This window comes from Tachypleus tridentatus, chromosome 11 (genome assembly GCF_004210375.1).
Source record: "Tachypleus tridentatus isolate NWPU-2018 chromosome 11, ASM421037v1, whole genome shotgun sequence".
NCBI lineage: Eukaryota > Metazoa > Arthropoda > Merostomata > Xiphosura > Limulidae > Tachypleus > Tachypleus tridentatus.
In genome coordinates this window covers 26,412,641-26,525,308 of record NC_134835.1, presented here as the reverse complement: position 1 = coordinate 26,525,308, position 112,668 = coordinate 26,412,641, and the positions used below count along the sequence as shown (strand labels likewise).

Sequence of the window (112,668 nt, the reverse complement as noted above, 5' to 3'; positions counted from 1 at the left end):
CACTATGCTTGTATATATTTTATCTTCAAGTAGTTCAGAAAGCAGAGCACATTGGTGATGCATCAGAGACGTCTACGTCTATAAAAAACATAACAAGTTGAAGGGACCCAACTTACGGATATTACTTACACTTGAGACAGAGCGCAATTCTACTTTGTAGTAATTAGAAAAGTATGCACGACCCAGTAGCCACGTGGACATTTTACGTTAATTTTTTTTGTAAATATATCGTGAAAATCAAAACATGGAGAGATCTCAGTTTCCAACCTAGTATTTCATAAGCAACCATATCGCGTCTATATCGTGCCTGAACGTTCACAGCCCAAGGATAAGTTTTTTAGAATATTTATTTCAGTTGGACTTTGAATTCTTATAAACGTTGATGTGGTAAAAAGTTTATCATAACAACCAGTATAACACTGTCGCAATATCTTAGCTTGATATAGATTACAATATAATGACCCAGTGCTAATTGTATTTGGATCTCAATATTTTACGGAAACACAAAATACGGAGACCCATATAGAGTATGTTTAATGTCACCTATCGTTTATTTAACAAATTTTGCTAACAGCATTCATATGAAACTATAAGTTGGGAATAATGATTTGGTAGAGACTGCTTATTGGTTTTGCAAGATTGTAGAAACAAAGTCAGGGATTTCATTTTGCAAACTTGGTTTGGTTTAGCACACCTGCTACGGTAAAAACAGCGGTTTGGCTTAAAACGCCTGCTACAAGTTGTTTTGTATTTAACCAGTGTTGTTATCCAACTTTGTAACATACTGTAATATTGTAGGTATGTATTGTAGGCTGCTTATGGTATGTATTTATATTTATAATTATATACATCCAAACTGACGTATATGATGCGTATATGTATTTATAATTATATAGTTCCAGATTACTGTATATTGCATATTTGTAAGCTAGACAGGTGTATGTTAGATATTTATAGGCTATACTGCTATATATTAAACATTTATAGCCTAAAATACTGTATATTAAACAGTTGTAGGTTACGTTGTTGTATATTGAATAGTTGTAGGTTACGTTGTTGTATATTGAATAGTTGTAGGTTACGTTGTTGTGTATTGAATAGTTGTCGGTTACATTGTTGTATATTCTTTTAATTTCTTCTAAAATGATTAAATGAACCCTTTTCAGGTTGTATTAAGTATTGTGGGTGATAATAAACTGATATAACATACTGTAATACCTTAAGTATTGTAAGCTGGTTTGTAGTATCTCAATTACAAACTGATATAACATACTGTAATACCTTAAGTATTGTAAGCTGGTTTGTAGTATCTCAATTACAAACTGATATGTAGCATGTTAGATAGTTAAAACCTTATGAAAATATGTTAGATAGTTACAAACTTATAAAAATATGTTAGATAATTACAAACTGATATGCAGTATATTAGATAGTTACAAGCTGATATTAGTACGTTAGATAGTTACAAATTGATATGGAGTATATTAGATAGTTACAAATTGATATGGAGTATATTAGATAGTTACAAGCTGATATTAGTATGTTAGATAGTTACACACTGATATGCAGTATATTAGATTGTTACAATCTGATTTGTAGTATGTTAGATAGTTACAAACTGATATGCAGTATATTAGATAGTTACAAGCTGATATTAGTATGTTAGATAGTTACACACTGATATGTAGTATGTTAGATAGTTACAAACCGATATGCAGTATATTAGATTGTTACAATCTGATTTGTAGTATATTAGATAGTTACAATCTGATGTGCAGTATGTTAGATAATTACAAACTGATTTGTAGTATCTTAGATAGTTACAAACTCATATGTAGTATGTTAGATGGTTACAAACTGATTTGTAGCAGGCTTCAGTAGTGTAGTTCGTGGTAACTTAGTTACAACCTGTTTTGTATCAGATGCGTACTTACAAGTTCATCTGTAGCATTTCACACACACAAAGAACATACATATTCAGAATGGTACTTTTTGTAACAATAACAATCATTTTTTCATGAAACATCGTTTTGTCCATGTATAGCATATGATTGGCTTGTTTGTTTTTCATTAGAAGCTCACGTGATCTATTGGGTGGATTTTTATACAAATGCTACAGCAAGAGCATCTTTTTGGTTTCCATTCGTAAAACTGTTTCTAACTGATCTGGAATTGGTTTCATCTTTGATACTTCCCACAGATTACTTGGCTTCAGATGAGTCTCATAGTTAATACTTCCGGTACACTATTTGTTTATAGATTGGTTTCATTCTTGATACTTCCCACAGATTGTTTGGCTTTAGATGGGTCTCATAGTTATTACTTTCGGTACACTATTTGTTTATAGATTGGTTTCATCTTTGATACTTCCCACAGATTACTTGGCTTTAGATGGGTCTCATAGTTAATACTTCCGGTACACTATTTGTTTATAGATTGGTCTCATCTTTGATACTTCCCACAGATTACTTGGCTTTAGATGGGTCTCATAGTTAATACTTCCGGTACACTATTTGTTTATAGATTGGTCTCATCTTTGATACTTCCCACAGATTATTTGGCTTCAGATGGGTCTCATAGTTAATACTTCCGGTACACTATTTGTTTATAGATTGGTCTCATCTTTGATACTTCCCACAGAGTACTTGGCTTTAGATGGGTCTCATAGTTAATACTTCCGGTACACTATTTGTTTATAGATTGGTTTCATCTTTGATACTTCCCACAGATTACTTGGCTTTAGATGGGTCTCATAGTTAATACTTCCGGTACACTATTTGTTTATAGATTGGTTTCATTTTTGATACTTCCCACAGATTATTTGGCTTTAGATGGGTCTCATAGTTAATACTTCCGGTACACTATTTGTTTATAGATTGGTTTCATTTTTGATACTTCCGCCACGCTAGTTTCTTTTCTCTCTTACACACAACGAATCAACTTTCTGAATCAACGTTGATAGGTGTCACCAAAACCTTACTACAAATAGGAATTATTACATATTGTAATAACGATAACATATACCCTTTCTAGTCTCGTGTTGTACATTTCAGTATTTTAATGAATTATATTTTCGTCTTCAATATTATGTACTACATTTTATAGTAACTGGAAAGGTACTGTTTCATTTCAATGTAAAAATTAGGCTTAAAACACTAGCTAAAAGAAATAAAATACGAGTTAGCTGTAAATGTATTTAAAGGTGTACACACTTATACATAACATGTACGTATAATTACAAAAGATCAGAATATCCGTATTGAATAACATACCAACTCAGTTTATAAAACTGATATTACACTAATATGAAATTGTATAGGAGAAAAACCGTATACATAAACAATACTGAATGAGCGTTTCTTAATGGAATTCGAACACGTCTCAGTAAGAAGATAGATCTATTTTACACTCTGCTAAGAATGTAATACGCATTTCTGTGCTGATAAACACATGTTAAGAAAAGCAATAATTGGATCGGTTTTGTCTTTCACTCAGGTATTTTCTACAAGAGAGTCAACTTAATGACTCCAAAACCACAGTTTTCAGGTTGGGATACTAATAAATAAATATAGAATGAAAAAATACAACAAATAAAGTAAGAAGATGGAAATGCAGATCAAGTGAACAATAGTTTGTTACGTGTATAAAAATAACTGTTCAACATTCTTAAATCGTCAAAAACACATACTAACACGTGTAATAATAATAAAAGAACAATCTTTAGTTGGAAAGTGTTACAACAATAAGTTCTAATAAGAGCTGTTTTTCATTAGGTGCATTCGTACTACAACAATAAGCTATTATTGAAACATACAGAAAACAAGACCAGTCTAATTTTATCTTGCGTGAATACCAACATATTACTATTCTACATTCTCTGTATGTTTCTGACCAACAATAGTCACAACTAAGATTCACACGTTTCTACTTATCTTAAGTAACTTTCAGCGACTATGTCAATATTACGGCTTAAATCACTGAAAATTACTTTTAACCACGCGTGAATATTGTATAGAAAAGTGAAAAGTACTTTGAAACACACGTGAATATTGTATAGAAAAGTGAAAAGTACTTTGAAACACACGTGAATATTGTATAGAAATATGAAATGTACTTTGAAACACACGTGAATATTGTATAGAAATATGAAATGTACTTTGAAACTTTCATGAATATTGTATAGAAATATGAAACGTACTTTGAAACACTCGTGAATATTGTACAGAAATATGAAACGTACTTTGAAACAGTCGTGAATATTGTATAGAAATATGAAACGAACTTTGAAACACAAGTGAATATTGTATAGAAATATGAAAAGTACTTTGAAACACACGTGAATATTGTATAGAAATATGAAAAGTACTTTGAAACACACGTGAATATTGTATAGAAACATTACTAACTTCAAAACACAAGAACACAATACCTATTAGAAAATAAAAAATATAAACATATCACAACATATCTTTTTAATTAACAATCTGTTAATCAACCGTTTCATTAACTTTATGGTATTCACGTTACGGTTAAATTAACTATTTTAAAGCAAATGAGAAATTAGGTTTTGCTGTAATCACATATTTGTCCTCGTATTACTAATTATTCATAACAACTTTAAAACCATGATTAAACACTCAACTAATAGAAGATTTTTAAACTTTAATTGGAAGAGTGTGAGTCTTACAACGTGTTGAATATGACTTGAACAACTAGTGAGGACACTTATTAAATTTAATACATATTTGTTACAAAGTATGTGATCTCTTATTTGTATATATTGTTATTTAGATTATATAATTAGAACTGGTTAGTACGAAATGCTCCAAACGAGTTTTATTCACTTTCAAATTGTTACAAACATAAGAATCTTATGCACTGTCAGTTCCTACAAACATAAGAGTTTTATTCAGCCTCAAATTGTTACAAACATACGAGTTTATATTCAGTTTCAAATTGTTACAAACATAAAAGTTTTCATTCAGTTTCAAATTGTTACAAACATAAGAGTTTTTATTCACTCTCAAATTGTTACAAACACAAGAATTTTATGCACTATCAATCGTTAGAAACATAAGAGTTTTTATTCACCCTCAAATTGTTACAAACATAAGAATTTTATGCACTGTCAATCGTTAGAAACATAAGAGTTTTTATTCACCCTCAAATTGTTACAAACATAAGAATCTTATGCACTGTCAGTTCCTACAAACATAAGAGTTTTTATTCACCCTCAAACTGTTACAAACATATGGGTTTTATGTACTTCCAAATTGTTACAAACATATGAGTTTTATACATTTGAAATTAATGTTCATTTTTGCCTTCCTGTACTAAGGAAAGAAGGGAACCTCTTGCGTCTCTCACGTTATTTCATGTTCTAATTGCACTTAGAGTTTTTACCAAATCACGTAAATATTAGGACTGGTCCATACAGTTCTCATTTTATAAAAATATTATTTGTTTACAACTAATATTATGGTCAAGAGCTTCCATTGATATACAACAATAAATATAATTTCATTGTTATTGCAACAAAGAAAATCAGTTGACAAAATAACATCACATCGATCAATCCCACTGTTCGTTGGTAAAATAGTAGCCCAAGAGTTGATGGTGGATGATAATGACTAGCTGGCTTCCCTCTAGTCTTAAACTGTTGAGTTAGGCACAGCTAGAGCAGCTAGCCCTCATGTAGCTTTGCGCGAACAGAATACCATGAGATTATACTTTACCTATTAATAATATGAAAACAATAAACGTACAAAGCAGAAAATAGTACTAAACATACAGGAGGTCCGAAAATACAGAACAACTCCAAACATTCTTTCATCTCAAGACATAAAACTTATTAAACAAGTATGTTATGTATTTTTAGCCTCAAGTAGAAATAATTAATCTTTTTTATAGCATGTTGAAACACCACTAGTTGGTAGAAAAAGATTAGAAACATGGTTATTGATTCGTATTTTAAATTATTTTACTATTTGTGTCGAAAAAAAAATTAAAATCTATCCCACACTTGATGTTACACTTGTATAAATAACATAATCACAGTTTCATGTTGCTCAGTGTTCTGTAAAGTGGTAAAGTTTAAGGATAAGTCCAGTTTGAACACAGTTTCATGTTGCTCGGTGTTCTGTAAAGTGGTAAAGTTTAAGGATAAGTCCAGTTTGAACACAGTTTCATGTGGCCCGGTGTTCTGTAAAGTGGTAAAGTTTAAGGATAAGTCCAGTTTGAACACAGTTTCATGTTGCTCGGTGTTCTGTAAAGTGGTAAAGTTTAAGGATAAGTCCAGTTTGAACACAGTTTCATGTGGCTCGGTGTTCTGTAAAGTGGTAAAGTTTAAGGATAAGTCCAGTTTCAACACAGTTTCATGTGGCCCGGTGTTCTGTAAAGTGGTAAAGTTTAAGGATAAGTCCAGTTTGAACACAGTTTCATGTGGCCCGGTGTTCTGTAAAGTGGTAAAGTTTAAGGATAAGTCCAGTTTGAACACAGTTTCATGTGGCCCGGTGTTCTGTAAAGTGGTAAAGTTTAAGGATAAGTCCAGTTTGAACACAGTTTCATGTGGCTCGGTGTTCTGTAAAGTGGTAAAGTTTAAGGATAAGTCCAGTTTGAACAAAGTTTCATGTTGCTCGGTGTTCTGTAAAGTGGTAAAGTTTAAGGATAAGTCCAGTTTGAACACAGTTTCATGTGGCTCGGTGTTCTGTAAAGTGGTAAAGTTTAAGGATAAGTCCAGTTTGAACACAGTTTCATGTGGCTCGGTGTTCTGTAAAGTGGTAAAGTTTAAGGATAAGTCCAGTTTGAACACAGTTTCATGTTGCTCGGTGTTCTGTAAAGTGGTAAAGTTTAAGGATAAGTCCAGTTTGAACACAGTTTCATGTTGCTCAGTGTTCTGTAAAGTGGTAAAGTTTAAGGATAAGTCCAGTTTGAACACAGTTTCATGTTGCTCAGTGTTCTGTAAAGTGGTAAAGTTTAAGGATAAGTCCAGTTTGAACACAGTTTCATGTTGCTCGGTGTTCTGTAAAGTGGTAAAGTTTAAGGATAACCCAGTTTGAACACAGTTTCATGTTGCTCGGTGTTCTGTAAAGTGGTAAAGTTTAAGGATAAGTCCAGTTTGAACACAGTTTCATGTGGCTCGGTGTTCTGTAAAGTGGTAAAGTTTAAGGATAAGTCCAGTTTGAACACAGTTTCATGTTGCTCAGTGTTCTGTAAAGTGGTAAAGTTTAAGGATAAGTCCAGTTTGAACACAGTTTCATGTTGCTCGGTGTTCTGTAAAGTGGTAAAGTTTAAGGATAACTCCAGTTTGAACACAGTTTCATGTTGCTCGGTGTTCTGTAAAGTGGTAAAGTTTAAGGATAAGTCCAGTTTGAACACAGTTTCATGTGGCTCGGTGTTCTGTAAAGTGGTAAAGTTTAAGGATAAGTCCAGTTTGAACACAGTTTCATGTTGCTCGGTGTTCTGTAAAGTGGTAAAGTTTAAGGATAAGTCCAGTTTGAACACAGTTTCATGTTGCTCAGTGTTCTGTAAAGTGGTAAAGTTTAAGGATAAGTCCAGTTTGAACACAGTTTCATGTTGCTCGGTGTTCTGTAAAGTGGTAAAGTTTAAGGATAAGTCCAGTTTGAACACAGTTTCATGTTGCTCAGTGTTCTGTAAAGTGGTAAAGTTTAAGGATAAGTCCAGTTTGAACACAGTTTCATGTTGCTCGGTGTTCTGTAAAGTGGTAAAGTTTAAGGATAAGTCCAGTTTGAACACAGTTTCATGTTGCTCGGTGTTCTGTAAAGTGGTAAAGTTTAAGGATAAGTCCAGTTTGAACACAGTTTCATGTGGCTCGGTGTTCTGTAAAGTGGTAAAGTTTAAGGATAAGTCCAGTTTGAACACAGTTTCATGTTGCTCGGTGTTCTGTAAAGTGGTAAAGTTTAAGGATAAGTCCAGTTTGAACACAGTTTCATGTGGCTCGGTGTTCTGTAAAGCGGTAAAGTTTAAGGATAAGTCCAGTTTGAACACAGTTTCATGTTGCTCGGTGTTCTGTAAAGTGGTAAAGTTTAAGGATAAGTCCAGTTTGAACACAGTTTCATGTTGCTCGGTGTTCTGTAAAGTGGTAAAGTTTAAGGATAAGTCCAGTTTGAACACAGTTTCATGTTGCTCGGTGTTCTGTAAAGTGGTAAAGTTTAAGGATAAGTCCAGTTTGAACACAGTTTCATGTTGCTCGGTGTTCTGTAAAGTGGTAAAGTTTAAGGATAACTCCAGTTTAAACACAGTTTCATGTGGCTCGGTGTTCTGTAAAGTGGTAAAGTTTAAGGATAAGTCCAGTTTGAAGACAGTTTCATGTGGCTCGGTGTTCTGTAAAGTGGTAAAGTTTAAGGATAAGTCCAGTTTGAACACAGTTTCATGTGGCTCGGTGTTCTGTAAAGTGGTAAAGTTTAAGGATAAGTCCAGTTTGAACACAGTTTCATGTTGCTCAGTGTTCTGTAAAGTGGTAAAGTTTAAGGATAAGTCCAGTTTGAACACAGTTTCATGTTGCTCGGTGTTCTGTAAAGTGGTAAAGTTTAAGGATAAGTCCAATTTGAACACAGTTTCATGTGGCTCGGTGTTCTGTAAAGTGGTAAAGTTTAAGAATAAGTCCAGTTTGAACACAGTTTCATGTTGCTCGGTGTTCTGTAAAGTGGTAAAGTTTAAGAATAAGTCCAGTTTGAACACAGTTTCATGTGGCTCGGTGTTCTGTAAAGTGGTAAAGTTTAAGGATAAGTCCAGTTTGAACACAGTTTCATGTGGCTCGGTGTTCTGTAAAGTGGTAAAGTTTAAGGATAAGTCCAGTTTGAAGACAGTTTCATGTGGCTCGGTGTTCTGTAAAGTGGTAAAGTTTAAGGATAAGTCCAGTTTGAACACAGTTTCATGTGGCTCGGTGTTCTGTAAAGTGGTAAAGTTTAAGGATAAGTCCAGTTTGAACACAGTTTCATGTTGCTCAGTGTTCTGTAAAGTGGTAAAGTTTAAGGATAAGTCCAGTTTGAACACAGTTTCATGTTGCTCGGTGTTCTGTAAAGTGGTAAAGTTTAAGGATAAGTCCAATTTGAACACAGTTTCATGTGGCTCGGTGTTCTGTAAAGTGGTAAAGTTTAAGAATAAGTCCAGTTTGAACACAGTTTCATGTTGCTCGGTGTTCTGTAAAGTGGTAAAGTTTAAGAATAAGTCCAGTTTGAGCACAGTTTCATGTGGCTCGGTGTTCTGTAAAGTGGTAAAGTTTAAGGATAAGTCCAGTTTGAACACAGTTTCATGTGGCTCGGTGTTCTGTAAAGTGGTAAAGTTTAAGGATAAGTCCAGTTTGAACACAGTTTCATGTGGCTCGGTGTTCTGTAAAGTGGTAAAGTTTAAGGATAAGTCCAGTTTGAACACAGTTTCATGTTGCTCGGTGTTCTGTAAAGTGGTAAAGTTTAAGGATAAGTCCAGTTTGAACACAGTTTCATGTTGCTCGGTGTTCTGTAAAGTGGTAAAGTTTAAGGATAAGTCCAGTTTGAACACAGTTTCATGTTGCTCAGTGTTCTGTAAAGTGGTAAAGTTTAAGGATAAGTCCAGTTTGAACACAGTTTCATGTTGCTCGGTGTTCTGTAAAGTGGTAAAGTTTAAGGATAAGTCCAGTTTGAACACAGTTTCATGTTGCTCAGTGTTCTGTAAAGTGGTAAAGTTTAAGGATAAGTCCAGTTTGAACACAGTTTCATGTTGCTCGGTGTTCTGTAAAGTGGTAAAGTTTAAGGATAAGTCCAGTTTGAACACAGTTTCATGTGGCTCGGTGTTCTGTAAAGTGGTAAAGTTTAAGGATAAGTCCAGTTTGAACACAGTTTCATGTTGCTCGGTGTTCTGTAAAGTGGTAAAGTTTAAGGATAAGTCCAGTTTGAACACAGTTTCATGTGGCTCGGTGTTCTGTAAAGCGGTAAAGTTTAAGGATAAGTCCAGTTTGAACACAGTTTCATGTGGCTCGGTGTTCTGTAAAGTGGTAAAGTTTAAGGATAAGTTCAGTTTGAACACAGTTTCATGTGGCTCGGTGTTCTGTAAGGTGATAAAGTTTAAGGATAAGTCCAGTTTGAACACAGTTTCATGTTGCTCGGTGTTCTGTAAAGTGGTAAAGTTTAAGGATAAGTCCAGTTTGAACACAATTTCATGTTGCTCGGTGTTTTGTAAAGTGGTAAAGTTTAAGGATAAGTCCAGTTTGAACACAGTTTCATGTGGCTCGGTGTTCTGTAAAGTGGTAAAGTTTAATGATAAGTCCAGTTTGAACACAGTTTCATGTTGCTCGGTGTTCTGTAAAGTGGTAAAGTTTAAGGATAAGTCCAGTTTGAACACAGTTTCATGTGGCTCGGTGTTCTGTAAAGCGGTAAAGTTTAAGGATAAGTCCAGTTTGAACACAGTTTCATGTTGCTCGGTGTTCTGTAAAGTGGTAAAGTTTAAGGATAAGTCCAGTTTGAACACAGTTTCATGTTGCTCGGTGTTCTGTAAAGTGGTAAAGTTTAAGGATAAGTCCAGTTTGAACACAGTTTCATGTTGCTCGGTGTTCTGTAAAGTGGTAAAGTTTAAGGATAACTCCAGTTTAAACACAGTTTCATGTGGCTCGGTGTTCTGTAAAGTGGTAAAGTTTAAGGATAAGTCCAGTTTGAAGACAGTTTCATGTGGCTCGGTGTTCTGTAAAGTGGTAAAGTTTAAGGATAAGTCCAGTTTGAACACAGTTTCATGTGGCTCGGTGTTCTGTAAAGTGGTAAAGTTTAAGGATAAGTCCAGTTTGAACACAGTTTCATGTTGCTCGGTGTTCTGTAAAGTGGTAAAGTTTAAGGATAAGTCCAATTTGAACACAGTTTCATGTGGCTCGGTGTTCTGTAAAGTGGTAAAGTTTAAGGATAAGTCCAGTTTGAACACAGTTTCATGTGGCTCGGTGTTCTGTAAAGTGGTAAAGTTTAAGGATAAGTCCAGTTTGAACACAGTTTCATGTGGCTCGGTGTTCTGTAAAGTGGTAAAGTTTAAGGATAAGTCCAGTTTGAACACAGTTTCATGTTGCTCGGTGTTCTGTAAAGTGGTAAAGTTTAAGGATAACTCCAGTTTAAACACAGTTTCATGTGGCTCGGTGTTCTGTAAAGTGGTAAAGTTTAAGGATAAGTCCAGTTTGAACACAGTTTCATGTTGCTCGGTGTTCTGTAAAGTGATAAAGTTTAAGGATAAGTCCAGTTTGAACACAGTTTCATGTTGCTCGGTGTTCTGTAAAGTGGTAAAGTTTAAGGATAAGTCCAGTTTGAACACAGTTTCATGTTGCTCGGTGTTCTGTAAAGTGGTAAAGTTTAAGGATAAGTCCAGTTTGAACACAGTTTCATGTGGCTCGGTGTTCTGTAAAGTGGTAAAGTTTAAGGATAAGTCCAGTTTGAACACAGTTTCATGTGGCTCGGTGTTCTGTAAAGTGGTAAAGTTTAAGGATAAGTCCAGTTTGAACACAGTTTCATGTGGCTCGGTGTTCTGTAAAGCGGTAAAGTTTAAGGATAAGTCCAGTTTGAACACAGTTTCATGTTGCTCGGTGTTCTGTAAAGTGGTAAAGTTTAAGGATAAGTCCAGTTTGAACACAGTTTCATGTTGCTCGGTGTTCTGTAAAGTGGTAAAGTTTAAGGATAAGTCCAGTTTGAACACAGTTTCATGTTGCTCGGTGTTCTGTAAAGTGATAAAGTTTAAGGATAAGTCCAGTTTGAACACAGTTTCATGTTGCTCGGTGTTCTGTAAAGTGGTAAAGTTTAAGGATAAGTCCAGTTTGAACACAGTTTCATGTGGCTCGGTGTTCTGTAAAGTGGTAAAGTTTAAGGATAAGTCCAGTTTGAACACAGTTTCATGTTGCTCGGTGTTCTGTAAAGTGGTAAAGTTTAAGGATAAGTCCAGTTTGAACACAGTTTCATGTGGCTCGGTGTTCTGTAAAGTGGTAAAGTTTAAGGATAAGTCCAGTTTGAACACAGTTTTATGTGGCTCGGTGTTCTGTAAAGTGGTAAAGTTTAAGGATAAGTCCAGTTTGAACACAGTTTCATGTTGCTCGGTGTTCTGTAAAGTGGTAAAGTTTAAGGATAAGTCCAGTTTGAACACAGTTTCATGTTGCTCGGTGTTCTGTAAAGTGGTAAAGTTTAAGGATAAGTCCAGTTTGAACACAGTTTCATGTTGCTCGGTGTTCTGTAAAGTGGTAAAGTTTAAGGATAACTCCAGTTTAAACACAGTTTCATGTTGCTCGGTGTTCTGTAAAGTGGTAAAGTCTAAGGATAAGTCCAGTTTTGAACACAGTTTCATGTGGCCCGGTGTTCTGTAAAGTGATAAAGTTTAAGGATAAGTCCAGTTTGAACACAGTTTCATGTTGCTCGGTGTTCTGTAAAGTGGTAAAGTTTAAGGATAAGTCCAGTTTGAACACAGTTTCATGTTGCTCGGTGTTCTGTAAAGTGGTAAAGTTTAAGGATAAGTCCAGTTTAAACACAGTTTCATGTGGCCCGGTGTTCTGTAAAGCGGTAAAGTTTAAGGATAAGTCCAGTTTGAACACAGTTTCATGTGGCTCGGTGTTCTGTAAAGTGGTAAAGTTTAAGGATAAGTCCAGTTTGAACACAGTTTCATGTGGCTCGGTGTTCTGTAAAGTGGTAAAGTTTAAGGAGAAGTCCAGTTTAAACACAGTTTCATGTGGCTCGGTGTTCTGTAAAGTGGTAAAGTTTAAGGAGAAGTCCAGTTTGAACACAGTTTCATGTTGCTCGGTGTTCTGTAAAGTGGTAAAGTTTAAGGATAAGTCCAGTTTGAACACAGTTTCATGTTGCTCGGTGTTCTGTAAAGTGGTAAAGTTTAAGGATAAGTCCAGTTTGAACACAGTTTCATGTGGCTCAGTGTTCTGTAAAGTGGTAAAGTTTAAGGAGAAGTCCAGTTTGAACACAGTTTCATGTTGCTCGGTGTTCTGTAAAGTGGTAAAGTTTAAGGATAAGTCCAGTTTGAACACAGTTTCATGTTGCTCGGTGTTCTGTAAAGTGGTAAAGTTTAAGGATAAGTCCAGTTTGAACACAGTTTCATGTGGCTCAGTGTTCTGTAAAGTGGTAAAGTTTAAGGATAAGTTCAGTTACAACAACACTGTAACTGACTAGGAAGTCAGGGACAACCAACCTCAGTGGAAAATAACGTGTCTGAAGGAAACTGGTTCGAGAAATGGTGTCTACCAAGTGCTATGGACATTAGGAAATGCTCAACATATAATAAATGGCAGATGACGGAAACCGAAAACCAGAACCAGCCATTTCACAAATATAGAACAAACATGAGCGAGAAATTAAATGTAATAACCTTTGTCTTGTATGCAAACCGTTAGTCGCAGCTGCTAACAAAGAATACACCTATAAATACCTCGGAGATTAGTCCCAGCTGCTAACAAAGTATACACTTACAAATACTTCTGAGATTAGTCCCAGCTGCTAACAAAGAATACGCTTAGAAATACCTCGGAGCTTAGTCCCAGCTGCTAACAAAGAATACGCCTACAAATACCTCGGAGATTAGTCCCAGCTGCTAACAAAGAATACGCCTACAAATACCTCGGAGATTAGTCCCAGCTGCTAACAAAGAATACACTTACAAATACCTCGGAGATTGGTACACATTTCTTTACATGAGGGCCGCTGGTCCGAATCTTCATCATATCAAACATGCTCCCCCCTTCAGCCGTGGGGGCGTTATAATGTTACGGTCAATCCAACTATTCGTTGGTAAAAAAGTAACCTAAGAGTCGGAAGTGGGTGGTGATGACTGGCTGCCTTCCCTCTAGTCTTACACTGCAAAATTAGGGACGATTAGCGCAGATAGCTTTCGTGTAGCTTTGCGCGAAATTCAGAACAAACAAAACCAATCAATCCTTTACATGAAACCTAGAAAATTCTTGGGGCAATGTTCCTTGAAGAACGGATGAAAATGAATCATAATATATCCTTAAACTAGAAAGATTCCGACTATAATTAAAGCCTGCAGTTGTTAAACATGCCATTAAAATATTGTTTATAATACTGTTTGCTTTCAGAATTTCGCTCAAATCTACTCGAGGGCTATTTGCGCTAGTCGTCCCTAGTTTAGCAATGTAAAACTAGAGGGAAGGCAACTAGTCATCACCATCCACCGCCAACTCTTGGGCTACTCTTTTACCAACGAATAGTAGGATTGGCCGTCACATTATAACGCCTCTATGGCCATTAAGTTTCTAATAACATTAGAAGTTTAATCCCTCCTTGAATTTTGTACCACAAACTTGAAATATCAAATTAAAATAGTGGCAATGTGAATTCACTTCACAGAATTTTGATGACTTGTTTTATTTTAACACCAGGTGGCGTTGTTGCAGTACTTGATTCAAAAATCAGCTACGCGCTGGAGATAACTTGTTCTCCTGGAACGAAATATAGAGTATTTGATCATCAACCGGCATAACGATAACATTTGTGAATGTGTTTAAACCTTGTAATTTTACAGGCCAGAAATAACATTAAGTGGGTTGCTTCAGGAGGTCAGAAGGTGTTTCAATAGTTTACCTTTACACAGCATTTTTAGGCTGTTCATAACTAATTTTAAAAGATAATAGTAAAAAATAATCTAACTATTTAACCGCGCTAAACCGAGCCTTCTATTCCACATTTAACTTTAGAGTACTTATAATGAAACCACCCCAGTGGCTCAGCGGTATGTCTGCGGACTTACAACGCTAAAAACCGGCTTTCGATACCCGTGGTGGGCAGAGCAGAGATAACCCATTGTGTTGCTTTGTGCTTAATTTAAAACAACAACTTAAAATGATTTTTGATCTAACTTTTTGTTAAAAAATCACACTACACTGCAAATTTTGTTCCCAAACCACAAATTTTCCCACCATGAACTCCGGGTGAATATTGCAGGTGTTTTGGTAACTGTTTACAGAAGTAAGACGACTTAGGTTCTTCTACTTTCGGTCTTGTGTCGTTTTAAATTAATTATTAATTTTAAAAATGAGGAGAGAAAACAGACTTAATAAATTCAACTGAGTGATAGATCGTTGTAAGTAATTCTAGTCTGAATATTAAAAAAAAATCGCATTGTTGAAACATTCAGTTATTGTGAAAAATATAGTTCCAATGTCAAAATGTTTTATTATTGTTAACTTACTCATAGCATAAAGTGCGTAGCGGATTTAGAAATGGTGGATTTTTGTAATTGTATTAGCAATCTGAATATTACGTTTTATACGTTTATTATAATAATTGTTACATGGTTTTGAAATGAAAAGTACACAGATGTACATTAAATGCAATTTCTAAAACATTAAACATAAAGATCTATCTTTAATAGTTTTGTAAGGTTTGGTATTTCATATAATCCTGTTTGGTTTTGTAAGATTCGGTATTTCATATCATTCTGTTTAGTGATGTAAGGCTCGGTATTTCATATAATCCTGTTTGGTTTTGTAAGGCTCGGTATTTCATATCATTCTGTTTAGTTTTGTAAGGTTCGGCATTTCATATCATCCTGTTTAGTTTTTAAGGTTTGGTATTTCGTATCATCCTGTTTAGTTTTTAAGGTTTGGTATTTCATATCATCCTGTTTAGTTTTTAATTATGGTATTTCATATCATCCTGTTTAGTTTTTAATGTTTGGTATTTCGTATCATCCTGTTTACGTTTTTAAGGTTTGGTATTTCATATCATCCTGTTTAGTTTTTAACCTTCGTGCTCTCTATTTTTAGATTTTTCATTCATATTTTACGATATAATACGTAAATCATACGTTTCCAAATTATATCATACTTGTAGCAAATGTTTCAAAGAGCACAACCATATTTTATGTGTTGTATCTTTGATGATCTGTATTTCAAGTTGGTTTCTTTATTGTTACACATGCATTGTATTAGAAGTATTATTGTTTAGAAACTTTCCCTTATGAATTTTATTTTTAATTTTTAAACAGTCGTGATCAAAAATAAGAACCGTTTAACTTAATTTTTTTTTTAAATTAGATAATATGGCGCCTTGTACAGATTTAGTAACGTGATAGATGGCGCTATCGTCAATCAAATCAACCTTTTTAATATAGATGATGACGTAACTGATATTTGAAACGTCACTCATATACACACATATTCATAACACTTTTTTAATACATTAATTTAACTGAATTATAGGCCGAGTAGACATCTATTTATTCAGTAGCATTAAATAACACTATACAACAAAATTGTTACTTTTTCTTGTTCCTGGACAGAAAGTGTTATTTCCCAATTGCTTATGCCTAAAGTAAATGGAAATGACCTATTTTTCTCTTCAAACTTTACTTTTGTGACCTGGGAGCGTATAACGAAAACATAATGAGAGACTATACTGGGGGCTGATACGTGAAAGTCGCAAATCTCGAAAAACTACTCACTTCTAAACATTTTTGTTATTTTTTGTATAACTTTAGTATAAATAAATGTAAATCTTGATTCATATGTTGTTTTATTCAAACTTTAAGTAAATGAAAATGTACAAATTTGCCCGTTTTTACATAGAAAATAGGTTAATTTCTAAATTTCATTATCCAGGTCACAAAAGCAAAGTTTGAAGGGAATAAAGGTCATTTTCTGAACTTTTACAGCATAAGCAATTAAGAAATAACTCATACTATCCAGGAACAAAATTTGTGTTACATAGTATAATCTGTATGAACATTTAACTTTTTTCTTTGTGTGAAGACATTCACTCTATGTTTATTGTGTTGTTAGTAAACGGATTATAGCATCTCCAATACAGAAATTCACGACTTAGCTGTTATCTTTAGATAAGAACAAAAAAAATATAAAAACACCCCGCGAAGTGTTGTATTGAAATTAATATTTAGTATTAATCTCTCGCAGTTTATTTTAAAAAACAAAAGTTAAATGTGTAAACCTGTTAAGAATTTTTCTGTGGGGCAAAATATCCAAAGAATATAAACTCTGATGTCCTTCTGTGGCTCAGTGGTACGTTTGAAGGCTTATAACGCTGAAAACCCATCTTCGATGCACCTGGCGGGCGGGACATAGATGGTCCAGTGAGTATCTTTGTGTTTAATAAAGGCAAACTCAGATTCGGTTTATTTTCGTTTTTTTTCAGTACCTTATTTTGTCTACAACACTGTAAACTGATGTAAGATAATCGACTTGTTTATACCATACAGAAAAACTTCCTAACTTCTTCGGTATTTATACCACTTGACTATAAACCAAACCATCTAGTGAACTTTTATATGAAACACATTACAAAACTGACGTACAAAAGATATCACTAAATCTTCTACTAAAAAAGAAACTAAACACAAGATAATAAAAATAAAATTAATGTCATTCACTCACGTGATTAACTGACAACTTATTCTCTCACGTGATTAAGTGACAACTTATTTGTATAAAATATTAATAACTGAAAAAAATACTTTGAGATAATAACAGTAACATTGGACACCCAAAATTTTCAATGTTTTTCTTTTCTTAAATAATCTGGTCGTGAACCACATTTAACACCTCATATTACATCTATGTTACTTGTTCCACAGTTAAGAATCACTACACTCGGGTGGCATGTGATGTTTACAAAATGTGGTGACGACCCTGAGCAGTAGTCAGGAGACTATTGAAATATATTTGTGAACACCCAATAATTCTTATAAACTCGTGAGTTTAAAATTCTATAATAATTTTCCAGTTATTTTTTTCATTACGATGAAAGATTTGGTTTGGCTTGTTTTGAATTTCGCGCAAAACTACACGAGGGCTTTTTTGGGCTAGCCGTCCCTAATTTAGCAGTGTAAGACTAGGGAAAAGGCAGCTAGTAGTCACTACCCATCGCCAACTCTTGGGCTACTCTTTTACCAACGAATAGTGAGATTGACCGTCACATTATAACGCCCCCACGGCTGAAAGGGAGAGCATGTTTGGCGCGACGGGGATTCGAACCCGTGACCCTCGGATTACGAGTCGAGTGCATTAAGCTCCTGGCCATGCTGAGTTTACGAAGAAAGATATGTTCTTACCACAGAATCGTTTTGGCTATCTATTCTTGATGTAATTGTTTGTACCTGTTTACAACAAAGTGAATATAGAATTTTTATTACATTTTCAAATAATACTCAGAACCTAAATCTTTATTTTTTATTAGTCAAAGTGTCTTACACTAAGAAGTTAAATTCACTAAGGACTCAGCTGGTTGTGTGATACCGAAACTAGCATTACAATAATCTGATTATAAAGTTAAGCTTCTACTTTTTAACATGTAAATTATCTATATGTTATTCCCAAAATCCATACTATCATAGTTCGAAGTAATTGGTTCCACTTTTCGACTCTAACGGAAACAGCATTAAAACTACTTAATTCGTTGTTATTTGAAAACGAATGAGGCTCTTAGGCTAAAAATCAATACTGATTTAGTAACAGTTCCAGCACTATCGTAACAAGGTGCTACAACATTTTACTCGAAACGTTGTCTGAGACAATGCAAGTGAAGTCATTCAAAATTCCCAACCTTAAGATTAATAGAATTAATGGACACGAGATGGAAGCTATGTTTCAGAAACACTTATCTTTTCTTCCTTCTCACTATCCTAATCTTTGTCAAACCCCCTCCCCTTGTTCATCTTTCTCAAACCCCCTTCCCTTCCTTTTTCCTTTAATTCATTTCACCGGCGCTCGAAGGGCAAACACAAAGCTCATCGATCTGAGGGTTATTTCATGCCTCCATTATCGCCGGCGCATGCGTACAAAGAGATATTGGTAGTTTCCTGCTATCGTATTGATAGTTCCCAGCACGATAGGGTTTTGGAAGAAAAATATGTTTATATATATGTATATATATATATATGTAAAAACTACGATGAGAACGCCATCTGCTGAGAAAAAACTTGAAAAATAGATTGTTCACCTATTATCCAACACTTTTTTTTTTTTACTGCATACCTTTCCAGCCTGACACATGTAACATTTTAAGTACAAAAAAAAATGTATATATATATATATATATATACACGAACATTGATTTTTGTTTGGTAGACGTTTAAATGAGTGTTCCATATAATACTTCTGATCACTCCAATAAACACAGAGCCGTACATTGAACAACGTTTATTAAAATTCATTCACATTACAAATCAAGCGACAATGCGCACAGTCACTTTGTACAGCCAGTGTCAGTTTTTCACCAAACTAAACTGTTCTATTAAAAAATAATTCCAAATTGAAAGTTAGACACAAAACAAAACAAAATTACAAAATTGCACCTGTTCTGTACAGGCCTATGATTTAGTTGTTAAATAGTACTTTTAACGTTACGTTTATTACAACAGTACGTTTCAAACTACCAGCAGTTGTCGGAAAAAAAGAACTCAACAGACAGCCGTTATGTACAGCAATAACGACACTATAGAACATTAATTTACACTAGCTAAATTATGGTATTAACAACATACTTCATGATAATGGTCAATGTCACAACCTTTCTGCGGATTTATGACACTAGGAACCATACGATTGAATCTGGTCACGTGAACTACATACAACTTGTACTTACCTAAATATGGTCACAGTGAAATATTCTAAATGAAATACACCAACGTGAACACCCAGCCATCGATTTCCACGTTAGATTTGGACAGAATGAAAACAACGCACTCGTTTTTTTATTTTTATTTTTTTTACAGAATAACAAAACGGTGATCCACTCATTAGGTTCTTTCACAAGAGACGCCATGACTAGGACAGGTCACTGCGTCCGAAAACACCTTTTAAATAAAGAACGTTATTTAGCAAAACAAATGCGTTAATCTCTTTATAACACATTGGCAGCCCATCGTAATAACTAGAACACTGACAGAACTTCCAAAAAAATTTTCTACAGTTTCTATCTCATAGAATAACGTGATACAATTGAAAGACAAAACTCATCTCTTTGTTTCATGAACGGGTTTCGGGCATTTTACTCATAAAAAAGTTTTTTAAAAAATCCAAATGTACAAAATTTAACCGTCTTAAACAAAAAACAAAAAACTGCATTTTTTTAAACTTTTTTTTTTCTTTTTCTTAGTAAGGGCTCATGAGGTAGGCTGTACATATCGGTAATACAAGTATCACAACCCAGAACGTGGATTTGTTCGTATAATATCGAGAGAAACACAACATTTAAACCCCAGACTACCAATATTTTGTTTTGTCAGCGAGTTTTACATATCAGATTGTTGAACTGAGCCATCTTCGGATACAGTCGATACAGTCTGAAAATTAGAAGGTTTCTAGCATAGCATTCGCCTATATTTATTACTGTTGTTGTTTTAAACATAATTAAAACAAATTGAAAGCTAACTTCAATTAAACATCTGAACAAGTTGGAAAACATTGGTTCACATCAAGATACCTTTAGGTCCCGTAGTGTTTTTTTTTTTCTGGTTTTTATGTTGTTGTTGCCAGGTTTCAACTAATTGTTAGGTTGTTTTGCATTCTTTCTCTGAGCAATTATAGTTTCTCTGAATATTTCTGCTGGTACAGCTGTTCTTTCGAAGTGGCGATAATCATGTTTGTGACTTAAGATGTTCAATTAATCAACATTTTTATTTGGCAGAAATCGGGTCCGTGTTGTTGTTGTTGTTGACAATGATACTGTTGTTATTCTGGGCATCTCCACTTCTTTGGGCATTTTTCTTACTCTTCATTCTCCTGTTCTGGAACCAAATTTTCACTTGTCTTTCTGTTAAGTTCAAGTTACGTGCTAGTTCCCACCGTTTCTGTTTCGAAACGTAAGCATTGAACAAAAACTCTTTTTCCAATTCAAGCGTTTGAAATTTGGAATACGGTTTTCTTTTCTTTCTCACTGTGACCGTCCCCGTGCAGTCCAGAGGATTTGACATTAACGATTCACCTGTGAACGGAACTGAGAAAAAAAAACAAAATAAAATAAGAATTTTTATCTCGGTAACACTTTACACTTCAAGACGATTTTTGTACCTCTAATAACGATCGAAACTGAGCTTTGAAACGGTGGTTAATTGTTTAAGCCACGTTGTATACAGAACAGTTTCGTTTCAAGGTCACGAGCTAAACGTACTACTCACTTGTAAGTGCAAACACTCAGTGCTTTAGTAACTATTTAAGTTTTACTTTTTTTAGTGAAACTCACATACAAATGTGAAACGTTCACATGAAGTTTTGTTGTCTGTAAAATAAAACGAAACAAATGTGTTATGAGCTTCTCTTTAACAGTCATAAACGTATTTACTACCGTTCATGAGACAATAAAACAGTAATAGCCCAGAATACATGACATGCGAGCTAAACGCATGCACTGGAGTTGTGTTTTCTCAACTTCGCCACTAAAGTAGCTCCACACAGCAGAAAACAGGCAGATCTCGACTTTAATTTACCATAAACACAAAAATTAATGTTTGTATCTGTCTTTACAGTACAAAGAAGAAACAAAGTAGTGATAGTTACTGTTATTTTGGCTCATTCGAAACAGCATGGTACGTTAAACTGGATAATTTGTATATAACTTTCGGGTTTAAGGATGTAAAATTTAAAATGATTTTTAAGTGTGTCCGTACTTAATAAAACACCTTTATACGATGTGTTTATTTATAGACTTAAATCTTCTTTCTCTCTCTCTCTCTCTTTGTGTGTGTGTGTGTTACACTTTAACTAAGTTGACCAACATCTGCGCCAGTTGCTGATTCGGTAATCTTGCTACGTCATGCCCTTCGTAAGAATGCTATGTTTCCTAAATTCAAGGTCTTATGGTATGCGACATATAACAAAATATAAAACGAGAATATCCAACGATTTTGTGCCTTTTTCTTTATTTGTTTCTCAAAATATAAAGTTCTTGAATATGAAAGGCTTAACATTACTTACCGCCACCACCTGGAATATAATGTGTCGGTCCATGGCCTTCAGTCCCGCCGAAACCCCGAAATCCATAGCTGTCAGGGTGGGGGAAGTCCATGGGCGCCCGTCCTCGCTCATCGCTGGCGAGATATGGCATGTGCTGAGGTGCATGGGGCTCCATGTGGCCCGGCACTCGCGTAGGATACGGAGTATAGTTACACCAGGTCTGTGGAGCGAAACTCTGACAGGAATCTGCAGGGGCCACACTGCTAGGTCCCGGGGACCCCAATTCGTACGTGTTCGACCAGAACTTGAGTGAAGGTTTCCTGTCTGGCGTGCCCACAGCTCTGACGGCGTGTTCATTGTAGTAATAGGTTGGAGCCATCCCAGCCTCTCGGACATTACACAGAGTCTGGTTGTACTGAGGGTGGGGGTCAAAAGCTGTGTGGTTTTCGGCGGCGTAAGACCATGGTTGTCCACCATGCCCGTGTCGGATAACGGCAGCAGCGTTTTCCACGTTGTGCTCGTGATGTGTGTATGATACTGACAAACCACTGGCGACTCTCTTGGCAGGAATGTGAAGAGGCGCAGGTTGACTTGGCGGCACGGGATCCAGGGTTGGCCGACTGCTCGTGCTGTCCTCATAGAGGGCTCCGTTCATCATACTCGGCCGTCTTGGCACGTTATTCTCGCAACACTAGGACCTCAACCTAGTAAATTGTAAAGTCACGTGAGTATTACGTCACACGCCACCAAAAAGTAACTGCACAATCTTACTTACACTGGCTAAAAAAAACAAACAAAACACATAAATAACCATGCTTATTGACAAGAAATTAGTACCACAGTGTCAAAACAAAAACAGTTAAAAACTTGAAAATAAAAATCGAATTTACTTTTTTATATTGTAATATGAAACATATTAAGCAGATCAGTTAATCTGCTCAAAGCTGCAGTTTCGACCAATATTAACACTTGCTAGTCCACAATAGAAACTACTACACAAACTATGTTATTGTTCCATTTAGTTTCCGCAGTTAATTATACCAGTGCCATTCGGAAAATCAATTAAAAACCTACTGAAGAATAACATGTTAAGAAGGTTCTGGTTAGCGTTGCGCTGTTAAAAAGTAAACAGAGAGAGTTTTAACGTAACAGGAGTTTATTTGTAACATAAGTAATTTTAATATCGTTTCGTCTACATTTCTACACAAACACAGCGATAAAGAAGAACCTTGAAGAAACTCAAAGAGAAACAACTTTATGATGCCATACACCTAGTTACATCTCACTCAGCCTTCTGGTTTTCTTGCAAACGATTTCCGTCTCTTACGTCATGAAATGCGCTTCTCTGCAAACCTTCTACTAGTCCAGCGTTAAAATATCTTCCTAACCACACATCGACAACTGTAACCTAACCCCTCGTAGTAGGCTTGCCATATGCAATAGGCACTCCTCTAAGCTTCGAAAGCGAGTTCTCAGGGATCTCGTGGTAACCGAACTGAAACTACAAGTACCGCGTTCTCTCTGTCACTAGGAGCCAGGCCTTCAGAACTACCTTAATGTTCTTATCGCGCCATCTGGTGAAAAGAAAGTACTTCACTCACTGAACTGTTCAGAACGAGGCGCTGGTGGATAATAAACTGCACCAGAAAAGCCAAACTGCATAGAGTTTAGGTGATACGTAATTCGGTGATTTCAACGTCTATAACGTGAAACAAACATTTAGAATCTCCACTTGCGACTCCACTTGCGAATTTCGTTTGTATCACTCATTTTCCCCGACGATTTATTTCGCTAAAATAAAACTCGTACCATTTCCAAATGATAAACACGTTTGTTGTCGTGAGGATAAAAAAAAAACTAGAAATTCCCAGTTATTACTTTCCGGCGATTTAATATAGAAAATTATTTAATTTTTTACATCAAATTTTAAACAGACCTTATCTACAGAATCACTTGAGAATAATGTATGCACACACAAAAATTGAAAGAAGAAAAATGATTGGGTTTGATTAATAAATGATGCTATACTGTACATCTTACCTCTTCCGGACAACTCACTTTATGTCCGTTAATAACTGACACTCTTCGCGATCTTTCGAAGACACGGACCGATGGTTTAAGTCAACTTTCTTACCCGGTAACTCTGGGCAATCGGATGCGAGAAACAGAAAGGAAGGCGGGTCTACAGCTGCTACTGGAGGCTTTGCCCACAAGATAGATGACCGAGGGTTAGAGAGACAGCAAGTTTCTTCTGAGGATTATAAAGAAACGTTCAGAATGTTGTTTTTTTTTTGGCACTGATGCTCAAAAAAAAACCAAAACAAAAAAGACTCAATCTTGCAGTGTGTAAAAAAAACAAACCCTTCAACCCTGGGTTTCGATTTATTTTAGTTCTGAAATAAACTTTTATGTTTCAAAAAATATTGAGGCGTATTAGTTTTGCATTACTGTTTCTTTGATCTAGTGAGTTTCTAAAATAAGACATAAAGTAGTCATTTATTAGACAGATTAAAATAGAATGTTGTTGATCTACGTGTACGTTTTTAAAATAAAACGTAATGTAGTAATTCATTATACGAATCAAAATAGAATGTTGTCGACCTACGTGTAAGTTTTTAAAATAAAACGTAATGCAGTAATTCATTATACGAATCAAAATAGAATGTTGTCGACCTACGTGTAAATTTTTAAAATAAAACGTAATGTAGTGATTTATTAAACGGATCAAGAGAAAATGTCCTTAACTGTTATGTAATTTTCTAAAATAAAACGTAATGTAGTAATTCATTAGACGAATCAAAATAGAATGTTGTTGATCTAAGTGTAAGTTTCCGAAAGATGCATTAGCCGAATCAATAGAAACATACTGTAGTTATTCAAGCTCTATGTATATATTCAAGTGATACTTTTTAAATCTGGAAAAAACACACTATTCAAGAACATGAATATATGGCATTTCATTCACATCTACAAATGATTTGTGATAAATATTTTTTTTTCCTGCAGAGAGTTGGAATTGAAACAGTAATCATGACAGAAAAACTAGTTCACAATAATAGAGGCACCTGACATTCCAACCAAGTCTTGTTCGTGTGATAATATGCAAAGATTAACATTAAAACATGCAAAAGTACCATCGAACTGAACGTTTTACAGTTTCACTCAAGGCAAAATAAGCAGTGATAAGTACGTCCTTGGTTAGCACAGATGATTAACGAACGCTAATCGCATTAAATAAACATTTTTGTTTAATTGCGTTTAATAGACACCCACATGTAAAGGAAAAACGTAAACTGTTAATAAAAGATAAGCAAACCATAAACTGTAGTTTCCTGAGATGTCAGAAAATAGTTTCAAGTTTAAATCTTAAGGATAAGCAAAAAATGTTTTTATTTCGATAATCATGTTATGATTGTTTTAACTTCTCTGCAATATAAAACAGAATGATGTGCCGTTATCCAGAGTAATAAGAAATACATCAAAAAGTGATCAATCCTGTTTGGCCATCACACAACGGATGGTACGAATCGCAAATAAAGTTATGTATCGTTTTGTCCAGAGCAAATAAATAAAATTTGCACACTTTGCTTAATCGTTAAATACGACTAAATACAAACGAACAAAATCTCGTGCTGTTGATAAACTCAACACTGTGGCTCTGTATAACAAGTGTGCGGTGCTCCTAATAGATCAACATACTTGTAGTGGCGTCTCTTGGAATAAATCAGTTATAGCAACCAAGAGGTGGTGTCTCGTCGTACAAATCACCTAGATGCACAGTAGAGGTGTCTAGTCTCAGATCAATATACTAGTAGTGGCGTCTCTTGGAATAAATCAGTTATAGCAACCAAGAGGTGGTGTCTCGTCGTACAAGTCACCTAGATGCACAGTAGAGGTGTCTAGTCTCAGATCAATATACTAGTAGTGGCGTCTCTTGGAATAAATCAGTTATAGCAACCAAGAGGTGGTGTCTCGTCGTACAAGTCACCTAGATGCACAGTAGAGGTGTCTAGTCTCAGATCAATATACTAGTAGTGGCGTCTCTTGGAATAAATCAGTTATGACAACCAAGAGGTGGTGTCTCGTCGTACAAGTCACCTAGATGCACAGTAGAGGTGTCTAGTCTCAGATCAATATACTAGTAGTGGCGTCTCTTGGAATAAATCAGTTATAGCAACCAAGAGGTGTTGTTTCGCCGTACAAGTCTGAAACTTTATTTTAGACGGTTGTAAACAGAAATTGGTAAGTCTGAAACTTTATTTTAAACAGTTGTAAACAGAAATTGGTAAGTTTGAAACTTTATTTTAAACGGTTGTAAACAGAAATTGGTAAGTCTGAAACTTTACTTTTCACGGTTGTAAACAGAAATTGGTAAGTCTGAAACTTCACTCTTCACGGTTGTAAACAGAAATTGGTAAGTCTGAAACTTCACTCTTCACGGTTGTAAACAGAAATTGGTAAGTCTGAAACTTCACTCTTCACGGTTGTAAACAGAAATTGGTAAGTCTGAAACTTCACTCTTCACGGTTGTAAACAGAAATTGGTAAGTCTGAAACTTCACTCTTCACGGTTGTAAACAGAAATTGGTAAGTTTGAAACTTTACTCTTCACGGTTGTAACAGAAACTTGCAGGTCTAAAACTTTACTCTTTACGGTTATAAACAGAAATTGGTAGATCTGAAACTTTATTTTGAAAAGAACAGAGTATTGTGCCACCATGTCTTATTCTGTTGCTTAACAACACAAGGAGTAGCGTGGATCAATGTAAACAGATTAGTGTAAATTAAACTATATTCAAATAGGGTTAGTTTTAATGTTAATCAACTGGTCATAGAATAGTAAAACGTATTTCAAGAATATTAACTACAACTAAATGGAGCACTATATGATCTTAACTACAACTAAATGGAGCACTATATGATCTTACGATCAATTTAAACACATAAAGTAAAAGGTTTATTTTATTAATTTATCCAAACTACAACAATCGAGAAGTTTTTCTTCTTATAATGCAATTCCCCCCTCACGTGACTCAGGGTTTTGAATTCTAAGCAGCGAGTTTCGATACCCACAGTGGGCACAGCCAAAATAGCTCATTTAATGGCTTTGAGCTTAATAAAAAAACAACAACCATTTGAAAAATAAACTAGCTTGTTGTACATCCATGAAACCAGATACCTTCCTTAGGGGAACATAATACTCAATGTTTAATGCTATTATCTTGTTTCCGAAGTTTATATTTCTTTCAGATATACGAGATATTTACTGAGAAAGATAAACCTCAGACACTTTTTCTTTCTTGATTCTGGTTTTAAATATTTGGTACAGAAATAAGAAAAAACTGAGCGATAATCATTACAATAATATCTACCTTATTTGTTTTAATATTTAACTGTGATGTAAGTAAGTTGGTTAACTGAGTAGATGATCTCACAACTTCTAGAAATGATGCTGTAGACTTGTCATTGTATTAATATGATGTTTTACAAAACAAAATCAATTTATTTTCTACATCGAAAATAAAGTTTTGAAAGGTAAATAACGAAATAAACAGGGTTTATAAGTTGATGTAATTGTCCATTATACAATATATCGAGTTACAGAAATAGCTAATTTATGTCAATGTAAACTTTGGATGCAGTTATTGAAATCAAATGTTAATGCAGTCTGCATGGGGATCTTTCATGTGTGAAATATAAAACAAAATTATATAGCGCCATCTATAAAAGTTCCATAAATATTATTATTACGGTTTTTCTTCTTCTTGTAAACTAGTCTATTTCATCTTCTAGAAGAACGCTATCATAAAAAGGCTTTCGAATGCTACGTCTGATACAAAGACCTGTGTACGTAAATATCTTTTCCCCAGCAGGAAATTGAACGTTCATAATGTTGTAGGCTACTTTTATGAGCCTTGTTAGTAACGCGTCTAAGATGTGTACCAGATTTGAATCACCCAGAATACTGACTTTAATCCGTAAGACTAATATTTTGGAAGGGCATAACGGTTCGGTTTCGGTGTTTGTGGATACCTTCACTTAAAAATGATTTGCTAGTTTATTTAGTAATTGAAACCTAACAAATTATTAACTTTAATACCAGAAGTTTAACGCACACAGATTAATAACCCATGTTAAGAACGTTTAACGAGTTTCCCTACATTATTTCCCGCTCATCAAGACGAACAAAAAAAGACATTTATCTACAGCTCTAAATTTATTGAATAAATACAAAGGAATACATTTATTATTATTTTTTTTTTGTTTCGAATAAGTAATTGTTGTTTGTTCCCGAAAAATGAAAACATAATCTTATAAATTAATAAAATATCATCATGGCCCCTGATTTTGTTTTCTTTATGGTCCCTGACTTAAAATATTGTTTTCTTTATGGTCCCTGATTTAAAATATTGTTTTCCTTATGGTCCCTGATTTTGAAATATTGTTTTCTTTATGGTCCCTGATTTTGAAATATTATATTTTTCAAGATTTTGTCAAATATTAAAATAAATAAGTGTGAAAATTCAAGAATTTTCGAGGTATTATTGGCTGATATTCTTGTTTGTAATTAAGCACAAAGCTGGACAAATGCTACCTGAGCTCTGACCACTACTGGTATCGAAATCCGGATTCTAATGATGTATGTCTGCAGACATTGGCTTGTATTGGCTGGACCAGATCAAAGGACAGAGGCCCGACATGGCTAGGTCGTTAAGACACTCGACTTGTAATCTGAGGGTCGTGGATTCGAATCCCCGTCACGCCAAATATGCTCTCCCTTTCAGCCATGGGGGTGTTATAATTTTCGATGAGTCCCACTATTCGTTGGTAAAAAGAGTAGCCCAGGAGTTGGCGGTGGGTGGCAATGACTAGCTGCTTTCCCTCTAGCCTTATACTATTCAATTTGGGAAGGCTAACTAACAATTTTGTAAATTATTAGCTAAGGTTGAGTATAAGATTAGTGTAATAACCATTATCATGTTTAGGCAATCAGAAGTTAATTTCAAACAACGAACATTAATTTAAGACACAGAAAATAATTCGTGGAGGTAAGTTTATTGTTGCGTAACATAAAGTAACTGTCCAGTTGGTAAATGTTGATATAACGTCTGTGATATGCTAATATAACAGTAATTTGTTGTTGAAGTGGCAGTGATATCCAGGGGTTTCTTTATTTAATATCCTTTTTAGGGTTAAAGTTTCGAGACATCTCACCCTGGAGGAACTGTAAACAGTCATGACTTTCAAAAACTAATTTTCAATTGTCTCGACCACCTGTTGAATTACACTTACGTATATATCGAGAGGAAGTAAAACTTTTACATCACATTTGATTGACCCTTATTTTCGGTCTCACTTACTGGGCGAATTATAAAATAATCTTTGTTACCGAATTAGGAATAGCAAAAACATTATTTTCATAAACGTAATGTAACCATTCGAAAGCATATGTTGTACACTTGTTGGAGTTAAATCATTTCTACAACTACTTGAGACCTGATGGTTAGAAAATAAGTCTCACTTCTATTCTGTGTGTGTTTTTATTGTTTCCTACAATACAGGACGTAAAAACAACAATATCAAGTATTGTTTGATATCAGTCTATTGAAGTCTGAATTTGTTGGTAAGAGCCACGCCCAATAAATAGCTTCTAGAAATAACAAACGGAGAGCTCTCACGTCTGTAAAAAATCCAAAGATAATTTGATTCTCTTACTTACTGTACCGGTGTTAAAGAAAGCTCTGGAAAAGTCAGACGTAACTCAGTCTACAAACGATATTTTGTCAAAAGCGACTGTTGGAAACCGTAGTGATAAATTAGGTATGTGATACAAAACTGCTTTCAACAGTTTCTACACACTGCTTTTGTTTTAATGGGTTAATTCCTGCTGTGTGTTTATTATTGGTGTTCAAATTATCATCGATAAATCAACTACAAACATGTGACAAAAAAACAAATGTACTTTTGGTTCCTGTTAAACAATATATTTTAACAACACAGTGTCTGCAAAGTCTAAAACCACTGGCCCTTCAACGAAAATTACAAATTGTGTTCCACGTGTCGTCCTTGTAGTTCCAAACAAAACTGACAGATGGATTAAATCGACACTCTCGTGCTTTGACATTGCTATAATCAGTCACGTGTTGACATTAAAAATAGCTGCAAACCCCTATTGTTCCAGGCCTTTTTCATACACCTTGTATATCGTTTGATTTATTTGTTGTTAAGAACATTGTTACAAATAATGGATTAAGAGGCGAAACATTAAGTATTGTGCGTGAAATTGAATTGAAGTTAAATTAATTGTTAAAATCAGATAATTTATTTTATCTCATAAACAAAATATTTAATGACCGCTACTTTTAAGACAGAGGGACTGCAGTGCCACGGAGATTTAAGTTCTATATCTTGAAACATGCGCTGGAATCTTTCTTATTACAACGTGCTTGTAGTAAAAATGTCTGTTTATAATGATTTAAATAATCCAGTGAAACGCTGAATTAAACCGATGTTGATTGTTTATAAATCTTTTTTTTAGCGAAGTGTTAAACGCAAATGCTGGGTCTGATATTCGCAATTCTTTATAGGTATTAGAGTGTAATGAATATTAATTAGCTAATTATTTTCTTGTTTTCCAACGCATTACCGTCATTAGCCAATAAATGGAATAATTCAAGCACTGTAAAGTAATTTCTGGTCTATAATTGGATCATATACAATTAGAGGGCTGACACATCAAGGTGAATTTCACAACTAGTCTTCTCGTATAAGTAGTGTATTGAAATTCTGTACGATTGCCTAGAAAATGTCACATTGGTACTTTGTACAAAAGTAAAGTTTGTTATAAAACTACAGTGTGGCCACGCTTGTCTTCTTAGCTGTGTTGTTCACAGCAGTATGGCCACGCCTATTTTCTTGGCTATATAGTTCACAGCAGTATGGGCAGGCCTATTTTCTTTACTGTATGTTTCACAGCAGTATGGCCACACCTACTTTCTTGGCTAGATTGTTCACAGCAGTATGGACACGCCTATTTTCTTCACTGTATATTTCACAGCAGTATGACCACGCCTATCTTCTTTGCTGCTTATTCAATAACTCTCAAATGTGCTTGTGGAAGTCTGGGCTTTGAATTAAGTGTTTTTATGATTAAAATCGCAAGGAAAAGCGTGCATATACCTATTTTGACATTCGTCTAAATTTCTAATCATCGTGCTTATAAAACCTACTGTTATTGTGATTTATTTCAAGAAAAGAAATAAACAGAAGCACACCAAGCTGTAATTGGTTTGAAAGAGGTATAAATACTCACCTCACTATAAAAATAAGGTCTGTTATGGAACGTGACGGGGTTCGACCAATAATGCAAGAGTGCACTGAAACCTAGCGGTCAGTGACTAAACTATTTGAGTGTCGTAAAAAAAAGTGAATAAAACAGGTGAAAATGAAACCGTTGTTAAATAAGATGCGCAGTTAGAAACAACAAAGTATCGATAACGTCTTTGTCTTTAGATTTATCTCGTTGGAACTTAGCCTGGCTGTGGATCGAAGAGTTTGGGTAGCGATATCCACGAAAACTCTCTGCACTTTTGACACACGAGTGTTAAAACGTTTTATCTGTTTCAAACAGCGACAAAAAGGTCCTTGTGATGGATAGCCCTATTCCTTATATTCAACTCATTAAGGAAATAAACATACCTGCCACGTAATCCAATATCATCTTCAGCATACCACAAAGAATTCACGTGACGATAGATAAACAGTTATCGCTTGGAACGGGTATAATATTTTCTTTAAAACCGTTTCTGTCAAAAGGTCCAAACAACTGTATGTTATACAGGAAGAATGCACAACAGATGTACATGTAGATATAGAAGAGATGTAAACCGTAAGATTCTTGCAAATGAATGACAACACATTGCATCAATTTGCTCTTCCCTGAGCCCTGGTAATACTTCCATTGAGCATGCGTGAGATCTTGACGTATTTTTCGTCATTTAAAATCTACCTAGTACGTTAAAATTAGAAATATATGTTTTTCTATTATGTCATAAAAGTAAACGCGTGTTATATAGAACGTTCAAGCGATCTGATTACGTCACGTGGTGGCGCTCGTTATTATTGGCGTCGTCTTTCAACATGTCAATAGTTTGAGGTCATCATCATATTGACAAATCACGATTAAAAGTGGTTATCAATTACATTCTTAGAACGTTAGAGAGAATGTAAAAAAAATATACAATAAATATGTCAACCTAATACTACATCAACCATATTTAATGCCGACGGAGCCTTTCGGCCAATCCCAGGGCTCATCAGGCCAGCTGGATACAACTGACATAGATGTGGTCGAAAAATTAATTATATCGTCACACAGAGCGAGCAAGAACTGATTTAGCATGAACTGGATCAAATTAGTAAAGTGTAATTTTTTATCGATTTTATTTAAATCATTACAAATCAGAATTAGGTTAAAGATTGGTTAACACTTTATTATTAATTTAGTAAAACTATTTGTGTTTATTTTAAATAACTCACGCCAATCTTCTTCATCTTAGAGTGGGTCAAAGAACCACAGTGTCAGTGACCACAAGACCTCGTGACTGAAAAAAACATGATCATAATATTTACCTGGCCCGGCATGGCCAAAGTGTTAAGGCGTGCGACTCGTAATCTGAGGGTCGCGTGTTCGCATCTCGGTCGCGCCAAACATGCTCGCCCTTTTAGCCGTGGGTGCGTTATAATGTTACGGTCAATCCTACTATTCGTTGGTAAAAGAGTAGTCCAAGATTTGGCGGTGGGTGGTGATGACTAGCTGCCTTCCCTCTAGTCTTACACTGCTAAATTAGGGACAGCTAGCACAGATAGCCCTCGAGTAGCTTTGTGCGAAATTCAAAAACCAAAACAAACAAACACCATAATATTTACCAACCAAACGACATCTATCGTGTATTCTTTAAAACTTAAGAGTGAATAGAACTGAGCTGAAGCGCTAACCCTCGAATTTTATTAAAGCATTAAATCTCTATATTTTACAATAATATGAACATGCCAATCTTTTATAAGCTGTATATTTTACAATAGTATGGACATGTCAATCTTTTGTGAGCTGTACATTTTACAATAGTATGGATATGCCAATCTTTTGTGAGCTGTATATTTTACAATAGTTTGGATATGCCAATCTTTTGTGAGCTGTATATTTTACAATAGTATGGATATGTCAATCTTTTGTGAGCTGTATATTTTACAATAGTATGGATATGTCAATCTTTTGTGAGCTGTATATTTTACAATAGTATGGATATGTCAATATTTTGTAAGCTGTATATTTTACCATAGTATGGATATGTCAATATTTTGTAAGCTGTATATTTTACAATAGTATGATATGTCAATATTTTGTAAGCTGTATATTTTACTAGTATAGACATGCCAATCTTTTTTAAGTTGTAAATTTTACTAGTTTGGACATGCCAATATTTGTAAGTTGTTTATTTTACAACAATATGAGTGTTATTATTTTGTAAATCGCATGCTTTACAGTTCTATGAACATGCCCATTTTCTTAGTTGTACATTTATTATCTTCTTAGCTTTGTATTTTACCGAAGTATGGGCACGCCTGTCTTCTTAGCTATATATTTCACAGCAGCGTATGTGTACGCCTATCTTCTCAACTGTACATTTCACAACAGTATGGACATGCCTATCTTCTTTTCTGTATGTTTCATAGCAGTATGGCCACGCCTACATTCTTGGCTATATAGTTCACAGCAGTATGGACACGCCTATTTTCTTTACTGTATATTTCACAGCAGTATAGCCACGCCCATCTTCTTTGCTGCTTATTCAATAACTCTCAAATGTGCCTGTGGAAGTCTAGGCTTTGAATTAAGTGTTTTCATGATTAAATTCGCAAGATAAAACGTGCATGTGCCTCTTTTGACATTCGTCTAAATTCCTATTCCTAATTGTCATACTTATAAAACCTACTGTTTTTATTACTTATTTCAAGAAAACAAACAAACACAAACACAGCAAGCTGTAATTGGGTTGACTGACTTCTCAGGTAGATAGATATGTTCTCACGTGTAATGAATTGTGGAATTATCCTTAAAGAGGTATGAATACTCACCTCTGTCAGGACCTAGATTCAATGTGTATGATATGTAAATTTTTTTCAGCAAATTGACCTCTTTATGTATGCACTATTCAAATTGACCATCCACAAGAACAAAACATGGTTTAAAAAACATTAGAAAGAAGAAACAGTACTCCAGTTACAATTCCATAAAGAACTGGTACTGAATTCTGGTGAGCACCAACTGAATTTCCCATTTATCTGTAATTTCAAACAATGGCTTATAAGTCAGGCTTTTCCAGTCCTAAATTACAAAATATTCATTTAAAGCCTGGTTATCTCACTGGACATAAAAAATATTTCACTTCATATTTATTGATATATTTTGTACGGTGTTTACTTAAGAGGCAGTTTGAGCTAATATGCATATGAAGTTACATAACTGTTTTCTATGGTCAAAATAAAATTAGTACCAACAGTCAAAACTACTGTAATTATAACCCAAAGTCGAGATAGGTCTTATAAAGATACAGCTTACAAAACTGGTCACTTGAAACTAACTCATTCAGCAATTTGTGGTCAGTTAATGCTAAACCACTGAGAAACATCTTAAATAAGTCTGAAATATGGTATTTTTATCTTATTACTCTGTAGTTAGCAGAACATTATTGTAAACTGAAATCAAATTATTAGAAAAAATTGAGGTCAACTAAAAATAAATTATGGTCAGCTGAAACCAAATTATCAAAAAATTTGAAGTCAATTAAAAAAAATTATGGTCAGCTGAAACCAAATTATCAGAAAATTTGAGGTCAATTAAAAATAAATTCTGGTCAGCTGAAAACGAGCTGTTAAAAAATTGAGGTCAACTGAAACTAAATTACGGTCAGCTGAAACCAAATTATCAGAAAATTTGAAAACAAATCAAGCTAATTTACTCGGAAACTTGTAATCTGTAACTGACTATAAATAAAGTCATCTTCATTAATGCCAAAGATAACCCGCCATTTTCCAATGGATTTCATTCCCGCCTGATTTTTCAACTGCCTGTTCTAAATACTTAACATAGCCAGGCATATTTATGTCAAAGATAACCATGACTACTAATATCTTGCTACGACAAGGATCGTTATAAATCAATAAGCAATATACATGATTTCTTGCTTTGACCCTCAGTTAATTTATTTGTATATCGTATATCTGATTTCTAAGATAAAAGCAGTAACGTTACGCTCAGTAAGTGAAAATACAGCGTATTTTATGAGAATGTCACTATGTTATCAGCACCAACGGTTTATAATTCAGAAAAATGATACATTATTAAAGAAGTATAATTAATTAGACTAAGTTTGCATCCTTTAATTATGTGAGAACAGATACGACAGAAACAATAAAAATAGAAATATTGTAGTTACTAGCTTAGTAAGTCATTGACAGAAATAACGTTCTACAAAGACTGGAATTTAACCATATGGACCCAAACAAAGAAAAGTTGTCTATGTTTGTGTACAACCTGATTAATATTGTGTATATAGATATACGTATCGAGCGCTACGACCTACATTAGATTTATATACTTAATTAATAATTTAGCTGGTTGTGAAGTCTTATAATGATTTTTTAAAAACATTCCACAATTATGAGAGCAAACATACTTACGTATGTACGTTTTAAGTTTAAACTTTTTAAGCTTACAGTAGAGAATTACCTCAAATTTATTTAAATAATTTTAATATATGCCAAGATTTGCGCTTGACACGAATTACAAGTGTAAAAGTGTCTTACGTATACAGTGTTCGGTTACATAACACACTCTTCAAGTCGTAAAAGTTCGTTTTATGAAACTGTGCAGTTAAGTTGAGAGATTATAAAATTATCCGGATGAATCATATGTTTTTATCTTTCTCTACGTTTATATATGTGTGTACATATATTTATATATCTAAACTAATTACATTTAAAGCTAATTGTTGTTTAAAGGCTGTTAACGCCATATAACCTGTGGTTAAGGCTGTTAACGCTATATAACCTGTGGTTAAGGCTGTTAACGCTATACAACCTGTGGTTAAAGCTGTTAACGCTATATAACCTGTATATATCAAGTAGAAGTAAAGTTTGTACGTCCTATTTTCACACCTGTATTTTTTGACTAAATTTAACATCACTCTCAACGTTCCCTGAGAAGTGTCGTTGTGGTCTGCATTCAGATCTGAGTTACTCACATCACTTCCCGGGAATCACTGTCTATATACATCTGTTTTTCACACCTATAAGCTTTTAACCAATCTTAACTAACCGTGGCATGCACCTTTAGGGTTAGCATAGGGCTCGACGTTTGAATCTGATCCTCTAAGTCACCCTCTCGAGATTCCCCGCGTCTTTTACATACTATCCCATTGATATTTACAAAATTTCAGATTTACCCTACAGGGTATTGGAGTTTGAATATGAAACTCATCTTATGTCACTTCCCAGAAGACCCCTATCTATCTGTACGTCCGTCTTCAATGTTTTCAGTTTTTTACGTGAAGTGATAATGGGGTTGTTATTCGGATCTGAAAGCCTTATGTTATCCCTCTTGTATCCCATGTGACTACAGTTTCCACTTTCTTAAATTTTTGTTTTGTTTTGAAACAACATTAAAGAAACAGGTTATTTAAACACATGTTTTATTGACTAATCTTTCTATGTACTCGTAAACCTGAAAAGTTCCCAACTACCCTGAAGTACCCTCTGTATTTTACCAATACTGTAACGAAACGTTTTTGCTTCTGATCCATAATTTACGTGGTACATTCCAGGAAAGGCATTACCCCCGAAATTAAAAACTTGTCTGCAGCCCTGTTATGTACCGAACCACCAGCTACTCAGTGGCACAGCGGCACTTACAACGCCAGAAATCGGGTTTAGATAACTGTGGAGGGCAGAGCACAGATAGCCCCTTGTGTAGCTTTGTGGTTAACTTCAAACAAACAAACTTGAAACCACCGTATTACTCTATCGTAAGGTCACACCTACTTCAAACTTCTTTCGTCTCTACAATGGATAGTTAAATTCGGTTATTGTCTTCCAGTTACAAATGAGTAAAATATACGTTTTTTTAAAGTATCTGTTTAAACATACATAAACACTGCTTCTAAAGTGTGCTTTTTTACATAATGATGAAAAGCAAGCACACGTAACACATGACAAACGTGTTGGGATAGGTAAAAAGTGAAACGCGGACACATGGATAGAATGACAAGGACAACAGGGTGTGTCATGGGGAGGGGTCAGATACGTCACTCCCGAGGGAGCATTTAAGGGTGCCTTCGAAGTCTGTTAAGGGTCTGTTAGAAAAACTACGGGCGTTAGAGGCGGACGCCGCAGCTCCTTAGGAAGTGGCGTAGGAGGGGAGCTTAGGGTGAACACCAAGTTTGGTTATAATCGATCAAAACGTGTAGGCGTGAAAAACGGACGCATTGACCCACAGATGACACTTCCGTGCCATATTATGCAAACGCAAACTAACGTGGCAGGGGTTTAGTCAAAACCTGAAGAATCCTCTCTCGAACTGGGGAACGTTGTGGTTCCTTTTCGTCCCCCCACGTGAGAAATTGTTAAAATTTCCGTGGGTTTTCCTTCATTTTAATTTTGACATTTTTAGGGTGGAGTGGGGAAATTGAGAGTGATAAGAAAGCGGGAGAACTGGACGAGGGCGGCAAAAGTGAAGTGAGCCAGAAGACGGGAGAACTGGAAGAGGGCGGCATAAGTGAAGTGAGCCAGACCTAAGATGCCATATTATGCATCTCACTGATCGTCTTATAAACTCTAACAGAAGCGTCCCCTTTCGAAAAAGAGAGACAAATTATGTGTAATTCATAATTATTATTATTATTAAATTACCATTTTCTCAAATTCTGTTTGAATTAGAGATTATGTTGATTGAAGTCAGCATACTTACACATTATGTTGATTGAAGTTAGCATACTTGCACATTATGTTGATTGAAGTCAGCATACTTACACATTATGTTGATTGAAGTCAGCATACTTACACATTATGTTGGTTGAAGTTAGCATACTTACACATTATGTTGATTGAGGTCAGTATACTTACACATTATGTTGATTGAAGCTAGCATACTTACACATTATGTTGATTAAAGTCAGCATACTTACACATTATGTTGATTGAAGTCAGCATACTTACACATTATGTTGATTGAAGTTAGCATACTTACACATTATGTTGATTGAAGTTAGCATATCTACACATTATGTTGAATTAATATCGGTTACCCAATATATTACTTCTGTCTTTCCTCTACTGATTAGTCCTAAGTTTACATATCGATTATACCATATTCATACGTATGGCCCAGTTGTTAACGTGCCAGACTGTCTGTCCTGAAGTTAATTTGTTCGCACCCTGTTAAAGCCATACTAAAATCGGGTTCTACACTCTAGAGCCGAGAGTGCGTTATAATAGTATGTTTAAATCCCACTCTTCGGTTAGAGTATTCCACGAGTTGGTGGAGGGTGATGGTGACCAGTTTCCTTCACTTTTCTCACTTTAAAATTAGGAAAGGCTAGCAGACATTGTTTTCGTACACCTTGGCACGAAATTTAACAAACGACAGCGTACTGAGATGACAAACTGGTTACTTATAATACCTACTGTACTGTACAATCATGGGCATGATATCATATTCAGATAATATTCAAAAACTGGTTACTTATACACCTGCTGGGCATGATATCATGATGTCATATTGAGATAATATTCAAAAACTGGTTACTTATACACCTACTGTACTGTACAATTATGAACAAACAAATGGGTGATGTCATATTGAGATGATATTTAAAAACTGGTTACTTATACACCTACTGTACTGTATAGCCATGTACATATACGGGGGTGATGTCATATTGAGATAATATTAAAAAAAACTGGTTACTTATACATCTACTATACTGTACAATTATGAACAAACAAATGGGTGATGTCATATTGAGATGATATTTAAAACTGGTTACTTACAGATGTACAATCATGCACGTAAACATGGGTGATGTCATATTGAGATGATATTTAAAACAATTAGAGATGTATGTACAAACACACATGGGTGATGTCATATTGAGATGATATTCGAAAACTGATTACTTACATATGTACAATTATGTACAAACAAATGGGTGATGTCATATTGAGATGATATTCAAAAACTGGTTACTTACAGATGTACAATCATGCACGTACACATGGGTGATGTCATATTGAGATGATATTTAAAAACTGGTTACTTATACATCTACTGTACTGTAAAATTATGTACAAACACATGGGTGATGTCATATTGAGATGATATTGAAGACGAATCCTGGAGATTATTTTACCATGACCTGTTTACACCAACACAAAGTAGTTCTGTTGAAACATAATCCACTTATTTCGTGGTTTTTCTCAGCCGTTTTGCTAATCCCAAAGGACATATGAATGGATCAATATACAAACAAAGCTTTATTCACGAAACATCGCGTTTGAAAAGATTGAAGTCCACAGAATACCACAGTTAACCACTGAACTCTTTTGGGCACTTTAATGTTAGCAGGTCAATAATGGCTTCCTGTCAGAAACACATACAAATATAACTTTTTTTTAAATATGAAACTTCAGTTATAAAGCTTTATCCAAGACCTCGGTCTCAAAGAAATCCCTCTTTTTTCAGGTTGTGGCAGTTTTAAACAATTTTATGCTTCGCCAGTTTATATTAGGCATAAAGACTTTCATGGACCGCCAGTTATGTTGGTCGTAAACAGTTTCACGCTTCGCCAGTTTATGTTGGTCCAAAGACTTTCTTTATTTATCAACGTATTTACGTTCTACACCTCCAAAGCGTGGAGTTTCCAAACTTTATTGAGAAAATAGCAAGTATCTTCTCAACTAATACAGACTAATACGTTAGAGAGTGGGAAGAAAGATTATGGATTAGACAAATATAAAGATCATGATACCAGGTAGAGCTAAATACGAGGAATACTTTTAAAAGTTTAATACTGATTTAACGGAATACAGAGTATTGTTTATTTTCTAAACAATGTTTATTGAGTTAATATCGTTTTTATCTTAATAATGCTTTAACAGAATATAGAGTATTGTTTATTTTCTAAACAATGTTTATTAAGTAATACTCATTGTTAATTTTAATACTGATTTAACAGAATACAGAGTACTCTTTATTTTCTAATTAAGGCCTGGCGTGGCCGAGCGAGATAAGGCATACGCTCGGAATCTCAGGGTCGCGGGTTCGCATCCGAGTCGCGCTAAACATGCTCGCCCTCCCAGCCGTAGGGGCGTTATAATGTTACGGTCAATCCCACTATTCGTTGGTAAAAGAGTAGCCCAAGAGTTTGCGGTGGGTGGTGATGACTAGCTGCCTTCCCTCTAGTCTTACACTGCTAAATTAGGGACGACTAGCACAGATAGCCCTCGTGTAGCTTTGTGCGAATTTCAAAACAAACAAAACAATTTTCTAACCAATGTTGAATAAGTAAATTTCGTTCCTGAAAAAAAGAAAATATACAAAGTTTCACGTCAGTGTTATGTGAAAGTAGATAATTCATACATATATATATATATCAATTTAACATTAAAATATGAAAATGTAATATTTGTTGTTACTTTTCTAAATTCGCGCAAAGCTACATGAGGACTATCTGCGCTAGCCATCCCTAATTTAGCAGTATAAGACTAGAGGGAAAGCAGCTAGTCATCACCACCCACCGCCAACTCTTGCGCTACTCTTTTACCAACGAACAGTGGGATTTACCGTAACTTTATAACGCTACTACGGCGATTCGAACCCGCGACCCTCGGATTACGAGTCGAGTGCCTTAACCACCTGGCCATGCCGGCCTAAGGTAATGCTTAAACCACAACATTGCCCCAAAACGATCTTGGTGTTAAATATAATTATTCAAAGTCGGTATCCTTAATTAACAAAATATCTACCTCACAAACCTTCTAAGTAACGTCACACATACAGGTCCGGCCCGAGAGGCAACATTGTGACCTTTGCGAACTTTGCATTCGCTGCCCATGCCCCTGTAAAATGGATAATAACTGCTAATTAAGACATCGATTTTGGTGCTCCCTAGAGTGGCCGGACCTGTAGAAGTTAGTTCTTTTAACAGCAGATTAGAACCTCGTAACAAACTAATCATTCTTTTCACATCTCTTCTCATTGTCTATTTATCTTTCAAGGGTTCTCAAAACTTATAAATTAAAAGACAGATCTCTAGATTGATTTTAAAACAAACTTTCTACCACCCCACCACCACAGATCTAACTCAAATTTATCTCTATGCCTAGTTTCTTAATTAAAAACCTTTCTCTACGTGACAACCAGCTGCACTAAAAGTTATTCTATCTGGACTGATATCCGTAAGCAAGTGTAGTGACCGCAAAGTCTCTTACATTGGGAATACTAAACGCCATTTTGAAACAAGTCTTTAAACACTTACAAGTACTTACTAAAGTCCCCCTTCACAAGAAGAAACCACAGGTAATAACAATTAACAACTCTACCATCATTACATCTGCATCTAAAGACTTATCTTAAGGAAAGTCTTGTAATTATGAATAACCATATTTATATACTACAATCCACTTCATGGATTACACGTGTCTATTCATTCTCGATGGTTTTCAAGCTTCATTTTCTCGAGTATTATTCTGGTTTTACTTGTTTACAGACACCGATGATGATAGTTTAAATGTATTACAAAATGTTTGACTTATTTTATCACCTATTTTAACAAACAGAATAACTAAACAACTGGTGAGTCATTAGCTTTGCTAAATAACATCAGACTTAATATTTAACGTAATATTACATTTAACATACAAAACTTAATAATTATTACGTAATGTAATATTTAATGTCATTTAAAAGAGATGGGAACATGAGCTCGGTAAAATTCCTTTGTAATTTGAAAACTGAAAAGAACAGACATACTGAAATCATACTGAGCTAGGCTTTATTTCTAGAAAAACCTTGATAATTTTATTGGAAGGAAGAGAGTCGGTATCAAGACTACATCCAAATTCCTCAAGTGTGTGAAAGAAGTAACACAGATGGTTGAGTATGTTATATTAAAAAAATTTACCATACGCAATCAAAACCGAGTTAAAGTCGTGGTGGAATGGCATGTATCACAACTATTTTGACAATCATGGGTAATGTGAATCTCCTTTGAAAATAATGTATAACAACCATTGAACGCAAAGTTAACATTTCCAAGAAGGGGATATCCCAAGTACTTAATGGAAATAAAAATGAAGAATATGAATCATCTTGGGAACCCAGGACCTCTCACAAGAAGACCTACAATATGTCGTACTCGAATCATGGTAAGTATTGTGCGGAGTCTTGTCACAAGTAAGAATCTGCGAGCATAAAAGTCAATGACATAAAGTTGTCTTCGTGTCTCAAGCAATAATAAACAACGCAATCATAAACAATATCTTTTTATAAAAGAGACACAGGAAATGTGTAACAAAGCTGATCACACGACATACCTGTTAAATCGTTGTATACCTCAAACTGTTTTCATCTTATTCCATACGATGACGTATCAAGTTACAGAACACAGCGCTTATAGATTTCTCTACCATTAAATAACTGAAATGGCGCTAGTGAACCACCTTTATCACACACTAGCCAGCCAGTGTTCACATAGAGCATTATCAAACTTTGCTACATGGACTGTAACGGCGTACTGAGAAACTAAAATCGGTTTAATAGTAGCAGTATAGAAATCACTTTATGTGCATTGGGTACTTGGGATTAAAAATACGTATGAATACATAACGACAATAATAAGCAGATACACAACAAATAACAATGATAAAGTAAAACCAGTTACAACTGGTTGGCTCTCTTTCTCTGTGCTCGGTGACAAGGTATCTGGAACAGCATCACACTACATGGAATGAGCATTGATAAATGTTTTGTGATAATAAGAAAAACACTGACTGTTTTTTTTTTAATTTCACGCGAAGCTACACGTGGGCTATCTGCGCTAGCCGTCCCTAATTTAGCATTGTAAGACTAGAGGAAATGCAGCTAGTCATCACTACCCACCGCCAACTCTTGGGCTACTCTTTTACCAACGAATAGTGGGATTTACCGCCACATTATAACGTCCCCACGGCTGAAAGGACGAGCATGTTTGGTGTGACAAGAAGGGTTTTATGAACACCTATAATACTAATAAAATTCCGATAGAAGGATATGGGGAAAAAGCATTAAAAATTAAAATAATTTATTTTGAAATATTTGCTTTGTTAGTATTCAAAAAGTTAGTTAGCTGCAGTTGGTTATAAGATCAGTTGGTAAGTAATATTATCCAATGTTATATAATAGTTATTCGCTTGGTGATCACCCATTGACGTCCACAAACGAAAATATATATTTATTAAGTGGCGTACAGTTTGGCGCTTTCTAATATTGTCAGGTGAAGTTAACACGTGTTATAAGTAATATCAACTCATGTTTCATTTCAGCAGAGGTTTGTTTGTTTGTTTGTTTTGGAATTTCGCACAAAGCTACTCGAGGGCTATCTGTGCTAGCCGTCCCTAATTTAGCACTGTAAGACTAGAGGGAAGGAAGGCAGCTAGTCATCACCATTGAGCGCCAACTTTTAGGCTACTATTTTACCAACAAAGAGTGGGATTGACCTTAACATGTAACACCCCGAATGGCTGAAAGGACGACCACGTTTGGTGCGACCCTCAAATTACGAGTCAAACGCCTTAACCCAACTGGTTATTAATTTAATATTATTTGATTCACATGAGTAAATTCAAGAACATTAAACTGGTAGAAGGACTTAGAAACGTTTAACTAGTTTTATCTGAGACGTTAAAAAAGAGAAAACCATTATAAAAGATATGTGTGCGTTTTGAAAGCCAGTTTTATATTTATTGTTTTAACACTATTTTAGACACTTATAAAATTTGTCAGTGTGTAAAATAAGGTATCGGTATTTTCCAACCTGTTTCTACATTTGCTGTCAGAAATTTACAATATGTGCGTGAGTGACTTTATTAAACGTCTTTCCTACGCACATGGTTTACCTCTTTATCCGTTTGGTGCAGGGCAATGATTAACTAAACATTATAAAATGAATTATTTGACTAAATCAAAACCGACTAAATATCGTTTATACGGCCTATGGCTCATCCATCCGTAAAATAGCTCGTGTTAATGAAACTGACACGTTATTTTTCATTCGTAGGCAGCATTCGTGTCCTATGTCTGGTGCCATATTTAGTAACGTACACGGTCTGTGAAAAGGATAGGCTCGAAGAACATATAACGTCAAGTTCACCCATGACAACGAAAAAAATATATGTAAATAATACAGGGTGTTCAGAAATTCACTGTGCAGTTTTGTATGTTAATAAATATATAAGTGCACAGTGACTTTCCGAACACCCTGTATTAAAAAGCTTCAGTACGCTACATTTATAATATATTTTGTTTGGTTTGTTTTGAATTTCGCGCAAAGCTACACGAGGGCTATCTGTCCTATCCGTCCCTAGCTGTCAGAGTATAACGTCCCCACGGCAGAAAGGGGAAACATGTTTGGTGTGACGGGATTCGAACTCGCGACCCTCAGATTTCGAGTCGAGTACCTCAACCACCTGGTGGCCATGCGAGGCCCTAATATATTTCGCAGTTTCTTTTCGAATCAAATTTAAACTGCAAAATATATTAGAAATGTAGTTTATGAAAGCTTGTTAATATTCATACATATCTGGTGATGTTCTATATAAAAGTTTTTAAAAACTCACCAGTACTCATCTGTACAGTTCCATATTAAATACAATATTACCGAAATCCATTTACTGCCTGTATATTTATATAGATCAGAATATTTTGTTTAATCCACGTAATGGAAATTGGAGCATATTACACATAATTACAAACAAACAAACAAAACGATCGCGAACTCCAGCGAATATTCCAAAGTGTTTTTATTTGCTTAACATTTCGGCTTACGTCTTTATAAGAGAGCCTATAGTTTCTATAGTGAACACTCTTGTTCAGATTATATAACAACTGATGTGAGTGATAGAGAATTATAGAATCTATAGGCTCCTTAAAAAGACAAAAAGCCGAAACGTTGAGCAAATAAAAACAATTTGGAATATTCTCTGGAGTTCGCGGTTGTTTTATTTATTTATAGTTAAGTGTAAAATACACCTATAATGTTTTTTGACCATCAATGTATTCGCACTACATTAATGTGTTTTTTAACGCTATCCTTGTATACTTAGGGGACGATACATTTCCGTCTAAACTAACCTCATTTGTCATTAACATTAGCAACAGCTGCCAGTTTTTCCTGTGTTATATAGACTTCTGGAAACTGTTAAAATATGCGTTTAAAAAGTGCGTTTATTGCCATACTAATAACATTTGTAAAACAAACTATTATAAGTGCTTTTTAACAGTAGTTTAAAACGAAACGTTTCATACGCTTACGTTGCTTAACACAGGTATATTAAAATTTGTCTAAACCTTATATCGGATACATAATTATTTTACTAATACGATTTTTTTTCTTGTTTTAACTACAGTGTTGTTTACAGCTTTAGAAGTGACAACACCGCTTTTATGACATTACTTCTGTTTAGAGTATCTGTATTGTTCAAAGTCAGATGTGTTTACAGTGTGTGCATTACTTATCTGCGAGATACGTTTACAGTGCTTGCTTTACTCAAAGCAAGATATGTTTGCAGTGCTTTCATCGCTCAAAGTCAGATGTGTTTACAGTGCGCGCATTGCTCAAAGCGAGATATGTCTACAGTGCCATCATTGCTCAAAGCGAGATATTCTACAGTGCCTGCAATCCTCGAAGCCAGATATGTTTACAGTTTCTGCATTGCTCAAACTGAGACGAGCTTACAACATCTACATTGCTGAAGGCGACATGTAAACATGACAAAGTAACTACCCACGAAGAGACAGCCTTATTCGGAGAAACGCCGATATTTTGTTATTAATGTAATAATCTCGGTGAGTTCATGTTCTCAACTGTTTTCTTCATATTTTTATCTACAACATAAAAAAAATCTAACTAATACTTGAACTAACATTTATGTCGTGAAACTTTCGCGGAATTACGAGACAAGGACCTTTCGATTTCTGCCAGGAGTTATACGAAAGTATCAGGTAATTAACTCCACTTATCCGATGTTTTCAAGTCGTTTTTTGTGTTGTTTTTTTTACGTTTTTCAAGTCATTAAGAAATGTTTTGTTCTGATGCACTCTTACATCAATTTAATACTGATGTTCCTGTACATATATATCTTAAAAACTAATAGAGTGACGTTTCTATTAAACGTTTCTTTCTCTTTTTCTTAAATATGACAAAAACGATATTTTTAACATTATTAAAATAACGATATATGCGTACGATATATATATATATACACATATATATAAATTACGCAAATAAAGTTCCTCAAAATGAAATATATTTAAATGAAACTTACAACGTAAACAATGCGTTTTACCCATATAAGATAGTTTTACCGTTTCTTTGTTTTTTTTTTTATTTCGCGCAAAGCTACACGAGAACTATATGCGCTAGCCGTCCCTAATTTACCAGTGTATGAATAGATGGAAGGCAGTTGTCATCACTACTCATCGCTACCTCTTAGGCTACTGTTTTATCAACGAATAGTGCGATTCACCGTAACATTATAACCTACGACGGCTGAGAGAGCGGACAAGTTTGGCGTAACGGAGATTCGAGCCCGCGACCCTCAGATAACGAGTCGAGCGCCTTAACTACCTGGCTATGCCGTGCCAGTTTTACTGTTTAACGTTCATCTAACGATTACAACTTAGTTCAAAGTATTAATATGAGGGCATAAACACACATATGTAAGTTGTTTCTCAAAAAATACACGTTTAGTTTCACTGAATTCATTCACTTACTACACGAAAGTAAGTTGAATACGGAACTATATTTTTACGGATTCAAACAACTCCTAACTGGAGTAATTATTGCTAAGCTTACCTGCGAACAATCGTATTACGGAAACTAAAATACAAGTTTTGTTTTAAGCATTTAAACCTACAGAATATTTGAGACGTTTTGTTAGGAAACTAATACATCATGTGCTGCGAATAATTATTAAATACGTTTAGTAATCTGCTAACATGAGAGAATAAGATATATTGTAATAAATAAAGGTTTCTTTACCGTTTAACTCAGGTGTTTTCTTTCCCACTGCGGATATTAAAATCTGGTTTCGGCGTCCTTAGACACCGGGAAGGCAGAAAGAAACGAAACGTAATATATAAACATTCTATTTAAAATTCCACAGTATGATTATCGCTTTGTATTTATAATTCTCAGACTAATACCAGGTAACTTACACAGTGTCTCAGCCGAACTGCTTTTGAAAATTCAACGCTATATACGACTGTAGGATATACTTGTAATGTACGACATAGGATATACTTGTAATGCAGGACATACTTGTACTGTACTGTTTAGGATATAGTTGTACTGTACAATGTAGGATATACTTGTAGGTACGATGGTATTAAATAAAACACGAGACTCTTTCATAGCCTGGTTTTTAAAATGTGTTTTAAATAACATTTTCTTAGTTTTCATAGTCAGTTTTATATAAAGCCATGAAATGAAACTAACTTTAATAATAGAATTTAATTCGATTTTATATTTATCGATAACTATCGATTACACAGCACGACAGTTCATGAAGGTATTTCTAAAAAGCACTGTGAGGAATGATACTAGCATATCTTAACTTTGTTGGTAAACATGGGTTTTACTTTGAAATCGGTTATACCTTTATCATACCGTTTAGAAAGGCGTTTCTAAGGAAGGCCTAGAAGGTTCACGGTAGATATAAGAACCGTATATCCTAATTCCATTGGTAAATATGTAAGCATAAATGTTGATTCTACACTTGTTAGTAAATATGTGGTTATCTTCTGGCAGCCGGATGTTGCCTGGAGGATGGTTAGCGTTAAGAAACTCTGTGTTAATTGTATTACGCCAGCCGTCCCTAATTTAACAGTGTAAGACCAGAAGGAGGGCAGCTAGTCATCACCACCCACCGCCAACTCTTGGGCTATTCTTTTACCAACGAATATTGGGATTTACCGTCACATTAAAACGCCCCCACGGCTGGAAGGGCGAGGCATGTCTGGAGCGACGCGGGCGCGAACCCGCGACCCTCGGATTACGAGTCGCACGCCTTACGAGCTTGGCCATGCCAGGCCTTTCAAAATGTAACTTACAAAGTATTTTCTGGGTACAAAGGTGAATGGTTTATTTTTTTCTTTGAAGTGAAGCACAAAAATACATTATTGGTTAACTACTCTCTCTCCACCACGAGTATCGAAACTCGGTTTCTAGCGTTATAAGGTCGCAGGCAAACCGCTGTGCCACTAGGGGGGGTCTAAAGATGGGTGTAAGAATGGGAGGATGAATGAGTTTTATTCTACCAATTCTATGGAATTTTTATTAAAGACCCGAATGTATTAAAATCATACACTTTGTTTATTATTTTTTAAAGTTTCAAGTAAATCAATATTTCCTAATTAAACTATTCAAAGTTTTCAAAGTTTATGGAAAAGTTTTTTTTTAATTTCGCGCAAAGTCACTCAAGGGCTATCTGTGCTAGCCGTCCGTAATTTAGCAGTGTAAGACTAGAGGGAAGGCAGCTAGTCATCACCACCCACCGCCAACTCTCAGTCTACTCTTTTACTAACGAATATTGGGATTGACCGTCACATTATAACGCTCCCACGGCTGAAAGACCAAGCATGTTCGGTGCGAGTGGGATTGGAACCCGCGGCCCTCGGATTACGAGTCGAACGCCTTAACACGCTTGGTCATGCCGGGCCACTAATGGAAAGGTAAAAGTTTCTAATTTCCCATATATACATATATTCATCGAACCATTGCGTAGACAAAAAATATGATTTCAATCGAGGTAGAGTAATTGCTATATGTACGTAAATCAAAGAACACAGTGAAACTGACTAAAAAGAAAAGACATTTTAGTCAGTTGTGTTATACATGTTTTCGTCATATGAACTGTCTTTATGCTGTAAGAGGATATGAGGTTACAAACATCTCAAACCCTTTATATAGAATACATAAAATTAACAATGTTTTACTATTTACTGATTATATAGAGTACCTTCCCCTGGAGATAAGTTAGATAAATTCACGATTAATGATTATTTTATAATATGTAAAATTGCTTCCTTTATGTGTAATTGTAAAAAAACAAACAAACACAAAACCCACAATAAAAATCTTCAAATGCAAAAGTGAAAGTTTCTCTGTATTTCCCAGAATCTAGAAAAACCTTCATTTGAAATTTAGGGAAGAACCATATACAGGGGACGATGTTGGTGAAAAAATACAAAAACCACAAAATGCAAAAGTGAAGATTTGTAAGTGCCTCTATATTAATCTAATGAACTTTTGTAAGTGCCTCTATATTAATCTAATGAACTTTTCTACTAACTTTGGTGAATCCACCATACCCTGCGAAGTAGTTACACGCATATACAAAAGACAAGAGTCATACTGGCATTGTATCCTGGCTTGATAATTTTGTTACACGAAACACGTGTTCTTACCATAAGTATAAAATATTCTAATTAAACATAACCCAGAATTTAACAATACGTCGATCATAAAACACTTGGATAAATATGTGCTAAATACTTGTATATATATATATATATATATAGGAATTAAAAGAACTTATGGGTAAAAGTTAGAAATAATATACTAATACATCTACCGCACAATACCTGTGATATTCAGTGCTGACAATACCTTCACCATGGGTCAACAGGTCAGCTGGGACATTATAGATATTGTAACGGTCTTGGCGCTATTCATGTCATTTTTCACAACAACTGTTATGATATGGAGTTGATTACTTCAGTGAAGTGTAATATATATACTTTTTAATTACGTCACTACACATATGAATTAGGTTTATGACGTTTTAATGACACAGTATTATTTATTTATTCCACACCAATTATTTAATTGTTAGGACCAATTTATTTATTTTACATTTATTATTGTTATTCATCACTCACGTAAGACTGCAGCAAAAAACTCAATAACTTGAAACAGTGGTTTAATACAATACAGTGATAGTGACCTGAAACAGTGGTTTACTACAATACACTGGTAGTGACCTGAAACAGCGGTTTAATACAATACACTGATAGTGACCTGAAACAGTGGTTTAATACAATACACTGGTAGTGACATGAAACAGTGGTTTAATACAATACACTGATAGTGACCTGAAACAGTGGTTTAATACAATACAGTGATAGTGACCTGAAACAGTGGTTTACTACAATACAGTGATAGTGACCTCAAACAGTGGTTTACTACAATACACTGATAGTGACCTGAAACAGTGGTTTACTACAATACAGTGACAGTGACCTGAAACAGTGGTTTAATACAATACAGTGATAGTGACCTGTAACAGTGGTTTAATACAATACACTGATAGTGACCTGAAACACTGGTTTACTACAATACAGTGATAGTGACCTGAAACAGTGGTTTAATACAATACAGTGATAGTGACCTGAAACAGTGGTTTAATACAATACAGTGATAGTAACCTGAAACAGTTGTTTAATACAATACAGTGATAGTGACCTGAAACAGTTGTTTAATACAATACACTGATAGTGACCTGAAACAGTGGTTTACTACAATACACTGATATTGACCTGAAACAGTGGTTTAATACAATACAGTGATAGTGACCTGAAACAGTTGTTTAATACAATACAGTGATAGTGACCTGAAACAGTGGTTTACTACAATACAGTGATAGTGACCTGAAACAGTAGTTTACTGCAATACACTGATAATGACCTGAAACAATGGTTTACTACAATACAGTGATAGTGACCTGAAACAGTGGTTTACTACAATACAGTGATAGTGACCTGAAACAGTGGTTTACTACAATACAGTGATAGTGACCTGAAACAGTGGTTTAATACAATACAGTGATAGTGACCTGAAACAGTGGTTTACTGCAATACACTGATAGTGACCTGAAACAGTGGTTTACTACAATACAGTGATAGTGACCTGAAACAGTGGTTTACTACAATACAGTGATAGTGACCTGAAACAGTAGTTTACTACAATACACTGATAGTGACCTGAAACAGTGGTTTAATACAATACACTGGTAGTGACCTGAAACAGTGGTTTACTACAATACAGTGATAGTGACCTGAAACAGTAGTTTACTGCAATACACTGGCAGTGACCTGAAACAGTGGTTTAATACAATACACTGATAGTGACCTGAAACAGTGGTTTAATACAATACACTGATAGTGACCTGAAACTCTGGATTGATACTATACAGTGATAGTGACCTGAAACAGTGGTTTATTACAGTTCTCTGGTGGTGACCTGAAACAGTGATTTTCTATAATACACTGCTTGTGACCTGGAACAGCGGTGTCTTACAAGATATAATAGACTTTCTTTGTTTAATATACCCACGTGTTACGCCTAGATTTACATACAAGTCAAGCCCCACAGTAAATATAAAAGCACTTAATTAACAAATACATCTACAGGCTAATTAATTTAGAGCCGACAATAGTTCCTAACAAAGATATATTCAAGAAATGGCAATATTTCTTTGATGAGGAAGTCCTCGTTTACTTAAAGTGCTGTATGACGAATCTCATAAAGATCATGTCGCTTTAACAAGAGAGACGCTCTATACCTTTGGGGTCAAGGACTTCTAGGAAACCGTATTTATATAGCGCGGTCGGTGATGGTTAATACAACAAACTTTTGCACTTTTAGGAAGAAAGAAAGAACCGTGAGCTTAAGCAGAGAGGGAGACTCAGCTGTACAGTGTGGAACGTATAAATATATATTAACAAACTATATAAGTTGACATATATAAGTGTTTTATATTTCCGTTATTCAATCGTTATTTTATTCCAAAAAATAGTAGCATCGTAAATAACACGTGGTTTCCTCTGTACATACTCGTAAATGTTAGGATATGAAAAGTATTTTCGCTGATGTTCTCTGTTAGAATAATCAGATGTTCTTTTAGATGTTAAGTAACAAATATTGCTTACTCGGTTACCATCAAACTGCTTTCGCCTACACTTAAACTTTAAGCCATCAACGGTGTATAAAACTTGTTAATGTTCCACTGCACGTGGTATGTGGCTGACATCTCGTGGGGAAAACATGTTTCACTTGACGGGAACAAGAATTATGTGAACAAATTTAAGTCACGCTAATGCAACACGCTTATGAACCATAGAGTAAAGTGAAATTCACTGTTTCATGCACTCACTGTACATGTACGTGTGGCAGCGTATCCACTGTAGTGGAGAGAAGGGGGCAAAGTAAACTAGGTGACGATAACGAATGGAAACAGTAAGCTACGCTAACATATTCTACAGACACAACACAGATTTACAGACATTTTTAAACCAAGATGCACATTACGCTAACATATTCCACAAACACAACACAGATTTACAGACATTTTTAAACCAAGATGCACATTACGCTAGCATATTCCACAAACACAACACAGATTTACAGACATTTTTAAACCAAGATGCACATTACGCTAACATATTCCACAAACACAACACAGATTTACAGACATTTTTAAACCAAGATGCACATTACGCTAACATATTCCACAGACATAGTAGAGATGCAGAAAAAATTTAAACTAATATGCTCATTATGCTAACATATTCCACAAACACAGTACAGATTGAGAGCAAATGTTTAAACTAAGGTACACATTACGCTAACATATTCCACAGACACAATACAAATTTAGAAATATTTTAAAACTGAGGTGCACGTTACACAAACATATTCCACAGACACTACAGATTTAGAACAAATGTTTAAACTAAGATGCACATTACGCTAACATATTCCACAGACACTACAGACTTAGAACAAATGTTTAAACTAAGATGCACATTACGCTAACATATTCCACAGACACTACAGATTTAGAACAAATGTTTAAACTAAGATGCACATTATGCTAACATATTCCAAAGACACTACAGATTTAGAACAAATGTTTAAACTAAGATGCACATTACGCTAACATATTCCACAGACATAATACAGATTTACAGAAAATATTTAAACTAAGGTGCTCATTACGCTAACAACTTTATATATGTTTGCTTATGAAAAAGTCGAACAACACTTCCCTGGATGTTAGCCCGGGCTCTTAAAGGTTGATTTGCTGTAATAACATTAGCGTATAAATATATACTCTAATATCTATATTGATTTGTTGATTATAGGAGTAGCATCATGGATTGTTAGATACACTGTGCTGTTTCCATAAATACATTCATAATACTTTTTTTGATACGGCATTTATATCATTAGTTTCATGATATTTATATTGATATCTAGATTTCATATAAGTTTTTTTCGCCATATTTATCTTAGCAGGAAACTACTATCATCCAGGCTATTCGTAGCAAATTAAGTTTCTACCTCTGTATTCAAAGTACTTATCTTCATACACCGTTTCTATTGGCCTGTTCAAAGTACTTATCTTCATACAGCATTTCTATTGGCCTGTTCAAAATACGTATCTTTATACGGCATTTCTATCGTCCTGTTAAAAATACTTATCTTGATAGGAAGTTTTTATCTGCTTATTCAAAATGCTTATCTTGATAAGGCGTGTCTATTGGCTTGTTCAAAATGATTATCTTCATACGATGTGTCTATTGGCCTGTTCAAAATATTTATCTTCATACGGCGTGTCTATTGGTCTGTTCAAAATACTCATCTTCATACGGCATTTCCATTGGTTGGCCTATTGATACTGTTTGCCTCAAAACATTGAACTATCCGACATCAGATTGTTTTGTTGTGGTTATTTTTATCTGTAGTTTTTTTTAGCTTGCATTAGTTCACCTCTAACGAAAATAAAACTTCTTAGGGCGTTTCCGAATTTATTAGTTATGTTCCATTTTTGTCTCCAGGTTGGAGGTAGAGCACTCTGAGCTCCATCTTGCGATACTTTCATAAATTATGAAAGCAACTTGAGAAGATGTCTTCGCAGTGAAACGAAACAGACAAGGTCGAAGTTTTCAATTTTCTCCAACTACAAGGTGATTCAAATGTTTATTAAACAACGTGTTTCTAGCAGAATTTCTATCTATCTCCGCTAGTCGTCACTAATTTTCAGCCAATAGACACCACCCACTGCCAATTCTTTAATCAAATAGTGGGATCTGAGTACCACTCTTATAACGCACCTAATGCCCCAAAATGTGAACTGTTCACTGCTCGGTGTAGGTGCGTCTATAATCTTACCAAAACAATTAACGAAAATGAGAAAAAATCAAGATAAACTTAAAGATATTTGACTTTTATCTTCCTGATAATTTGTTATCGTGAGAAAAGGGAATGCAACAACACTTGAGAAGTATATTTAGTGTTATGTATATTTATAATTTGTTATCGTGAGAAAAGGGAATGCAACAACACTTGAGAAGTATATTTAGTGTTATGTATATTTATAATTTGTTATCGTGAGAAAAGGAATGCAACAACACTTGAGAAGTATATTTAGTGTTATGTATATTTATAATTTGTTATCGTGAGAAAAGGGAATGCAACAACACTTGAGAAGTATATTTAGTGTTATGTATATTTATAATTTGTTATCGTGAGAAAAGGGAATGCAACAACACTTGAGAAGTATATTTAGTGTTATGTATATTTATAATTTAATATCGTGAGAAAAGGGAATGCAACAACACTTGAGAAGTATATTTAGTGTTATGTATATTTATAATTTGTTATCGTGAGAAAAGGGAATGCAACAACACTTGAGAAGTATATTTAGTGTTATGTATATTTATAATTTGTTATCGTGAGAAAAGGGAATGCAACAACACTTGAGAAGTATATTTAGTGTTATGTATATTTATAATTTGTTATCGTGAGAAAAGGGAATGCAACAACACTTGAGAAGTATATTTAGTGTTATGTATATTTATAATTTGTTATCGTGAGAAAAGGGAATGCAACAACACTTGAGAAGTATATTTGGTGTTATGTATATTTATAATTTGATATCGTGAGAAAAGGGAATGCAACAACACTTGAGAAGTATATTTGGTGTTATGTATATTTAAAATTTGATATTGTGAGAAAAGGGAATGCAACAACACTTGAGAAGTATATTTGGTGTTATGTATATTTATAATTTGATATCGTGAGAAAAGGGAATGCAACAACACTTGAGAAGTATATTTGGTGTTAGGTATATTTATAGTCAAGTTAAGCAAACCAATGCCGCCAGAACTTAAACAAAAAATAGTTTCATTGTAGCCCATTCGTATTTGCGTAAAAGAACAAAAAAATCATGAAGATTATACAATATAATTGTACATGTTTATCTTTTTGTTCTTCCTACGAATGTAGTCGAGCGTTGCGTAGCAGTTAGTGTTACTGGTCGGAAGGTCCAAGGTTCGACCCGTCAAATAGCGATTAATATACTCCGCACTTTTAAATGGGGCCGTATTAAATATTATACAGGAAGTCGTTCTGTTCTAAGTGTCGGATGTTGCTAATCGATTGTTTTTCATTTGGCCACCATTTTAACTTATAGACGGCTTTGCCCAATTCCTATGATTCTCTGACCTGGTCATCTGACCCAAGTGCCACGTAAGGTATCGCTCAGGTTGAAAATATCAGTCACGTTGCTTGTATCCTTTGCTAACTGATTCAAATGTTAATGTGCATCACATTACCCGGTATTTTTCGTTCAAACAATTTTTTTTTTTACGTTTCTCATTGTAATTGTTTTTGAGTGTAACATAAAAACTTCGTTTTACGTTTGGCGTGACACAGATGTCGAGTTTTTATAAGCGTCCTACCATAAACAGTTTATATTTGTGGTGTTATACAAGAAGTTAAACGAAAAACAGATGCGATAAAAATAATGGTACACCATACAAAACACAGTACAAGAAAAGAGAACTCTATAAAATATATGTTATACATATAAATAACTACTTCATGTGAAAAGTAACAAACAATGTAAATGGCCCATCACAACGTTGGAGGGATTTTACTGTAACTCTTATTGAAAAAAAAAAAATACAGATTAAAATAAATTGTGTTGTGTTTAAGAAAGATCATAAGTCAGTAGAACCTGCTAAATAACTTACTGACAGTTTCAGTAACATGAACAGATATATTATAACAACTAGTCGCTACAGAATAAAGTGAGTAAACATGAGCAATGAAAAACAAAACAATCGTATGAGATAAAGCTGTTTAATTCATTGTCTACCAATCGTAGTTATTTGTAATTATGTTTGTTTCCAACAGTCATGCATCATACAGTGCGGATTTACAGTTTAAAGCTTAAATTATATTTCTATAGTAAACCTATATATGTTTAGGCTTAATAATTTTTAAACGCAGAATGGATAAAAAACAGGGCTTAAAAGATACTGGTTTTTCAAAGATATATGAAATAAAGAAATCTTGGCGGATTTTAGTTTATTATTTTATTTTACAGTTTGAAGCTTAAATTATATCTCTGTAGTAAACCTATATATGTTTAGGCTTAATAATTTTTAAACGCAGAATGGATAAAAATGGGGCTTAAAAGATATTGGTTTTTCAAAGATATATGAAATATAGAAATCTTGGCGGGTTTTATTTTATCATTTTATTTTACAGTTTAAAGCTTAAATTATATCTCTGTAGTAAACTTATATATGTTTAGGCTTAATAAATTTTAAACGCAGAATGGATAAAAGTGAGGCTTAAAAGATACTGGTTTTTCAAAGATATATGAAATAAAAAAATCTTGATGGGTTTTATTTTATTATTGCCTTCGTCAGCTTTCCATGTTCTAATTATGATCAAAGTAAAGTTAAGAACGAAAATAAAGTAAAGTAATATCGGAAGTAAAATAAAGATCAGCTTATATTTTCTTAGTGCTTTACAGCCAGTAATAAAGTTTTTTTTTAATGTTTTAGACCATAAAACGTTCTAAATTAAATGTAAGTAAGGCACGTGCTTTATGTAGATACAAAGCAAAAGTCCACGTGAATACCAAGTAACGGTACGAAAATGTTTGAACAGATCTTTTGATATGAAACCTGTGAACAATGAGCGTGTGATAAGGTTAAGAAGGGAAATACAAACATGTTCGAGACCCGTGAAAGATTATATCCACGAACACACACGAATCAAATTAAGTGAAAGCTACAGAATATTATTTTTTACCAATTCGAACTAACGTAGTAATTGTGATCACTAAAGTATTTCCACATCTTCGTTATGTTCTATTACTTAGACACGACTCTATAGCCTTAACTCTTACAACTAATGTGATATGTGCATCTTAAATTCGTTATCCCGTTCTCACCAAGCACATACTTTCAAGCTATTCATCACAGTTGTATATGCAAACGCTCAACTTGTCTAATGTAAGCACATGATACAGTATTAGTTATTTAGGTTACGGTTGGTAAAGGGAGTGGTGCTACATCAAGAACTTACCCTGTACGGTATTGATGGCTCATTTCACTTCGTTAGCTTTCTCGGTTTGAGGATAGCATTCCATTGTGGCAGAGTTTTATCGCCGGCGCCTATATGCCAGTAGGTCCGGTACTCCTGTCGGAATGAGTATAAATCAAAGTTGCCAAGCCCCGACTACTGGTCAGCCTATTGGCCGCTGTCGACGGGGCCTGTCTGTCACGCGCTCTAAGTGAAACTACGGTTGTTCTTGTCGTAGTTCCATAGAAATTCTAAACTTGAACGACTGTCTCTTATGTTTAAGGGTTAGAAGTCGCTGGGTATTAAAAAAGCCTTAAATGATCTGTAACATATCTTCAGATCTAAAGATTAGCGGTTTCTTGAGAATGGGAAACCGATCTTTCTCCAACCTCAACAGTGAATGGAAACCTATCGACAGAAATGTAACGAAACTTACCCAAAGAGACTTAGTCAATTTCGAAATATATTTCGTAGGAAAAAATAATCTTAAGCAGGGAAACGTTTTATAACCCTAGCGAGGTTTGAAACGTTTTATAAAAACGGTGAGAAATTATACGGTAATTCATCATGCACCGTTGAATAACCCCATTTAAGACAGAGCGTATCCTTCAACGTTTTTTACAACCACGGAAGCTGGAAGCTTAAGGGAAATGGACTGTGTTTATTCCACGCATCTCGTGTCGTAAAAGTTTTACTTCATCACTGACAATAGGTTATATGCATATAAACTTTCCTTATTCACTAAAAGTAAAGAAACTTTATATGTATTTTATAGAAGTGGTTAGGTACAATGGTTTGTTAATGGAGTTACATTAAATGATGTAAGAAATAAGTATTGGAATTTTGTTTTCAATATATACGACACTTCTGAGTTGTTTTTATACACTTTTCATATTTGTGGTTCAAGGATACTTATTTTCAATTAGTAGTTGTATATGGTTAACTTTCTGAATGGGTTGTCTTCAGATGTGGCAGACGCAGGTAAAGTGTAATTCATGTTGAAATAACAAGGGTTTCAAGTGTTTTCCTTTGGGTTGGCTAAAATGAACCAAAAGGTCACTAGCTGTATTTTAATGTTATGTCAAATTGTGTATAATACCACTGAGAATTCACCATGTTCTTCCACGTAAAAAACAAAATTGACTTATAACTACAATAAATGAGAATTAGAATTTGTATTTACGTGTTTGTTTGGTTTAGCTTCCATTTTCTTCATTCGAGCAAGTTACAAAAACAAACAAAACAACTCGAGCTAAACATTAGGTTGTACAATGTCTGATTCCAATACAAAACTCGTTTATTTTAAACAGAAAGGTAGAATATTAGATGGTCAACAAGGTAAAGATAATACAATAGATGAAAGCTTTGACTACCGCTGAGCCTTTTGTCCTAACACTTTCAGCTTTAAAATAAATCGAATTCCGTTTTAGTTTGACTTCTATAAAAAAAAAATAACAATTTAACTTTTTCTCAAAACTCGCATAAAAGTTTTGCTTTCGTCACAGATACTAAGTGTATCCGTGATTTTATTTATCATTATTGATAAGAGAGACTAAACTAAAATGCACCTCAGATTTAGTGTTTAATAAGACTCTGATAATTTGTCTGAAAACTTGGACAAATGAATGGTTTAAATTTTAATTTATCGGTTTCTAATAATACTTTCACTTTACACGATTTATCTGTTTCTAAGATTTAAACAGGTTATATATTTTTAACCAAGTTTCTAGTAATAATTTGTTGGGTTCTTGGAAAGCAGACTCATTGACTCAGCGGTTATATTGATTCACTGTACGTTCTTTGTTATTTCTCTATTCGTATTTTCCTTATCTGGGCACCTCTCCTAGATTATTTTGAATGTGTATTACAGAGAAAGGCGGGGAAACATACAAAGAGAACCTACGCGATTGGTGTACAGCCTGAAAACAGCCATTACTCTGCAGTCAACGGATCATCTATTGGCTAATGGAATTCGCTAGGTGTCGCTGTTCCGTAATTCGGCTCACACCTCCAGCATGGCTTCTGCAAACAAACGGACAAAGTCTGAAGTAATTCCTTCTAGTATTTCGACCATGAGATATCTTAAAATCTGGTGTTATGTTATAGTGCATCTATAATGACCAATAAAAATATATTATGTAGTAATAGAAACGTCTTTTCATCTAATAATTTCAAAATATCATTTTATTCAAAGATCGACTAAAATATCCTTAGAATGCCTACAAATCTGAAGACAAATTTATCATAAAACTGATTACTCGATAGCATGATACATACCTCTACACAAAATCTTTCAATAATAGTTTTTAACACAGACAAACGTTAGAAATCAGAATAGAATAATAGTGTTTTTCTTACAAATACCCTGTGGCACAGCGGATGTCTGCGGACTTACAGCGCTAGCAACAGGGTTTCAAAACCCGTGGTGGACAAAGTACAGATAGTCCATTGTATATTTCTGTGCTTAATTTCAAACAAATAAAGAATTCTTATCAATAATAGCTACTATAAGAAAAGAGTGTTTAATCTACACAAGAGTTCACAGCCAACAATAATCCCCAGAACACGAATATCAAATCTGTTGTGTTATCAAATTGCGTGATGAGATTTGGAGAACATAAACGACAGTTATAAAGCGTATTACATATTTCACTGATAATTACAGCGATAAATACTCTGCTATTTGTTTCGAATTTATCTCAAGAAATAAATTAATCAACGAGCAATTTTAAAAGTATAAAATTCAAAAAGCAAAACTTTTAAAGTAAATATGTATTTTGCTTCCATTATTTTATAATATTTTAATTATTTTCTTAAAGACAACGTGAAACATACAATGAGAAAAGAATAACAAAATGCGAAACCAATTTAACATCTGCCTAATGTTAACGAGGACCATACTGTAAAACACAGGTGTAAGAATACAAGTATTAACATACATGTAGTCATGATGTGACCTAATTATGCACATAAGTTTCTATTCAATATTTTGTGTTAATAAATTTTATATCTCTAAGCCTATTGTCCTACATGTTGTTTTTCCGATAAACTCTGTTCTCAATTGTTGAAAACTAACTGCTCAACATTAAAAGTAAGAAACTATACGGATTCTCCAACATTAAAATTACACGAAGTATGAAAATACGGTTTTAATGACTTATTTCATCTTGTCATACCAAACGTGTGGTTGTTCTTTTGTCATGTAATAAACTATAAACTTTCTAAATGGTTTACGTTTGCATAACGAATGAACTGACATTGAATAAATAACTGCTCGTTCATTGTCTTGTGATGTGAAACAAGGATTCATTCGAAATGATTCTTCAACAAGCTTTAAACTCATTTTTGGTTTAAATCACAGGTTTTATCATTTTGTGCCCAAGATATGTATCTATTTTCAAGCTCATGGTGAAAATGGACAAGTGAAACTCTAACGTCAAAGTTTAGTTTGTATAGTTTTAACACTAAGTATTTGTTTTTTAGAAAGTAAAATAGAAAGAAATAAGTAGTTCGGTTCACGCAACTTAACAACAAAATGTTAACATGTTAAAGGTTTTTTTATATGAGACAGGACGATTGTTTGTTTTTGATATTCGCGCAAAGCTACTCAAGAGCTATCTGCGCTAGCCGTCCCTAATTTACCAGTGTAAGAATAGAGGGAAGGCAGCTAGTCATCACCACCCACCGCCAACTCTTGGGCTACTCTTCTACCAACGAATAGTGGAATTGACCGATATGTTATAACGTCCCCACGGCTGAAAAGGCGAGCATGTTTGGTGCGACGGGGATTCGAACCCGCAACCCGCAGATTACGAGTTGAACGCCTTAACCCACCTGGCTATGCCGAGTCCAGGGCACAAATCCCTCATTGTGTGGATTTGTGCTTCATTTTTAAAAAAGTCCGTGAATTCGTACAATTAAAAATAACTAATGTAAATCAATGGAACGGCTTCATTGTCATGTAAAGTCGCAAGCTGAGGATGTTTAGTAGACACTTCAGGTTATTTCAACATATAGATAAACATATGAGTCCATATAGGCAACATGTAACAATTGAACTACGTATATTATGAGTGAAAGTAGTTCTAGACGAATAAGAAAACCAGAAAATTAATAGTAAATCTTCGAGAATAACAAAAGTAAAGAAAGGAAGAGAAAATGGGGTGATTATAGAAGAAAAACTAAGCTGTTGTTATGAGAGAGACACAGGATAATCGTATAATAATTTAAGTTGTTGTTATGAGAGAAACACAGAATAGTCATATGATAATCTAAGTTGTTGTTATGAGAGAAGGACAGAATAATTATAAAATAATCTAAGTTGTTAAGAGAGAGACACAGGATAATTGCATAATAATCTAAGATGTTGTTATGAGAGAAGGACAGAATAATTATAAAATAATCTAAGTTGTTGTTATTAGAGAGGCCCAGGATAATTATAAAATAATCTAAGTTGTTAAGAGAGAGACACAGGGTAATTGTATAATAATCTAAGTTGTTGTTATGAGAGAGACCCAGGATAATTATATAATAATCTAAGTTGTTGTTATGAGAGAGACAGGATAATTATATAATAATCTAATTTGTTGTTATGACAGACATATGATGATTATACAATAATCTAAGTTGTTGTTATGAGAGGGAAAATGACACATAATGTCACGGATAGTTATATACAAAATTAAACATGCAATTCTTTTTAAGTATGCGTTAATGAAAAGTTATTGAAAATTATCAGATATGAAAATATTAGCTATAAATTTGCATGTATTTTTCTTCAACTCTAAGAAACAAAACCACCTTTCAGTTCTTCTAATAAGTTCAACTAGTGTTGAGAATTTAAATTTGAATAAATGAAGATGAGCTAATGGAAAGGAAGAAATATATTATTTTCAATGACTTACGTATAATGAAGTTATTTTGACCCATTGTTCGACAAGCTACGCATTCACCATAAAGTAACAAAAAAACTGAAATTCCAAAAACTGTGTTTACCCCCAGCGGCAGCTGCAACTTTCACAAAATAAATAATGTACGAAGCGTCGTATCACGTATTATGATGACTTGCGTCGCCACGTGCTAGAAACTCCGTACAAACTCTATGTTATTTTGTAGTCTTTATACAATTCCATTGTTACATAACTATTGTGCAGATATTGTATCTACTAAATCGCAGCGAACAAGACAGATGGTTCTATGGAACTGTGTCTTCAAGACCTAACTGTCCTTCGAAATAACATTGTTATCCTAACCTTGTGAGATCGTACAACAAGCCATTTTCATTGTTATTCCATGGATTAAGCACTTATACAGCATGACTGAATTAGATTTTTAACTTTCGACAAAATTGTAAGGCAAAACTATGTGGCGGAGTATTCATTCTGAGCAATATTTCTGTATACGCGTGATGACAAGCGACAAAAAGTTTGTAATAATTCTCTTCTGAGTTTCTTCTTTCTTTTATTGCTGGTACTATCTAATTATTCTGGTTATTTTAAACTACTTACGACTTTATTTTAATAATCTATCATCTGAAAAACTTAATAAAGAGAGTTTGGTTTGAATTTTGCGCAAAGCTGCACTAGGGCTATCTGCGCTCGCCGTCCCTAATTTATCATTGTAAGACTAGAGGGAAGACAGCTAGTCATCACCACCCACCGCCAACTTTTGGACTACTCTTTCATCAACGAATAATGGGATTTACCGCCACATTATAACGTCCCCATGGCTGAAAGGGCGAGCATGTTTGGCGCGACGGGGATACAAACCGGCGACCCTCGGATTAGGAGTCGAATGCCTTAACCACCTGGCCATGCCGGGCCTAATGAAAAGAGAGAAATCCAAAGTGTACACATTAATGGATCTATCAGAATCCTGTACATAATAAGAAACCGTAGACTAACGTGTCACGTGAAAGCATCATTGAAAGTAAGCTTTTAAAATTAACCCGTTATTAAATTAACTAAAATAATTATGAACCTAAAAATACAGAAAACTGCATGCGATTTTATCGAGAAAATTTCACCCAAGGACGAGCTGCAAGGTTTCTTTGTTTTTGAATTTCGCGCAAAGCTACACGAGGGCTATCTGCGCTAACCGTCCCTAACTTAGCAGTGTAGGACTAGAGGGAAGGCATCTAGTCATCTTCATCCACGAGCTTCAAGAGTTTGATTGTTAAAAAATTCCTTAACATAACTGTTCATACTAGTTAAAACCCTCAAACCTTAAACATTCCAGATACTCAACAATTAACCAACCATTTTTCCAAACCTTCAAACAACGAGAAATTAACTTTCAAGTTATTTATTTATATTCGTAAATTTTTAACTCGACAGAAAATCATGTCGAATTAATTTATCACGGTGAACATCATTATGTAAATAAAAATTAAAATAACTAGCCATAAAATCGTCATTAAAATTACGAGCATAAATTTGTCTATTTCTTAAAATATCCATTTTTTTTGTCTTTATAATAAAGATCATTAGAACCACAAACACCACGACTCCAAAATAATTCTCAGTTATTTTCTTTAATGTTTTCACAGTCCATTACATTTAAAGTAATGAATATAAAAATGGTCATGAATTCTGCATATTTTGATTCAGTGTTTCGTCACGACTCTTTCTTTAGGTAGTTATTCAACTTCAGTTATATTATTGCAGGGTGCGTAATGTCTAGACCGCCAGGTGGTTAAAGCACTCAGCTCGTAATCTGAGGGTCGTGGGTTCGAATCCCCGTCACACCAAACATGCACACCCTTTCAGCCGTAAGAAAGTTATAATTTACGGTCAAGCCTACACTTCGGTGATAAAAAAAAAAAAGCCCAAAAGTTAGCGGTGGTTGGTGATGATTAGCTGCCTTCCTTTTAGTCTTACACTGCCAAATTAGGGACTGCTAGCGCGCAAAGGACCCTCGTGGAGTTTTGCGCGAAATTCAAATCCTAATGTTTCAAAATTAAAGGAGAAATAGTGAGACTTCCAATAAATATTAACCATCGCGTTGTCATCTGTACAACCATTTCATCAAATTAATTTAAGATGAAATAATAATAATAACTACTAAACCCTGGTGTTGAAACTTCAAATCGAGAACTGGTGTATATTCAACATGTTTGAGCTGTGTTTGTAAATACATTTTATGTTGATTGTTAATTGAAACTAAAGAAATAACAATAACAGTATGTAGTGTATAAATTTAAAATCGCAAACCACTATGCTTAATATAAAAGTCATATTTGTAAAAATATTCTAGACAAGAATGAGGGCTGATAATGGTCAGGTTTAGGTACTCGCTGTGAACATAGGGCAGAAATCCCATTGTGTAGTTTGTATTTAACAAGAAAGAAACGTAAACATTCTGTACTGAAACTTTAGATGTAGAATGGAAGTAATAAGTGGTAAGGTATGGTATATAACCCTAAATAAAAAAAGCTAGTTTATTAAACGTAGTGTAGCCCTATTTATAAGTAATCCTGTGTTAAATATTAATTGAAACATAATGGATGGAGTAATAATTATTTGGCAAAACGCAGTATAAAACTAACATGTTTAACATAAGTTAGTCATAGTTACAAGAACATTCTGTATTCACTAATAATCGAGACATGTATAATGCCTAATTGTTTCCATATTTCAGTTTTGTATTTTCTTCCGAAAGCACAGACCTGCCAAAATATTTATACTTAAAAAATCAAGTTATAGTATTCTAAGATTATTTTTACGAAATATTTTATTGACCAGCAAATCATGTAATATTGTTCTAATGAAGGTAATATATTTGTAGTTTATTCAGGGGTGAATCACAAATGAGCGACATTTTGATACTAGATATAGTCAAAAAATACTTGTTTGTGGTTATGAACAATAACCCACAAAGGGCTATCTGTGCTCTGCCCACAAGTGGTATGAAAATCCGGTTTCGAGAATTGTAAGACTCACATAATACGGTAAACAATGCCTGTTTACAATAGTGTAAACCAGAGTCACGTTTGGGTTTGTGTTTTTAGCATATATTTTGTAAAACGTAACGACCTCCAAATGAGCCCTAGTTTCAAGGATCATGTTGAAGCTTAAATACAACATTCAACAAATACATTAACATGATCAAACGTTTGTCTCAAGTGTTAGCATTCAGTGCTAAAATCAAACTTCCCCCTCAAAATAAACAACCCACAAAAACAAAACAACCTGGTCATTTCTCGTGGTAAGATCTTGTTTCCGACTTTTGGATCCTGGTCGTGGTAAGATCTTGTTTCTGACTTTTGGATTCTGGTCGTGGTAAGATCTTGTTTCTGACTTTTGGATCCTGGTCGTGATAAGTCTTTGTTTACGATCCTAGGATCCTAAAGAGAAACCGACATTATAAACATATATATTATATTACAAAGGTTTTAACTCAGAATTAACCTACTAAAGTATAATTCACATATGCACCTTGAAGTTCACGAACTGGTACGAACAAGGTAAACCAGTTTGGGAAGTTGTTAGAAAGGGTAAAAGCACTGGGTTCGGCGCTGTAGGTAATTGAAGAGTTGGTGTGATAATAATAAATACTTCTTAAGACAATGTGTGAGGGAAATTCTGGAGTTGTTGTGGTAACATTAAATACTCCTTAAACCAACGTGTGAGGGAAATTCTAGGGTTATTGTGGTAACATGTAACGGGAATTTTTGGGTTGTTGTGGCAATATTAAATACTCCTTAAGACAATGTGTGAAGTGAAAGTTTGATTATTGTAAATGTTGGCGTCACTTGTTTTCCATGTTATTATTTTTATTTAAAAAACAATTCAAAACAAAATTCCTTGGTAGTAGTTTAGTTTTTTAATATTCCCTTCCGCCCCACTCTCGGTAGAATTTTTGTTGTTATTTTCGTAATTTTGGGTTTGATTTTAGGTCAGGATTGTGTTTGTTTTGCTCAGTTGATATTTGAGGTCGTAGCTGTTTCAGAGAGGTGTAGGTAGAGGGGTCCGGTTGAATCAAGGTAGCCGTGAGAAGGCAGTCAGGGCCGGTGACATGACGATGTCCGTGTACGGTCGGTGGCATGACTTGACGGAAGAACGGAAAGACGCAAGGCGACGAACGTCCCCTGAATGGAATGGTTGGGATCAGTAAATCCATGTGCCTCAGAATTTGCTGTGGGTGGAAAAGGGAGAACCTGAGAAAATCCACTTTCACAAGACAGGCGCCGAATGTTCTACCTGTCCTGCGACCAAACCTGTGCTTTTCACTTGTATTTTCGGCTTATTACAAAAGTAGAAGACACATCTAAGAGAGAAGATATTCATTGCACAAGTCGTGCGTTTCTCTCCAGTTAAAATGTTGAAGCAATCCAAGGGAAAAAAAAAATTGTCGTAGTAACTAGAAAACACTGTTTCATCTTTACTACACTGTAAAGATACGTAGGAATGAATTAGGAGTGGTCAAAACAATTTCTTCTGTGAAGGTCCAACAAGCCAGCCCAATATTCTGACGAATAGAATACAATGAGCCATCCACAGTAGAAACCAATAGAGAAGAATGAATAACTTTAATCGTTACAACCAATACAATAGAGTCAAGATGACCACCCGTTACTTTAGTTCAAATAAATATTGAATTTGAACTAATATGTCACAATAGTCCACTTTAAAGTGGTCCTACTAATAAGAAATCTTTGGGAAAGGAGAGACGCAGATATCTAAAAATGTGGGTGTAATGACCACATATTGTTGTTTAAATATACGTACGTATGTTATAGTAGGTGTGGGTGTAATGACCACATGTTACTAATGAAATGTGCCAAGTTATATTTTGCGCTGTTGGTAAAATTATTCCTTCACAGACACCTTGGTGTACTGAACGACTCTGCTTATTTGTTTATTAAATTTTGATCAAATCTTTGCAAGAGCTATCTGCGCTAGTCAACCTTAATTCTGAAAAAAAGGCAGAGAGTCAATATCACACACCTTGTCAGACTGAAAAATGTGATTTTACTAACACTCTTATAACGCACTCAAGGTCTAACAGTGAGAAATGCGATATTCAGGAAGTGCAGTCGAGACGTAAACCAGTAATCCTTAAATCTGCAGTTCGTTTGGATCTCGATCTGCCCATTGAACGAACGTACATCATTTTCATTGTAACTTACATATACATACACCGTAAGTACTTCACAAACTTATGGAAAAGCTAAGACTAGAATAACGGAACGTCAACAATTAGTTTTCACTTCACAGTATAGAGTGACAAAACAACGTGGGTGTAAAAACATTTACTAACAGAGTTTTGTACGATACATCTATTTGTGAAATACAGAAAAATATATCTCTAATTAGTCAGAATACTTATTACCCAGGTCACTAGTGGTAAACCTAGAGGTAATATAATGATAAGTATATGTCATTTCGCCGGGTATATTAAAATATGTCCTCCAGTAGGTCAGTGGAACTTAAGCCTAAAATTCGGTTTTGTACCAAACAAAGAAACATAAAATTATTTTCAAATATCAGTTATAGGACGCTACTTGTCACTTTGTTTTAAGAAAAGAGAATATACCATTATTTCGTGTTTTGAGGTAACGAATCGGTCGTCTAATGGAAACATTTGATCATACAACACAACAAGAAATTACAAAGTTTTGAAGATAAAGTATTACTCCATCACTAATTGAGCGTTTATGTATGATCAAAATATCTTTGACATTTGGAACGAAAAGTTTTGATGTTTTTAAACAAAGAGGAAATAAAAAATAACGTTAACGTTTCCTGTTTGAACTGCACTTTGGAGAAACGTTTTAATACCTTTGGATGCCCATAAATTACATCAAAAACCTCAGTTATAATAATAGTTAAAAGTGCCATATCAACGGCCATTGTTAAGCATAATATATTTTAAACAGACTTCTTGTCTTTGTTTGAATTTCGCGCAAAGCTACACTAGGGCTACCTGCGCTAGCTGTCCCTAATTTTCCAATGTAAGACTAGAGGGAAGGCAGCTAGTCATCACCACCCACCGCCAACTCTTGGGCTACTCTTTTACCAACGAATAGTGGGATTGACCGTAACATTATAACACCCCCACGGTCGAAAGGGAGAGCATGCTTGGTGCGAAGGGAATTCGAACCCGCAACCCTCGGATTACGAGTTGAACGCCTTAACCCACCTGGCAATGCCAAGCCTAAAACAGATTTCTACATTTACATTTGGAAAAAATGTAAATTAATAACAGAATAGTTTATTTTTCATACTTCAGTCAGGTTTCTATAAATTTATCTTCAGAACAACGAAAAAAATTGTTTAGTTTTATAATTCATCTTATATTTAAGACAAATGAAGCCTTTCTTGTCTCTGAAACAATACCACATGTTTTTTTGTCATATTAGGCTTAAAGTATCTACATCGTGAAAAACATTTTTGTGCTTAACTGTACAATTTAAGCACTGTTGTCGATGGTAAAAAATTATATTGAAACGTTTTCTTTATTCAACATTCTGTTATGAAACGTTTTCTTTATTCAACATTCTATTATGAAACGTTTTCTTTATTCAACATTCTGTTATGAAACGTTTTCTTTACTCAACATTCTGTTATGAAACGTTTTCTTTACTCAAAATTCTGTTATGAAACGTTTTCTTTACTCAACATTCTGTCATGAAACGTTTTCTTTACTCAAAATTCTGTTATGAAACGTTTTCATTACTCAACATTCTATTATGAAACGTTTTCTTTACTCAACATTCTATTATGAAACGTTTTCTTTACTCAATATTCTGTTATTCTTCTGTCAAGGTCTGTCTACGAAAAAAGTACATAAACAGGATAATAATTTTATAAAAAAAAAACAATAATCGCGAAGAGACCCCTAGAGTAGTTTAATAATTTAATTATCACTTGATGTTTTCAGTTTTTGTTTTCTTTAGAAATCTTCATTTGAAAAGACAAAGTTTTGATCTGAATTCAACCACAGTGAAATATATATTAACTTTAATTTGTTCGTTGTCAACAAAAATTGCTGCACAGTGGATAATTTCTGCTAAATTCGTCCAGGAATAGAATTTGTTTGCTTGTTTCGTGCAAAGCTACACCATGGATTGCATGCGCTCTGTTCACCCAGGATTTTAGCGTTCTAAGTCCGTAAAATTGACGCTAACCCACCGCGGAACTTCCAGAAATAAGACCTTGAATTTGCGCATTATAAACCCTCAGGTTTACGGTCAACTGAAAGTGGGAATAGACCTTAAATAAACAAATGTGTATCATAACCATTTATATACATCGTTGTGTGTAAAACGCTACATAAATTCTCTGATTTTATAAAGTATATTGTACCAGATCTAGAATCCAAGTTCATCAATTGAATAATATGAGCTTATGTTAGAAAGTGGCAAACAATAATTTGTTTGTTTAGTTTGTTTTGAATTTCGCGCAAAGCTACACAAGGGCTATCTGTGCTAGCCATCCCTAATTTAGCACTGTAGGACTAGAGGGAAGGCAGCTAGTCATCATCACCCACCGCCAACTCTTGGGCTACTCTTTTACCAACGAATAGTGAGATTGACCGTAACATTATAACGCCCCCACGGCTGAAAGGGCGAACATGTTTGGTATGACAGGGATTCAAACCCGCGACGCTCGGATTACGAGTCGAGTGCCCTACCCACCTGGCCATGCCGGGGACTGGCAAACAATAACTGCTGGAAACATTATTTCATGAAATAATAATACGTTTTGAAATTGTTTCATTCGTGTGCGAACGCATAAATTTATGATGTAAAAAAAATACATTTTAATGTTTGTCCATTAGTCTGAATTTCTCCAGGCAGGATTCTAGGAAACTGTTCATAAATTTTATTTAAAGATCTTTACTGTAATTTTCAAAGATCAAATGAATGAATCCTATTAAGTATTATTTACGTGCATTGAGTTATATAACACACAAAGAACTAGTCAGTTATCATCTGACAGTAAAATAAGGTATTCCTAATAAGAGCATCAACACTGACCCTCAACTGAAGGGTGCACAGTGCAGTGGGAAAAACCTTCGTTTTTAAACGCAGTACTTTGTGCACGAAGGTTAAGGAACAAACACAACGCCCCCCCCCCAGTGGCTCAGCGGTATGTCTGTGGACTTACAACGCTAAAAACCGGGTTTCGATACCCGTGGTGGGCAGAGCACAGATAGTCCACTGTGTAGCTTTGTGCTTAATTTAAAACAAAACAAACAAACAAGCACAACGTTAAGATAATACAATCGAAACGGTAAAAGAACAAATTAAGACTGATATATATGAAAACATATACCCGTTGTAATAGAATACAAACCTCTAAAGAAATGCACAACGAATGGGTAGATGGCGGAATTGGATCTCTATACAATATAACGTATCATATTTTCATTATTTTGGATTTTTATTTTCTAAGTTATGTTTCCTATAGAAGTATTTCGATTGTTTGCTGGTGTTGAGAAACACTGCTTTCCTGGATTTCTCAGTGTCTGTTTCTGTACAAACATGACACGTATAACAACAACAGTTACTTGTTTTTAAATACCCATATTTATAACTATACTAAACTGGTACTGGTACTACGTATTTATATAAAAGTTATTTTCCAACCGTGAGAGTTACAATTACATTTTAACAGAGAAAGTTATTCTCTGATGTACTACGTCCCAACTAAGAAACTGACAGAAAAACTAGTCAATAATACATTTCCACAACACGTTCAACTACTAAACTGTAAATTTTTCATTAACCATTTTCCACATCGAAGTAAACATTAGTAGATTTTGTCCCGAGGTTTTGTAGGCTGCAGAAAATAATTCAGTTTTAGGCTTACTGTTGAATTTATCCAATATCGCAAACCAGAAATTGCTATAAGTAGGTATAACAACACCGCAGCTTAGCAAGTCCTACTATACCATTTAAAGCAACCAAACAATCGTAAGCGTTATTTTTCTTTCTAGTTTAATGAACTAATATTCCAGTAATAATTTATCGTACTATAAATATGCTGTTAACAGCAACTGTGTGACGTCAGGCATAAAAAACAGGTCTACAGAGCGATTGCAGACGAATGATAAATTAAAAATAATATTCAGAAAATAATTTATTTTATCTTGCAGTCCATCAACAGATATTCTAGTTGTAGTTTGGCACCGTGAGAATTAGAATAACTGAAAATTATTGAATATTTAACTTATTTGACAACCTGTGTCTACCTAGAGCTGTCAGAGTGTGTGTGTGTTCTCTATAGCAAAGCCACGTGGGCTATCTGCTGAGCCCACCGAGGGGAACCGAAGCTGTCAGAGTCTTCAACGGTAGATTGTATCCCAAAGTTGAAACCTTGTAGTAAGCTTTGATATTAACGTACTTGACTAAAGCCATGCAAACAATAATTATCAATAATCAATTATCAGAATTAAAGGCACTCGACTCGTAATCCGAGGGTCACGGGTTCGAATCCCCGTCACACCAAACATGCTCATCCTTTCAGCCGTGGGGGCGTTATATGTGACGAGCAATCCCACTATTTGTTGGTAAAAGAGTAGCCCAAGTGTTGGCGGTGGGTGTTGATGACTAGCTGCCTTCCCTCTAGTCTTATACTGCTAAATTAGGGACGGCTAGCGCAGATAGCCCTCGAGTAGCTTTGCGCAAAATTCAAACCAAATCAAACTAGAAATAGTATATTTAACATTTAGAATTACTTTGTATCCATACAACTGTGAAGTTCATATAAGCATATATGTAATCTACACTAGAAAGGTATATTGTTAAACAAAGGCAATTTATAAATATTTTTTTTAATTTTAAAATAACAGTTTCTCAAAATTAACTGCAACAAATAGAACACATTAAAGTGTTTGACAGTACAAATATTTAACCACTCATGACTGGTCATTTTTTACCTCAGTTAACCCTTCGACACTCGAACTTCAATCAAAGTTCTTGGAATCACTGATATAATTCTAGGCCTATGTTGTACGTTTTGGTTGTTACAGTTACTTATAAAGACAAATAAAATAAGTCAATGTTTCACAGCTTTGCTATTGACTGTTCTACTTTCGTGGTAAGTAACAGGCATGTCAGTATTAGTCTTTTACCTTATTTTATGTCTTCTGTCGAAATATCCATGTTTCATCTCTTTCAGTGCGACTTATCTCTTTATCTGTACAAAGCTTATATAAATAAACTATGAAACTAGTTGCATGTTACTTAGTGTAATGTCCGTAACACCTGGCTACGGGTAGGTTTTTATTGAATAACTTAACACTATAATGTGATAAAATGTGTTTCACTTCAATGCGTTGGAAAAAAATGCTTGAAAAGAATTCATGGATAATTATACTTCCTGAAAATGTAAATCTGTAAACATACGAACTGTTTTTGTCGAACATTAAGCGTATGGGAGAGATAGCGTTTGTTATTGACAAGCAACAATTATTGCTTGTTATTGATCTTGAAGGAAGCGAGTAGCTTAATATTTAAACAGTACAAGCTACGCAAAGAATCAAATAGAAAACTCCTGTAAATAATTCTGTAACATTTATTTATTTTTGTACTCTATAAGACAATCGAAATGTTTGTTTAGAAAACACAACTTGAATCATAAAAATAGAACAAGTAAACTATGTTTGGCTTTATATAAGGATGCACTTCCATCATTGGTCCTTGTATCAAGTTACTTTACGGATCTGTGATACATTAGAAAGTGTATATCATTTGAATATATGTTGTGTTTCTTCTTGTATTTCGGTAATTTGATTGTAATATGTTTTATTATGCGCATGCGTGTGTGTGTGACGATACGCTTTGTAACCTTCGTACAGAAAGTAAGGCGTTGTATTAGAAAGTTAATACAACAGTAATTTTACAACAGTTATATATATACACAACTAATATAGTACTAATACTATCTCTAGTTTAAAGTGTCTTCTATACTAATACTACAAAGTACAAGTTGTTCTTTATACTACTATTTCTGGTTTAAAGTTCCTTCTATACTAATACTACTTAGTAAAATGGGTTTTTATACTAACACTATCTCTAGTTTAAAGTTCCTTCTATACTAATACTACTTAGTAAAATGGGTTTTTATACTAACACTATCTCTAGTTTAAAGTTCCTTCTATACTAATACTACTTAGTAAAATGGGTTTTTATACTAACACTATCTCTAGTTTAAAGTTCCTTCTATACTAATACTACTTAGTAAAATGGGTTTTTATACTAACACTATCTCTAGTTTAAAGTGTCCTCTATGCTAATACTACTTAGTAAAATGGGTTTTTATACTAACACTATCTCTAGTTTAAAGTTCCTTCTATACTAATACTACTTAGTAAAATGGGTTTTTATACTAACACTATCTCTAGTTTAAAGTTCCTTCTATGCTAATACTACTTAGTAAAATGGGTTTTTATACTAACACTATCTCTAGTTTAAAGTTCCTTCTATGCTAATACTACTTAGTAAAATGGGTTTTTATACTAACACTATCTCTAGTTTAAAGTTCCTTCTATACTAATACTACTTAGTAAAATGGGTTTTTATACTAACACTATCTCTAGTTTAAAGTTCCTTCTATACTAATACTACTTAGTAAAATGGGTTTTTATACTAACACTATCTCTAGTTTAAAGTTCCTTCTATACTAATACTACTTAGTAAAATGGGTTTTTATACTAACACTATCTCTAGTTTAAAGTTCCTTCTATACTAATACTACTTAGTAAAATGGGTTTTTATACTAACACTATCTCTAGTTTAAAGTGTCCTCTATGCTAATACTACTTAGTAAAATGGGTTTTTATACTAACACTATCTCTAGTTTAAAGTTCCTTCTATACTAATACTACTTAGTAAAATGGGTTTTTATACTAACACTATCTCTAGTTTAAAGTTCCTTCTATACTAATACTACTTAGTAAAATGGGTTTTTATACTAACACTATCTCTAGTTTAAAGTTCCTTCTATACTAATACTACTTAGTAAAATGGGTTTTTATACTAACACTATCTCTAGTTTAAAGTGTCCTCTATGCTAATACTACTTAGTAAAATGGGTTTTTATACTAACACTATCTCTAGTTTAAAGTTCCTTCTATACTAATACTACTTAGTAAAATGGGTTTTTATACTAACACTATCTCTAGTTTAAAGTTCCTTCTATACTAATACTACTTAGTAAAATGGGTTTTTATACTAACACTATTTCTAGTTTAAAGTGTCCTCTATGCTAATACTACTTAGTAAAATGGGTTTTTATACTAACACTATCTCTAGTTTAAAGTTCCTTCTATACTAATACTACTTAGTAAAATGGGTTTTTATACTAACACTATCTCTAGTTTAAAGTTCCTTCTATACTAATACTACTTAGTAAAATGGGTTTTTATACTAACACTATCTCTAGTTTAAAGTTCCTTCTATACTAACACTATCTCTAGTTTAAAGTTCCTTCTATACTACTTAGTAAAATGGGTTTTTATACTAACACTATCTCTAGTTTAAAGTTCCTTCTATACTAATACTACTTAGTAAAATGGGTTTTTATACTAACACTATCTCTAGTTTAAAGTTCCTTCTATACTAATACTACTTAGTAAAATGGGTTTTTATACTAACACTATCTCTAGTTTAAAGTTCCTTCTATACTAATACTACTTAGTAAAATGGGTTTTTATACTAACACTATCTCTAGTTTAAAGTTCCTTCTATACTAATACTACTTAGTAAAATGGGTTTTTATACTAACACTATCTCTAGTTTAAAGTTCCTTCTATACTAATACTACTTAGTAAAATGGGTTTTTATACTAACACTATCTCTAGTTTAAAGTTCCTTCTATACTAATACTACTTAGTAAAATGGGTTTTTATACTAACACTATCTCTAGTTTAAAGTTCCTTCTATACTAATACTACTTAGTAAAATGGGTTTTTATACTAACACTATCTCTAGTTTAAAGTTCCTTCTATACTAATACTACTTAGTAAAATGGGTTTTTATACTAACACTATCTCTAGTTTAAAGTTTTAGTAAAATGGGTTTTATACTAACACTATCTCTAGTTTAAAGTTCCTTCTATACTAATACTACTTAGTAAAATGGGTTTTTATACTAACACTATCTCTAGTTTAAAGTTCCTTCTATACTAATACTACTTAGTAAAATGGGTTTTTATACTAACACTATCTCTAGTTTAAAGTTCCTTCTATACTAATACTACTTAGTAAAATGGGTTTTTATACTAACACTATCTCTAGTTTAAAGTTCCTTCTATACTAATACTACTTAGTAAAATGGGTTTTTATACTAACACTATCTCTAGTTTAAAGTTCCTTCTATACTAATACTACTTAGTAAAATGGGTTTTTATACTAACACTATCTCTAGTTTAAAGTTCCTTCTATACTAATACTACTTAGTAAAATGGGTTTTTATACTAACACTATCTCTAGTTTAAAGTTCCTTCTATACTAATACTACTTAGTAAAATGGGTTTTTATACTAACACTATCTCTAGTTTAAAGTTCCTTCTATACTAATACTACTTAGTAAAATGGGTTTTTATACTAACACTATCTCTAGTTTAAAGTTCCTTCTATACTAATACTACTTAGTAAAATGGGTTTTTATACTAACACTATCTCTAGTTTAAAGTTCCTTCTATACTAATACTACTTAGTAAAATGGGTTTTTATACTAACACTATCTCTAGTTTAAAGTTCCTTCTATACTAATACTACTTAGTAAAATGGGTTTTTATACTAACACTATCTCTAGTTTAAAGTTCCTTCTATACTAATACTACTTAGTAAAATGGGTTTTTATACTAACACTATCTCTAGTTTAAAGTTCCTTCTATACTAATACTACTTAGTAAAATGGGTTTTTATACTAACACTATCTCTAGTTTAAAGTTCCTTCTATACTAATACTACTTAGTAAAATGGGTTTTTATACTAACACTATCTCTAGTTTAAAGTTCCTTCTATACTAATACTACTTAGTAAAATGGGTTTTTATACTAACACTATCTCTAGTTTAAAGTTCCTTCTATACTAATACTACTTAGTAAAATGGGTTTTTATACTAACACTATCTCTAGTTTAAAGTTCCTTCTATACTAATACTACTTAGTAAAATGGGTTTTTATACTAACACTATCTCTAGTTTAAAGTGTCCTCTATACTAATACTACTTAGTAAAATGGGTTTTTATACTAACACTATCTCTAGTTTAAAGTTCCTTCTATACTAATACTACTTAGTAAAATGGGTTTTATACTAACACTATACTCTAGTTTAAAGTTCCTTCTATACTAATACTACTTAGTAAAATGGGTTTTTATACTAACACTATCTCTAGTTTAAAGTTCCTTCTATACTAATACTACTTAGTAAAATGGGTTTTTATACTAACACTATCTCTAGTTTAAAGTTCCTTCTATACTAATACTACTTAGTAAAATGGGTTTTTATACTAACACTATCTCTAGTTTAAAGTTCCTTCTATACTAATACTACTTAGTAAAATGGGTTTTTATACTAACACTATCTCTAGTTTAAAGTTCCTTCTATACTAATACTACTTAGTAAAATGGGTTTTTATACTAACACTATCTCTAGTTTAAAGTTCCTTCTATACTAATACTACTTAGTAAAATGGGTTTTTATACTAACACTATCTCTAGTTTAAAGTTCCTTCTATACTAATACTACTTAGTAAAATGGGTTTTTATACTAACACTATCTCTAGTTTAAAGTTCCTTCTATACTAATACTACTTAGTAAAATGGGTTTTTATACTAACACTATCTCTAGTTTAAAGTTCCTTCTATACTAATACTACTTAGTAAAATGGGTTTTTATACTAACACTATCTCTAGTTTAAAGTTCCTTCTATACTAATACTACTTAGTAAAATGGGTTTTTATACTAACACTATCTCTAGTTTAAAGTTCCTTCTATACTAATACTACTTAGTAAAATGGGTTTTTATACTAACACTATCTCTAGTTTAAAGTTCCTTCTATACTAATACTACTTAGTAAAATGGGTTTTTATACTAACACTATCTCTAGTTTAAAGTTCCTTCTATACTAATACTACTTAGTAAAATGGGTTTTTATACTAACACTATCTCTAGTTTAAAGTTCCTTCTATACTAATACTACTTAGTAAAATGGGTTTTTATACTAACACTATCTCTAGTTTAAAGTTCCTTCTATACTAATACTACTTAGTAAAATGGGTTTTTATACTAACACTATCTCTAGTTTAAAGTGTCCTATCTCTATGCTAATACTACTTAGTAAAATGGGTTTTTATACTAACACTATCTCTAGTTTAAAGTTCCTTCTATACTAATACTACTTAGTAAAATGGGTTTTTATACTAACACTATCTCTAGTTTAAAGTGTCCTCTATACTAATACTACTTAGTAAAATGGGTTTTTATTCTAACACTATCTCTAGTTTAAAGTTCCTTCTATACTAATACTACTTAGTAAAATGGGTTTTTATACTAACACTATCTCTAGTTTAAAGTTCCTTCTATACTAATACTACTTAGTAAAATGGGTTTTTATACTAACACTATCTCTAGTTTAAAGTTCCTTCTATACTAATACTACTTAGTAAAATGGGTTTTTATACTAACACTATCTCTAGTTTAAAGTTCCTTCTATACTAATACTACTTAGTAAAATGGGTTTTTATACTAACACTATCTCTAGTTTAAAGTGTCCTCTATGCTAATACTACTTAGTAAAATGGGTTTTTATTCTAACACTATCTCTAGTTTAAAGTTCCTTCTATACTAATACTACTTAGTAAAATGGGTTTTTATACTAACACTATCTCTAGTTTAAAGTTCCTTCTATACTAATACTACTTAGTAAAATGGGTTTTTATACTAACACTATCTCTAGTTTAAAGTTCCTTCTATACTAATACTACTTAGTAAAATGGGTTTTTATACTAACACTATCTCTAGTTTAAAGTTCCTTCTATACTAATACTACTTAGTAAAATGGGTTTTTATACTAACACTATCTCTAGTTTAAAGTTCCTTCTATACTAATACTACTTAGTAAAATGGGTTTTTATACTAACACTATCTCTAGTTTAAAGTGTCCTCTATGCTAATACTACTTAGTAAAATGGGTTTTTATACTAACACTATCTCTAGTTTAAAGTTCCTTCTATACTAATACTACTTAGTAAAATGGGTTTTTATACTAACACTATCTCTAGTTTAAAGTTCCTTCTATACTAATACTACTTAGTAAAATGGGTTTTTATACTAACACTATCTCTAGTTTACAGTGTCCTCTATGCTAATACTACTTAGTAAAATGGGTTTTTATACTAACACTATCTCTAGTTTAAAGTTCCTTCTATACTAATACTACTTAGTAAAATGGGTTTTTATACTAACACTATCTCTAGTTTAAAGTTCCTTCTATACTAATACTACTTAGTAAAATGGGTTTTTATACTAACACTATCTCTAGTTTACAGTGTCCTCTATGCTAATACTACTTAGTAAAATGGGTTTTTATACTAACACTATCTCTAGTTTAAAGTTCCTTCTATACTAATACTACTTAGTAAAATGGGTTTTTATACTAACACTATCTCTAGTTTAAAGTTCCTTCTATACTAATACTACTTAGTAAAATGGGTTTTTATACTAACACTATCTCTAGTTTAAAGTGTCCTCTATGCTAATACTAAAAAGTACAATATGTTCTTTATACTAATACTATTTCTTGTTTAAAGTATCTGCTATTATGATACTGCCGCTAGGACAAGGTGTTCTTTGCACTAATATTATCTCCAGTTTAAAGTGTTTTCTAAACTAATACCGGCTCTAGTACAAGGTGTTCTTTATACTAATACTATTTCTTGTACAAAGTGTCTTCTATATTAATATTACTTAGTACACTGTGTTTTATTTATACTAATACTATTTCTAGTTTAGAGTATCTGCTATATGAATACTGCCTCTAGTATAAGTTGTTCTTTTTATACTAACACTATCTCTAGTTTAAAGTTCCTTCTATACTAATACTAATTAGTAAAATGGGTTTTTATACTAACACTATCTCTAGTTTACAGTGTCCTCTATGCTAATACTACTTAGTAAAATGGGTTTTTATACTAACACTATCTCTAGTTTACAGTGTCCTCTATGTTTATACTACTTAGTAAAATGGGTTTTTATACTAACACTATCTCTAGTTTAAAGTTCCTTCTATAGTAATACTACTTAGTAAAATGGGTTTTTATACTAACACTATCTCTATATTTATCTGCAGTTTAAAGTGTCTTCTATAGTAATACTTCCTCTTGTACAAGGTGTTATTTATACTAATCCTATCTGTAGTTTAAAGCGTCTTCTATACTAATACTATTTAGTACAAGTTGTTCTTTATGCTAATACTATCTCTAGTTTAAAGTGTCTTCTACACTATATGCTATCTGGTACAAGGTGTTCCTTACACTAATACTATTTCTAGTTTAAAGTGCCTTTTATACTGCGCAGATAGCCCTCGAGTAGCTCTGCGTAAAATTCAAAACAAACCTTCTACACTAATACCACCTACTACACTAATTTCTAGTTTAAAGTGCCTTTTATACTGCGCAGATAGCCCTCGAGTAGCTCTGCGTAAAATTCAAAACAAACCTTCTACACTAATACCACATAATACAAGGTGTTCTGTATAACTAATACTATTTGTAGTTTAAAGTGCCTTCTACACTATTACTACTTAGTACAACGTTTTCTTTATACTAATATTATCTCTAACTTAAAGTGTATTTCATATTAGCTTCAATCTCACTTATTCGTGGTTCACGTGTGGGACATTCTAGATCTTTATATATATTTCGTTACTTTCTAACGTGGACAAGGAGTATTCTAGTATCCATAGGTTTAAGGTTCACAGGTTAGGTTATGGAGAACACACTTCAAATCACAGAGTCTCGTTTGTCCGAAAAGAACTTTGTACTGACAAATATATATAATAGATTCCAAATATCAGGCTTCATTCAAGGTTTAGCTTTTATGTGTTTACTCTTTTCTTTTAAAGTTTATACATTTTAATAAATAACAAAATGAGATATAGCCGAGAAGGTGACCAACCTATTAAGTGTAAAACTTTCCGACAGACATTTAAAATCATTCATATACATCAGGTCATCCCTGAAGTAATGTCCGATTTTAGGTTCATAAAAAGAGAAACGATTTCAAACGCTTTTAATGTTATTTAATCAATAATGTTTGTTCAGATATTATTAATTACTTCCTGCAAATGATTCACAAGTTTCTGAATGTCACTTCTATAAAATTCTTGGAGCTTGGAGGAAAAGAATGTAGAGAGGGTAGTTTTGACATCTTCATGTGTTCCAAACTCTTTTCCATCAAGATAGTTCTGCAAACTAGATGATAATCAGATGAGGAAAGATCTGGAGAATAAGGAGGATGTGGAAGTTTTTCCCAGTCTAGCTCTTCAGTCTTTACAGATGTGATTCTTGCTGTATGGGGCGTGCATTATCCTGGTGTAACACAACACTTTTATGATTGCTGGCCTCTTTTCTTTCAGTGCAACATGCAAGCGCTCTAACTGTTGACAAGAGAATTCTGATGTAATCGTTACATTAAGTGGCAACAACTCAAAGTGGATCACACCAACAATATCCCAACAAACGCTTAACAAGACTTTCATGGGTGGAAATCCATTTTGAGCTGTGCTTTAGCCAGTTTGCCTGCACTGAGTCATTGTCTGCTGTGTTTAACATTTTTATAATATCCATTTTTCATCTCTAGAGAAGTGAAAATGTCCACTCTTGCTCTTAGGTTGGCTTCTGTCAAATCATGGGGGACCCATTTTCCAAGTTTTGACACCTTTTTAAGTTGTTACAGATGACGGTAAACTGTTGAATAGGTTAAATTAAGCTTCTGTGCTTGTTCTTCAACTGTTACATCACAATATTCATCAAGTGTAGCCAGCAGCAAGTCATCATTAAACTCAACAGGATGACCTGAACGTGACGCATCACTTAAACTGTAGTCACCTGATCTGAACTTCTGAAACCACCTTCAACATTTTATTTCATTGAGAGACTCTGCACCATAAACACCTTGAATGTTTTGTGTAGTTTCTGCTGCACTATTGCCTTTTGTAAACTCATAAAACATTATATGTCTGATGTGCTCCTCAGACACATCCATCTTCATAAGGGTTTATTTGATTAATGATATAAAAAAGTGGACTTGGGTTACTTTGTTTTATTTGTCTGAACATTTTTATACACGTCCTACTACATATTTTAGTCAGTAAAACCTTCTACAAAGACAGAAATGATGATACACTTTCTGTATTAAATTTTCGGACATTACTGATGGGATGACCAATACGCCAATAACTTTACGTTCTTTGTATTCAAAATGTATAATAAGGGAAATAAAACAAATCATGAATCGGATGAAGATTTGTTTTAATATAAAACAGCTGATAAAGTAGTGAAATAAAACTGATTGTACCCTTACTTAGCAGCTTCTAGAAACGTATATCCGTAAAGAGTGTGTCCTAGAAACGGATGAAACCATATAACTACTAGAATAAGCTAAAGAAATAAGAGATACAGACTACCCTTATCCAATAACTTGTAGAGTCGTATAGTGACAATGATTAACTAAAGGTATAAGAGATACAACTTGTAGAGTTGTATAGTGACAATGATTAACTAAAGATATAAGAGATACAGTCTACCTTTATTTAGTAACTTGTAGAGTCTTATAGTGACAATGATTAACTAAAGGTATAAGAGATACAGTCTACCTTTATTTAGTAGTCACTTATAGTGACAATGATTAACTAAAAGTATAAGAGATACAGTCTACCATTATTTAGTAACTTGTAGAGTCGTGTAGTGACAATGATTAACTAAAGGTATAAGAGATACAGTCTACCATTATTTAGTAACTTGTAGAGTCGTATAGTGACAAGGATTAACTAAAGGTATAAGAGATACAGTCTACCATTATTTAGTAACTTGTAGAGTTGTATAGTGACAATGATTAACTAAAGATATAAGAGATACAGTCTACCTTTATTTAGTAACTTGTAGAGTCTTATAGTGACAATGATTAACTAAAGATATAAGAGATATAATCTACCATTATTTAGTAACTTGTAAAACCGTATAACGACTAGAATTAAGTAAAATATAAGAGATAGAGACTACCTTTATTTAGTAATTTAGTCGTATAGTGAGTGACAACAGTGAACAAAATCATATTATTTAAAATTTATAAATTCTCAGAGAAAATCTATCAGAATGAGTATCTTAATTTGTTCAGAGGGAAAATATTTTATATAATTCGTTGTGAAACCGAATAGGTCACAACAATGAACTGAACAAATCTGGTATCTACTGAAAACATGTCCAAAAGAAAGCAAGGAAGAAGTCAGAAGTGTACTCTTTTTTGTATCTTGTGACTCCACATCCTGTTTTCCTTTACAGCCAAGTGAAACCATAGTCTGAGGAATATCTTGAAGTTTTCATAAGTTAGTATTCCTCTCTGATATCTTATGAAACCATAGTCTGAGGAATATCTTGATGTTTTCAGAAGTTAGTATTTCTCTCTGATATCTTATGAAACCATAGTCTGAGGAATATCTTGATGTTTTCAGAAGTTAGTATTCCTCTCTGATATCTTATGAAACCATAGTCTGAGGAATATCTTGAAGTTTTCACAAGTTAGTATTCCTCTCTGATATCTTATGAAACCATAGTCTGAGGAATATCTTGATGTTTTCAGAAGTTAGTATTTCTCTCTGATATCTTATGAAACCATAGTCTGAGGAATATTTTGATGTTTTCAGAAGTTAGTATTCCTCTCTGATATCTTATGAAACCATAGTCTGAGGAATATCTTGAAGTTTTCACAAGTTAGTATTCCTCTCTGATATCTTATGAAACCATAGTCTGAGGAATATCTTGATGTTTTCAGAAGTTAGTATTTCTCTCTGATATCTTATGAAACCATAGTCTGAGGAATATCTTGATGTTTTCAGAAGTTAGTATTCCTCTCTGATATCTTATCAAACCATAGTCTGAGGAATATCTTGAAGTTTTCACAAGTTAGTATTCCTCTCTGATATCTTATGAAACCATAGTCTGAGGAATATCTTGAAGTTTTCACAAGTTAGTATTCCTCTCTGATATCTTATGAAACCATAGTCTGTGATATAGCTTTAAGGTTTCAAAAAAGAGTATTTATCTCTGTTGTTTGGTTAAACCGCAACCTGTAGAATGACTTTAAGGTTTCCGTTTAGGTTAGGTTTTTGGAATTTCGCACAAAGCTACTCGAGGGCTATCTGTGCTAGCCGTCCCTAATTTAGCAGTGTAAGACTAGAGGGAAGGCAGCTAGTCATCACCACCCACCGCCAACTCTTGGGCTACTCTTTTACCAACGAATAGTGGGATTGACCGTAACATATAACGCCCCCACGACTGGGAGGGCGAGCATGTTTTGGCGCGACTCGGGCGCGAACCCGCGACCCTCAGATTACGAAGCGCACGCCTTAACGCGCTAGGCCATGCCAGGCCCTAAGGTTTCGGAAAAGAGTATTTCTCTTTATGTTTTGATGAAACTGCAAGGTTTCAGAAGAGAGTATTTGTCTGTATTGTTTGATGAAACCGCATTATATAGAATAACTTTAAGGTTTCAGAAGAGAGTGGCCCGGCATGGCCAAGCGTGTTAAGGCGTTCGACTCGTAATCCAAGGGTCGCGGGTTCGAATCCCGGTCGCGCCAAACATGCTCGCCCTTTCAGCCGTGGTGGCGTTATAATGTGACGGTCAATCCCAATATTCGTTGGTAAAAGAGTAGCACAAGAGTTGGCGGTGGGTGGTGATGACTAGCTGCCTCCCCTCTAGTCTTACGATGCTGAATTAGGGACGGCTAGCGCAGATAGCCCTTTGCGCGAAATTCAAAACAAACAAACAGAACAGAGTATTTCTTTCCATTATTTGATGAAACCATGAGACAGAGAATGAAATAACGAAAATAAGAGGAAAGAGATGTTGTCTGTTATATCATGGAAAACTGAATCCTTGGGAACAGAGACGAACATTACCGTAAAGTCCTTATTCCTCTCTTACATAATGCGATCCTGACAGTTGTATAGTTTACACTGTTACACCAATACGCGAAACATCAGCACAAATATCCAAATACTATTAAAACACGTTTCTTACATACCATTTTACAGATGAAGTCTATATACTCGTATATTTCACAGAATTAAACTGCATAATGAGGTTTAACAAGAGCCTAGAAGGTTTCCTTCTAAGCTATAGAAAGAGACGCTCACGTGTTCAGTCATTTGAATAACGTGAGAATTATATGTCAAATCGAGTAAAAGATCATGACGTGTATCTGAACTTCCAGCTGCACGTGCATTTCGTTCCAGCACGTTTCAGTTGTTAGTTATAGTATAACTAAATAACAATACATATGACAAAATTTAACAATCATATGTTTATAAGTCATTCAACTCATTTTGTTACTTTGAGCTAGAAATATAGGTTCTCAAAATTAATTAATTATTATATATTTAATGTATAAATATGCGAGTTCGCTTGAGCAAAATGTATTAAAATGTTAAATAACCACAGCGCTTTCTAAGATTTTTCTTTGTTATTCTTTCCAACAGCAATACAGAAAATACAATTTCTGCTACTCTAGACCCATGTTTTAGTGTTTATCTCAGCACCCCGCCAGTACAGCGGTAAGTCTACAGACTTACAACGCTAAAATCAGGGGTTGGATTCCCCTCAGTGGGCTCAGCAGATAGCCCGATGTGAATTTGCTGTAAGAAAACATGCGTATTGTTTATCTCACTTTCTATTATTTTATTTCTGTTTAAATTAAACTTCAAACTATAGTTTTAATTTCTCATAATAGCGAAAATCAATTCGTTTTTTTAATTGCGTGAGGAAGTTTCAATTGTAAACAGTGTTACATAATTATTATTTACTGTTAATTAAAATTACTTTATAGAATCTGCATTTTCTTTTCATGAAATATTATGTTTTTTCTCTCCCCCACGAACACTCTAGTCATTCCACATTGTTTTATTTTATCTTCCTAGCGGACAAGATCAGCCCATATGTAAGCGGGAGGCACTGTCAGTTAGACATTTTATTTTCGTCCATCATTTCGAAACTAGGGATGGCTAGCGCGCATGTTCCTGCGAGTAATTTTGAAACGGGAAAACCTTACCTCTGAAACAATATTTATCAATAATATCTCTTACGTTTTTTTTATAAATAAAAGTAACATTACTTTGCATATTTCTCCGAAATTACAGTTTTAATGGCGAAGGAAAAATAAATCTCGATTGTTATATTATGCTATCTATATGGAAACCCTGCAGCCTGAGTACAAACGCACGCACGAATTCTTCTGTAATAACACGATACGTATTCCGATGGTGGCTGACATGGTTCTGGCACAAGACTAGCAACCTGCGAGTTCGAATCCCGTTAAAGAACATGAACAACCTTTCAGCCAGGGAAGCATTATAACATGCGCTGATAAAATAGGGTTAACGGTGGATGGACTTGACTAACAGCTTTCGTTAACAAAGGGCCCGGCATGGCCAAGCGTGTTAAGGCGTGCGACTCGTAATCTGAGGGTCGCGGGTTCGCATCCCCTTCGCGCCAAACATGCTCGCCCTCCCAGCCGTGGGGGCGTTATAATGTGACGTTCTCTCCTACTATTCGTTGGTAAAAAAGTAGCCCAAGAGTTGACGGTGGGTGGTAATGGCAAGCTGCCTTCCCTCTAGTCCTACACTGCTAAATTAGGCACAGATAGCCCTCGAGTAGCTTTGTACGAAATTCAAAAACAAACAAACAAAATCGTTAACAAAGAAACCTTTTAAAGGTGTTTGGGATTATTTTTTATTTCTCAATTATATCACATATTCTGATCCGACCTCCTTTTTTCATGTTATTACCCGATGTACACATTTTTTATTTTTTGTCCTCCGTGTTTTCGTTTTCCAAATATTGTATCACGAAGATTCCTACAGATGTCAAGTATCTAGGAATTCAAGTATGATGAAATCTCCTACACGTATACGAATATTTATATGTTCTCTGGTTTCTTTAAAATGCTGGTACTTCTTTATATTATTTGATCGAGTGTTTGGTTGGGTTTTATCGATTATAAATATCGTGGCCCGACCCCAGGAATAAAAATTACTTTTTTAAACATTCTGATTGTACAAGTTGGCCCGGCATGGCCAAGCGCGTTAAGGCGTGTGACTCGTAATCTGAGGGTCGCGGGTTCGCATTCCCGTCGCGCCAAACATGCTCGCCCTTTCAGTCGTGGGGGCGTTATAATGTGACGGTCAATCCCACTATTCGTTGGTAAAAGAGTAGCCCAAGAGTTGGCGGTGGGTGGTGATGACTAACTGCCTTCCCTCTGGTCTTACACTGCTAAATCAGGGACGGCTAGCACAGATAGCCTTCGAATGGTTTGTGCGAAATTCCAAAACAAACAAACAATTGTACAAGTTAAATAGAAATTTGTTAGCTACAAGAACAAGTGGTGTTCTGCGTCAAATTGCTTAGACATACATATATAGTTGAATTACATTGTCGTGTGTGATTTTTGTTTTTTTAATTACACAACTGTTATCAAAAGACATACGTATTTTCATTACTTTGTTTACACAGGTCAGGATGACAAAAATAAAACTATTATTCATCTGGTTTTTACAACGATAATCATAGAAGCTGCTAAAGTTACAGATATCAGAGAAGGAAAAGCGGCTGTACATAGTGAACTTGGACTAGAAGAAGACACTAATCATATTATAGTCATCTGAATATACAGTTTATAAGTGAGATCGTTCGAGCAAGTCGTAAACTGTTAATAGAACTTCATAAAACGATAGAACAAACTCAAAGACAAGTGCGAAAATATAGCTAAGCCTATTCGACGTTTGTACAATTAATGGAAGTTTCATCGAACAGTCTCACGTACTAATGCGTTCTAAAGACAGCTAATATGAGTATTACAATTTTAATTAGAATAAAGTACAGAACAAAGTTTTGACCTTCTAAGGTCATTTTAGGTCAACTTGACTCTTTTCTTTTCAAGTAGGTTTCTCGTCATCATAAGCCTCGTGCACTGCACAGTATTAAAATCATGGTCAGATAATCAAAGTAGAATAAAAATTTGATTTTTATCATAAAAACCACAGAAAGCTTTTGACCATCTTGTATCAACAACAACAACAAAAATTTAACACACGATATTATGTCAAAACTCCCGACGTGTACGAAATTTAATAATTTTAATTCGGTTCAAGGAACTGAAAATCACAATGTTAAATATTGTAAACCTTCATGATGTACAAATATGAAGTTAGTGAAGCATTGTCCAGCCGCCATCTTTGACTTGTTCGTAAAACACTCGCGACAGTAAACTAGCGAGGCTAAAATTTATGTTACAAATTAAGCCTTTTTCGTTTCCCATTCTAATTTATACAGCTTTATCTTCGAAGTTTCTGATTAAAAAAATCCTTAATTTATTTTATGTTCACAAAATGAAGGTTAAACATTTCATCAAAAACATTGCAAGCTTTACGTTGGTCGTGCATTCGGAGTAGCCGACATTACGGGAAACCCAACAACAGTTGTAACCCGCAATAAGACCCATATTTGTACAGATATTAATAAACAAAGACGGACCGTATTTGCATACACATTACTAAACAATGATGTCCCGTATTTGTATACGTATCAACCATCAATGATAACTCATATTTGTGTACACATTAATAAACAATATCATAATATAGTGTTTGAAATATATTCAGTTTTATTATTTTGTTATACTTTAATTTTGAAATGATTCGAAAGTTACGTACGAATCATATTTGAAGGCTTAAGGCCGTTTCAAAAAAATACAAAGACATATTTTTATTTTTATTACACAGCAGCTGGTAACCTTTGAAGTAATATGGTTTTCAGTTTGGAATACTTACCTACCTTCGCACATTTACATTAGACCCGACATAGCTAGATGGTTAAGGTGCTCGATTCTTTATCCCCGTCGAACCAAACATGCTCGCCCTTTCAGCCGTGGGGGCGTTATAATGTTACAGTCAATCCAACTATTTGTTGGTAAAAGAGTAACCCAACAGTTGGCGATAGGTGGTGATGACTAGCTGCCTTCCCTCTAGTCTTACACTGCTAAATTAGGGACGGCTAGCACAGATAGCCCTAGTGTAGCTTTGCGCGAAATTCAAAAATAAACATTTTCATTGAGGTTCATGGTGTGGCTTTCCCGTAAGAATGCTTTAACACATATGACAGGTATTAGGAACTTCAACCGTTCATCTGCACAATTTATTAAACTATGTTAACAATAAATTTAACATTCACTGTTTTGTTTATGATCGTGTTTGCAACTTCTCTAAACTGTTTTCAAAAATAGAAGAAAAAACGCGCATGTGTGGCGATTTACTCGGGTTAAGATAACCTGTTCTGTGACAGATTTATGTTGTATATATAATGTTTAGTAACTTTAGCGTTACTGCATGATATTGTCAACAGGCATTTGTTTCACTTGACAACTCCATAAATCCTGACTCAGTTTTCTCCAGCTGTATTTGTGCAGCGGTAAACTAGTGTTGCGAAAATGTTCGTTGTAAGTTATGAAATACTGCACACAAACACACGTAAAAACATATCTACATTCACTTACTTTTAACGTTCTCTGTGTAAATATATATATTAGTAAGTATCATTCTTTGGAAGTCCGTTAAACGTATCAATTGTTCAAGTTTCTCTTGGAAATTGTAACTGTCTCCCATTTAAACTGTAACTATCTCTCCTGGAATTTGTAAATGTCCCTTTTTTGAAACCCTGTCATTCATGTAATCTGTAACTCTCTCTTAGAAACTGTAACTATCTCCCCTCGAAATGTTGACTTTCCCTCCTTGAAACTGTAAATGGGTCTCCTTGAAATTGTAAATGTCTTGCATTAACTATATATATTTATAGAAATTTACATACAAATATTATAAGAAACGTGAGAGCTTCCATATAACTCTTATTCGGTAACAATACAAGCAACCTGACATTTGCTGCAACTTAGTAGTTTTAATTAATAATTAAAAATATAACCTTACTTTATCAAAATACATTATGTTTTCACAGGAACTCAATATTTTTACGCTTTATATAAATCAGGAAGCCTACATAATAATCAAAAGAGACGAGAAAAAAATTTGATCATATAATACTTTTATAAAGTATTTGTGTGTTGGTTTCGCTGCAACTACCCGTTAAGATTATGAGTGAAAGCGATCAAATGAATACCCGGTCAATCCCACTATTCGTAGGTAAAATAGTAGCCCAAGAGTTGGCGGTGAGTGGTGATGACTAGCTGCCTTCCCTCTAGTCTTACACTGCTAAATTAGGGACAGCTAGCATAAACAGACCTCGAGTAGCTTTGCGCGAAATTCAAAACAAAACAAACCAGATGAATACCAGTGTTATATCAATGTATTGTTGCGTTCACCATATATATACATATATACCTATATATTATTATCTATAATATAGATACTATACAGAATTAGTGTATGACCTTGTAATGAAGACAGTTGAGAAAAGAGCTGTAATAATAATTCTTAGAACCGTAAACTCACTTTGCTGTTTCAGAAAAAACATGCATGATAAAAACACCTGAAACGAACAGTTTTGATTTGTAGCGTAACGTTTGAAATATCTACAAGCTGACGGTTGATTTTACTTTGTTGAATTTCGTGCTAAGCTACTCGTGGGTTGTCTTCGCTGACCGTCCACAATTTAGAAGTGGAAGACTAGATGGGAGGCAATAGTTATCGCCACCCACCACTATTTATCTCTTGGACTAAACTTTTGCCAACGAAAAACTAAATTGACCATTACATTATAACGGCTCCACAGCTGAAAGAATGAACACATTCGTTATTGCAAGTGAAACCTACGACCCACAGATTGTGAGTCGAGTGTCCAAACCACGGGGCAAGCTGTACTGGAAACGTACTTAACTATATATGTTTGAAATGAGGGAAAAGGGTAGCCCCTATGAGCCTCAAACCTGTTGATTTATTAACCCGTACACTAGCTGTACTGTCCAAATAGCTTGAACGTGTTTTAATTATTATTGGCACATCCAAAGTGCACAGTTATGTATATACTGGAAGATGTAGTATGCGTTTGTGACAAATATATGATCATATATAAACCTATAACTTAAGTTAACCACAGTTCGTTTGTGATACCTGCTGTATCCATCGAGAGGAATCGAACTCCTGATTTTAGCGTTGTAAATCTGTACACTTACCGCTGAACCAGCAGGGGACGTTAATCACGGCAAGAGAGCGTTTGTTTGGAATTTTACACTAAGCTACACAATGGGTTATCAATGTTCTGCCCATAACGAGTATCGCAACCCAGTATTTAGCTTAATAAGCCTACAGACTACTTGTTTAACATTATGTTCAGGAGAGAACACATTATGTTGTTTAACATTATATTACTGTAGGTGGAAAGGCTTTTGTCTCTGAAAATGAAGTTCACCAAGATATTCATCATTCTGCCCTCTGATGTAAGCGCAGAGAAAGGTGGGGTAGCTGTCTGCACGTTGCTGCTATAGAAACGCTGGGTTTTGTTTGTTTGTTTTTGAATTTCGCGCAAAGCTACACTAGAGCTATCTGCGCTAGCCGTCCCTAATTTAGCAGTACAAGACAAGAAGGAAGACAGCTAGTCATCAGCACCTACCGCCAACTCTTGGGCTACTCTTTTACCAACGGCTGAAAGGGCAAGCATGTTTGGTGTGACGAGGATTCGAACCAGCGACCCTTGGATTACGAGTCGAGTACCTTAGCCACCTGGCCATGCCGGGCCTAGAAGCGATGGGACCGTCGACAACTTCGTGCACCGCCGTCCAATTCCGCTTTAAGAAATAAACATTCTGTCAGTTGGATATGTGGACACTTATCTTATACCCGACTTTTGAAGAATTCATACAATTTTCCGAAATTTTAAATACTGTGCACGTGCGGTACATTAATTAAAACAACGATTAAAACATACGACGAGTAAGATAAGAACCAACTGTTAAGTTGGTCTCCCGTTATAAGAGATTGTTATAGTAACATTTCAACAAACGGCTGTTTCTGTAAGAAATCTTAAATCTCTCTTTCTGTGGACAGATTCTACTTTAAAAACTACGGCTCAACTTGCGCCTGATATCTGTAATCGAAAACCAAGTGTAACGCATATCTATCATTTATAAAATAACAATAAATATTCTACAAATCCAGATATCGTAAACACTTTACATTATTGCTATTGTAATGTGTTGTTATTCCATAAATGCAGACATGAAACGAACAACACGTTCTATATTATTGTGACTGAATTGTATCTTCAACACACTTTCGTTTATAAAAGTATCCAGAATGTATGGGTTTTGTTTTATATTCTAATTATTTACCTGTTCAACCACTGACCACATCCATCTCGGAAGACTCGAACATGAGATTTTCTTCGCTGTGATAGTGTTACACAAGTGAGAAAACGTATCACACTCTACTTTATCAACGATGCATTATATTTTATGCCTAAACTCTTCAGTTATCTTTGCATTTTAGGCTTAATTTCACGCTCCAAATGAGCGACATTTTATTAGATTACAGTTTCTCACGAAGAACCGTGAAATCGTTGCATTAAAATAACTCGCAACCACAAAAACGTTTCTCCACTCACATACTATAAAAAAAATTGTAGAAGTCAACATATCCTCTTACCAAGCACTTTGGTTAATAGACGCTGTACGACTCTATCGTTTGAACATGACGTAAAGAATGTGAAATATGCCGTTCGCTCTCTTTCTGTGAGCACATAAATAACATTGTAACGTATTGCAGGAATTTCTTTGCACCAGCCATAAAGCACTGAATAGATAAGTTAATTAACGTCGTACTGCACAACAAACAGGCGGAGACCCGTTACTTATATAGGTTCGACACTGGAGAGTCCATCATTTCGAACGCGTTCATGTGGAGCCTCTATTCTCGTGTATAAATACTCATGGACCTTGGAACACTGCAACGTATTCAACATCCAATTTTCTCCCTTATGATGAATTTATTTTACCTATACTCCACTTTCTAGCTTTTTGACCAATCATATGATTACTTATTTTTATAAAGACGGGTGGAACAGGGTCATAAAGTCTTTGTTCTATGAAAATGTTCGTCATTTCATACACGCCGATGGCTTACTGTAGAACTACAAACTCCCATAAACCTACATAATGGTATAATGTAGACATTTTCACATCCCTAGCTCAAGCAGTGAAACACCAACTTTGTTAGAGGCGTTTTACTTTTCTCTATTTGAGTTTACAGAGAAATAATATCACTAACAAACCTTTGAAATAAAGCCAGAAACGAGCAATGAAAAACAACCCACGAGCGTTTTACGCTTGTTAAGAATAAAAAAAAAGTAATTATTTTTGGTTTATGACTCTTAATATTTACATTACGCGCTTCTGCATGAGGAAGGGCACAGAAGATAGCCCTTTTTACTGTAGCACAAGGTGGTAATGCGTTTATGTTTCAGGGCGGAAGAAAACCTGGATATTACAACCTATTTGGGTTCTTTATGATTCATATGATTTCAAGACAATTCTCTGAGTTAGATGTATCTAGTTATAACCATATTTATTGCCGTCAGGAAAGATAATCCATCTAGAATGAACAAAGAACCACAGAACACTGTTTAGTAACTACATTAGACGTCTCCTCTGTATAATAAAACCTCTGTGTCAGAACGGCAGTATATAACATATAAAAGTATATTAAAACTAATTGTTGTCTCACAGAGTCCACGTTTTGGTTAGTTTATTATGGCTGGTTTAACGGCCCGTTTAAATTTAGTTGAGACATAGTTCGGTGGAATATAGATGACATTGGACCTTCAATTAGCTGTGATGAGGTTCTCAAAGTATAATGGCCAAAAGGACGATCATTTTAAAATACATTTTACTTGAGGAATGCAAATTCGAGGTATTTCCTGATAAACTTAACCACACCTGAGTATGTGACGGTTCAAAACCAATAATTTGTAAACATTATTTGTATTAAAATAATTAAAACAAAATACTCTTATTGTTGCTATTATGTATAAAAACGTATGAATGAAAGTAAGGAACAATTTAACAATGTGTTAATTGCACTATATCTTATCCATGCAATGCTGATGAGGCCTTTCGCGCAATACCAGGGTTCATTAGATCAGCTAAGATACGACATAAATGTTAATGTTCGATTCGCTAGTATAAAAGCAATATTTTTAATCACTGAGTTGTAGAATTTATGTAGAAAACTGATTTTTTTTTGTTTTCAACGGAAATTGTAGGTTCTTTTATTTCGTTCATCTTTCTTACCAAACTTCTGTGATGGCAGTTTTCAGTACAATGGCCAATTGTGACAAAATGTGTACTTTGATAAATAAGTTATTAATATTATTTATTCTATACATCAAACATATTAACAGTAATTTTGTTAAACATTTATAAATACAAGGATTGGACAAAAGTATGGAAGTATTTAGTCTTTTTTTTATCTCAAAATTATGGTGTCCCTAAAAGGTAAAAATAGAGTCATTTGGTAATGCAACTGTGCATTAAATTATTCAACATCATTGAATTCGTCTGCCTTTGAACAACATGTTATTGTTTGTTTGTTTTCGTCAGAAAAAGGTTGTGAGATGGTGAAGCTAAAAATGTTTGTCAAATTTTCAGAATCTTGATTGTTGAACGTCTATCTGGAGTCTCAAAGAATCGAAATTCTAAAATTATTATTTTTATCGAGAGATAGTGTCAAGGTTTCCTTAGAAGGATGCGAAAAATATCATGGACTGAAAGAAAAACAAATGTGGAAGTCATGGAACTGGCAGGATACAAAAGGTCCCTCATGAAAACTATAAGAAAGAGACAAATGGAATTTCTTAGACACATCTATAGGAAGAATGGAATAGAGAAACAGATGCTATGTGGAAAAATAGAAGGGAGGAAAAGCAGAGGGTGTCAAAGAACTAAATATATCGACAGCCTCAATAACTATGTCACCAAGAACTCAATGAGCAACATCGAGTTGATAAGAAGGATTGACAACAGAGAAGTCTGGCATGCCATGGTCGTCGATTTGATTTGACGCATGAAGAAGAAGTGTCAAAGTTGATATCAGTTTCGTATATCTTGGTGGTCAGGGCACTCGACTAGCAACCTGTGGGTCGCAGGTTCGAATTTCATCACTGATCATGCCCGCACTTTCACCCATGCCGTAGTTATAATTTTATTGTTAATCCAACTTGTCTTTGATGGAGAGTAGTACATAAGTTGGCGGTGCTGCCTTCCCTCTTGTCTGCCACTTCACGATTAGGTGCGACTAGCGCAGATAATCCTCGAGTAGCTTTGCGCGAAATTAAAAACAAACAATCAAAACCATAGTGATGTCAGCGTGGATATCAAAACAGTAAACGACCACATCAAGCAAATATATCAGTAGCCCTAAAGAGATGATAATTGATCGTGACAGACAAGAATTAACACTAACAGTAAGCCGAAAACAAGAGACTACAATGTCACAAGTGTGTTCGCGGAACCAAACTTTAGTGCGCCCGGCATGGCCAGGTGGTTAAGGCACTCGACTCGTAGTCCGAGGGTCGTGAGTTCGACTTTCTGTCACACCAAACTTGCTCGCCCTTTTAGCCGTGATGGCGTTATAATGTGAGAATTAATACCGCTATTCGTTGGTAAAGAGTACTCCAAGAGTCGGTGGTGGGTGGTAATGACTAGCTGCCTTCCCTCTATTCTTACACTTCTAAAGTAGGGACGAATAGCGCAGATAGCCCTCGAGTAGCTTTGCGCAAAAATCAAACTTTAGTATCTAGCCTATAACACCCAACGTCTATCAAAACTACACAAATGGAACTACATAAGATGGATTACCATGGTAGGTCTACCAATCAAACACCTCTAATAACAAAAAGAAAACCTAAAGTCACAGTAAACGGGTATCTATTATAAAAAACTGATCCAAAGATCAATAGGAATATGGGTAAACCATCTTGTACACTTTTCCAATCAGATGGACATTTTTGTGCGTGATTGAGACCAAAAGAGACTTACAGCCCTGAATGTCTTTTGCCATCAGTTAATAAGATGAAGGTTCAGCGATGGTATTGGTATGTTTCTTTTTTCTTTATTAACAGTTTAAGAGTCTACGATCTCCCGAAAGAATAAAATGATTTTTTAAACCTAGTTGCAAACCTATGATGAGAAAGTTATTTCCAAACAGAGCTGGTCTGTTTCAGTGGACCAATTCATACTGGTGGAATTGTTAACGACTGTTTCAAAGAGCACGGTGAAAAGTGCGGCATTTACCTTGGCCACCCATTAAGTCTACTGTTGGGTATTTCAGGCTTACCTGATGCGTGACTTTGACTTTCACTTATTCGGTAAAGAAAAGATGTTTTTATTCACTTAATAGATGTCACAAAAACATAAAATAAAGAACTTACTGCTTCAAGGCCTCATAATTTTTTTAAACTATCTGTAGACTGTCAGAGCGTGTACAACATTATAAAGTACAGCAATGCTTTGTTTTTATCAAACAGTCGTTAAAAAGTGTTTTCAAGGAAGAAAGTCTACGATACCGTTTCCAAGATAAGTCGGTATTATTGATGGCAGACTATAGGATACGTCAGACCAACGTTTGTGTTCTTTTTATATCGTGAGAGGTCCTATCTTCAAGAACCAAAACACCAGATAAGAAAAAAAAACAGCTTATAAACATTATAAGTAACAATAATATAAAAAAGCGAAAGTTCCTGTGAAAGTAAAGTGATATTTAAACACAGAACTTTGGAAATATACGATTACTGTACACATTATATACATGTTGATGAAACGTTTAGGCAAAACGATCATAACACTCTAGATATATATAATTTATTACATTTTATATTTTTACAAATTTTGTGTTAATATACACAGCTCATATCTTTGTTGTTGCTTTCTGTTGTATCAGAAGAAAGTGTATTCATCACACTACCGACAGTGGTATAGCGTTAGGCCTGGTATAGCGTTAGGCCTAACATGAAACTGAGATTCACTTTAAATTGTGACAGAGTTAATTCAGTAGTAATTAATTATAACAAATAAATTAAAACAAGTAAATACCAAATTCTTCGTCAAAATCAAGATCTTGAGTTAAAACCGATGTTATTTACGGAACTTATATTCCTTAGTTCGAAAACAGTACTAACTAGAACCCAGGTGGTTTTACTTTCTCAGTAGTATACTTTCCACGGAAACGAATAATTAGGATACATATAGGAAGACATCACTGAATGGAATAGGTGTAGGAGGGTCCGAGATTAAAACTAGATTCTTTAATAATGTTCTAAACAATACCTAGAAAAAAAAACTTTTAATTTAAATTGTTACAAAAAGGTTTTAAATCCAGATAATAAATGTTTCGTTTCTCGTAGGCATGAAAATAATAGCTACTTCTCCCTCGTCTTAGATAAAATGTTTATGTAAGACATTTTAGAAAGAAGCGAATGTTTTAAACTTATTTTCGCAGACCAATGAACATCGGTGCAAGGTGTAATCACAAGGCAAACACGATTACTACGCAACATCTGTTACAATTACATTTCTAATTGCAACAATGGAACAATACGTTACAATGCAGTGACACTTTTGAAGGTTTCCCTGTGCATAAGAACAAATATATCACAGCTGTTCAATACGGGTCTTCTTATTACTAGAAGAAAGAAGAACGTTACACGTAGTATATTTAAACCAACAACATTAAAAAGCAATATATCCCATAAATGTGGTATTATAAAAATATAGTTTCATAAGGGGTTATTTTAAAAGACTAAACAAATTCAGAACGTTGCCGCAACTATGGGAGTGGCATAGACCATAAAATCAATCCGCATAATCAGGTACAAAAAATGAACACTCGAGTCGGTGTCGCTTTTCTCCGCGTGGATAGTAAGTAAAATCTATACCTACACATCTTAATATAGTTACTTATCTTATAGAATCTCCCAGCACTTTGTACAGTCGTAAAGAAGTTATTCTAATAATTGATGAACGTAATTGTAAAGACATTCCTGCTTAGCATTATAAGCTTTCACGTTGTTCGGTTCGTTGATGTATAATGAAAATGTACACGGTTGAGATAAGGCTTGCCTGTTTTGCTTTCTGCTTATTGTAACATTAAAGCATGATAATTACAAACCACGTTTCGCTGTCTTCTTTTCCTTTTTTGTTTTTAATTGAAATCAAGATAGACATCTTAGTTGTATATTAACTTGTGGTTGGAATGCGAGATCTTTAAACTTTTCCCGATGGCATCCATTACCGGAATAGCAGTATACCATTCTTGGGTTGGGCCTCTTGTCCCTGAGCAGGCCGTTTTCAATTCGGTCTAACTTGCTGTGATTAGATGGTTTTCATGACCAGTGACAGCCATAAACATTCCCGAAAAAGCTAGCTTTACCTGTTTGACTTGTTCATTCGCCTTATTTTTTGTCGTCCTTCCAGAAATCAGACAACCATAAAGCCGACGACGAGTACCCTTAAGGCGCAGAAGACGTGACTATCCAATCACTGACAGGCTTATATCGACGTATTGTAAATTCTGGCGGCTAGTAAGACTACGCCCACTTCTTTCTCTGTTGAACCCATGACTTCATGCCTCGTAAAAAAGCATGAACCTTTTAAAAGAATTATTGGCAGTATTGGGAATTTCATTACCATAAAACGTGAGGGGGGGGTGGATTGAAGTCGATGGTCAAAATATGTTTCTTTTTTCTGGGGCAATTACCCGCTTATTTTAACTTGTAATTTTTTACTAATTTTAAAGACATAAAGTCAGCAAGATAAGACTCGTTCTGTCTTTAAACCAGACGCGCTAGTGTTAAACATTTTAGTAATTATTAAACTAATTATTATTGGTAATTATTGAAACTAATTATTCTCATTCCACTTTTATCACACAATGCACACCACACATTTAGTAGTGTTAAGGATAGACACCAAGAACATGGTCTAGTAATAAAGCGTATTATTGTTTATTAAACTGTTATTAATAATAACAGTTACTAAATATTCCCAGATGTGATCATGCGATGCACGGTGAGTTTTATGATTTTTGTTGTTAAAAATACACCAGTGGTTATTTAAATATTAAAAGTACATAATACTAAAATTATTTACGTCCACCTGATTTGATGACTTATAAAACAATTTAATTTTCATATGTATCATGTAACATTAAAATATTTCACTCCATATAAGTGTGTCTATTTCCAAAGCATGTAAACAAAAAACTCACGCAAGTGAGGGGGGGGGATAACATTAAGAATGATCTCCTTCACCCCCCCAAAAAAAAAGAGTAAAAAACTATTTAATAAATAAATAAAATTAAACCAAATAACCTTTCACGAAAGGGGACGAAGAGGAACCACATCGTTCCTAAACACCCCAGTTGGAGAGAGAATTCTTATAATTTCTCTCTCTCTAAACTAAACCCCTGCCACGTTAGTTTGCGTTTGCAAGTGAGGGGGGATGTTTGAAAACAATATCCAGTCGTAATAATAACAATTTAATCAGTTATGGTTATAAACAACGTCTGATTCCGTGGATATCACAGAGCAAGTTAGTGAGAGGCCTCGTTTGTTTGGTTTTTGAAATTTGCATAAAGCTACATGATGGCTATCTGAGCTAGTCGTCCCTAATTTAGCAGTGCAAGACTTGAGGGAAGGCAGCTAGTCCTCTTCACTCACTGCCATCTCTTGGGCTACTCTTTTACCAACGAATAATGGGATTGACCGTCACATTATAAAGCCCCTACGGCTAAAAGGGTGAGCATGTTTGGTGCGACGGTGATTCGAACCCGCGAGCCTCAGATTACGAGTCGAACGCCTTAACCCACCTGGCCACGCCGGGCCTAGTAAGAGGCAAATGCAGAAATAGTTTTGGACAACCTTGTTAGAACGTTCATAAGTATGTGTGTGTGTTTTTCTTATAGCAAAGCCAGATCGGGCTATCTGTTGAGCCCGCCGAGAGGGATCGAATCCTTGATTTTAGCGTTGTAAATCCTTAGACTTACCACTGTATTAGCGGGGAGCGTTCATAAGTAGATTATATGAAAGTTCGCATATTTTTAAGTTTACTTTCTTTACAAATTCGTTACCTTAAATTAGTTAAAAAGAGAAATAAAATTTTCAAGGAGCAAGAATACTCTTTTACCTACGAATAGTGGGATTGACCGTCACTTTGTAACGCCCCCACGGCTGAAAGGGCGAGCATGTTTTAGTACGACCGGGATTCGAACCCGAAACCCACGGATTACGAGTCGAACTCCTTAACACGCTTGGCCATGCCGGGCCTTACACATTTGAAGAGCAAAAGTAAAAAAAAATAATAATGATTTTTACTTTCCAGATTAAAAACAACAATATTTAATGCGAGCGCTGATGAAGTCGCAATGATGAAACTTTGGTTTAATTTTTAAAACAAAACAGTATTTATAATTATTTGAAAAGTAAAGATCGTTTTTTTTCTAATTCGATTGTCAAAAATATATAATTTATGATGATTGTTTGATGTACACTCGTTACTCGCAACGTGTAAGTTCATGTCTTTCTATTATGCTACAAAATACATATCAAAATATGTTTTATGAAACTTATACTATTAATCTACACCAACAGTCCCTACTTTAGCAGTGTAAGATTAGAGGGAAGGCAGATAATCACTATTATCTACCTCCAGCTTTCGGGCTATTCTTTACTGAAGAAATGTTGGATCGACCATAACATAATAATGCCTCCACGATAACAGAGATTGTTCTGAATTTCGTGCAAAGCTACACAAGGGCTATCTGCGCTAGCCGTCCCTAATTTTGCAGTGCAAGACTAGAGGGAAGGCAGTTAGACACCACCACTCACCGCCTACTCTTTGGGCTACTCTTTTACCAACGAATAGTAGGATTGACTGTAACATTATAACGCCTCCACAGTTGAAAGGACGAATATGTTTAGTGTAACGGCGATTCGAACCCGCGACTCTCAGAATACAAGTTGAGCGCCACAACCACCTGGCCGATAAGAGAGTTAAATAGGTATGTATATATGACTTACCTATAGAAGCTGATCTCTACAAACAAGCCATGAGAAAATACTGACTATACAAACGATATAACCATGTAGAAGTAACTATTATATTACGTCACAGTACAAGTATGATATATCATATTCACTTCTGTAAAATAAAAGTTGTTGTTATTGGATAAGAACGTAATATAAAAGATGTTAGGTTATATCAGTGCAACATATCATGACTATAGCACAGCAGTATTTTAAGGTTATACCAGTGCAACAAATTCCGTATCATTACAAAAGCGTAGCAACATATTTAGCTTATATACCAGTGTAATATATCCCGTGTCATAACTATAGCGTAGCAACATTTCTAGGCTATATCACTGCAACAAATTCCGTGTCGTTATCACAACGTAGCAACATTTCTAGGTTATATTAATGCAACATATCCCGTATCATGACTATAGCGTAGTATTGTAATTTCGAGCTTGAACAAAATGCCAAAGCTGAAGGTTAGAAGTGACAAGCACAACAGCTTTATTTGCCTCTTGTTGGGTACGTTTGATACGTTTCTTAGTAAGCATCATATTGTTTGTTAACATTAATGATATTTTGTTGTGTATTACGTTACAATTTAGAAAAATAAAAAAATGAAAAGTTTTGTTTGTTTGTTTGTTTGTTTGTTTTGAATTTCGTGCAAAGCTACACAAGGGATATCTGCGTTAGCAATCTAGAATTTAGCAGTGTAAGACCAGAGGGAAAGCAGCTAGTCCTCTCCACCCACTGCCATCTCTTGGGCTACTCCTTTACCAACGAATATTGAGATTTATCGTAACTTTATAACGCCCTAACCACATGGCCATGCCGGGCCTCCATCAACCGGAAGTGAACTAGTAGTAAAAAAAATGCAAAACCGAAAATTTGTATGTATCCCCCACATGGACTTAATGAACCTCCATACCAAATTTGGTAAAGGTCCATCCACATCCTGCAAAGTTGTTATATGGACATACAACAGTCAATCCTGTTATATTAATTTCGATCCTTTCACAATACCAAGCCGGCAAAGTGTTAAAAATGTCAGTTTCAGGCATATGATAGAAGTTAATAACACTTGCCACTCTGCTAGTTTTCGTGCAATTCCACAAATCATCTTTAATCGTAGGTAAGAATTAATTTGGACCTTAAATAGTGGTAGACAGCGAAAACTGTAAAATATCTAATTTATTTAGTTCAGTCTAAGTTGCCTACTTCTAGGTAATCATTTGAGAAATAAATAACGTTAACAATACTAATTACTGATGCTACCAAACTTATTATGTAATAAACCCAAGTTCTCACACGACATTCAGTTGAAATCGTTCCAACGATGCCTTTTGAAATCATAATATTTGGAATCATTTGCAAGACAAAACTATTAACATTGTTGATAATTTAAGTATAATTCAATGGTATTTTCTTAATCTTGGTAGCTGTTTCTTAAAATGTTGACAACACCTTTACTATTTCTTATTTCTAAAAATTTACAGAAAAATGATCTTATTTTTAAAAGAATATATAAATCCATTAGTTTAACTCCAAGTATTTATAAATATAGTTGAACGTGCCATATGCAAAAAGGATGCCTAAACTATCGACAGAAATATAAAACTCCTCGCTCAAATGAGAGTAAAAAGAAAAGGTATGCCGGGTTATACCAAGTTTCCTTGGCTTGCCAAGAGACGTTCAGCACTGTGGATTGCAGTTTAACTCATTCCCCAACAGCTTGACTTCGGGTGATTGTTACCTCACTTTATTAGAATCAAGGGGTAAGTTGAATAGAGGTAAGGCAGATATTTTTATGGTTCTTTTTGCGCTGTTAATAACATTTCTATTGGAGATGGCATCAGTCCGTTATTACTCATTCTAAATCTTAATTATAGGGTATTTCTTTTTATTTTAAGCTTTTTATGGAACTTGCTAATCTCCAAATGTTTTAGCTGTCTCCTAAAACTGCTTTAGGATATATTCAGTACTGCTTCAATAAACAAGAAATTTGGTGTACAGGTGATACTGTTAGCCTTTTCTGTGACGTAAAAAATAAAAACAAGATTTACTAGTTAGTTGAACTTTCTTCATGAATCATATAGATGGACGACTGGGTGTTTGCATTCTTTTTTAGTGATTTATATAGTAAAATACTAGAAAAACTCTGAGCAGCTTGGTTCATATCTTGAAAGCTTATACGGAGGTTTTTATCTACATGACCTCCATCAGACCGATTTGACTTGTTACTCTTAGATATGGGAAGTCATAAGTGTAACAGGTAATCCCACTTTTCAGTTAAACATTTCCCAATAGACAGCAAGTACTTTTGACTGGTTTCCCTTTCTCTAGTCAGCAGCTGTTTCGCTCATCTCTGGCATACGGTGTCCTTCAAGTTGGAAGTACCAAACAGCTTACGAACGAGATCAAACTTCCCTCATGTTTATATATATATGTATATATGTACCTTTTTACTCTTAATTCCCAGTAGCAAACCTCTGAACTTATGACGCTAAAAACTGTGTTTCTATACCCGTGGTGGCCACAGCCCAACTTGTTCATTGTTTAGGTTTGTGCTGAACGACAACAACAATCTCATAACTACTGGGAATAATAATTGGTAAAGTCTGTTTAAGCATGGTACTCATTTAATGAGGTAACCCTGAAAGAAACCACGATTTTATAGTATGATCTTGTCATTACCTATGTTTCTTCTTCTTAAATATAATTTTTTTCATTTTCCGTCAGGTCCTTTCTCATGTTACTTATCTTACGTTTTACTCATTTTACTGTTTCGTCTATGACTGGAATTACCCAAATAATCGATGCTAAGCTCTCTCAAAGTGGCTTTTTGCAATTCACTTCCATCCTACATATTTTGTGAAACATCAAAAACTATAAAATTTATATTACAAAACTGTATAATAGCTCAGTAGGTTAGAGAAGACAAATAGCTATCACAGTACTTTACCAAATCAACAAGCAGCTTATAGTATGCATGCTATCATAAAACAGCATGGAATCTTGCAGTTGATTATGTCATAAACCTTTTCTACCGATAAAGCTCGCATAATAAAAAAGTTTTACACATGTTTAAACCTCAGCTAGACCGAAATCAATGAGAAATTTAATATTAAAGCTGTATAGCAGAACAAATACTTGCTTGATATGTGGTAAGTGTAGTTGATAAAGTTTCATCGCTGTTATTTAACCTCACTGAGGTTAAACCAAACACAAAAATAATGTTTAAATTAAAACATTTTACTGTCAAGTGGCATATCAACATTAAATAACATATTAACGTTCACCGTGTTATCTACAATAACCACATGCACTGCGTTAGGGCTAAGTACTCAAACATGAACTCTTCTCTTCCTGTTTATGGGTAATAATTCACAGAATCAAGAGCCACGAGATAGTAGTTACGCCTATAAACATAATAATTATCGTTCACTGAAAATACTTATGTCAATTACTTCTAAAAGCTGCACGAAATGGTTGTTTTCTGACCTCATAGTAAGAGTTAGATTTCAACGGGTTTACGACACTCTTAACCCAAACCCTACTAATACGATTTTTAGCGCCATCTTCAAATTTCAGCAAAACCAGTTTCAATATTCTGAAATAGTTTTTTCTTCAAATTATGTAAAACATTATTAATGATATAAAAATTTATAACATTATTTCCAACTAAGTGGAAAGTTTAATTCATGTTTCTATTTCTGTGTCAGATTTCTCTTTAATATGGTCTTAACAGTGTTACACACTAAAGACAAATTTGTAATCAAATGCTATCTAATATACATATATATATATAGTGACTGTAAGACTTATAAATTAAGTAACGAAAAAATCGATAAATAATTTTAAAATGCGTCGTTTCATTTTTGTTAATCACTCTAAAATATTTTCTAGATTTGGACTGTTTGAGTATCCGTGAGAGTAAAAGAGTTGGAGATGATTTGTTTCAGGTATTCGTGCAAATGTACAAAACGGACTGTCTATAGTAATTTCCTAATTTTGAGTTGACAGACTAGAGTGAAGGCACCCACCTTCAGTCATTTTACTACTTTAACAGAATGCTGACTTTTCACCGTCATCCAAAGTGCAGAGATTGACTGTTTTCTTTATGTTTCGCACAAACGGGAAATAATCCATGGATTCTTAGGTCCACAGTCTGACACACCAACCATTACATCATGCTGGACTCTAAATTATGTTTTGATCCTAACTAAATGCTAAAAAAATATATATCCTTAGAATAAGATAAATCAAAACAATTTCAAACACCAAGTACCAATCATCATGATGCTTTCCTGGTTCTCAGAGTCGACGATCATGGTTCTCCATTGTTCTCTGCCTGCGCCAAATTTTCTAATTAAGACTATTCACCTCTAACCCATTCTCTAATGTAATCAAGCCAATTGCATTTCTGTTTGCCTTTCGTTCTTTTTTCTTTGATTTTACCCACTAGAATCTGAACCAATCTCCTCTCAGATTTAATTATAAGACTCAGTGTAGCACATCTGCTGTTTCCTATATACATCCAGCAGTTTCTTTTTTCATATTTGTATGTTCCAAAACTTCATCATTAGTTTTCTCTGTGTAGCTAGTCTTCATCATTCGTCAATGAAAAAACATTTCAAATGTTTCTAGTTGTCGTTTTGTGTCAGTGCACTAGGACCACGTTTCCAACTCATAAAGTAAAACTAACCACACGTAACATCTTATTTTATTATCTTCTTTAATTCTAGTTTGGCGTGAGTACTTTCATCATTCCAATTCTTTCTCTTTGTCTCTTTTTTAAACAGATGCTGTCACTACTGAGATTTGTTCCTAAATAAACAAATCCCTTTACATGTTCCAATACTGTCTTTTATGACGCATATTTTAGAGTTTCCTCAAATCATGAAGTTTCAGATTTCCAAAATTTTATTCTTATTGCACAGTCTTTCAATTAATTAGCAACCCTCTCATGTAACCACAGTATCTCTTCCTCGTATTCATCCATCAATGCTGTTTCACCAGCGTAACCGTTATTATTACAAATTTTACTTCCATAAACCATAATTCATTTTCTTTTGAAAACAATATACGTACAAATGATACAGTGTCGGTGACACCATACATCCTGGTCACAGGTTTCTCTTAACCATAAATTAATTATTTAATTTTCAGTTAATTCGAAATGCTGCTTCCTCACCGCCCCCAGTGGCTCAGCGATATGTCTGCGGACTTAAAACGCTAATTACCGGGTTTCGATACCCGTAGTGGGCAGAGCACAGATAGCCCATTGTGTAGCTTTGTCCTTAATTCAAAACACCAACACCTTCCTCACCTGTGGTTTTTCTTAGGATTCTAATATCTCTTTGATTCACTGTCATCATACGGTGAACCCTGTCAAAAGTTTTTTTTTTAAGTATTTATGTAGCATACATAAATATTCCTTTGTTCTTGCATGACTTTTTTTCCTAACATCTTAATGCCCAGCATGCCCCATTCTTTTCCAAAAGCCCCCAGTGGCTCAGCGGTATGTCTGCGGACTTACAATGCTAAAAACCTGGTTTCGATACCTGTGGTGGGCAGAGCACAGATAGCTCATTGTGTAGCTTTGTGCTTAATTCAAAACAACAACAACATCTTTCGCAAAATCGCTTTGAAATTCTTATCCTCAGTCCAATATTTAATTGTACTGAGGATTACTTTCAGCAATACTTTCGAGATGTAACTGATCTAATTGATAATTTTGTATTGGCCACACTCTAATACTTTGGGTTTATTGGGATCGGCACAAAAAACAAATGTTTCAAATTCTGTTGAAATTGTCCTTGCTCTATAAAATTATGGACAAATTGCAATAAGCTGTTTCATCCTTAAAATGCTCCCCGCTAGTACATCAGTAAGTCCAGGGATTTAAAACGCTAAAATCAGGGGTTCGATTTCCCTCGTTGGGCTCAGCAGATAATTTGATGTGGCTTTGCTATAAGTAAACACAGACGCACACACACACATCCCTAAAAATATCAATTTACTTTTAAAATTTCTTCTAGAAAGCAAAAACAAATTGAGACGACAATTATTCATTCAAACCAAAGTAACCTTAAAGTTGGTTGGCAGTAGATTCCATGGACCAAGACTTTTCCTCAGATCTGTCGGCTCAAAACTAGAAATGATCATTCATGTATAATAAGTAACTTTGAGTGAAAGTCGCTTTAAAAAACGACAACTTTTACACGAGATTCTTAATTGTCTGCAAGTGTTTATTAAAGGTTTATATTGAAGTTCGTGAAAAGTTGGAGGTAAAATTGGTATTTGATATACTTGATACCCGGATGCGAATGTTAGCTTTGGATGACGTGTCGTTAAATAAACCCTTTCCAAAATGTTCATTTCGAACGCTGAGGAAATCGACATGATCAATCAATTTCACTTGTAGAAACATTTTACAGTAAAATTTGAAACTAGTAACAGACAGCTATATTAAAATTACCTTTTATACTAATGTTAACATAAGTGAATAAACAGTTAACATACACATCTATTTTAATGAAAGATTATTAACAATGCGTTAAAATGCCCTCCGTAAAGGATCACACTTGTGTTGCCTCACACTATTTGATTTGGAAGGTGAAATCTTTATAACTGATGAGATACCTACAAAAGTTAATCTTATATTTGATTTTTGGCACATAAGATATTCTTCCATTAGCGAAATGCTTGTTTCATGTATATTTTCAATATTTGCTTTCAGCACGTGAGATACGTTAGAAATGTGATTTGTTTATTAAGTACAGGTTTGTACGTGATATTCTTACGGAACTGAATGATCTAAGGGTATTTTATTTTTTCTTGAACACAAACTTTCATTTTGTGGTTATGATGAATTGGAACAGATATATAGTTTTTAGGCATATTTTATAAGCATAACATTCAAGTAGTTTAGCATTCTCAGTTAAAAGTCTGTAGAATTGGTTGATATTTCTACTTAGAAGTTTAAATATTATGTAATAATACGAAACACAATATAGAACAGTACAACATTCGCTTTCGAAACTATTTCTGTAATGAGTAACACGAAGCTGCTTTCTTTCGTTATTCGGCTCGACATGGCCAGGTGGTTTGGACATTCGACTCATAAACTTAGGGTTGCAGGTTCGAATCCCTGTCATACCAAACATGCTCGCCCTTTCAGTCGTGGGGGAGCTATAATGTGACAGTCAATCCCACTATTCATTAGTTAAAAGGTAGCCCAAGAGATGGCGGAGGGTGGTGATGACTAGCTGCTCTCCCCTAGTTTTACACTATTAAATCAGGGACGGCTAGCGCAGATAGCCCTCGTGTAGCTTTGCGCAAAATTCAAAAACCAAACCAAACCTTTTTGTTATTCGTGAAAGTTAGCGATGTATTAAGGAACTTTAAAATTTTCGAGCATTTTGTACCTATATTATTTGGAGTAAAGTGTTTATGTTGATCATTAGTAAACGCAAAGTAATTCTAAAACTTTGTCTTGTTCAGTTGAGAACCATTAGAAAAACTGATATTTCAGTACATATCTACAAAAAATATATAACGAAGATTTCACTGAATAACTAATATTAACTTCTTATTAGAGTGATCCTTGTACTTAGTTTATTAAAAGTATGTTTCTATTTATAAAGCCCCCCGCTAGTACAGTCTACGGATTTACAACGCTAAAATCAGGGGGTCCTTACCTCTATGTGGACTCAGCAGATAGCCCGATGTGGCTTTGCTATAAGAAAAACACACACACTATTTATAAAAAAATTAAATGTTTCGTCAATTATTTTGGTTTGATTTGAATTTCGCGCAAAGCTACTCGAGGGCTATCTGCGCTAGCCGTCCCTAATTTAGCAGTGTATGACTACGCAGCTAGTTATCACCGCCATCTCTTGAGCTACTCTTTTACCAACAAATAGTGGAATTGACCGCACATTACAACGCTCTCACGCGTGAAAGGGCGAATGTGTTTGATGTGACGGGGATTCGAACACGCGACCCTCAAATTACGAGGCGAGTGCCTTAACCAACTGGCCATGCTGAGCCTGATCTCAAATAGCTTCTGTTTATAAAAATGTTAGGCGTAACATTGGAATTAATAAGAGAAATACTAATGGTTATTACTCTGTTTGTTTTGTCTAAAAAATAAGTACAATGAAATGGTTAAACATTTATTGCCATAGCAGGTTTGTTTTTAAATTAATAGTCAATTTCTTCAATTTTATAGATACGGAAATAAAGCATTGAAGGTCGTTAACATGTAAATAATTTTTCTCTCGAGCTTTATTTTTTTTAACCGGTTTTTAATTAAGTTGTTTTAAACTAAGAAACGGTTGTGAGCTATTGAGATACGTGTTTTAACTATGCATAGTCAGTGCTATAACATACAGATGTACATTTCATTACTCAATCTTAACTCAGGATAATATTTTCTTAGGAAACTTGCGAAGTTTAAAATTATATTGAATTATAAATTTAGATTCTCTTTAACAAGACACAATCTATTCATTAAGGATATAATAGATGAAAATGTTTTCACTCTCGTCAGTTACGCTGTTTGAAAATAAATCAGTGTTTTAAAACCTTTGTTTTGGTATGTTTGTACATGTTTACTTCCAGCAAAGGCACATTGGGCTATGTGTTGTGTCCACCGACGTAAATCGAACACCTGATTTTAGCATTGTAAATCCGAAGACTTAGTGCTATCCCACCAGGGGACATTTGTTTTGGAGCAGTACCATACTGAGCTATCTATTGTGTCTATCTCAGAGATGCTAGCCCCAAATTTTTGCGTTCTAATTCCGTAAACTTATCATTGACTCCCTAGGAAGATTTGTTGTTGTTTTTTTAATTTCGCGCAAAGCTACACGAGGGCTAACTGCGCTCGCCATCCCTAATTTAGCAGTGTAAAACTAGAGGGAAGGCAGCACCGCCCACCGCCAACTCTTGGGCTACTCTTTTAACAACGAATTGTGGGATTGATCGAACATTATAACGCCCTCACAGCTGAAAGGGCGAATATGTTTGGTGCGACGGTGACTCGAACCCGCGATTCTCGGATTACGAGTCGAGTGCCTTAACCACCTGGTCGGACTCACAGGGAGGAACCAACAATAATTACTCATAACAAACTTTCAAACTTCTTGAAACAGTTCATTTCGCAAATGAAAATCTTACTCGTTCACTTCGCTGCTTATTTTAAATTTTCAGCATTAAATATAAACTTCTGTAAAAACAATGAACTGAAAATTATTCAGAGTAAGAGATAAAATGCTATCGGTCAGCATTTCGTTAAAATGACTTTCACTGTGTCAGGCTGAACGTGGTAAGACCGTTAGTGTATCGGGCCGCGGTTGAGGGTTAGAGACGAAAGTATGGTGAGTCACTGGATTAATGGACATTTTAACATTAACACATGCTATTTTAGAACATTTAACATCCAAACAACTGGCTTCCTCAACAACTTAATAGGAGGGTTGAGGATTTGGAGCGCAGATAGCCTTTTTGTGTTTCTTCGAATTCAACAATAAATAAAAGTAACAAACATCACTATCACCGCCATCTACTGAGACGTTTAGACATCTTTGATAGCCCAATTTATAATAGAGCACGATAAACTCATATAACATAATTATATGTATATTTCTAATTTTATATTTTACTTGGTTAATAAGATATTGATTAGATAAAATTTTGTAATGGTAAAAACTAAATGTTAATTATGAAACGCGTCACACCAGTGATAAATATGTTGTTTTTACAATAAAAACGATAGGTTTGTTTGTTCTAAAACACAAAGCTACACAATAGGTTAACCGAACTGTGCTCACTGTGAGCAAATAAACCTGATTTTCAGCGTTATCAGCCTTAACAATAACCGCTCAGTCACCGTGAAGGATGGATAAATCTGTTAGGTTTTAACAATAAAAACTATCACCATATATTGTGTTCAGTTTCATAGGTTTGCATGATATCGGCACAAGTGTTCCAAAACACAAAAAGTATTCTAATTGGCTGTAAAATTCATACAACGCTAATACGGCTAGCCAAAGAAATTACAACTGCCAATCATTTCATATCGGATAGTATATTCCTCTGAAATATCCTCTTGAACCGAACACACACTATCTACTTAATAAAACAAAGAAATAAACCTATTAGAGTAAGACAGTCTCAATATCTCTCTTAGACACGTGTTTATGCTAAATCTAAATACAAACAAAATAAACATTTTTTTCCCCTGTAGCACAAAAGCAAATAGGAAACATATGATACGCTTCCAAATCACAATACCATATGTTTTCTACAACAAGGTAAAAAGTAAACTTTTTAAAATTACACTGTTTTCATAGTTTCTCAGTTGGACGCAGAGAGAAGCCTAAGTGAGTTACGTTATAAAGGGTGAACAAAATTGAGGCCTACTTGTTTGATTCTCTTGCAAGAATAATAACATTGTATTTACTTACCAAGCTGACTTATAATTTTGATGGATCAAACAACAGTTGCTAGTAGAATTGTCCTTGATCTTAGCGCCTGTCAGCTGATCTAACAAGAACCAATCACTGTTTTCTTGTACCAAAACTCCATGTGTTTTGACATACTTGAGGCACTGTTAGGCCTCGTGTTGTTATTCTGTTAATTTGTTCAGCTGAAGCCGCTTGTGTTTCGCCTGATGTTTAATTTCACTCAACGCGGCGAGAATTGATAACGTTTTCTCATTATCGTATTAAAATTGCTATCGAGAAAATAGTCGAAATAACTTGAGAATGTACTTACAAAAGTGTTAAACATTTTACTTAAATGTTCTATGTTGAAGTGCTAAAGAATAATGTTCATTAATCATGTTTTTCCTTCACTTTATTTTTTTAATTTACAAATAAAAGTTTTTGTGTGTCGTCTTATAGCAAAGCCATATCTGGCTATCTGCTGAGCCCACCGAGGGGAATCGAACGCCTGATTTTAGCGTTGTTAAATAAAAGTGAATTTAGGCCTGGCATGGCCAGGTGGTTGAGGCACTCGACTCGTTATCCGCGGGTTTGAATCCCCGTCACACCAAACATGCTTGTCCTTTCAGCCGCGGTTGCGTTATAATGTGACGGTCAAACCCCCGATTCGTTGGTAAAAGAGTAGCCCAAGAATTGGCGGTGAGTGGTGATGACTATCTGCCTTCCCTCTAGTGTGACATTGCTAAATTAGGGACAGCTAGCGCAGAATAGCCCTGGTGTAGCTTTGCGCGAAATTCAAACGAAACAAAAAGTGAATTTATAACAAAAAAATTAAATAAATTAGCTCAGAGCCTCAAAATATTTTCACAGAAATATTCAGCATAGCTGTATATAAAACTACAACATAAATATATTTCCGAGTTTTGTTTAACTTTACACAATTCAGTTTTAATGTGAATGTAATGTCTGGCGTGTCGTTAAAAACAAACAACCGTCACACTTTTTTCATGAGATAAACTTGTCATAAGTTACGAACCAAATACGTAAAATGTTCTTAAATAATTTTCATGCAACAATTTACGAGTCTTAAAAGATATTAAAAATTTTAATATGATTGTTTTCTCGTGTCCATCGAGTTTTAAACTAAACTGTACATAAACGTAATTTAACACGTTCAGTTTGTTTCTTTATTTCAAAGGAAAACCACATTGGGCTATTTGCTGTTTCCAGTGCGGGTACTGAACAGTGATATTTAACGTTGGAAGTCTGTGAATATGTC

The 112,668-nt window shown here is 34.4% G+C and overlaps 1 protein-coding gene across 6 annotated transcripts; it reads right to left on the bottom strand.

Moving 5' to 3' along the window:
• Positions 1-19,111: 19,111 nt before the first annotated feature.
• LOC143231791 (homeobox protein abdominal-B-like) lies at positions 19,112-92,813 on the bottom strand. Of its 6 annotated transcripts, XM_076466446.1 has the most exons (5): positions 92,204-92,813; positions 65,828-65,982; positions 23,921-24,131; positions 21,902-22,584; positions 19,112-20,924 (listed from the first exon to the last, which is right to left on the bottom strand). In XM_076466446.1, exons 4-5 carry the CDS (start codon positions 22,536-22,538, stop codon positions 20,605-20,607), a joined length of 957 nt encoding a protein of 318 aa, XP_076322561.1. In that variant the 5' UTR covers positions 22,539-22,584; positions 23,921-24,131; positions 65,828-65,982; positions 92,204-92,813; the 3' UTR covers positions 19,112-20,604. The 6 variants fall into 6 exon arrangements, with proteins under 6 accessions (XP_076322561.1, XP_076322559.1, XP_076322557.1 ...); XM_076466444.1 differs by lacking the exons at positions 65,828-65,982; positions 92,204-92,813 and adding an exon at positions 57,642-57,835; XM_076466442.1 differs by lacking the exons at positions 23,921-24,131; positions 65,828-65,982; positions 92,204-92,813 and adding an exon at positions 23,109-23,426.
• Between the last annotated feature and the right edge of the window lie 19,855 nt (positions 92,814-112,668).

Bases quoted from the DNA above. Each gene is read 5' to 3' on its own strand.
- LOC143231791 (XM_076466446.1), bottom strand. From the start codon at position 22,538: ATGATGAACGGAGCCCTCTATGAGGACAGCACGAGCAGTCGGCCAACC. The intron at 20,925-21,901 runs GTAAGTAATGTT...TTTTTTTCTCAG, and splicing joins TTATATTCCAGGTGGTGGCG to TTCCGTTCACAGGTGAATCG.